The following is a 144,179-nucleotide window of genomic DNA, read 5'->3' on the forward strand; positions in this document are numbered from 1 at the left end:
TTCGTTGTTTGCCCTGTAACAGCTTTAATGTAGACCCCCAAGCTTTCCAAGAATTAAATCTATGGCATCAGTGCCATATGTGACATGTAGCACAGATTTCATCATTTTGGTGTCTTGGTTTAAAACATATAACCTCTCACTTCTATACACAAAGCCAAATTCTGATTTCTCTAGTCTTTCCAAATTCTGGATGCAACTTTTCTCATCCCTTCCTGACTGAGCCTTTCCCTAAAACCACACCTTTCTATTGTCATCCCAGTGTATAATTTCTCATATACATACATTTGATAATATGATTTCTAATCTAAAATGGTTCTTCTTTGTGTTTTCTAGCCTGCCCATCCTTAGGTTCCTAATTTGAATACATCCATCAGTTAAGTTTTCATGCTTTGAATCTAGCTCTCAACAGTCTAAAGTGTATTGCAATTATGTACTCATGTATCTGCCTCTCATGAAAGGCCTGAAATAATAGCTCACAGTACATACTGGAAAAAGGTTTTCAGAATTAGTCTCAAATAAAAGCCATTTGTATCTGATCTGGGAAATTATATATAGATTTCAGCACTTAGCCAAAAGAACAGGCTAAGATGCAACTAGAATGTCTTGAAAACTGAAAAGAATGTGAAAACATTTTAATGTAATCTTTTATATGACATGGATTAAAATTTCAAAAAAAAAATGAGTTTCACTGGAAAATAAGACTTAATTTGTATTTTTTAAAAAATGAAATTATGGTTACATCATTTCTCCACTCTCCTTCCTCCAACCCCTTGCCCTGCCATGTGTTTCCTCTCTTCCCCCCAAATTCACAGCCTCATCCTCTCCAATTGTTCTTGTCATTCCTGCGTGTGTGCGTATGCACATATAAACAGACAAATGTATAAATATAACAATGTAGTGTTGCTTGTATGTATATAATTTCAGTGCTGACCATTTGGTATTGGATAGCCAATGAGGGGCTCATCCTCATGAATGACAATTTCTCCCTCTCTTAGCAGTTATTAGTTACCTGAAAGGTATTATGGAAGGAGATACACTTTGGGGTTCCCAGCTCCTCTGTGTTCTTTTCCATGCCCTTTGGAATCTATGAACCAGGGAGGGAGGTTTGTGCAGGCTACAGGTCTGTGTTTTCTTCATTCTTCCTTCTTCATTCCCTGGAACTCTCTCCCCCAATGGTTTGTGTATTCTAAGTGAAGCCAAAAGAACCTCAATGCTTAAGATGAAATAATGTTGCTGTAGGGCGGAAAGCATTCTATTCCCCCCTTTAGAAAGGTTTTGTTTTCTTCCAGGACCTCTAGGGAACATGAGCTGTTTTTAAACTCACAGTCCCTTCTCCCTTTGCTGTGTATTCTCTTTTCTTAGAAAGGGGGAATTGGAGGAGAGGAAGCAGGCTGTTCTGCAGTGCACCTCAGCCTCCCCTACGTCCAACTCTGTGTTGCAATGATCCATCCCATTTATAATGTGCCCACCGGACAGGCAGCATGGTGAGAACATGCTACATCTGAATTTTAATTATATTGGTAGAAAATACTCCTTGTTAGCCCAGGGGAAGCCACTCTTCAGGTTTGCTTTCTTTTTGTAAAGAAGCACTTGACACAATTAGAGAGAAATTATCAAAGGGCAGAGCTGAGACCAAGTTCCTATCTCAATCTTGATGTACACTTACCTATAAGAAAGTAGTAATTATATTTACTAAGCAATGGTATTAGGCTATGCTCCAGCAGAGGGATGTTCTTTCCTTTAACTCTTGCTGTGGTTGGTGGTGACTGGGTCTCACTATGGGGCTCTGACCGGTCTTGTACTTGAAGTGATCATCCTGCCCCTAACTCCCAGATGCTATGATTACACTCATAAGTCACCATGCTTGGACCTCCTCTAACTCTTTAACTTTAAATCTTTACTTCTTATTTTATATGTATGCGAGTTAAAAAGACTCCATATGTAACTTCATCCAGTTCCAAAAAATTCTAATTTTATGGCCAATCTTATTTTTCTAAACTTTATTCATATACTCCCAAATTATTTTAAAGCAAACCATATATTTCATTAATAAGTATTTATAAAGATATACACAGGAATTTTAGTAGCACTATTGTAATAAAAGAGAAAAAAACCAAGAGTTTGCTTTAATTAATGAAGTTCATCTTCTACCTGGGATACATATTTTGTTACTGTAAAAGTTAAAGAGATGTGGGGTTTCCATAGCATATTGAATTTGCAAAGTTTACATGGATGTGTGATTATGTGAGCTAACTCTGTCCTGGTGATTAATCTCCTCCATACACAATAGCACTAGGGTTCAGGAACACCCTCCTTCTGGTCACCTAGTAACTTTTCACTGGTCAACAACAAGCCGAATAAACTCTTAGGTTGCAGAAGAATGTTTCGCTGACTTGGATCATCTATGAGATTTTAGAAGAAATAACCATCGCTAAGTTTGAACGTGCTAAACCTTTATCAGAAGATACATATATTATTTTTGGAACTTAAAAATGGATACAGAAGACAAGGGCTTAGGTAAATTAGGACAAATACTGAAGCAGATTTGGAGACAAAACCAAATGTTAAAGCAGGCTCTCCTGGGTGATAGTCTCTGTGAGGTGGCTAGGGGAGCCACTTGGCTAGTTACAGTGATCTTTTTGGGTCAAGGGCTCAGTGAAGCCCTTCATCAACTGTTGGAACACACTGTAGGGACTCTTCAGTCCACCTGCCAGCAGCTGCATATACTACTTGACAAGGATAATCAATGTGTCTGGAGACAAGGCAAGTAATCTGTTTTGTTTGCTTGGGTTTATACTTTCTTTTGAAATACTCATCTGGTCAATATTTAAGAGGAGCTATGTATAGAAACACAAGGAAGGTAGAATCTGTTTACAAAAAACTGATGTTATTATAGAGAAAGTAGAGGAAGACAGTATCTCACAAGATTTAAATGTTCCTCCTGTTGGAGAACAGTTGAAGTGTTTTCAGGCTTCTCCGGTGGCCAGGATCATATTTTAAGGAAGGGAATTTACAGCTCTGTTAGGAAATATGTGGTATTTAAACTGACGCCTAAACAACTAATTGGAGCCATGCAACTGGAAATTCAGGTGCTTGGTCTGTTATTTGCAAGACCAAAGCCTTAGAGGAAGGAAAGTTCAGGACTAATTAAAGCAGAACAGGCAGTTTTTCTATATTGGAAGAGCATGTTCTAACTCCAGAGTCATTTGAGCCTAGTCCTATTAATTACAAAAACACTGGAAAGACTGGATGAGCTAGAAGAAACTGGATCCCTACACACTGAAAGCAGGATGTAAATTCTTGGGAATATGATGAGATGTGTGCACTAAAAAGTACGGTAAGCATGGGGAATGTAGTATCTAAGGACTGCGGTCTTAATATCAATGCTTTCAGAATCTAGGTGGCATTATGAAATCCAGCTCTCAGACATATAGTGCAATGTCAAGGTGAGCAGATGGACCTCAGTCAGGAATCCAGAGTAGACAGCACTAAGGAGTTCAGTCTAGAGGCCAAATAGTGAATATCAGAGAATCTCTCCCAGAGCATGTGACCCCAGGACCATCAACAGGAGCTCACCACCAGTCAGTCTCTGCAAGGATTGAACACAGTCTTAGACAACAAGCTAAGGCAATTAGTAAGCTACCAAAGAGGATGAGTTCAAAATAAACATGGGATCTCAAGCATCAGACAAAGACCAAGTTGTCAGAACTGCAGTGCAAAGGCAAGTCCAGACTAGTGAAAGGATGATTTGGTGACAGTGAGATGTGTGATCTTTGGATACAGGCTCCTGGCTCAGAGCTGAGAGTCTAGAAAGGTTCAGCCTGAGAGAAGCTTGAGAAGTGAGATGCACAGATAGGAGCTTAGGATGGAGTGAGAAATGGATTGACTTGCGTTTGATGATGCTTAGCCTTAGAGTAAAGCAATTTGTCTTAGTTTGGTTGTCATTGATCAACCACTGCAGGGTCCAGTCAGAGAATGATACGATAATGTTATTCTTTGAAAGAACAATTTGACATATTTTAATGATCACATGCTCAGTAGGGGAAGGATTGAATTTCTGACCAAAATACAGGATCTGTGTCATCATAAATAACATACCTGTTGCCTTTCTGCTATTGACCTGTCCTGGGTGTTCAGATGAATATATGTCTGATATTTGAAATGGACAATTGATATAGTACAGTATCTCCCAAGGCAAAGGAACAACTGTCAAATATTCCAAATGATTGAGGAGTTCTTGCCTCCATCCTTATTAAGGAGAAGGAGCCTCATATTTTTCTATAAGGTTTAAAGCATACTTATGGGGAAAAAGGGCAAGTTTCACTAGTTGGCTACTATGTTAAAAGTAGAGTTTCTTTCCTTGTAGTTATATAAGTGTTAAAAGCTGGCAAATTGTGCAGATACTTCCTTCATCGGTGCAGAAGCATAATTTGACTTAGTTTTTACTTCTTCTTTGTGTGTCTACATGTGCAGAAATTATTGCTTTCATAGACTGCCTCATGAAAATGAATGAATATTTGGGGAACACTGCTATGCTTCTAAGGAAAGAAGAAAAGGAGATGTGTAATTTATGCAGCATGCATGAGGACCGTACTCCACAGCAGACAATATCGGCCATTCAAGATACCAAAGCAACAGACATTGCTCCAAGAAGGGAACTAAATGTCATGGAAACAGCTACTGTTTCTCCTACAAATGCAGAGGAACGTCATTACATAAACCAGGTCCCGTTAAAAGAAAATCAAACCCAGATAAATTCTGAATTAGGGGGGAAAGAAAACAATGCATCATTGAGTGGAAATGTAATAGGGCAAGAAGAGTCACAGAGCGCAGTGTTCCCAGATAATGCAGAAAATGAAGATGAAAAACAAATAGAACACATGACTGCTGAGAACATAAATGGCAACAAGGAAGACATTCATGATGCAATCCAGACAACAAGGGAAACTCGAGAGACCTCAGAAAACCGAGGAGAAGAGATTATCACATCCCCAACAGCATGGGATGTCTCCAGTAAGGATGTGAATAGTCTTCATAATGACTCAGAGAGTCCCAAACAAAAGAATAACATAATGGAAAAGGAGTAAGTAAAGACACCGTGAGAAATGTTTATATACGCCTACTTCTACATTCATTTCTGTAGTTCTTAAATGCCTTAATCCTGCTGCTATGACAAACCACCACAAACTGGTTTGTTTTGAGAGAAGGAAATTAATGTCTTGGAGTTCTAGAGTTGGAGAGACAATGAGGGCACAGGAGATTCGGTGTCTACTGAAAGCTTACTGATTCACAGATGGTACTTTCTTGTTGCATTCTAAAATGGTGTATGGGGCAAACCAGTTTCAAGGTCCTTTATTAATGATGTTAATCCTATCCGTGAGGACTGTGCTATGACCTAATTAGGTCCTACAAAGGCCCTGTTTCCTAACAGTCCTCTATGGGATAAAAATCCCAACATATGATATGAAGTTTTAAATTTTTGTGTCATGTCTCCAAAATTTACTGTAAACAAGTGATTCAAGTTAAAAATTAACCTACAGAAATTTATGTGGCTGCTATTGCTAATATCATTGTGTTCTTCATTGTTTTAGAAAATACTAACATTAAGTAGTGCTTTAAAGGAAAAATAATTAGTTATGAAAGTAATTCAGAGCAATTGTTCAGATCATGAGCACTTTGTTAAATAACAAAATTTAGTTTCTAATAAGAAAAAAAGAAATGTCAGAATGTTAAAAAATTAAAAGACAATTTGCTAATATGATTATGATTATCTCTAAGATAATTGTCATCAGTCTTTAAATCTTGCCTTCAGAGCTCCGGGGGAATTGTAGATAAGCTTTTCAGGGTTCTTAAAGGTAAATATGATGGTCACACCTGTTCAACTCAGAAAATTGTCAGAAGATTTTTGTTTGTTTGCTTTTTTTTTTTTATCAGATTCTCTAAAAGCCCCTGGAATAAAGAAAGGGAGAAAGATTAATGTATTTTATGAGCTATCTCCCCACCACTGCAAGGAAGCATTGATTCTTGATTTGTCTAAATTGATAGTTTCTAGCTATATTTTCCCAGATAAATACAACATCTTCCTTAGCAATGTGATATAGTGGGGAAAAATATTTGGGGAGCAGGACAAAATTAATTTTTATTTGCTGTCTTATTATTAGCAAGTTATTTTGAAACGGGGCAACTTGCTTCGTGTTTTCTTTTTCCTTTTTTTTATTTGTGTGTTCCTTTTTTGTCTCAGTTCCTCAGTGTCTTCTTCCTTGGTGCCTGTGATTAGCAAATGAGGCAATCACAGAGGGGCCTTAGTGTTGGGTTCCTCTGTCAGTGTTCACTCTCAGCTAGGTGTTCGTATGTTATTTGATGTCATGCCCTGTAAGATGAATCATTAAACAGTCTTATTAATAAAAAACCAGGATCCAAAAGTTGGGGTGAAAAGCAGAGATCAGAGGAATAGGACAAGCCACAGCCAACCTCACCTTACTAACTCCTCAGCCTCCAGAGAGAGCTACTTCCTGTATACTTATGCGTATACACCTTTCTGTGCCCTGCCATCTTACTTCCTGTTTGTCTGTACAGACCTCCAACCTCCATGGTTAGTGCTGGGATTAAAGGCATGTGCCACCATGCCTGGCTCTGTTCCCAGTGTGGCCTTGAACTCACAGAGATCTGGATGAGTCTCTGCCTCCCAAACGCTAGGATTAAAGGCATGTGCTACCACTGCCTGACCTCTATGTTTAATATAGTGGCTGGCTTTTTCCTCTGATCCCCAGATAAGCTTTATTGGGGTGCACAAATAAAATATCACCACACAGCCCAGCTACTTTCACTATCCTACCGCTCCTCACTGCTGTTGTACACCTGTGTCCTTCTCGACATAACATGCTGATGGTCTACTGTGTAAGCACACAACACTGTTCCCAGGAAAACATCACCGAGTCTATGTTCTTCAGCAAGTACTTTGCTTGCCTTGATCATAGGACTCTATAAGAAAAATGAAAAAAGAAAGTAGTGTATCCCCAGCAAAGAGAATTTAGTGAATTCTGTCGATGAATTTTTCACTGCATGAAGACCTCCATGGTTTGCAAGAATTACTGTCCCTGACAAACAACCTCTAAAGTTGTCAATATGTGGTTTCCCATTTCATTTGAGAAAAACATTGAAACTTCACATCCTCCCATTCAGAAATGACTCAAAACACCAGCTCGTGAGTCATTGCCGGCACCACTCCCTCTGACACCTACTTTAGGTGTTCCCTGGTTAGCGACTGACTGCTTCTGTGGCGTTGAACCAATTGTGCTTGGCTTGCATATTTACCAAGATGACTCTTCATTGCAGTCCCCCAGGCTAGGAAGCCATCATACATCATACCACATAAAAGTATATGCAATAAACAAAACCTTGCTTGGGATCTTTTGTGGTTCCTCAACCTTCAGTTTCCCAAAAGCCCCATCTTTTGGAGGTAGCTATACTAAGGTGTACACAAAGAGGAAAAAAAAAAAACACTAAACTAATGTAATCTATTTAATAACAAGACTAGTCATAATTGATTAAGACTGTAGAGGATGGATCTATTTACAAATCTCCTGTACACTTTATTTGTCATTTGGGAACCACACCTTGTAGAGGTGGAGTGCATTGAGATGGTTTCCAGGATACAGAAGAGGGCATTCCTGGACTTATATGAAGCCAGTTCACTGAATCTTCTGCTGAATAATGTTTGTTTTTTTTAATTATCATTATCTCTATGAACAAAAAAGTTAAGCAGATCAGCGTGCTGGAGATATTTTTTTTTAAGTTCAGAACTGTATACATAAATAAATGACCTCTATGAGTTAAAAGTTTAATTATATTTCTTTATGAAATTATAAGTTATATTTAGCAGTGAGCTTCAAACTGTATTAACAGTAAAAGAAATACAGCTAAAACTTTATTAATATATAACTGAGAAAATGATGCTGTGTTATGTGTAGATCCTGTCATATACCTTCAACATTGCCTTTGTTTCCATTATTTCTCTGTTGTGAAATAAATATTAGGAAGAGAACCCCAAGTGGATGGTGTTAACATAGAGATCAAACCATTAGTGATCATGCAGTTTATTCAGATCCATTACTATTTAATAGGTTTAAATATTATATCTCATTCAAACTTCGCAATATCATAGATTAGATATTAGTTTCAAACTGTAATGGATGGAGCAATCATTACTTAGGGAAGATATGAGAAAGGCATGACAATATTTGAGAGCTTTTACTTTACTTCCACATTAAGAAGCAGAGAGTCAACTTTTACTTCTAAAACTGAACATCTATGAGATTTATAGCAAGTTGAATATCTCAGCTTCAGTTTCCCTGTCTGCAAAATAGAAGAGATAATAATACTTGAAACAGAAGCTATAAAAATTAAGTAAGGGGGCTGGAGAGATGGCTCAGAGGTTAAGAGCTCTGACTGCTCTTCCAGAGGTCCTGAGTTCAATTCCCAGCAACCACATGGTGGCTCACAACTGTCTGTAATGAGATCTGGTGCCCTCTTCTGGCCAGCAGTCACATATGCTGTATATATAATAAATAAATAAATCTTTGAAAAAAAAAATTAAGTAAAACTATATGGCTAAAACCTGACTAACAGGAAGCATTAAACTATTGACTATTCTGAGAGGTTGTGATATTTATGGGCAAACAAATAGGAAATGCCTGGTCTCAAATTTGAATTCAAATTTATAAGACTCTGAAAATTTTTGCAAAGATGGTGTTGAAGAGAAATAACACAGTTAAACTTTTCAAATGATAATCTCAGGGTTAGAAATAATCTATTCCTGCTTAATAGGATTAGTGTACAAAAACTTAAATATCACTATTTGATTTAGTGTACTTCGACAATTTCTGTGCTTCATATTCATCACTTCTTGAGGCAATAGACATCATACAGATCCCTTGTCGGCAGGTAGGCAGGCAAATAAATAAGAGGTTTTAGATAGATTACTGCACTTTATACTCAAGCATTTCAGATGGGCAACTTCCTTATTCTTCTTCCTCTCCATGTCAAGGACTTGGTGGCCTTTTCCCCTCCAGATGGAACAGCTTAGAAATTTCAAGTCTCCCAGAACAGGTGGTGAGTCAGGAGTGAGGGCTATGGAAGGGAGCAATTAGCTTTTCTTCTTTGTCTGGATTATTCAGTGTCCTGCAATTGCCCAAACTAGCTACTTTAGAGGAAGAAAAGGAATCGACTCTACCCAATCATATATAGAGTCTGAATACCTCTGCACTGTTTTTATCTTATCTCTCTGTCTCTCTGTTTCTCTCTACTGTCTGTCTTTATCTCTGTCTGTCTCTCTTTCTGCGTATGAGTGTGTGTGTGTATGTGTGTGTGTGTGTGTGTGTGTGTGTGTGTGTGTGTGTGTTTGTGTATGCATACACATGATGTGTACTTTTGCTTTCAATAAGATTGGATGAATGCTGAGACTTTCCTTTTTCTGGCTTTTTACTTTTAAATCAGAAAAAAAAAATTCATTCTTGCAATCTTAGAGGATCTCACCATAAAGGCATCTCTCTCCTCACAGTGAAGTAAACTGTTAATTTATTTAAAAACATGATTAATTTTTGAATTTTATTATAGGATGAACAATAGTGAGGAATAAATCAATCACTTTGATAATAAAATTAGTCAAAAATAGTTATAGCTTATGTGAAGTAGACATTGTTTCACCCCATATTACTGGAAATTGTGGTATACAGAGGTTTAGCATCTTTTTTATTACAGGGTTAGTAACTGGGAACATTAAAGTCCACATCAAAGCAATGTGCTTTACACTTTGTGTCCTTCTGCATTTGTCTGTAAAGTACATGGATAGAATGCCTGTAAAATGAAGCTTGCTTGTTTTTCTTTTTTTCTTTTTTTCTTTTTTTTGCAGGTATCTTGATGTGCAGAGTGCTGGGACTGATCCTCAAGTGTCTTGTTACATCACAGCACCATCGCATGTCCTGCAACAGTTGGATTGCCAGATAATTAACAGCATGAGCTCCTTTATAGTGAGTGCTAATGAAGAGTTGGTCAGCAACATCATTGCTGTTGAATGCTCAGATAAGGAAAAGAAAATCCCATTCCCAGTATGCATTGCAATTCCTTTCAAGGCAAGCTACAAGGGCAATTACAGAGACATCGCTGTGAAAATGACTGACACAAACTTTCAATCCAGTTACCTAACTCCAAATTCATTGGAAGGAATGAGGGGAACTTATAAGGTCAGTAAGGCCTGAGCTACAACTGTATTTGTTGTTTTTCTTCCCTTCTTGTAACTCAGAATTTTACGTAGTAATATAGTAATAATTGTTCCATTATATAAGTGTGGACACATTTGTGTTAGAATACTCATCCTTTTTTTTTTTTTTCTAAATACCGTCTATGAAGTTCAAACAGCAGAAATTATTTGCCGAAGTTAGTAATAGAGAACGGGTCTAGGACTCACCAAATGTTCCTTTTTTTCTCCTAGAAAACAACCAGCATCATAGCTTCATTCACTTCACAGTTCATGCTAACTTCCTAATTACGTATCTACTGTGTTGGACTGCTGCCCACACAGAAAGAAGCATTAGAATCTTCAGATGCTATAGTTTTAGTTTTGATTATTCATAGGTTGGGAGAATATATATAAAATGGAAACAGTGTGTATGTGCCTGCTCTGATGAACTGATTAAATTTATAAGTGGAATTTAGTCTAAACATTGAGGATTGTTGTTAGTCGTTGGGATGAGGGCAGTAAAGGAAGAAATGTGGTTCGCACATTTGGCTGCAGTGTGAATTCGGATGGCTCAAGACACCTCTCTGTGACTCAGATCTTATATTTCAAAAGTAATATAATAATGTCTGCCTGATAAGATGGCAAAAACTAAATGAACAAGCCACTTAAGAAGATGGGGAAAATCTTAATACAAGCAAGTTGTTAAAAAACTTTTCACCATGTGAAACAAACTTTATTGTAATAGTATTAAGGCTCTCTATGTAACAAATTCAAATATTGCTGAGACCGAGTCCAGAATTACTGAATTTAGAATTAGAGAATTAATGAGGATTCATGTTAAGAGTTCTCTGTGGGCTACTGAATTTATTTGTAAACAATTAAGGTGTTTATGTTTTTATATGCAAACGTTTCAGAAAAGAATACATGTTAAAATCTTCAAAATACATTCTGTCCTTTTGGTTTGTTTACAAATCAAATCAAGGCTACATAGTTGAATAATAAAGCTAAGTCTGTTCTCATTACTCCTCTTCATGCCACTAATACCTGTTAGATTTAGACTAGCTGCCTGTGAATATGGGAGTCTGATTAGCATTGCTCTGGAGTAGGCCTCTCAATCTTGGCGAGTCTGTGTGTCCTTTATAACAAGTACTTTAGAAACTGCTCACAGTACAAGTGCCTTTCCCAGATGGGCTCAAAAGATGTTTTGTAAATGAATAATCAAGACACAAGAAAAATTAAGAGGATCATTGTTTACCAGAAAACTGTACTTTCCTTTACATAGTAGGCTAGTGAGAGCTTTCTCTAATTTTAGCTCAGGAACGTTTGAGTTCTGGAACCCTTCCAAAGTTTTATGTGGGTCCTATGACATTTAAATGCTCTAATTCTCAAAAGCCTTTTTAGTTTCCCTGGTATCTGCCAAATGTGGTCTCAGTGCTCAGCAACCACCACTTGTTCCCAGGAGACCTTTTCTTCTCACTCCTTTCCCTCTGGCCGCTGAAGCAGGATCATTGTGCTCCGAATTTCCCCAACTGTGATATTGTGAAATGTTTCCCTTAGTCAGCTTTCAAATGGTCGATTATTTTCCAGGGTGAATAACCCTGAAATGTTTGTGTGTGTGCATGCGCTATTATCCACTCATGCTGGGTGGAGTCTAGCTGGTATTGGGGAATGCATGAACAGAGCAAATTATTTCTTGGTCTGCCTCCTTGTTTAAAGCATTGGTGATTATACACATAGATCATTTTCCTTCCATTTATGGACTCAGTTCCATTTTACATGATAAAACCGTTGAGTATGTGCTTGGATACATGGTTATTTATTTGAATATAAATACAGAAGAAAGACACAGTGTATTACTCTGTAGTTATGTGTTTCCACTGCAGAAAGAAATAGAGACAATGACTTTTTATGGCATCTGAAGATGCTGTGATGTATCAGAAGAAAGAATTTTTCTGACAGTACACTTGCTGCAATGTTAAAGTAAAATGCCCAGGAAGTAAAATTCTATTCCTTGGAATTCTGTAAAATAGCATAGAAATTTCTAGACAAGTTCTATATATAAAATTCATTCTATCCAAAAAAAAAATCATTCTAGCCAAAATTGGCTAGGATTTCAGAGTAACTAAAACTTGTGAAGATATTATGACTACCTATTATACATGTGTGAAGATTTAATTTAAGTTACAAAATAAATTCATTTCTCATTTCTCTATTGGGAAGTCCAAACTTAAGGAACTCTTAACATCTCCTTATCCTTTCCCAAAAAAGATCACATCTCAGTGAATGTGATCTCTCCACACCATGGGAGATTATGGGTAGCATATACACTTTTTGCTTGTTTCAACAGCTCACAGAATATGTGTTATATATGTATTTCTCCCAAATAATGCTAATTGCTTGTTTCAGTAAAGTGTCTTTTACTCTGTATAGGGGACTTGTGCTGCAGTGAATGTTTACAAGTTGGGTATGTTTTCAGTAGTGTCATGCTTAAAGAAACAGTCTTTCACAGTAACGAAAAAAGGACTCAATCTAAAATCAATCGTAGATGCCCGGATAGCCTTCAGTTATCCTGCAGGAGTTTTCAACTCACCAGTGCTTGTCCAGTTAAAGGTAAACATTAAAAAGGTAAATTAATTATATTCTATGTCTAGTGGGCCAAGCATGGTCCTACAGATGCAGAGATTGTAGATTTGTCATATAACCATGAAGCTTATCTTCTCTTGTATGTGGACTCATCTATAGTGAGTTGAGTGATACAGTAAATATTTTCAGCAATCTGAAACACACCTCTGCTTTTATTTACAAGGCTTTCCTAAATAGTCCTCTGTATTACTTGTTTATGCTTGTTAGCAAACATATGCTAAATGTGTAGAAAACAATTGCTGACAAATTTGGGGGTATTTATATAAATCCAGATTTCCAAATAAATTGATGGAAAAAGATAAGGAGCTACTGATCCATTCAAATGGTTATTATCATGATTTTTGATTGTATTTACTAAAGAAAATTAGCTTTTTTGAACAATAATTTAATTACACAAACACTATTTTCATAATGTGTAATGCTATATGAATATACATCCCAGAAAATTTATGTTCTCCAATGGGATTCCTTATTGTTCCAGCCTTGTTCTTCCTATTATCTCTTTCCCATTTCTCTCAGTTCCTATCACAAATAGTAAGTCAAGGAGAAAGATTGGGAAGTAAGCCTAATTGTAATAATTTATTTGAAAATATTTTATATGAATTTTGAGTTGTGTTAGCTTTCTTCTCCATTTTGTGCTGATCACATGATCTAAGAATAGTGATAATTTAGAAATTACACAAAATGTCACTTCTGACATTATGTTGTTGTTTATAGTTGAGTGTTTCTAAAACGCATGCACAAATGTATACATATGTATATATATATATATGTATATATATATATATATATATAAAAACACGTGTGTTTTTCTGAGTGTGTATGCATGTGTGTGTTCATGTGTGCATGCATGTATGAATAGGAAACCACATTTTAAGAGATTTTACTCAATCGTGTGCTTTTATATACAGAGTTTTATTTCCAGGCAAGAATGTACAGAGAAACACATGAAAATACATTCCCTAAAGTTTTCAGAAAATTGTTTTAGGGCCATGCTAATACTTGCATCCTCTGAATGTATGTGTGCATATGTGTGTTTGAGTGTGTATACATGGACATCAACATATTTTTCCTTCCTTTTTGTTTAGATCCAGCCAGTCGACCCTTCTCTGGTGTCCTATTTAAAAGCACACCAAGATTCCTCCTATTCAGTGCAGTCAACAAGTCCTCTTGTGCACATCCAGCACCCATCGACTCATTCTTTTCAAAAGCCAGTCACGGTATTCCTTCCTTGTTCTCCTCTCCCCGAGAAAAAGAACCTCGAGCCTGAGAAAGATCACAGGAGACCAGAGAGTGCGGCAGTGCACAGGAGCCTGCCGACACCCTTGTGCTTCAACAGGTCAGTCAGAGACCGACTACTGCTAACTAATTTAATGGGGGACAAAGAACCTCCCACGATTACTTGTAATCAGTTGACTTGTATTTAAATATCTGAGTAAAGATAGCATGAAGTATGTTCTCATGGTTGACCCCCAATAGGAAAGAGTTTTAGTTCTAATGGACTCAAAGCTGTACCATGCGGAAAAAACAGTGCTTTTTAACAATATAGATTTGAGGTTAAGTCTTTCAAGAATTTATGATATGCTTAATTATGAGAATGCCACATAGTACTCATAATTTCTTCATTCAGTGGATGAATAAGATAAATGTGATCTTTTAAAATAGAATAAAATTTCCCAGATAGTGATGATGCTTATAATTATCTCAGCACTTGTGTATCAGAGGCAGGCAGATCTCTGTGAGTTTGAAGCCAGTCTGATCTACAGAGTGAGTTCCAGGACAGCCAATGTTACACAGAGAAACCTTGTCTCAAAATTGGTTAATTAATTAACTTAATTTGAATTTATATTTACCTACAAGTGTTTTTCTTCTCGCAAGTCATATAATCAAACAACATCTTCATGAATAAAGTCAAATATACATATTAACTCACCAGCCAAAAGAAACAAAAAAGTGGAAGGTTAGCAAATTGAACATATTGCAGGACATTAAACCTGATCTTAATTCCCAAATTTTAAGTTAAGATTAATTTTCTTTCCTAATAGAGGAGACAGACGAGGATATTCCCATTTACTAAACATGAAAGGACTGGTTTTGAAAAACAAGAATTGAGTAACAGCTACTATTACCCGAGAGGTCACTCTGTGGCAGATTTGTGTATTGTTTCCTGCATTATCATTTTATCAATGTGAAGCCTTAAGTGTAGTGACATTAAGAACCTCTGCAAGTCTGCTAACTAGTGAGTTATGCAGTCATGAACTGAACTCCCACATTTCCTCTCTATTGAGTCTCCACCATTTGTCTGAGTTAATGGCTGTATTCTTGTTCCTATTATGCTTGCAGCTTAAGAAGCTTGGGGCAGCACTCTGTTGATTTGTGGCTGGAGGAAAATTAAACATTCTTTACTGTAAGATAAATGATAGGGAACATAGAAATAGATGTGATTAGTTGTGTATAATTTCGCTGCTCGACTTCACCAGCGGAGCCATCTTCTAACACACTTTCACAGTTCTTTACTTCTGTTACATATTTCCATCATCATATGTCTATGGCAATGTGCCATATAATTTCTTCACATTCCAGTTCAAAACACCCCAATGCTAAAAAAAATTCTGACCTTTAAAATATACTTTTAAGGTGACATTTGAATTACTGTTTTTAATGTTTTCTTCTAAACTCTCTTATTTGTATTTGTCACCTATTAAAATTTCCCATGTTCTTGATAGTCTCTTGCTGCTTATAGCTTCATCTTGAGAATTCCCATCTGTGGCTGTTTCTTCTGCTAACTGTCACTCGTGGCTCTGTTTCTTCATTTGGGGACTTTAATGCCGGGGTGTGCCCTGTAGGACTCTGCTGGCATGAAATGGAGCCAGTTTCCTCAGATGGCATGTATTTATGTCTCTGTTGAGATCCAACTCCAACTTCAAAACTACTTTCAACAGTCTCAGTATGCTAAACGTTCATGCTCATCTTTCCAGTGTGCCTGTGATCCCGAAGATAAATAGCTCCATATTCTGCTCATTTGATTATTATTTACCACTGTTGGCTCCTGTTTCTTGGTTATTGGAAGAGCAATGTCCACATGGAAATCCCTCATTCCAGTCTGACTATTCCTCCTGCTGAAAGTTTGATCTTTCACATTTTTTTTTTTTTTGTCAAAAAGTTTGGGGAATTCTTTTCAGAGTCCCCTGCCTTATGTAAGTCAAAATATTACAGATAAAATTTATATTTATTATCACCTAACTATTTTTGCTTTATTGGGGAAAGATCCTCAGATGACCCATTCTAAACTTGTTACTTACCATTCTGTGTTATATGGATTAAGTATATAATCTTCTGAAGAACCAATTGGAGAAAGAAATGGTAATGTTGTAGATATATATCACACATGGTGTATGGTCCTTAGGTGCTAGTACTGTCTGGTCCATGCAGGAAGGCCCAACCTACCATAATAATGTCACAATTTCAGTGAGACATGGGTTCGGAGAGCTATGGAGCAAATAAAATGTTTCCCTTTTGTTAAACCTGAAGCCATTGTTTTGTAAAGTCTTCAAACATATCATGTACTATTTCATTCAAGACTATTAAGGTCCTGGAGGGTTGAAAAGCCTGCTTTGGAAAATCAAGAGGAAACCCCTCTTGTACACTCCCTAGTAGTATATCTTTCTACTCATGGAAACCAACTACTGAAGTGACCAGAAGCAGACCTTTTTATCATAGGATGCTCTTCTGAACATCTTTTATGTGGCATTGAAGGAATTAAGGAAAGGTGAGAAAGGTGTAGTAATAGGTGACTGCCAGGCCTGAGATAGTGGCTGTGTGTCTATCATCCTGTCTCCCTGGCAGATTGTCTGAGGGGAATTAACCTAGTTTCTAGAGCTCACCTTTTGTGTTCAAGCAGACTCAATAGGAGATTTCCATATTAGTCAGTGTCACTGCTATAAGGAAACTTTGAACCTTAAGTGGGCTGACCCTATCCTCCAAATGCATGGCCATTGACATGAGAAGAGCTTTGGACTCAAGAAGCAGCAACATCAATTTATAAAGTGAATTTTATGTTGCTTAGAAATGGATACTCAAAAAAAAAAAAAAGAAATGGATACTCACTGGTAATATAGAAAAAGAAAGTAAAGACGAAGAGAAAAATAGGTAAAGATGATATTTGTCTTCTCTATATAGTTTTTCTACCTTGCATATTTGCTCCATTAACAAACATGCATTATTATTAATTGCTTCATTTTATAGTTGGGTAAAGTAGATTTAGTTATCTTTTATTTTATCCAAAATAACAAATGTTATTTCATTTGTATACTCCTTGGTATATGAAGATAGTTGCCTTGAGGATGAATAGATAAGTAGTCAGGTTAGAAACAAGAGCCTCCTGAATGGAAATTGATTGGAGTCATCACCCTAATTTTTCCATGAAGTACAGCATTGTGGAAATATTTCTTCTTTGTTGAGTTAGATATTCTGAAGCCTGTTGGAAATAAAAAAAAAAAAATGAAGAAGAGAATTTGAATGGGTAGACCCTGCTGATCAGTGAGACAGGTTAACAATGTATATATTTTCACTTTTGAAGAAATAAATGTTTATGCTAGTGCTTACTGTACAGTGTCTTTGGTAGCACAATTTCAAGATATAGTAACTGACTTTCATATGAGCTCAACAAAGAAAAGTGTTCTTCTTTTCTTTAACAATAACTTTTTCGAATAGAGACATGTGCTAGTGGTTGTACTAATACTGACAGATCATGAGGAATCCCCAGCTGTCTTGACCAGATACATATCCACAACATATAGTAGATTAGAATATGGAGTCTGTGATATGTGTAACTGGGACTAAGGACATTGTCAATTAGGCAAGACACCAAAAGTTTATAACTTGATAATTAAACAGGGTAGTTGAATCAGAAAAATAAAAACAAAAACTTTTTTCTCAATATCAGTCATTTGAATTGAAATCCCAAAGTGATTATGTTGGTAACAAATATTAAACTCATAGTGTACAATTTGATCCAGAAAATGATCATCAATTTGCAAACTAAATACAAACCATGTAGAAAATAGACCACTGGAAATTCTTCAGTATGCCATACACCCTAGGCAATGTGACCATGCATACGTTCCTTGTCCATATACTGTCTTAGGGTTTCTATTGTGATAACATTGTGAGCAAAAGCAACTTGGGGAGAAAAGCGTTTATCTGGCTTACACTTCCATATCATAGTCCATCATCACTGAAGGAAGTCTGGGCAGAAACTGAAATGGAGACCATTGAGGAGTGCTGCCTACTGGCTTTCTCCCCATGGCTTGCTCAGCCCGCTCTTGTATACAACTCAGAACCACTTGCCCAAGGGTGGCACCACCCACAGTGGCCTGTCCCACATCAATCATGAATCAGGAAAATGCTCTACAGACTTGCTACAGACAATCTGATGGAATAATTTTTGCAATTGAGGTTTCTCTTCCTAGGTAACTTTAACTTGTGTCGAGTTGACAAAAAAAAAAAAAATTAGTCAGGAGACACTTCTATTTTAAAACAGCTCCGTCATCAACATGTATAATTTATAATGGGAGTTGTTTTAAATTTTTGAGTAAAGAAATTCTATGTAAAAATCAGTACTTTAATGACTAAATTAGTTTTCTGAGAAAAGTTAATCCTAAAGCGTTGACATTCACATTTAAAGGCCCATGCATTATGTATACCACAAAGGTATTGTTCTGAAAGTAAAATGTGATATGAGAATTTTGATAATGTGATTGCTTGCAGCACATGTTTTCTTAGAGATTAATAGCATATTTATTTTAGTCAGCATCTTCACAGAACCTGATTCTACTTTGGGAAGAGATGAACATTTTAAAATAATCCATTTTTTTTAGAAAGATGCACTATATCTTATTTATTTTAATTTTTCAGCATGCATATGTGAGAGTGTGTATGCACGTGGGCATGTGTGTGGAGATCCTAGGTTGATGTTGGGTGTCTTCCTCAATCGCTCTTCACTTTATCAACTGACAGTGTACCTCCCTGAATGTGGAACAGACTGGCTCAACTAGTCTGTCTAATCAGTTTGCTTCAAGGATTCCATATGTCCATCTCCTGACCAATGGGATTATAAAAGGGCAGGCACACCTACCCACCCATCATTTATATTAGTGGTAGGGGTCAGAATTACTGTGCTCATGCTCCATGTTGTGCTAGCCAAACTATCTCCCCAGTTCTGGTTTATATATTTTGGAGAATTGTCATAACATCAAAATGTCATTTTTCGATTTTGACCAAGTACTAGTCATTACTAGGCAACATGATTTATCAAGGTTTGCTAATAGTGCATAAGTAGGACATAGTTTGGTTAGAGAGCTGTTAATCCTAGGAGGTATGGATGTAACATGCCATTATATGACTTAAAGATACATTGCATCTATTACTGCACATTGTTTCTTTAAGTCAGGACTTCTTCTTTCTTGTGTTTTGAGACAGACTCTGTCTGGTTCTCTAGCTCTTCTGGTACCTCCTGTGTAGCCCAGCTGGCTGCACACTCTCTGTTCTCCTTCATCCTCGGCCTACTCAGTCCTAAGGTTACAGGCACATGCTATTAATCTTGGTTATTAAGGACACCTTTTAAGTCACAGAAAAGGAAACAAAAGTCTTCAGTCAAAAAGTGCTAAGCGGGGTGGTGGTGGCGCACGCCTTTAATCCCAGCACTCGGGAGGCAGAGCCAGGTGGATCTCTATGAGTTCAAGGCCAGCCTGGACTACCAAGTGAGTTCCAGGAAAGGCGCAAAGCTACACAGAGAAACCCTGTCTCAAAAAAACAAAAACAAACAAAAAAAAGTGCTATAACTTTTTATTTATTTATATTTTCCTGTACTGGGGATAAAACATAGTCTCTCATTTATGTTCTTTCCTGAACCAATTATATTCTCTGACGTGTTTGTACCTCATGCAGATGATACTCACTACATCTTCATAAATCCAAGTTAGAGAAAAACAGGAATATTTCCCTCATTTATATGCATAGAAGCCTAGAGCTGAACTCCCATTCCAAATTTATTAGAAACTCATAACTGGACCCAGAAGGAATACGGAATACAGATCAGCCTATGTTATGAAGTGATAACAAACTTCTCAACGGTCCTTGTATCTTATTATATGTATATAACAACAGTCTTTATATCTCAGTCCATGCTATGAAAGGCTGTTTCTTGCCTCTTGTGCCTGTAATTAGTCACAGAACAAACACTTTCTGGTTGCCTTCATGGCTGTAGAACAACTTTGGGTAGATCTACTAGCAATAAGCCTCATGTTCCCAAAGTGAGAAATCTCTCTTCAATTTCCAATTATTTACCTGGAACTAGTCACATGGTCTTACTCAGCTATAGTGATAGAGACATGCAACCCCATTGTACACTCAAAGCAAAGGATTAGCCAATATTTTAGTGGCCATTGTTCATGAATGCCAGATGCACTATTTGGGTGAATCAAGTAACTGTCTGTCCTGAGTCAGGGTGTATGGGCTTTCACTATGTGTTATGGCCTCACAGAAACTCAGAGCACTGGCAGAAAAAAAAAAGTGAATAGTTACTACCATAGGTAGGTTTAGGGAAGGATCAACACTGGATTTAGTGAAATTTATTTCTAGTGAATGATCAAGATTCTGATTCAGTGTGAGTATATTCTCCAGTGCAAATTAATTTTTAGCTTCAAGGATTAAAAAAATCTACCACATCTGTGATTATAATCTAACATCCCAAAGCCAATTTCCATAATTTTTGATTTTATTCTGTCAGAGTCCTTGAAAAACCAATAGAGGATTTTAAAAATGATGTAAGTTTAGACCAGTTCTTTGTTTCTGAGTCATGGGACATATTGGTCTGTGAAACTGAGGTAAATTTTATAATTCTACTTATTTACACACATCACATAAATGCATGGAGAGAGAGAGGAGACAGAGAGTGGGGGGAGATGAGAGAGATCGATCTTGATTTTGGTAGCTAGCTAAATTGTTTTTGTCCCCCAGCAAGTTGCAGGACATTTTTCTCCAAAGATGTCCAGTATCAACAATTTTTTGTTTTGGTTGTAAAGAATAGATACTGTTTAAATGAATGCAAGAACATTCATTGAAGGACCTCATATTACTCTCGGAAGACTCCATTGTTTCGTTCACATTAATTTTTTTCTTACCCCCTTAACATCTAAATTTTCTTCTTAATATGCACACTACCAATTGATTTTCTTAGTCCAGAGCTTTGCAACCAAAGGAAAATGATGAGCCATAGTCTCTGAACTCCGACATAGCCAAATTCCAAAGAAAGGTAATCGCGTTGGCTGGCTCTTAGAAACTGGTCTATGGAATGGACTCTAGTTGGCAAGCAGTAACATGTGGTACTTAAAGCTGTTAGGCTTTGGGTGGGACATGTTATATAAGCAGGAAAAGTACTTAAGAAAGCATATTGGCTATCTTCTGCTGTAGGATGTGGAATGGGAATATTAATACCACTTAACACTTTCAATGAATGCTTCATAAGTATCCACACTTGCATATATAATCCTATAATAAAGATAATATTGTTCTAATGTGATAGCCAGTGAAATTGAGATACATAAATACAAAATACCTTATGTATGGTCATTTGATTTAAAGAGACGGAACCCAGCCAGAGGAAATGGTGTTGGAGTCTATGATTTTACCCAGCATGCTATACAATCATTCTTGAGTACCCCTAAAGTGTCTGTACTTGTCCCTCTGAGTCCATTATGTTTTTAAGTGTTTCCTTAAACCTTCTTTTGCCAGTAGTAAAATGTATTTCATTTTTCAAATTCATTCTTTCACACCAGCATTTTTATTCTGCAAATATCTTAAATCCCCCATACTTTCTTCTTAGTACCACCCAGATCGCCCCATGCTATAAACAGGTATTATTATGATAGTATATGGATACTTCTAGAAGCAAGGGCTATAATTGTCCCATCTTTCTATTCTTGAAGTCAGAAATAATTAGGAATGCATAGTGTACACACGATGGATTGTTGCTGGATTAGTTACTTCATGAAAAGTAGATTTTTAATGTGATTTGTGCTATGTGGATTTTCACCCATTTCTGTTAACCATTTTATAGGACCAAGAGTGCTTCCATCAGAAAACCTGGTAACAACGCTTGTGAAACTTTGAAATTACTAGGATTCAGAAGCAGAGAGAGTGGTTGGTTTGGGATTGATGATGTCGTGGTGAGAACTGTCCAGAATGGCTTGGTATCTTTCGAATTGTGTGAACACTTAGAGAGGTAAGGCCATAGAAAATGATCAGAGGTGATGGCACTCTCCTATAGCCTGTAATTAATGTGTAGGAATGGGATCATAGAAACATACGCTGGCTTTTAGGGTGTACTTAAAATGCAAACCACAATGGACATGGATCCTCTCTTTGCAATTCTTCTCACGACAGTTTAAGTAGGGCTTTCAAAACTTACTTTCAGCATAGGTTTATTTTTATAGGTTTCTCTTACCACAAAAATAGTTTCAAAACAGCACCTTCATTTCTTAAATTCCACAGGAGAGTAATTAACTGTTCGTATTATGCTCATCTCACAACTATGTAGATATAAACTGAATTTGTTATTTCAGTTCCTTCATTTAGCTTTCTCATTTCCATGTATTCTAGACGGCCCATTAAAGGAGTGTTTTTAGACAGTTTTCAGGTACATGAGGAGTAGACACTCATGAAGAGAGGCAATCACATGTCTAAAGATAGGTTTCCTTTCGTAATGAAGACCCGACCTCTGTGATTATCCCCAGGCCAAATTCTGCAGAAACAGTGTGAGCTGAGAGGGCAAGTGCCTGACTGAGGGAGGCCTCTCAGGAAGATCCTGTGAGGAAAGGAAAGAAGTGGAGGAGTCCAGGGAACATGATGGCAAAGCTGGTTTTTGTTGTCTCTTCCCCAGCCTGGTGCCTCAGGGGAGCTCTGGAATACCACAGTGGTTGGCTTTGATGGTTACACCTGGCAGTCCTTGTCTGTGAGAGAAGTCTACTCTGGATGAGAGTTTCTGTTCTCTGGAGGCCAATCAAGGGTTAACTTGTCCTGTTCTGGGATCTAAGTCTGTATTAGTTTCCCAGGGGTGCTGTAATAAAATGTCACACATTTATTTATTATCCTACAGTTCTAGAGGCTCCGTGTCTCCAATCAGAGCATGTATAGGATTTGCTCCCCTTGAGAACTTCAAGGGACGAATCAGCTGGAAGCCTGTCCCTGACTTATAGATGACCATCGCTCTCCTCACACAGTGTTCTGTGTGTTCTTCTTTTTCTGCTGAAAACTCCTGCTTTGAAGTATACTAGTAATATTGAATTAGGGTCATCCCAGTGCCCTCACCTTGGTTTGTATACCCCTGTAGTGACATAAAGTGTTACATGAACATTAGCATTGAGGATATGATTTAGGGTGGTATAAAATTAAACCCCAAGCAAGATCCATCATAAAAATTCTCACATCACAGAAATGGAGATGAGTATTTCACCCCCACCTACATGTGTTACAGAAATGGATTATTTTCTACATCATTTGCTTCCGTGTTTTGAAGTATTACTTGAATACTTTTCTATATCCTTACTCTGTTGAATGATGGAATAATGAACATTTCAAACCTTGGCAATTGCACTACAATACAAAGAACACAGTGTACTCACACAAAGCTGGGTAGCATAGCCTGGAATAAATCTAAGAGTGTGTGGTTGCAGCTGATTTAAACATAAAATAGCTATATCAAAATGTATTTCAGTATACTAAAAATATTGGATACAAGATGTTTTTATAATGCTTTTACCATGGATGGAGCTTGCAGGGCAGGGCATAGTTCTGGGTGAGTCTGAACACTGAATCTGAAGACCCAAGATGTCACTCTGCACTGTGTAAGATTTATAAATACTGTGTCATTGGTGAGACTAAATTTACTGTGTTTTTCTTCAATCATAAACAGTATTACTTACTATTATTTCATTATTTCATATATTTAAAAATTTCACATTTTGGGTCATTTGTGTTATCAATTAACTTGAAACAGAAGCATATTGTTTAGCTATATAAAACTGTTTCCCTTACATTCTTTTCTCTCTTTATTTTTTTCTAAGAGTGCAGGTACCTATGATGTTCAAAAGACAGTGTAGGATTTCCTAGGGCTGAGGGCACTGTTGGTTTTGAGCAGCCCGCCACCAGTGCTAGGAACCTAACTTGGGTCCTACACTAGGAGAGAATGTGATCTTAACCACTGAGACATCTCTATTTGCCTTGTTTACATTTTATTTTCTGCAAATTTCTATTTTAAATTGTTATTCATTTATTTATTCCATATTGTTTGAGACAGGATCTTGCTAGCTAGTCCTGGATATGCTCAAACCTTTCTATTTAGACAAGACTGGCCTCATGTTCATGGCGATCCTCCTGCCTCTACCTCCTTACTGCTGGAATTACAGATGCAAACCAACTCATCTGGATTTATTTAATTTTGTTGTTGTTTTTAAAGTCAAAGATACAAATAAACATTATTCTAGGTCTACATAGCATCAGAATCACCCAAATACCGCCTTTTAACTCCTTACTTTGTCCTACTAGAAGCTCTTTAGGGGCAACAACATACCTGGAGCTGTCATCTTTTATGAGAGCAGTGTCTTCTTCTGTACCCCAAACATTATGTAGATTGGAATGCATTCTAAACTAATAATCAAAATACATTAAATACAAAAGGCAGTAATATAGTTGCTTATTGTTATCATCAAGTATCATGTACTATGCATAATTACATGTGCTGCAATTTCATACACTTGGCAGGGCAATAGGTTTTGCATACCAACATCACCACACACATGTGAGTAATGTCCTTGTACTATGGTACAAGACTGCAACATCAATAAGTGATAGAATTTTTCAGCTCAATGTTCCTATTCTCATAGGAACAACCAGGTATGTGCAGTCACTGATTTAAATGATATAGAATACGTGACTCTATAATGAAAACATAGGACCACTTTTAGAACTCAGCTGAGACAGAGTGATTACTTTAAGGCTATGTTTTAGAGGGGGATATGGTAGGGTTCACTTGTAATCTCATCACATGCAAGGCTGCGGAAGGACTGTTGTGAGTTCAAGACTAGCTGGGCTGCAGAGCAAGAACAAACTACCCAACAATATCCAAAGGCATCTTTTAGAATTTAGCTTGAGACCTAGGGAAAGGTCTTGGTCAGTAAAGTTCCTGCCATGCAAACAACAAGACCTCAGTTCAGTTCCCCAGCATTCAAACACCTTAGTATGACAGCTCACATCTGCAACTTGAGTATTGAAGAGAACAGAGACAGGCAGATCTCTGGTACCCATTGGCCAGCAAGTCTAGTGGAACTGATGAGCTCTCTTAGGTTTACCAAGACACTCTATGAGACAGTCTATCTCAAATAATAAGATGGAAAGGAATGGAGAGATACCTAACATCTAACATTGATCTCTGGCCTCCACATGCATGCATGTACATGTGCCCACACAGCCAAATGTACAGATGTATGCACCCATACAAACAACATGCATACAGAACACACAGCCAAAGACAACAAACAACTTAGTTGATCTGAATTAGTTTCTTGACTGCCTGGAATTTCACTAAAGTCCTTCATTAGCATAGGTAGTTGAGCATCAGAATGATTGCTCTAAGTGGAAGTTAAGAAAAGCAAATTTTTTCTTTGGGTTTGTGGTATTTCAATGCTTCCTATTCCCTTTGGGTCTCACCTCTTTCCTTTGACACAGGTTCATTGTGCTCCACCTGTCTTCCACAGTGGACAATAGCCACTTGGTTTCTTTTGTGAAGTCTTTAGAGGAAGCCTCACTCAGCACCACTGCCTGTATTGTGCTGTCACACCAGAAGGACAATCCGCACAGAGTGGTTATTTTAGTGGTACCTTCGAAGGAGTTAAACCTAGTACTGAAGGACTTGCGCTCAGAAGGCTTTAGAGGACTTCCAGAATCATCTAAACATTTCCAAGTAAGAGAAGGAGAACAACTTCTTTTAAGGTTTACTGGAAACATATTTGGCTCAAGTAAGTATGAGGAAATATTCTTATGTGTTTTACAGACTATAAACCACAAACCTTAGATGAAACACCCCAAACTTGTATTACTAAGGAAAACTTCCCTTTAGAGAATTTGGGGAAACATTTACTGACTAGTCTATCTAGGCACTAGTCTTTTTATGTACAGGGGCACATGTGTCTATTTGGACAGATTCTAAGTGACATTCTTTTAGAAACAGTCTTCTTCATGATTGCTCCTGAGTTCAAGTTAACATCACCTCTTCCTTGTGACAACTCCATAGCTTCTAAATGCTACCTGCTTCCACCTGGCAATGTGAATGTGTTCCCATAAGGAAATAACAATTTGTTGAGAAACATACCATGTGACAAATGGCCCCCACTTATGATGACTTGACTTAGGAAAGTTGACTTTATGATATACAATGGCAAAACACATTCAAGTAGAAATGGTACATTCTGAGTTTTGGTCTTTCTCCACCTTATCTGCTTCAGGACTGATACTGTCTGTGATGTCACAATTCCTAGTTGGCCACTCAAACTCAAGGGAAAAGAACTAATATTCTATGGTATGTTGGGTTGCTAAGCCATGGTGTTAAGTATTTGACATGTATTAAGTGTGTTTTTGACATGATGTTTTCTATTTGTTACATTTGTAAGAAAGTGGTAACATCACAAGTTCAGGAGCATCTGTCTGTCACTCTTCTAGCAGAAATGTATTAGCGTCCATTGCACCTAAAATTATCTACATACTCTTTAATGTGTCTGTTAAGGATCCGACATGGGTCAGTAGACTCCCATGAGATATATGATTAGATGTATGCCATGTAATTCCTTATTTTAAATTACATGTATTTTATTTTACATATTTTAAAATATATTCTCAGAAATATATTTTACATTTGGAAAGTGGTCTGAGCTACAAAAAAAGCTTAAGAATATTATATGTGGACAATACACACTGCAGATTTCTCATTCCCACATTTACCCAGTATTGCTCTTGTTCTCATTATAAATGACATTAAAATTAGAAATTAGTGGCTCCTAGGTTTGGGTTTTACTCATATTCTCAGGAGACATTCTTCACTGGAATGAAAGTCTATGGGACAGTGAGCATGTCTTCCTTGTCTGATGCCCTCTGAGCCTACCGGCACCTTCTTTCATTGACTGGAGAATGAATGAATGAAGATATGGCAGTGCTGAAGAAGATGAACTAGATGATGGCAGTGGGAGATGCTGGGGGGCAGGGAGAAGTGAGTGGTTGGGGAGGTGAAGAAGATGCAAGACAGTGAAAGGGGAAGTGAGAAGAAAAAAGAGAAGAGTAAAGGGATAGGTAAAAGAAGAGAGCAAAAGGTCTTGAGAGGAATTGCCATCTGGGTATTTCGTTTTCATCAACTACTTCCAATTTCCAATTCCTTCCTTGAGTAAAATAGAATATCAAAGGTATGGTGATAATGGTGGCATGTAAGAGAGAATTCAAGGGTGGATTTTGTGGGAGAGTTCTGAATCAGGAACCTTACTATGCACTTGACTTGATGTAATATTCTTTATATATTTATAAATTAATATGTATAATATTGAATCCATGATGCCTACTATCTCTCATTCAGAAAACGGCCCCAAGGCCTTATGTGGTATTTGTAGCTCACAAAGAAAATGAGGTTTGAAGTCAGTACAGTTTGAACCCTCACAGGGATAAGTGAGACCCATTATTACCCAATATCTCCCAATCTAAAGTGTCTCTTCTACTCTTACTCATCTGTCACTGGAGGAGAGGAGGAAAGAAGGATGAGAATGATGCCTTTCTACTTAAGTTCTGAAGCAGAAACCAAACTTGACACCCAAGGAAGAGAGATAGTCATAACTCAGAAGTACTCCACCCAAACTAATGATGCAAATGATGTTTTCTGCAATACCAAAGAGGCAGCTGTGTTTACCTACTGTCCTAAACAGAACTGAGCTGTTGTCTTTACAGGCAGGGAATCTGTTGTCTTGACTGAGTCCAGGGTCCCATGCTAAATTAAGACAGCCTAAAGATGGACAGCATGCTTGCCAGCCTGTCTAAGAGGGATGGAGATGACCTCATCTTCATTCCAAGAAACCAAGGCAGGCAAGATACCCATATTCTTTCTATTGTCTTTTTCCAGGAGATTCTTGTTCATATTAGGATCCTCACTGGAATTTTTTGCATTGAGGAGGAATATGACTCTCCACAAAGAGTTGATACCTATCTCTCCATGAGAATATGGGAAGCCGAAGGAGATAACCCCAGGTGTCCTCTGCCTGCTGGGCCCTCATCTCCACCCCTGCTTCTCTCCCACCCTAATGTCTCCTATTTCATCTTCTTAATGATCACGTTCGAGGATGTGTTCTTTATTCTTCCCCACCACATTTTTTTAGAGCCTTATTTTATTTTCATGGATGTTCGCCCTTTCTTTTGTGTCCCCTGCCACAGATGCCACTTTCTATTTACTTATTTAATGCCATTTTCCCTATAAAGACTCTCATTGGAAGGGGGCAGTCTTGATGCAGACACCACACAACCCCCATCCCCTAGTATAGTACAGGGCAGATAGAAGGAACTCTTTAATTAGAAATGAAAACAAAGGTCTTGGCATTGCACTAATGATTGTGGTGATGTGATAATGATTGTCATTAATACATTTGTAGCTAGAGTTTTCCTGCCTGGCCCAGGGTCAGGACAAATCTCTCTCACCCTCCAGTCCCACGGCCACTCAGACCCAACCAAGTAAACACACAAAGACTTATATTGCTTACAAACTGTATGGCCGTGGCAGGCTTCTTGCTATCTAATTGTTTTATCTTAAATTAACCCATGTCTATTAGTCTATAAGTTGCCACATGGCTTGTAACCTTCTGGTACCTTACATCTTGCTTGTCATGGCAGCGTCTGGCAGCGTCTCTTTGACTCAGCCTTCCACTTCCCAGAATTCTCATCTCTGCTTGTCCTGCCTATACTTCCTGCCTGGCTACTGGCCAATCAGTGTTTTATTTATTAACCAATCGGAGCAACACTTAACATTTAACATACAGAACACCCCACAGCTCTTGCGGGAGAAGGAGAGAAGAGAATTCTGGGAAGTGGAAGGCTGAGGCAGAGAGATGCTGCCAGCCACCACTATGACAAGTGAGATGTAAGGTACCGGTAAGCCACAAGCCATGTGGCAACTTACAGACTAATAGAAATGGGGTAATTTAAGATATAAGAACAGTTAGCAAGAAGTCTGCCATGGCCATATGGTTTGTAAGCAATATAAGTCCCTGTGTGTTAACTTGGTTGGGTCTGAGCGGCTGTGAGACTGGCGGGTGAGAGAGATTTGTCCTGACCGTGGGCCAGGCAAGACCAGGAAAACTCTAGCTACATACATTATTGGATTTAGACAACTGTCCAATAAAAACCCCAAAGTCCTCTGACCTACAAATATGCAACATGGATGACTCTTGAGTAAGTTTCATAAGGCATAAACACTGTTGCTATTTCTGAGATGAGATCAAAGGAATGTTTCTGCATCTTGACCTTTATCGTTTGCCTGTCATTCTTCAGGACAGAGCTAGAGCATGCTTTCATTCTCTGTCAGAGCTGTCAATACAGCACTTACACATCATTCTCTGTCAGAGCTGTCAATACAGCACTTACACATTTTGTTGCATGACCTTTAGGATTCCTTTCAGTGCAAACAAAATCCAGAAAATGCTAGCAATTTCTTAGGGGTTTTATATAGTGATACTGTAGTCTCACTCCTAATGTCTAGAAATACTCTGTGCAAGCCCGTGTACCTCAAAGATGTTGGCAGTGTCTTACGTCCTTTGGCTCTGGGAAGTGATTCTGCTATGTCCATGGGTAGCATATTCAACTAATTATCCTTTTATTCATTCTGTAAAACTTACCAACTATTATGAATATTGTCATCTATAGACAAAACAAAGTAAGATTAAAGTAAGTGAATACAATATACATTATAATGCTGGCTAAAAAGTATACCACAGAAAACCAAAACAGGAAAAAGATAAAGAAGAGGCAGAGTTATAATTTTAAACAATCATCATAGAAGAGTTATTAAGTAGGTGACATTTATATAATTCTCTAAGAGAATGAGCATTAATCCCATCTCAGGAAGTTTGTCTCAGGCATAGGCATTAAAAGTGCGTATAAATTGTGTGCTTGAGGACGAGCAAAGGCTAAAAAAGCAGGATCAGAAGGCATGAGGAGAGGTCGTAGGAGATGCAGATTGATCACTTTTAGGGCCATTTCAAAGACTGTGCCTTAGACACCATTTGAGATGAGTGGTCCACAGAGAAGTAACATAAGAAGCTAGACCACAACTCTGTTGAGAATAAGCTGTAAGGTGAGAGTTGAAATGAAGAGGCCATATAATGAGCTATTTCTGTAATTGAGCCATTTCTGTAAGGCCATGGTAGACTGTAAAGTAGAAGCTGTGGAGAGTTGGTAAGAATCATAAGAACACACAAAGACACTGTTTCTCTTGAGGTATTTTGGTTCCTCCTATAACTAGCACTTTTGCTTCCTCATCTGACTTTTCTAGGGAAAGCACTTCTTCTTGTATGTGAATGCCTATGACATCAATAAAAGACATTTAACTCTCATTTCCAAGAAGAACATGTGTTGCTGGAAGAAACCTCCAGTTACTCACAAAATATAAATAATTTTTTAACATGGCAAGCATTTGTGCAATAGTGGTTGTCTCAATTCTCTACTAAGGGTTATGTGTCTTATATGGTCAGAAGGGGGAAACACTCTCCAAAGGTCAGCCAGCCAAAGCTTTCCTTCTCTGAGTTCGAAATGTCACTTTCATTTTTACTTCTTTGTATATGTCAGAGGAAGAGGAAAAATACTGTCATTTATTTTATGTTTTTCAGCCCTTTGTTCTTTTTTATTAGAGATTAATGGCCCTCAAAATATCATGTTCTCTCTTAACAACAATACAAGTCCAAATTTTTAAAAAAATTATGTAACAAATTCTTTATAAGATCACTCATCTGTTACTGATAAATTCTCAATAATTGCATCCTTATTTAATTTATAAGTCACAGATGTGACTTTTAGAGTTCCATTACACATACTACTAATTTTTAAAAGGTGTTTACACATTCTAAATCTGAATTTAACCAATGTAGGCTTACTTCCAAATCCTTGTATCCTGCATATTAATCATCACTTGCAAGTAATTGTAACTCTCACAGGGAAAAAAGATATTAAAAAAAAAAAGAAATTTTCTAAGTCACAGTTGACTAGGATCAACGTAGTGCTGTTTCTTCTGATAATTCTTGGGGTGGGAAGCAGAGACCTAAAAAGACATTATTCAAGGGATCTGAAAACTTCAATTTCCAATATAGATCACATTTTAATCACCCCAAATAGTTTATCACTAAAAAAATGCTAACCTGAAACCTTCTTAAGTAACACACTCCTTCCCCCATAAGTAATTATCTTCAATGATCTGCTTCACTCCAGGAACCAGATTGCCACGACACAGTCATATGCAAAGGAGACCACTCCTTTTCACAATGGAGAACCTGTCTATTTCTGCTTTTAAGTAAAATTTAGAAATTTGCCAAAATGCCTTTTAGCGGCCACAGCAGGGAAACAGCAGTATCTTATAAAATCTTTTACTGAATTTTTCCCCCCAGGCAAAACAGAAGGCATTCATTCTGTGAGAGATATAGCCAAGCACCACCAGCTTTGTGGCTTCCTAGAGAGTAGAACCTCAGTTTGGCGTTTCATTAAAAGTTTAACTATTTTGTTTAGCATACCGATGCAGTACAACAACAGAATCTTGCTTCTTTCTCTTCATTTACTATCATGCTGTCATTTCTTCAGCATTTAATATGTACCAGGAGTTGGGGCAATTATATTATTCATATTACATCAGGTCACTTTTAAAGGTAATCTTAGATGGCAAATGCTGTTTTTCCTGTTTTAAAGATGAGGAAGTTAAGGACCTCAAAGTTCCCCAAGCGAGGGAGCACTGGACAGATATTACCATGAGGACAAGTGGCAGAGGCTGGACTTGACTCTAGACCTTTACATCCCAAACATGCCACCTCAGCTGCTCTCTCAGAGCTTCCTAAAGATGTTGCAATGATGATGCGGGCAGGCACTGTCTGAGGAAGCATAGACATCTCTTCTGTTGTTGCAATATGAGGCCCTAAAACCTGCAGAGGTGCAAACTCATGTTCACAAAAGCTTCATTAGTTTCAAAGAGAAGACTTATCTATGTCTTTGTTTTCAGAGCATTCACCACATTTTATTAACAATTCCAATAAATCCAGTAACTATTCCATTTGGAAGTTCCACAATAGCACTGTCTTTTTTCCATAATTGTGGCAACATTTTATTTCTGTTCTCTGTACTAAAGAAGCCATTAACTGGGCCATCATGTCACACACTTTTAATTTCAACACTTGGGAGGCAGAGGCCGAGGCAGGTGGATCTCTGAGTTCAAGGCCAGTCTGGTGTATAGAGTGATTTCCAGGATAGCCAGAGCCACACAGAGAGACTTTTTCTTGAAAACCCAAAATGAATCAACCAAACAAATGAAACTAAGGAAGCAATGTGATTAATGTGGTAGTCACTGAGCATAGTAAACATGGGTAGAGTGACTGAGAAGTTGAATTTTTAAACACATTTTAAACATTTATTCTCTCTTTCTCTCTCTCTCTCTCTCTCTCTCTCTCTCTCTCTCTCTGTGTGTGTGTGTGTGTGTGTGTGTGTGTGTGTGTGTGTGTGTGTGTGTAGATGAGAGGACAACTTGCAGGGGTCTGTGCTCTCCTATCATGTGGGATATGGGGATTGAAGTCAGGTATTAAGGCTTTGTGGCAAGCACCTTTACCTCTTGAGCCATCTAGGAGGTCAAATATTTGAATTTTTTTTTTTTTTTTTTTTTTTTTTTGGTTTTTCAAGACAGGGTTTCTCTGTGTAGTTTTGCGCCTTTCCTGGGACTCACTTGGTAGTCCAGGCTGGCCTCGAACTCACAGAGATCCGCCTGACTCTGCCTCCAGAGTGCTGGGATTAAAGGCGTGCACCACCACCGCCCGGCAATATTTGAACTTTTAATAGTCTTTAATTTAACTGTAATTTACACTTAAGCATCCACATGTCCCAGGAGAATACAGAACTAAAATATCCAATGTGTGCTCATGGCAGTGTGTGGTGTAATAGGAACAGCACAGAGGAAGGAGAAAGATAATTCTTGGAGAGTGAAGATGACTTTCTAAATACTGGAAAACATGAATATTTCCAGATGTTTCTTGGTAGAAAATATGGAGAGGAAAAAGCAAAGTAAAAATTATTCATGTAGGAACTTCCAGAGAATATATGGTCCAATTACAGATGAGAAATCTTCCTAACAATCTACTATAACCTGTCATTGCTGTTAGGATTTATGCTTACAAGGCGTGACAGTAGGCAAGACACTTTAACTAGATTTGATAAATGAAAGGTCATTGGGATTTTCCAAATTAAAGCAAACCGATTATCTTTTTGGTGACAAATGCATCTCCTCTTCAGGCAATGGGAAGGATTATGGGAAAGACTACAAACTCATCTTTCACCTGCAAAGAAAACCCAGGCTAGAACTCCACATCAAAGAGGTGGATGAATTTGGGAACTATAGCTGCCCTCATTATAAAGGCACCATTGTGGTCTATAAAGTACCCAGAGAGAAGATTGTCCCCAACTTGGATCAATCCCTTCATGAAAATCTTTACCAGGTGCCAGTTTGCAAATTACCGTTGAAATTGCCAAAGGTAAGTCCCGCCCCTTCCTGTGTAACAACTTCTGTCGCGTCTTTGTAATTCCCTATGACAATCGGTTCTGCAAGCAAATGGATATAGAAGGCTAAAATAAACATAATCCCAAATTTGATAAAGAAGGGTTAGGTAGGGCCAACTCTAGAGTAACAGAATGTGCATTGGGTGTCTGCTGTTGCTGATGTTAGTTTTTTCTAACTCGAGAAATGGAAGTAGATTGGTTTCTCACAGCATGTTCTTAATGACCATGGCAACAGTGCATTCATCTTCTATAACTACATCTGAGGAACTGCGACACCATTTGTGAAAACACTGAGTGCATTGCAGAGTGTATTTGAAGGACAGATCAATCTGAACATGGGACTAACATCAAAAAAACTTTACTAAGCATTAACTATCCCAGCATATTTACTTTACAAGTTATTTGTATCTAATAGCCTGCCACAAACCAGAAAGTCAGATTAAATTATTTCCCAAAAGGTCAAACACACTAAAGCATATAAATATTTTATTATTGTATAAGTAATTACTTTTCTATGAATGAGTATAACTACCTTGTATTTTTAATGGAAAATAATGCTAGAAAATCATGTTATCACTGTCTTGCAAAAAGATATTTCTTACTTTTAAAGAAAGCCTTTTTCTGTTTTTACCTTTTGTGTTTTGAATCTCAGAACATGTTTTCCATATACAGGTTTTGGACATTTTTTTAGGTGTCATGTAGCTCAGACCACACATAAACTCACTATGCAGCTGAGGATGACCTTGAACTCCAAATCTCCTTGCTTAAATTCTGAGTGCTAGGATTACAGGTGTGAACCATCACAGCCAGTCTTTGTACAGCCCTCAATTAACAAATATTAACTGTACCTCTGAAAGAGATTGCTCTCCTACGTGTTCTCATAAATACAGAGTTATAGAAATAAAATGCAGTCAGAATTTGTGTTGTCAATAATGGTAGCTACTGTCCACCATGGCTATCCTCAAACATGTGACACATGGCTAATCTCAAAGGAGACATCCTGTGCCAGATAGATCCAGTAAGGAAATATAAATGAATCATAATTTGTTTATGATGATGAAATGGCACTTTTGTAATATTTTGGTTTGATTGGGTTGAATAACATGTTCCATAAGTCATTTTTGTTTTTCCTTAAGTAACTGCTGCATTGAAATACACATCTCAAATTCTATTTCTGTGGAATAGTACTTTTGTAAATAAATGAAACCTAAGAGAGTATGTAAAACATGTATATAAAACTTCATTGTAAGGTTATAACTGATTAGATAATGGTATAAATAATGCATTAATAGTTGTTCAGAAGTTGAAAATAGCATCTCTGGAAGCTGAAAACAGTAGACCTTTTGTGGTGATTACATCATTTTTTTTTTCTAAACTGTTTTTGTTCTTGGGAATTTAACCACTAGACACGAAGGGAAAACTGGCTTACAGCAAGAAAATGGAATGCATTTGATTGGGATGATAGAAATATCTTAGCAGAAATTCACATTTCAATTAAAGCCATTACCCTAATTTCTAAAATACAAAAATCCCTTTAAGTGCTTTTGCATGCACCATGTCATTAAATCCTCACAGAATCTTTGGGTGCAATGCCATTGTTCTTGCGTTACCAGAAGTGGAGACGGAGCAGGTCCAGTCATGTTGTCTGGGATCCTAGAGTTAAGAGCAGAGGAAGAATTCCAACTCAGGAAATCTGTTCCCCAGGTGTTCAGCAACCTCTGTGTTGTTGCCTCTTAGCAGAAAAAACTTCTATTCTTATCTCAGAAAGCAGGATAGAGTTGCAGGTTTCCAGATTCTCCCTAAAAGTTGTGGAACAAGTCGAAAACAGAAAGAGTGTAGACAATCTATTAGAAAAAGTTAGCAAATAGCATGTCATGGACTTCAGCCAAACCAAAGCAGCCGTAGTGCAGAGAAGCCTCATTACAAAGAGTAAGCACTGAGCCATATGAACCTTTTCCTTGGCGGTTTGAAGGAGGTACTGGGGTGCTGAGCAGGGAGGCACATGCTGTTAAATCACCGATGGCAGAAACTGCAGTATGTTCAGAACAGTATAGCCATCTAAATAAACACTCACTTCCATTTGTGCATCTTCAGCAATGTTGATGTTTCCATGTTTATTTAGAATTTCCTTCCAATAAAGAGTCTACATATTTTAAATTTTATTTCACTTTTTAAATACTTAAAATTATATATAGTATTTAAATTTATATATTTTATATTTGAATTATATAGATTAACACTTAAATTTATATATTTAATATTTAAATTATATAGATTAATACTTAAATTTATATATTTAATATTTAAATTATATAGATTAATACTTAAATTTATACATTTAATATTTAAATTATATAGATAATACTTAAATTTATGTGTTTGATATTTAAATTATATAAATTAACATTTAAATTTATGTATTTGATATTTGAATTATATAATATTAATATTTAAATTTATGTGTTTGATATTTGAATTATATAGATTGTATTTAAATTTATATATTTAATATTTAAATTATATATGAATTAATATTTAAATTATATATATACACTGTGTGTGTGTATGTGTGTATGTGTGTGTGTGTGTGTGTGTGTGTGTGTGTGTGTGGTATATGTCCATGTGTCTGTGAACATATATATGCCACGGTAGAGGTCTGGGAACAATTTGCAGAAATTGGTTCTTTCCTTTGCCCACTGAACAGTCTCTCCAGCTCCTACTGTGAGTCTAATAGACAGAGTAATTTCACATATTGTCTGGGATATAAGGGAGTAAAGAGCATGTGCTTAGCACATGTGAGGGTCTGGGTTCAGTCACCATCAGCAATAACCAAGGAATTTATTATGTAGAGCTTTTCAATATATACATACCATATAATGATCAAGTTGTCATCATTAGCATAGCCATCACCTCAGACTTTATTTTGGAGTGCCCAGAAAGGACGAATTTGAGTGTTCTCCTGCACTCGACTCTTTAACATCCAAGTCCCTGCCCACATGCTATTTACTGTCCTAATCCCCCATCCCCCATCTCCTAGTCATCTTTTAACCTATACCCTCTTTAGGTTTATTTAGACCTAGTCTGTCCTGGCCGGGTCCTGTCCTGAATGGTGAGAACACAGCGTGACTCAGACCAGGTACTAAATGTGTGTGACTACGCGTCAGAGCTTCCCATACAGCCCTCATTAACTTCCCTGAGGATCACAACTCCGGCCTGGATGGGACACTCAGACTTTCTCAGATTGGTATTTTAGAGCTTCATTGTACGAGCCCTTGCCTGTCAGACTGAGGAGCTGTTCTGCATGAACACATAAAGATTTGGAGTGCAGAATACCCATGAGGGCTGCTCTCCGGGCTGCTTAATTGAGCGTGTTTCTTCCGAAGAGCTGTGTTGTATTCTGCAGCTGTGGCCTGATCAGAGAGAGACAAAGCCAAGCTCCATAGGACTTTCTAGTAGAAAGAGTCAGGAAGAGAGAGCTTATGTACAGAAAAGGGAGCTTCAATTCAAACATGTGGCATCAATTGAACTTTCAGTTATCTGTATTTCCTCTGTATGATTCTTGAAATAATTAGCCAAGGTAGCTAATTTAGGAGTGTACATAGATTTTCCCTGTGAAAGTTTGTAAGTGATCACCATAAATGTGTCACGAGCTCTTTTCCTGCTCTGGTTCTGACACACACTTCTCACCCAGTTGCCTGCTCCTGTTGGCCACCTCTTAACCTCTGCCTCAGTGTGACCTCTCCCAGGAAGCTGTGGGTGTTCCTGATATGTGGAGCTACAAGATTCTGTACTTCATCGGTTGTTGTAGTTGCCACATTTCATTATAATGCCCTGCTTATTGTTTCTCTACATACAAACACTTTTCACCCTTACTGTCTTTATTGCCTTCATGGGGATCTTTTAGACATTTTATTAAGTCACTACCAAGCCCTCAGAGATTCCAATACAGATACATTGTATATCTATCTGCTTATGTATGTTATATGTGCAAATATATGTCTGTTTTAAATAGAAGTGTAAATTCTTTTTTAATTCTGTTTTATATATATAAACCACTTATTTTTATTTTCATACTCCCCATTATTCCATGCTACCCCCTTCCTTTTCCTCCAATTGCTGTCTTCTTTTTTCCACTTAGTCCCCTAGTGGCTATACCATTAGAGAAAATGATACATGCTCCTCTAGCAGCTGTTAACAGTCATTAGCTCTTCAGGAAGGGACTAGGCCTCATGAGCATCTCCTGTATCCCTGGCGGGAATCTGGAGAGCCCAATCTCGTGAAGGTTTCCATAGCTACTGCTTATGCTTGCAAGAGCAATGTCAGATCTGGGTGGCAGCAATACATGATACTCTTCCCCATCCTCTGTCTCTTAAATTCTTTTTGACCTTTCTTCTGCAATATGCTCTAGGCCTTCAGGTTTCTGTGTGTGTGTGTGTGTGTGTGTGTGTGTGTGTGTGTGTGTGTGCGCAAGCGTGCAAGTGTGCAAATGTCTTGTTTAAGACTGAGCATTGTCACTTATTCTCAGCATTTTGAACAAATATGAGTCTCTGCATTAATTGCCAACCTCTTCAAAAATCCATATATGTGCTCCATGCTGAATGTAGAACTGGTTGTGAGTATAAATATAATTATTTACTAGGAGACAAGAAAGAACCACTGGGAGGGAAGCACTAAGGCAGGGGAATAATAAATATAAAATAAATAATAAGTAGCAAAGTATGTGCTGCTCCAGCATGAAAAACTTAAATATGATTGGGGAAATGGTGGGGTTTGGAGGGCTACCAAAAGGTAAAAACACATGTCAATGTGTGTAAAGCCCTGTGACTTTGCTTTATATAATTGAAAAATAAGTTTAAAAAAAAGTTTGGAATGGAGATACCTTTTCCTTTATGGATGGCTAATTCTGTTCTAGGAAGCCACAGGCTTTTAAGCAAATTCCGAATCAGATGTGGAATTTCTCCCTATGAGTTGTTGGCCAGGAAGGACTCAGAGGCTCCAAAACAATACAGCCTGTGGTCATTGCTCTTGGTTTCCCACCAGGACATTGTGATAAAACCTTATCCTGAAGATACTACATACTTTGGTTATAGGACACAGAAATCAAGATGGAACTGAGCTGGGGTCTCTCTCTCTCTCTCTCTCTCTCTCTCTCTCTCTCTCTCTCTCTCTCTCTCTCTCTCTCTTAGCATTCATAGTACTGGAAGATGCTCTTCAAGTTGCTAGAAAAGTAAACTCATCAATGGCTTCACTCAGCTATAGACTATGTTTGCTATAATACTGACCTGCCAGGCAAGATGCCTACTGGTTCAATAGTGCCACTGCCCCTACTATTTTGGAGAAAATCAACCAGCTGCTCTGTAATTGGATGTGAAGCCCACTCTACAGGAAGGAACACAGACCTGGTACTATAAAGCTGATCAAAAGCACAGGGCTAGAACAGACACCATCCAACTGTACTAATGTTTCCCAAAATAAGCATGTTGTGAAACTGCCTTCTGAATATTTCTGAATTTCCCTCCCACCCTTCCTCCCTCCCTCCCTCCCTCCTTTCCTCCTTCCCTCTTATCCCCTCATCTTTCCTTCTCTCTTTCTTGCCTCCCTCTCTTCTTTTGGTCACATTCAGGAGAAGAGATCTCTCTTTGAGGGATTTGTTTCTCTAGCTGGTCAGGCATGATTGACAGTACAGACTTACAGGTTTTTCTGCTAACTCTGCCATGCATCTGATAGATCACACAAGTTCAGAGAATGTTTATGAATGACTAGATCAATGAGGTCATTTCTACTAGTCTTAAAATTGTCCAACCTTGAAAGTTATCATCTTGAAACTACATCATCGCTTTAAATATAAAATGTCTTAAATATCTGCTGCTTTTCGTAGGCTAATTGACTATCAATATGCCATCTGTACTTTCCTTTCCTCCCAGATGGGTTTGTACAGGGCTTTCCAGATTCACACTCTTGGCCATAACTTTTATACAAAGCCTCTACAAATAAGTTCCCCGGGGCTGAGAAAATATCTGTGGCTGAGGAAGCTTTTCTCCTCTTTTATAACTAATGTAAACCTAAACAGGAATTGAAACCATGACCTTTGTTTTGTGAGAACAGACTACTTCCTCAAAATTTGGAATAAAAAAAAAAAACTCCAACTCAGCCAAGCAGCATTAACATGCGTTACTTTTCAGTAAATAGAAGTACCCACAGAAGGCAAACAGAAAATACTTTTAACAGAATAAATGCTGTGGCTTAATTTCCTCAAATAGCAGAAGCTATAATGTTAAACACCACTTAGAACAAGCAGGTTGAATACCTTTTCCCCTTTTAAAAGATACTAACATTTAACAGCCACCACAAACAGCTCCACCCTAGTACCTTGGAAAGGTCTAAAGAGCTAAGTGATTGCTACAGAGTAAATACAATTTGAAGGTATTTTATACCTGTAAGTTCAAGACTTCAAGAATATTTGAAAAACAAGCATCTCAAAGACCTGGTGTATCAACAGATGGTCATGATGTGTTGTGTGTGTATATAGTCACACATATTTGCACACAAGTAATCACAAGGTATAATGTTAATGTCCTGTGAGGCTCCTCGGAAAGTGAAGATCCTTTGTAAATTCTGTTTACTTCCTGCTTTTAAGAGTACCTTACATCCTTCAACTTCCACATTTTGCTCATTCATATATTAATTCATTCAAAAACCATGTTTTGTACGCCAAGGACCTAACATACAATAGTGCTCCTGTATAGATAGTATAATATTCACTTTTCTTGTCACTGTGACCACATACATGATGGGAAGCAAGTCAAGAAGATTTGTTCTGGTTCCCAGTTGGAGGGGAGGGTCCCCTGTGACAGGAAGACATGGTGACAGGAGTGCCTCACAGGTGCAGCACTGGGGGTGGGGGTTGTCTCACATTGACGTGCTTCGGGAGTCATAGAGAAACAAATGCTGGGGTTCGACTTCCTTTCTCCTTTTTACCTTTTCATTCGGTCTGCTCCCCCTATCGCAGGGGATTTTGCAGCCCACATTCAGAGTGAGTCTCCCCTTCTGGGTCTACCTTCAATGTACACACTCTCCCAGACACCAGAGGCATGTCTCCCAGGCAATCCCAGATTCCCCTAAGATGGCAATGAAAGCACAACGACCACATTCTAAACCTTCCCTAGCCTCTCTGTGGTCCACTTTTGTTTTGAGGACAGAGGTATCTTTAAAAACATCATTCAGATCACATGTCTGCTTCAAACCCTGCGATGACTCTGGTTTCCCTCCGAGCAAGGGCTCCACTCATGTGCACGAAATATATACAAAATATATACAAAGATTCCAGTGGATGCTGAAAATTATTGAAACCTAAAAGAATATATATATGTATATATATATGACAAAGTTTAGTTATAAATTACACAGAGTAAGATATTAATAAGCACAACTAATAATAAAATGGAACAATTGATAATTTACTATAACATAAATTCCTTAAGATTTATGGATTTTTTTCTGGAAATTCCTGTTTAATACTTTCAACCATAATTGACCACGTTATCCTGGAGGCTGAAGGATACTGAGTTCAGAAAATACAAACCACTCATAAGGGACGGCTACTGCACAAGTCTCTGTGTGACCTACAGGCCCACTGGGTCCAGATCCTTGTATCCCGTCCTCTTCACTTGTTCAGCTCCAACCCCACAGCTATCCTGTCCCTGCTTCCGGAGCACACCACATAGTCTTCTGATGGAAATCTCTGTGTTAGTGATTGCTCTGACCTGAATGGTCCTCCGAATGACGACCTATATGCCAATACCTCAAACTTCATTGTTCGGTCAAATTTCACATTCTCTCTAAAGCCTCATCTGAATCTATTTAATAAGTGATGTACTTCTATTCTCTTAATCCAACACTCTAGTGTATCTGTAAACCTGCCTTAACTTTGTTTCCCTCTAAAGCACTGAAGCCTCGTGCGTTAGGTATGTTGGTGCGTTAGGTATGTTGCAGGCACAAGGACCTACACACAGCAAAAATGTAGGTAAGCTCCATGACTGCAGAAAGCTTTGTTCTGTTCCTTCATTATCTACTGGTGCAGATGTAGAGCAATGTTTGGTATAGACCACATGTTAAACAAATTCTGGTTGCATGAATGCATTAATCAATACAGCTATAGTATAGATAATAAAACATGAGAGGAGAAAATGAGAAACATCAAGGAAGGAGACAAATTAGCATCAGAGGATAAACAAAATTGGTGGCATGCGTGTTAAAGTAGGACAACAGTGAGTTAACTTCTGGGCTGAGGAAGAACACACGACAAGAAGCCTCTCTACCTACATTTCTAGGAGAACATCAGGTAGGGTAAGGAAAACAGAAGATGACTAGACTCTGTGATGCCTTGAAGGAGTAACATCAGGGGTGGTGTGTAATGGTGGCTACGAAGTGGGAAAAGGTCTGCAAAAAGGATCAGAGTTTCTTTGTGGTACTCGGTTATCAGATGCACTTCTGAAACCGGCCATGTCAGGAATATGTGTGAAAATATGTGGCCACAAAAAAAAAAAAAATAGTTTGCCTATAAATCATTTCTCAGTTGTGCCCTAAACAGTTCTTTTTCAGAGATGCTCAAGAACATTCTGTTGATATTACATTCATTTGTATGCTGGCAGAAAGAAAGCACCTTTGGAAAAAAAAAATAAATGAAGAGATTTGGGGTGGAAGGAAGTGGTTAGAATGTTTGGTGCCAGAACATGTGCTTCTGAAATCCCCCAGATGGCTGGCTCTATGACATTTGGTGACTTTGTTCGTCAGCTTGGGCTGTGACTGCCTTGTACTTCTCCCACCTGTTGGGTGGTTTTGCTTGAATGCGGGAGGGGCTTTAATCCCTTGGCTGAAGTCTCTGGGAGGCTGGAGTTCCCAGCAATACCTCAATGACGTGCTTACATAAGCAACACTGACCCAAGTCCTACTGAGATAGAACTTCCTTCACAACAAAAAACAAACAGTAACAACAACAAACAAAAAAAATAAAATAAAAACAAAAAACTCTGAGAGATAAAGTGTCAGCATTTCCTCTCCCACCACCGTGTTAAAGGAAGTGTGTAGGTCCTACTGCATGAGTTAGTTCGTCAGTAGTGTCACTTTCTCTTGATTTTGGACTTTCATTGCATTCTCCCAACCCTGCCAAGGATGATTCTAACACTGCATTTTTTTTTCCCCTAAGAACATGAACCGCTAAAGTAATCTTAACTAAATCAATTAGTGGATTCTGGAGTTGGAGAAATGTTTATGGTCACAGGTACCTTAGTTTTGCTTACAATTTTCAGATGTAGTTATTTTATAAAATTGTATTAGGGTTAATAAGTAACGTATGAACAGCATATATGGGTAGCACTAACAGCACTCAGTGAGCTATAAATAAAAATAGTTGGGAGTCACATGTGCTAGGAGACCAGGGAAAAGTTATAGGAGTAAGGTATGGGGATATAGATATGATTAAGAAACACTGTATATATGTGCAAGTTTTTCAGGATAAATAAAAATACTGTTTTAAAAAGTGGAATTTATCAGTCTGTTTCTAGCTCAAAAGAAAATACGTTAGGAAAACATGTATATATATACTTTAAACACTATCAGAAAAACCAGAGTAAATTGGTTTTGGTAGAAACATTGAACTTAAGGGAGTTTTAGAATTTCCTATAACTTAATTCCATATTTCCTATAGTAGAGGCAATTTCAGCAACATGTCTATTGCTTTATGCTCCACCCTTTATCAGTCAGAGAATAAATTCACTAAGATCTTGATAAATTGAAACATTATGCTAAATTATTCAGAGAATGAGATATCTTGGAACACTCAGTCCTAAATTGGATGTCTCCATCAACCCCCCCCCCAAAGCCCGGGGAGCCCTGCAGAAGAGGAGACAGAAAGATTGTGATAGCCAGAGGGGATGGAGGACACCAAGAAAACAAGGCCCTCTAAATCAGCATGAGCAAAGCTCATATGAACTGACAGAGACTGAAGAGGCATGCATTGGGCCTGCATGGGCCAGCACCAGGTCCTTGGTGCATATGTTATGCCTTCCAGTTTAATATTTTTATGGAATTCCTGATGATTGAGTGAACCAGTGGGTCTCTGATTCTTGTGTCTCCTCTTGGAGTCTTTCCTCTCTACTGCTTTGTCTTGTCCAACATCAATATGATAGTTTTTGTTTTATCTTATTGTATTTTATTTTGTCATTTTAAAAAATGAATAAATGAAAACCTAACCACTAGGGAAAAAGTTAAAAACTGAACTTTCAGTTATATCTTCTGTGAAAATCAGCTTTCGGGGGTTGGAGAGGTGGCTCAGAGGTTAAGAGCACCGACTGTTCTTCCAGAGGTCCTGAGTTCAATTCCCAGCACCCACATTGTGGCTCACAACCATCTGTAATGAGATCTGGCTCCCTCTTCTGTGTACATAATAAATAAATAAATCTTAAAAAAAAAGAAAAGAAAATCAGCTTTCTTCAATAGAATGCCACTGGGTATATCAACCACTCTAGGACAGACTTCATGTTCAGGAGTGGTTCACTAACATATAATGGATGCCACAGTTGATGTGTGTGCACGCGCTTTTATATGGTTATAGTTTGTGGACTTTTTTGTTTGCTTTTGTTTTCTCTTTTTGAGTATGGTTTTATTTTGCTTTCTTGGTTTTGGGGATTTTGTTTTGTTGCATTGAGTTTTTGTTTCTTTTTTGAGAAAGAACTTAATGTTGGGTAGGTAAGGATTTGGTGGGACTCAGGGGTGGGTAAGAATAAGATCAATTATTTTAAATAATGGAAAATATAATAACAAAGTAAATAAATAAAAAGAAAAATGTGTTGTTGTTTTAGCTGTAAACTAAACTTGACCTCTTGATCTTAGTTCTAACTGCCCTTGACAGCTCCCTGTGGTCCTGCTTGCCTGGCACCCACCAGTGTGATCCTCAGAGACAGACACAGTTGTGCATTGGCCACTAGGGAGAGAGATGAGCAATGCTTTGCCCACCTATGTCATCAGGAGAGATTTCCCTCCCTTCTTCCCACACCCTGCTCTCGATCTTTTCCCTTTTTCTTTTCCTTCTTTTTTCCCTTCTACCTTTCATTCTCCTCTCTCCTATCACACAAATTTCTCTGATCAGAAGCCTGAATAACAAGTCAGGAATTGGGCACTGCATTTTCCTGGATCTTAAATGACTGTGTTTAATGAGTAAAAATGGTGTTTATCAATTTAGCCAGTTGTCTGTCTTCCTTTTGATTCTCACCTAGCTTTGTTTCTTTTCTTTAGACATGCCAGACAAAAAAACAGCAAATCATAACATCTTAGTACAAACAAGATATATTATAGCACTAAAATATTCTGATAATGAAGATCAGCGACCTGGATTAAGAAAATTTCAAGTTTAGTTTATGAAATAAAGCATCAAACTTTTTTTAAATTTAAAAAAAAATATGTATTTTTCATGCAATGTATTATGATTATGGTTCACTTCTCTCAGCTGCTACCAGGTCCTCCCCACCTCTCCATTCACCTAAATCCACTCTCTTTCTGGTTTTCTCTGATTAGAAAACAAAGAGACATCTTGAAAAATAAAATAAGATAAAACAAAAAACAGACAAACCAGGATAGGACAAAACAAACAGAGAAAACAAAAACCAAAGGAAAAGCCACAAAGTTTCATGCACAGAAATCTCATAACAGCAAAACTAGAAACCATAATATATAAGCAAAAGACATGGAGGGGGGGAACCAGACACAGCATTATGAGATTAAAATCAAAACAAAACCTCCATAAATACCATGGAGCTCAGCCGTGTTGGCCTTCTCCTGCTGGATATTGGGCCTGCCCTTCAATGAGGCTTATATATCTATTGGAGAAAATTGATTTCTCCTTCACAATCAGTAAGCAACTGGTGATAGCTTCTGGGGTTAGGGATCGAGGTCATGTCCACTTCCCCTCTCAGCACTGGGGTCCCATCTGCCTTATACTTGACCAGGCCCTGTGTGTGCTACCACAGTCTCTTGTGAGTTCGTGTGTGCACCAGCCCTGTTGTATCCAGCAACAGTCTGGTCCTTCTTTCCTTGATGTCAATCCATCCCTACTGACCCCTACCTGGTTTTGGCCTCCCCTTTCACAGGGTTCTCTGAGCCCTGAGGGGAGGGATTTGATGAAGACATCCCATTTAGAACTGAGTATTCCAAGGCTTCCTACTCTTTGCACATTGTCCCATTGTGGGTCTCTGTATTTGTTCCCATCTACTGCAGGAGGAGGCTTCTCTGGTGATAGCTAAGTTAGACATTGATCTGTGAATATAGCAGAATGCGCTTATGAGTCATTATATTGTTACATTCCTTCATCAGAACAGTATTATTTGGTTTCCCCTTAGGTCCCTGGCCTATCTAGTCTCAGGTTCTTGGCCACCCAAGCAGTGTCCAGTGTGAGTTCTATCTCATGGAATGGGCTTTAAATTCGATTAGATAGTGGCTGGATACTCCCCCAGCTTCTGAGCCACTATTACACCAGTCTATCTTCCAGGTAGGTTGCCATTGTAGATTACAGGTTTATTGTTGGGTTTGTGTTTATCTTTCTCCTGTGGTCTCATGCAGAGTACCCTCCAGTACCAAGAGCACTGGTCAGCAGAGCTGAAGGCTCTAGATAGGCAGTGGGTCAACTTCTCTGTGTTCAATGAAATGTGTAGGCGCCATCACTTCCTGGGATTAAAGGCTCTTGTTACCACGCCTGGCTGTTGCAAGTGTGGCTTTGAACTCACAGAGCTCCAGACAGATCTCTGACTCTGGAATGCTAGGATTAAAGGTGTGTGTGCCACCATTTTGTGGCCTCTATATCTAGTGGCTATTCTGTTCTCTGACCCCAGATAAGTTTATTAGGGTACACAATATTTTGGGGAACACAATATCACCACAAGGTTCCTTTCATATATGTATATATTTTAAGAAGCTGTAGTAGCTTTCTATACAACTCCTCCAAGGACCCTAGTCTTAGCTATACCTCCCCATATATGAGATAAATAGCAACCAAGTACAACAATACAACAAAATCCAAGGATAAGAATTTATGATAAACTGCCCTCTATGGCTGAGATAGAGTGTTTCAGAGAGGTGCTAATTCTTATGTGTTATTATGTAACAGTTTCTTTGGAGACTGAAACATTTCACCCTGCAGGGAAGCTCTTTAAGCAGGAAAGTAAACAACTTGTAATGTCTTCAAGAAGTCCCTAAAACTGACAAGATTCACTAGGCCCCTCCCTGCCAGAATAACCAATAAAAGCTGAGAGTCCCCGTCAGAGGAGGAAGCTGGGCTGCAAAGAAGACTCTCAGATGAGCAAACCTGCAAGCAGCCTCTAATACCAGACCAGATTCCTGGAAGAAGCCGAAACCAGCCGAGCTGCCTAGAAGTTTGGACCAAGTGAGGCTCTTGGAAAAGACACTCCAACCTGTTTAGCTGTCTGCAGGCTGTGCAGTGTTCTCCAGGTTCTCAGCTTTGTGAGTTGTCACCCACTCTGTTGAGTGGCTTTGTTGATGCAGTAAACTGTAGTTGGAAGTTGAGTGACATCCCATAGCAGTGAACAGAAACTTTAGAGTCTGAACAGAAACTTCAAAATGGGAAAGAACAGGTGTATTTCAAGAACGTATAATCAGTCCTTCTTTGAGGCTTGAGTGGGAGATGTGGAAACTTCATATTGAAATCAACTGAGGAACGATGATGGAGGGATTTGGATTCCTTGTTTGGGTGACATGAATATCTAATTTATCAGGAGGATGTGATGGACTTTATGACATAGAGAACATGTGCAGTTAAAGATCTACTCAGACAGACAGTATGTAATACATAGTAAACAAATCCCAGGTTTCTGGTTCATAACTAAATTTAATTTTATAGGAATTTAATTGTAGAGGAATTAATAGCAAGCCACTGAAAAAGTTTAACCAGGAGAGTAAAATGATTAAAATTTGTTTGTAGTGTCATTATAATAGATGGAAATATATTCAGGAGATGAGTTACTATCAGTAAATCAAAGAGACAGTTAAGTAATTCATGATGAGATGGTGATGTTGATAAGAGAAGAAAGACACCAAGGTTTAGGGATGGAGTCAACTGGGCTTGTGGATATGGGTGGAGCTAGGAAACAGAAGTGCAGTGGTGAAGAGAGGAAGCTGTGGGAAGAGGCTTTTGGCAACTGGTGTGACCTGTTGTCTTATGATCATTGCAGTGTATTAGTGACTTACTTTGGAAGTGTTAATCAGATTTGCAGTTATTTCTATTCTTCTTAGTACAGACCCATTAGAACTGTTTTTCCTTTGAGGGCCTGTGATCCGTGCCTTTTTTTACTCAAGGCCAGCTTTCATATAACTGAAAAGCATGGGCTTTCTAAAAAACCATTGACTTTTATTATTACTAAGACTCTTCAATAGGCAGTGGGTATCCATGGGTCATCTTGGCATAGAATACCCTTCACAACTCCCATCCTTTTACCCCCACAGCCTTTTCATGATAGCGTGCCCTGAGTAGCATCTTTTGTTCCATTTCTTTGACTCATAATCATGACCACTTCGGTGTCTCTTAACATAAGTTCTTATATCAGTAATGACCCTTGCACTTGGCTCTGTTGTCACCTCCTTAGAGAAACCTTTACATTTACTAAACAACAATAAGGAAATTTGGTTATAGGTGCTGAACAGTCACTGTAACCAATGTATTTGCACATTTACTAATGTATGGTCCACTACAGTTTTTATTTATATAGAATAATTAGTGCTATTAATTTCTGTACTCTAATAGAAATTTGATAAAAAATATACTCATGTTACATGATTTTCTGAAAAAGTACATTGTTGAAGACATAGAATGACAGAGAAATTTTCCCCTCAGGAGAAGTAGTACATCAAGTTTAGTAGAACAATAGACCAAATTGGTCTGACTCCACCATCAGCCAACCTGATCATGACACCCTATTTCACCTTGCATGACTAAGTTTATTGGAGCTAGAGGACCTCATTCAATTTAATATTCTCTCCTCAGATGCTTTCAATAACATTTTGCTGAATTCACTGATTAACAAATGAATGCATACTAATAGCAATCATGAACAACTGAAGTGTGTCTTAATAACTGACAAAACTTCAACCTGTTTTCTACTCAGCTAACAATTAGCAAAAGCCTCTCAAGCCTTGGTTATTGCTGGGATTTCTTAGGCTGTATAAGACCTAGGACTATGTTTGTGAATGTCCAGACCTTTCTGGTAACTTTTATGTCACTGGTGTTGTTAGAAAGTCTATTCCTAGCTGTAAGCCCACCAAAGACAAAACAAACAGGAACTCAAAGATCATTTAGAATAACCTAGAAATAATTATTCTCAGAATTTAGTCACCTTGGTGGATCTTATGACAAAACCTATCAGGAGTATAATCTTGAAGTGGAGCCTTCAGAAAAAGTTGTTGAGAGTAATGGCTTCTCTCTTTGTTTTCTTGAGCAGCTTTATAAAAAATAAATACCACCTTCCATGTAGTTGCATTTGTGGGTCAAAGGGATTTGCTTTTTGCAGGAGCAACTTGGAATTCTGGGTAGTTTTAAAAACTCATATTAACAAGCATGAATATTTATGTAGTTCTGGTGTGTGTGAAGTGTTTCATTAACTCATATAGCATATCTTTTGCTTTTCTCATTTGTTCAATAATAACAAATGAGAAACCCTGAAGCCAGGGTTATCAATATAAGACTCATATTGTTCTATTTCAGACTAACTAATGATGTTTTTTTTTTGGTTTTTTTATTATTATTATTATTATTATTTTACAACACCATTCAGTTCAACATAATAGCCACAGAATCCCCTGTTCTCCCCCTCTCGCCCACCCCTCCCCCCAGCCCACCCCCCATTCCCACCTCCTCCAGATCAAGGTCTCCCCCGAGGACCGGGGTTGACCTGGTAGACTCAGTCCAGGCAGGTCCATTCCCCCCTCCCAGACCGAGCCAAGTGTCCCTGCATAAGTCCCAGGATTCAAACAGCCAACTCATGCAACGAGCCCAGGACCTGGCACCAATGCACAGCTGCCTCCCAAACAGATCAAGCCAACTGACTGTCTCACCCGTTCAGGTGGCCTGATCCAGTTGGGGGCCCCTCAGCCTTTGGTTCATAGATCCTGTGCTTCCATTCATTTGGTTATTTGTCCCGGTGCTTTATCCAACCTTGGCTTCAACAATTCTCGCTCATATAAATCCTCTTCTTACTCACTAATTAGACTCCCAGTGCTCCACCAGGGGCCCAGCCGTGGATGTCTGCCTTCAGATTCCTCAGTCCTTGGATGGGGTTTATGGCACCACTATTTGGGTGTCTGGCCATCCCATCACCAGAGTAGGTCAGTTCCTGCCGTCTCGCGACCATTGCCAGCAGTCTTTTGAGGGGGTATCTTTGTGGATCTCCGTGGGCCTCCCTAGCTCTCTGCTTCCTCCCCTTCTCACCTTCTCATGTGGTCTTCATTTACCATGGTCTCCTATTCCTTGTTCTCCCTCTCTTTTCTTGATCCAGCTAGGATCTCCCACTCTTTCCCTCGACTGTCGCCCTTCATTGTTCCCACTCATGACCAGGCTATTCATGTAGATCTTGTCCATTTCTCCGTGTCTTTTTTTGGGGTCCCGTTTTCCAGGTAGCCTCACTGGTGATGTGAGTAGCAGTCTAGTCATCCTTGTTCCACATCTAGCATCTTCCTATGAGTGAGTACATACCATATTTGTCTTTCTGAGTCTGGGTTACCTCACTCAGGATGATTTTTTCTAGATCCATCCATTTGCCTGCAAACCGTGTGATGTCGTTGTTTTTCTCTGCTGAGTAGTATTCCATTGTGTATATGTGCCACAATTTATTTATCCATTCTTCAGTTGAAGGGCATCTAGGTTGTTTCCAGGTTTTGGCTATTACAAACAATGCTGATATGAACATAGCTGAGCAAGTGCTCTTGTGGTATGATTGAGCATTTCTTGGGTATATGCCCAGGAGTGGTATAGCTGGATCTTGGGGGAGATTGATTCCCAATTTTCTAAGAAAGCGCCATATTGATTTCCAAAGTGGTTGTACAAGCTTGCATTCCCACCAGCAGTGGAGGAGAGTTCCCCTAGTTCCACATCCTCTCCAGCATAAAGTGTCTTCAGTGTTTTTGATCTTAGCCACTCTGACAGGCGTAAGGTGGTATCTCAGAGTTGTCTTGATTTGCATTTCCCTGATGATTAGGGAAGTTGAGCAATTCCTTAAATGTCTTTCAGCCATTTGGGATTCCTCTGTTGAGAATTCTCTGTTTAGTTCTAAAGCCCATTTCTCATTTGGACTGTTGGTCCTTTTGATGTCTAATTTCTTGAGTTCCTTATATATTCTGGATATCAGTCCTCTGTCAGATGTGGGGTTGGTGAAGATCTTTTCCCATTCTGTAGGCTGTCGCTTTGCCTTGTTGACCGTATCCTTTGCTCTACAAAAGCTTCTCAGTTTCAAGAGGTCCCATTGATTGATTGTTTGTCTCAGTGTCTGCGCTACTGGTGTTATATTTAGGAAGTGATCTCCTATGCCAAGGCGTTCAAGACTATTTCCTACTTTTTCTTCTAGCAGGTTCAGAGTAGCTGGATTTATGTTGAGGTCTTTGATCCACTTGGACTTAAGTTTTGTGCACAGTGACAGATATGGATCTATTTGCAGCCTTCTACACGCTGATATCCAGTTATGCCAGCACCATTTGTTGAAGATGCTTTCTTTTTTCCATTGTACACTTTTGGCTTCTTTGTCAAAAATTATATGTCCATAGGTGTGTGGGTTAATGTCAGGGTCTTCAATTCGATTCCATTGGTCCACATGTCGGTTTTTATGCCAATACCAGGCTGTTTTTATTACTGTAGCTCTATAGTAGAGCTTGAAGTCGGGGATTGTGATGCCTCCAGAAGTTGTTTTATTGTACAGGTTTCTTTTAGCTATCCTGGGTTTTTTGTTTTTCCATATGAAGTTGAGTATTGTTCTTTCCAGATCTGTGAAGAATTGTGTTGGTATTTTGATGGGGATTGCATTGAATCTGTAAATTGCTTTTGGTAAGATTGCCATTTTTACTATGTTAACCCTGCCTATCCATGAGCATGGAAGATCTTTCCATTTTCTGAGATCTTCTTCAATTTCTTTTTTCAGGGACTTAAAGTTCTTGTCATATAGGTCCTTCACTTGCTTGGTTAGTGTTACCCCAAGGTATTTTATGTCATTTTTGGCTATTGTAAAGGGTGATGTATCTCTAATTGCCTTCTCAGCTTCTTTGTCCATTGTATATAGGAGGGCTACTGATTTTTTTGAGTTGATTTTGTATCCTGCTATGTTGCTGAAGGTGTTTATAAGCTTTATCAATTCCTGGGTGGAATCTTTGGGGTCACTCAAGTATACTATCATGTCGTCTGCAAATAGGGAAAGCTTGACTTCTTCCTTTCCAATTTGAATCCCCTTAATCTCCTTATGTTGTCTTATTGCTCTGGCTAGAACTTCAAGTACTATATTGAATAAGTATGGGGAGAGTGGACAGCCTTGTCTTGTTCCTGATTTTAGTGGAATTGCTTTGAGTTTCTCTCCATTTAATTTGATGTTGGCTGTTGGTTTGCTATATATTGCCTTTATTATGTTTAGGTATGTTCCCTGTATTCCTGATCGCTCCAAGACTTTTATCATGAAGGGGTGTTGGATTTTGTCAAATGCCTTTTCTGCATCTAGTGAGATGATCATGTGGTTTTTTTCTTTGAGTTTGTTTATATGGTGTATTACATTAATGGACTTTCGTATGTTGAACCACCCTTGCATCCCTGGGATGAAGCCTACTTGATCATGGTGGATAATTGTTCTGATGTGTTCTTGGAGTCTGTTTGCCAGTATTTTATTGAGTATTTTTGCATCAATGTTCATGAGGGAGATCGGTCTGTAGTTCTCTTTCTTTGTTGCATCCTTGTTTGGTTTAGGAATCAGGGTAATTGTAGCCTCGTAGAAGGAGTTTGGTAATGTTCCTTCTGTTTCTATTATGTGGAACAATTTAGAGAGTATTGGTATTAACTCTTCTTTGAAGATCTGGTAGAATTCTGTGCTGAAACCATCTGGTCCTGGGCTTTTTTTGGTTGGGAGACCTTTAATGACTGTTTCTATTTCCTTAGGGGTTATTGGACTATTTAAATAGTTTATCTGGTCTTGATTAAACTTAGGTATGTGGTATCTATCCAGAAAAATGTCCATTTCTTTTAGGTTTTCCAGTTTTGTGGAGTAGAGGTTTTTGAAATATGACCTTATAATTCTCTGGATTTCCTCAATGTCTGTTGTTATGTCCCCCTTTTCATTTCTGATTTTGTTGATTTGGATTCTCTCTCTCTGTCTTTTGGTTAGTTTGGATAAGGGCTTGTCTATCTTGTTGATTTTCTCAAAGAACCAACTCTTTGTTTCATTAATTTTTTGTATTATTCTCTTAGTTTCTAATTTATTAATTTCACCTCTCACTTTGATAATTTCCTGGCGTCTATTCTTCCTGGGAGACTTTGCTTCTTCTTGTTCTAGAGCTTTCAGATGTGCTGTTAATTCACTAGTGTGCGATTTCTCCAACTTCTTTATGTGGGCATTTAGTGCTATGAATTTCCCTCTTAGCACTGCTTTCATAGTGTCCCATAAGTTTGGGTATGTGGTGTCTTCATTTTCATTGATCTCTAGGAAGTCTTTAATTTCTTTCTTTATTTCTTCCTTAACCCATTGGTGATTCAGTTGAGCATTATTCAGTTTCCATGAGGTTGTAGGTTTTCTGTAGTTTTTGTTGTTGTTGAAATCTAGCTTTAAACCATGGTGATCTGATAGAACACAGGAGGTTATTCTGATTGTTTTGTATCTGTTGAGATTTGCTTTGTGGCCAAGTATGTGGTCGATTTTAGAGAAAGTTCCATGGGGTGCTGAGAAGAAAGTATATTCTTTCTTGTTAGGATGGAATGTTCTGTAGATATCTATTAGGTCCAATTGGGTCATGACATCGGTTAAGTCCTTTATTTCTCTGTTAAGTTTCGATTTGGGAGATCTGTCCAGTGGTGAAAGTGGGGTGTTGAGATCTCCCACTATTAATGTGTGGGGTTTTATATGTGGTTTAAGCTTTAGTAATGTTTCTTTTACATATGTGGGTGCCCTTATGTTTGGGGCATATATGTTCAGAATTGAAACTTCATCTTGGTCGATCTTTCCTGTGACGAGGATGTAATGTCCTTCTTGATCTCTTTTGATTGATTTTAGTTTGAAGTCTATTTTGTTGGATATCAGGATGGCTACCCCTGCTTGTTTCTTAAGACCATTTGATTGAAAAGTCTTTTCCCAGCCTTTTATTCTTAGGTAGTGTCTATCTTTGAATTTGAGATGTGTTTCTTGTATGCAGCAGAAGGATGGGTCCTGCTTTCGTATCCATTCTGTAAGTCTATGTCTTTTTATAGGTGAATTAAGTCCGTTGATATTAAGGGATATTAATGACCAGTGATTCTTCATCTCTGTTATTTTTGGTGGTAGTGTGTGTGTACTTCTCTTCTTTGGGGTTTACTGTTGTGGCTTTATCTATTGCCTGTGTTTTCAAGTGTGTATCTGACTTCCCTCGGTTGGAATTTTCCTTCTAGTGCTTTCTGTAGGGCTGGGTTTGTGGATAGGTATTGTTTAAATCTGGCTTTGTCTTCGAATGTCTTGTTCCTTCCGTCTATGATGATTGAAAGTTTTGCTGGGTATATTAGTCTGGGCTGACATCCATGGTCTCTTAGTGTCTGCATTACATCTGTCCAGGTCCTTCTGGCTTTCAAAGTCTCCATTGAGAAATCGGGTGTTATTCTGATGGGTTTACCTTTATAGCTCACTTGGCCTTTTTCCTTGGCTGCTCTTAATATTCTTTCTTTATTCTGTACATTTAGTTGTTTAATTATTATGTGTCGAGGGGACTTTTTTTGGGGGTCTAGTCTGTTTGGTGTTCTATAGGCTTCTTGTATCTTCATAGGCATTTCCTTCTTTAAGTTGGGAAAGTTTTCTTCTATAATTTTGTTGAATATATTTTCTGTGCCTTTGAGTTGGTATTCTTCACCTTCTTCTATCCCTATAATTCGTAAGTTTGGTCTTTTTATGGTGTCCCAGATTTCTTGGACATTTTGGTTCATGACTTTGTTGGCTTTAGTGTTTCCTTCGACTGATGGAACTATTTCTTCTACTGTATCTTCAATGCCAGAAATCCTCTCTTCCATCTCTTGCATTCTGTTGGTTATACTTGCATCCGAAGTTCCTGATCTTTTACTCAGGTTTTCTATTTCCAGCATTCCCTCTGTTTGTGTCTTTTTCATTTTTTCAATTTCCCTTTTCAGATCTTGGACTGTTTCCTTTGTTTGTTTCATTGCTTTTTCATGATTTTCTTTCAGTGCTTTATTGTTTTCTTCCAGGATTTTAATGTTTTCTTCCAGGACTTTATTGTTTTCTTGGAGGGCTTTATTGTTTTCTTCTAATTTGTTTGCCCTTTCCTCTAGTTGTTTACATCGTTCTTCCAATTTTCTTGTCTTTTCCTCTACACAAGCCTCTACCTTCTTCATGAAGTTACTCATAAGGCTACTTTCTTCTGCTTCTTCCATTTTTTGGTGTTCAGGTCTAGATGTTGGAGGCGAGCTAGGTTCTGGTGATGCTGTATTGCTCTTCATTTTGCTGTATGTACTTCTGCTTTGACGTCTGCTCATCTCCTTGTGATTCCTTCTTGGTCTTATCAGTGGACTTGTTTCACAAAGATCTGACAGACTCAGGAAGACTCTCTCTCTTGTCCAAAAGGGAGTTCTCTTGTCCAACTCTTTGGTCCAGAAGGGAAGTCAGGGGCAAGCTCTGGTCCAGAATGGCAGTCGGGGACAGGCTGGGAGCTGGGGGCCGGTCTCTAAGTCTCAGGAAGTGGGTGGGGTCTTGGGCAGATGGGCGTGGGGGCAGGGCGCGGAGACTGCAGGGGCTGCCGGGGGCTTGGAAATGGGGATCCCTCCCGGTGGGGCTAGAAGGGGAGCTGCCCGGTGGCCAGAACCTGGTGCCAAGTTGGGCAGGCCTCTCAGGAGTGGCTGGTGGCCAGGGATGGGGTCCTGGCTGGACCCAGGCACTCACCTCTGGTCCAGAAGGGAAGTCGTCAGGGGCAGGCTGGGAGCTGGGGGCCGGTCTCTAAGTCTCAGGAAGTGGGTGGGGTCTTGGGCAGATGGGCGTGGGGGCAGGGCGCGGAGACTGCAGGGGCTGCCGGGGGCTTGCAAATGGGGATCCCTCCCGGTGGGGCTAGAAGGGGAGCTGCCCGGTGGCCAGAACCCGGCGCCAAGCTGGGCAGGTCCTCCCGGGGTGGCTGGTGCCCAGGGATGGGGTCCGGGTTGGACCCGGGTACTCACCTCTGGTCCAGAAGGGAAGTCTTCGGGGGCAGGCTAATGATGTTTTTTTTTTTTTTTTTTTTTTTTTTTTTTTTTTTTTGATTGTCTTTAAATACTCCATGTGTTTTCTGAACTATTCAGATTTCTCCTCACTTTATAAACACAGCTATTGGTAGAGGCATCTCTTCCTCTCTGCCAACTTCCTTAAATTCCTTGATTTTTTCCTGAATTGATCCATCCTCATACTAGGGCTTGAAAGCTGTTTCCTTTTGTGACTAGATTTATCAAGGCAAAAGGGGACAAAATGATTTTTTTCCTTAATGACGAAAGCATAATCAGATTAATGCCTTGAAAAGAATGAAATTATTTTTCAATTTCAAACAATGGTAAAAGCAATGGAGAAGCAATTGTAAAGCCTGCTGCATAGAAATAAGCATAGGCTTAAAGCAAAGAAGAAGCTGGGCAAGCGAAGATGCCTGGTTCTTCCTCACCGGCAGCACCTGTTTTCATTTCCAAACTTAAGTGTTTGATTTGTTTCCTTGTGAGATCTGTCTAGATTAAAAGGAAAAGATTGCTCTGAACTCTCGATATTTTGTTCCTTAATGATCATACTTCTCCTTAGGTTCACACTGCCCTGAAGCCCCTCCATAGGATGGCACTCCCTTTCATTGTGAGTGCAGAACATTTCTTTCTAGGCCATCAGGGAAGTTCTATGCTGATTACAGAGTTTGCAGAATGTCTATATGACAACAACCACAGGATATCAGCCCACCCATGCTGGTGTCTTTTAATTTCTTTATTTAAAAATCTTCGTGTGTGCTGGTGTGTAAACACATAAATGTGCACCAAAATAGAGAAAATACAGAAGGAACTTTAATGAACATTTTTTCCATCATTTTTATGCCCAGATTTGAATGTATTACTTCTTCTTATAGGAAAATTTTAAAGCAAATAAATATGACATACCATTTCATCTACAAATAATTACTTGCAAATATATTTCTAAAGGGTGAAGACAAAACAATTGATCACAATACAATCACTGCCTCCACAATGAGCTCCAGCAAGCTTATGTTTTGTATTCAATGACTAACTCAATTTTTTCCTTTTCTTTTCATTTGTAAAAGACAGGGTCCTAATAGGATCCAACCACAGAGTTTGGCTTCTGCTATCCTCTTTTGAAGTCTTTTCCTTCCCCCTGAGAAGAGAATGAGCAATTTTATTTATTTACCTATGTATTGAAAATAGATTCTGCTCCCATACAATACATCCTGGCCATAGTTTCCCCCACCTCTTGTTCTCCCAGCTCTTCTCCATCTCCCCAGTACCCCAGAAGCACTCCCCTTCCATTTCACTTCAAAAAAGAGCAGGCCTCGGAGACACAACAACCAAACCCTTTTGCTGAAACTCAGCTTTGGAGCAGAGTCTTGGATGGTGGTTAATCTGTTCACCTGGACATTCTCAGCTCCTATAACAGAAGCAGCTTTCCATAATCACATTGGTTTTAAAGGCTTAGTCACTTATGAATATGCTGGTAAGACTTTCCCGTTCTATTCTAATAGTGATACAGCTCTTAATCTGCAAAGCAGACACTGCAGCCATCCCTCCACCCACCTGGATCAGGCTTTCTCTGATTTAGAAGAGTCTAGTTCCCATGATGACTCATCACCCCCATACCATTAAAATGTTTTCTCTAGAGCTTGGGAAGATACAAACACTGTCCAAACATATTTGCCCTGAGTGATGTAATTCTCAGAAAATAAAAAAGGATGCTTTTTTTTTTACACAATGTCCTCAATTTTTGGAGTTGCTGGCAGTGTTTCCATTTATTTCTTAAATTAATACATAAATTACCTTTATATAAAAAAATAGATTCACATGGTGAGGCAGTTGTTCTCTTTTTAGTCCCTTTCTCTGATCTTGTGAATAGAACTCAGGCTGGTGTTAATGTTTCTACCACTTGCAAAACTCCCATATTAGCCGAGAATTGCTCTCAGGTTCAGAAATCTTGGCTAGCAACAGAATTTAGCAATGCTGTTTTGCTTTAATTGCACTTATTTTTAGAGTTTCTCTTTGTTTATATAAGTGAACTTCCTTTTAAGTAGGCAACAAGTAGTAATCTTTTAAAAATAAATAAGTAATTACTGGTAATATTTTGAGCACTTTGCTGAACATTATGCCATGATTTAAAGGAACATGATATAATTCAGTGCCTCCTTTCAATGTCACTGAGGAATAGGTGCTATTATTCTTGCTTGTTAAGTGAGGAAAGAGGAAAAGGGGAATATTTTGCTCACAACTAAATGAATACTAGGGCCAGGTGCTGTGGATATATAAATATATCTATATCTATCTATCTATCTATATATATATATATATATATATATATATATATATGCTCTATATAAATAAAACACTGACTGGCCAGTGACCAGGCAGGAAGTATAGGCAGGACAAGGAGAGAGGAGAATTGGGGTACTGGAAGAAGGAGGGGGAGACACTGCCAGCCACTACCAGGACAAGCAGCATGTAAAGATGCAGGTAAGCCATGAGCCACGTGGCAAGGTATAGATTTATAAAAATGGGTTAATTTAAGATATAAGAACAGTTAGTAAGAAGCCTGCCACGGCCATACAGTTTATAATTAATATAAGCATCTGTGTGATTATTTTATACATGGGTTGTGGGACTGCGGGGCTTGATGGAACCTGGAGAGAAGCCTTCCAGCAACAGCCAGGAGTCGGGCTCTTTACCATCTCATACTACCTCAAAGACCAGAGAAGCAAAGTTGGCATATATGAATGGAGCATTCGGTGTAGGAAGTACTAGAGTAACAAAATACAAAGTTATATGCTATATTCATTTTATATGCAAGTTTTAGCTTACAGTTATAAATATGGGCTATGATTTTCTTATAGATATTAGATTGAATGCTATGTCTGTCATTTTGAATGTATATTTTTGGCCAAATTGTTTTCTTTCTTTAAATCTGTCCTATTCATTTGTAAAATATACATAATAATGACTTCATGGGATACACACGAAACTGCATTTTGCTGCAAAGATTACAGGATATACCCTTTTAGAGTAATTGCTAGTACATGGATACTAATCAAAATCATTGGCTAATGTTGCTATCAGAGAACATCATTATCCCCTAAATTAGAGTTTTAAGGAGACCTAGGTTTTAAATCTAATTTTGCAATATACTAGCCATGTTACCTTGGTGAATTTACATTTGTGAAATAGGCATGATAATTAGTCAAACTATTGTTTTATCTTTGGAATGAAATAATGTTGTAGAGCATAGAATAAGACAATGCAGAGATAAGCTCTTACTTGATTGACAGTTATGATGAACCTATATAGTAGAATTTATGCTAGTATTAATTTTATAACAGATTACTTATTTGATTAATAGTCTGTCTAGCTTGCCTATACTAAGAAATCAATGTGAACCATGTGTTATAAAACTAAGAAAATAGGGGGCTGGAGAGATGGCTCAAAGGTTAAGAGCACCGACTGCTCTTCCAGAGGTTCTGAGTTCAATTCCCAGCATCCACATGGTGGCTCACAACCATCTGTAATGACATCTGACACCCTCTTCTGTATACATAATAAAAAAAAATCTTAAAAAAAAAAGCTAAGAAAATAGTTAACAACTATGTTGCTGTAAATGCACTCAAATGTAAGTGATAACTATTATTGAAGAATTTTCCACACAAAATATATAGATTATAGTAAGCAGTTGTGTTATTTACTTTTCCATTGCTGTGATAAAACACTATGAGCAATGCAACTTATAAAATAAAATGTCTAACTGGGCTTACAATTTCAAAGGGTTAAAGTTAATGATAGAAGAGCAAAGACATGAAGGCATGCAGCTAGGGTGGCAGCAGAGAGCTCACATCTCACTCCACAGCAGAAGGTAGAGAGAGCATGCTGGGAATGGTGGAAAGCTTTACAACTGTCTTGTGCTCAGTGACACCTCCTCCAAAAGACCACACTTCCTAATCCTTGCCAAACAGCCACCTAGTGGGAAACAAGTGTTCAAATATACAAGCCTATGGAGGTCATTCTCATTCAAATTACCACAACAATGAATGCTAGAACTTGTTTATGGTGTTTTACATACTTTTTGTGAAAACCCTTGCTAGCCAGGCAATGGTGGCACATGCCTTTAATCCCAGCACACTCGAGAGGGAGGCAAAGACAGGCAGATCTCTGTGAGTTGGAGGCCAGCCTGGGCTACAGAGTGAGTTCCAGGAAAGGTGCAAAGTGACACAGAGAAACCCTGTCTCGAAAAAAACTACGCTAGAGATATGCAGGCAAATACTAATTAGATACATTTTGGTCCATTACTAAAATAAACTTGTGTGAATTTTAATAACAAAACAGATAACCTGGTCACCAGAAAAATCTGTGGCAAGATGGTTGAAGTGTGAAGAGTGTGGGGTAGAACAAGATGAAGGAGTTGTTACCACAAGATATTATAATAAGTACCTGCAAAATGATCTTCAGGATTAAGTGCCCCAAGATACATGTTAAAAACATTATGACCTTTCTTGTTTTTTGGTAGTGTGAATGTACTATTTAGTCATTCTACTATATGGCATCAATGCATAAGGATACTCAAAAGAGCAGGGAATCTCCATCATGATTATCTAATAAAAACTGATTCTTCTCTGGAGACTCCCATAATGGAATGCAGTCGAAACTAAATAAGACAATGTTATCATTTATTACTTGTACATCTACCAAATTGTAACAGTATTATCATAGATGCCTTTGAAGTTAATTTACTACTTAAACTATAATTTAAAACACACTATTGCTCTATATCTCAAAGATATATTTTTATTTCATTTATACTTAACCACTTAAGATGTGTGCAAAATAGTCCAAATGATATAGCTTCCCGGAGTTTTTCTCTTTTAAAGCATCCTTTTCAGTTTTTACCAGTTATAGTGGTAGACCCTGGGCTTGGGTCGCCCCATCATCTTTGCCATGTTCTCAACTGTGACCTACCTTCAATCTTTTAGGCTGGGAGGGTGCAATGACTACATGATGTCACCCAGTGAATCACCCTAAAGCCAGCCCACAATGGCTCTTTCTTCCCCTGCACTGTTTTGCCCTTTATTCTCACCCATGTGTTTCTATAGTGACGTTGGCTTGGCTGGTGAATGCACCATCATAAGCACCCTGAGAGCACATTACAATGGGTTTGAGTCCTAGCTGATACTGAAATGCTGAGTTTTTTCCAGACCATATAGTACTGTCAGAGATCAGATGTTCCACAACAGTTTAGCACAGGGATGCTGTGAGACACAGCATAGAGCACTATTTCTGAGGCTACTCTGCAATGGTGACATTGACTGAGATGGGGCGTCTCTCTAACCAAGCCTCTATTTGCATCCTAATTACAAATGGAACTTTGGACACTCATCCATTAGAATGTTAGTGCTCTAGAAACCCTTCACACATGCAAAAATGACACCCAGTTCTTCCCAAACTTGTGTGATAAAAGCAGGTGACTTCTACTGAGCATACATTGTGTGTCAAGAACTAACCTGAGCCATGGCATTTAAAATGCTTTACAGTCTCTCTGTCTTAATCTCCATTGCTATAAAGAGTACCAGTGAACAATTCTAGGGTCTATAAAACAGTATGATAACTGTTATCTGTCTGTCTGCCTGCCTATCTATCTATCTATCCATACATACATACATACATACATACATACATATATACATATATTACACTAAGTAGAACAGTTTGTGATTGCCAACATACAGACATAATTAGTATAACTAGGAAAGTCAAGACTGATCAAGGCTGGATCTTGAAGAGTAAAAAGACCTACAAGGGGAACACGGGAAGTGCTGGGGGACATACTACTAGAGCACTTAATAGATACCTTTATGTCAGTTTGATGAAAATCACACAGAAATGCATCTGAACTCACAGATATGATCTCAGTTAAATTATTTAGTAACTTTAATCATTCAGGAAGAGGATTATACTTAGACAGGACAGAAAGAATGGTCAGCAATGTTTGGAATCCTGACAATAGAAGCTGTAAAAGTGAATATTCATATCCACGGGGCTTAGTCCAGTCCCATGGGCACTCCATAGCCACTAGTCTACAGTTCATGGGCTTCCACTAGTGTGGCCGGTCATCTCTGAACATCTTCCCATTAGGATCTCGACGTCCCCTACCTGCAGAATCCCTCCTCTCTCTCATCAATTGGATTCCCGGAGTTCAGCCCGCCCGGTGCCTGGCCGTGGATCTCTGTATCTGCCTCCATCAGTCACTGGACAAAGACTCTATGATGACTAGGCCCCCTGGATACGGAAGATAGTTGTTTGGCTCGAATTGTTTGGGGGGGTACCCAGGCAGGAGTATCGGGATCTGTCCCTGGTACATGGGCAGGCTTTTGGGAATCCAGTGCCTGTGGTGTGATACCTTGCTCAGCCTTGGTGCAGTGGGAAGGGGCTTGGACCTGCCTAGGCTCAGTGTGCCAGGCTCTGCTGACTCCCCATGGGAGACCTTGATTTGGGGGATGTGGGGATGTGGGGTGGCTTAGGAGAGAGGGCTGGGGGTGGGAGGAGGGAGGAGGTGGTATGTAGAGTGAGTAGAAAATTTCTTCATAAAGAAAAATGAAAAAAATATTAAAAACTGTAACTTTTTATTCATGGATATTAATGGGAAGATTCAAAGATTTTTTAATAATATATTTAATATGTATATAATATATATGGTGTGTGTGTGTGCATGAGAGAGAGAGAGACAGAGATACAGAGAGAGAAAAAATATTCATATTGCTTCAAGCCTAAGTGGTGCTTTGGGTTTCAGTTCTTTTTAGTGACATTTTATGAGAAGGAGTTCATAAATAGCAGTGTAAATATGTAACACCTGTACCTACCCAAGTTATTTATAGCTCATGTTGATATCCTTAAGAGGGTTACAGTGAGAAAAAAAATCTGCCATATAAGTCTTGCTGGTCTCTTTTGAAAGAGGGTAATGTATTGAGGGAAAAGTTTTAAAAGCTTAGAACCATGTTTTGATTTATTCAATAGGCTTCATGTACCATGAAAGTTGAAATTGATGAAGAAATTGTATTCAACATGCCACAATATACTAGTTACCATACAAAAAGACTACTAATAAAAATAACAAACCTTCCTTTAGCAGATGGCTGGGTAACAGAATGGCACCATCTGAGTAGAAAAAAAAAAAGAGAAAAGAGAAAGGAGAGAAGTAGAGCTGTTTCTAGCCAGGACGGCACAGGGAGCCTTCTGGGGACAGAGACCATTAGAAAGAAAGATCGCATGAGGGTTTGCAGTCTATTTTGTCTTGGGGGCAGTTCTGGACACAGACAGCTTCAAAGGCAAAGTTCCAGGCAAAATAGCATACAGACAAGAATTGTGCCCCAGTAAAAACCATGCAGAAAATGGATGGGGTAGTAAGCACAGGCCAGGGAGAACCAGGCAAGGGAAGATGGCATTAAAAATCCCTTATGATTTCAGGACTGACCACTTGCTATACATATAAGTAATATTATACATATGGAGAAGGTTAAGAAGGTTGTATTTAGGAATTTATATTTATATAAACATATAAATGCAATAACTATTAATGAAAGAAGAGGTCATGAATTTGAAGGAGGGTGGGAAGGCATAATATATACGAGGGTTAGGATAGAAGAAATGGAAGAGAGAAATGTTATCATTATAATCTCAAAAATTAACACACAATCCTTTATGAGGACACATATGTGTGAAAAACCCTCTGTATTTAAACATCAGAAACATTGTCATGCATCAAGATGCTTTGAGATATCTATGAGCAAAGAACAATTTCCTGGAAGCAGGAAAAAAATTACTGATACACAAAGAAAGCAATTTGATACCTACGTCTGGCCATAGGCTCAGTCCATGTAATGCCCATTGATGGGGAGGCAGATTCTGTTGAACTATTTATGGAGATGACAAGATGGCTCAGTGTTTAACAATATTTGCTGATTAATAAAAAAGACCAGAGCTAAAAGAACCCAGCGCCCACATATGCTGGTTCACGGACACCTACACCTCTAACTCAAGCCTCATAGCATTTGACACAAAAGCCTTGATAGGTTCCTACACACAGAGATGCTTACACACACATAAATATTAAAATTATAAATAAATTGACATATTTCACATAGTTGATACATCAAAATTAATTTAAATTGAAGTGCTACAGTATAATACACCTGAACATATACTCATTTATTTCTTTCCTCCTAGCAAAACTTCTTAATGTAAATTTTATATTCTTCCATAGAACTGTGAAAAGCATTCCTGCAAGTGCTCATATTCAGTGAACTTGCTGTTTTAAGTACATAGGATGTGCCACATTTTAACACACAGTGCTTTTATCATTTTTACATCATTGCTCTGATGCAGTTTTTTTAATTAAGGTGCTGGCAGTGTACCTCAATCTTGGTATTAGAACATTTGTTACTACGCATATGGCCACTGGTTCAACCCCAGTACACACACAAACACACACACACACACACACACACACACAAAGAAAAATGAAAAGGTAGATTTTCAGGAAGTTGGAAAGGTAGTAGAGAATTATACCTTCTTTAGCCAATGTTCTTTAGTAATCACATCCCACATGACTGCAATGTACTGTCAAAATCCAGAAGGTGACATCAATACATGTTTGTGTATAGCGGTGTACTATCTTATAACTCAAAGAATTGCGTACCCATTGTACCATCAAAGTGCAGGACTGGTTCATTATCACAAAAACCTCTTTATCCTCCTTTATAGCCATGTCTCCTTGATCCCTACCTATCAGTAATTACCAGTAATCTTTCTCATATTGAAAAAAAATGTCATTTTATGAATGTGATCTCAGAGAAACTAGAATATGTAACTTTTTAAAACAAACATTTTGCAGTTAGCATAACACCTATGGCACTTCTATTTAGAAACTGTTGGATGTTTCAACTTTTTTTAATCCCTTTTTGTCCTTCAATTATTTGTCTTTTATATTTTAGTAAGTACTGTTCCATAATTTGGATGTAGTGTTCACTTACTTAAGACCATCTTGATCATTTATGATTTTGTGTAGTTATAGATGAAACTGCAGTGAACTGTATTCAAGATTTGTGGTACAGTTTTAATAAATATATTTCACAGAGATTGAGGTAACAAATGCTCCAAAGAAACTTTGCTTCTCAGCCTCTAATTACGTGTTTAAAACCAGACGTTTTTGCTTCATGTCCTGTGCTATTTTTCACTTTTCCACATTAACTGTGTATAAACTGTTACTCAGGTAGTTTCAAAAGGAATGATTAACTATGTGATTAGTTCTGGAAAAATAAGTTTTAAAGATATATGCATAACCACTTAACTTTTTTTTTTTGTATCCTATATACATATCATTCACACAAACCATTGTTTGACTCTCTGTTGGGTACCAAGTCCTGAGTTAAGTGTTAATCCCAATTCTGGCCCACGTGGATTTTATGAAATATTATGGCATGGTGATATTTTATTTGTACTGAAATGTGATTTTATTTGTATGTTAATAAATAAAGTTGCCTGAGGGTAAGAGCTATTAGCAAGCCAGAGCGAAAGCTGGGCATTGGTGGTGCACACCTTGAATCCCAGCACTTGGTAGGCAGAGCTAGGTAGACCTCTGTGTATTCAAGGATACAGCCAGCATGAAGACACACGCCTTTAATCTCAATACCAACCATAGAACACTTGGAGGTCTGTACAGACAAGGAGTGACAAGGCAGTCATGTGGTTGGGTTTACAACCAATGAGAAGGCAGAACAGAAACTCTATAAAAAAAAAAGACAGACACAGGAAGTAGGTCTGTTTCGGAGAGGTAGGACCACCTCAAGAGGAAGGGTAAGGTTTTTAGCTCTTAGCTCTGACCTCTTGCCTTTCTTCTTTGCATTGGTTCTGTGTTTCTTATTGAATAAGATGGTTACTTCTACATTATGGTTTGGGTATAGAGTTTGTGTGGTACTTTATGCTAGTTGCTTTTTAAATCATCTTCAATTTTAATTTTGTTTGGAGTTCATGCAGTTTCTATGGTGATACTTACATGTGTATTACTAAGTGTAAATTTCCTGAAACATTTGGGGTGTAATTTGCTCTAACACAGGAAAACCACTGTTAAACATCCACACATACACACACAATCTAAGTTTGCAAGGTATGTAGTTTGAGTCTTGCAAATAAGGGTGAGGTTTGGGTGGAGACTGCGGCTTGGTCATTAACTAGTAATTTCCTCCATTTACTCTGCTTCCCTTTCTCTGAGCAGCATGAAAAAGTAATCAGCCGTCCACAGAGTACCAAAAGAGTGTCTACAGACCCTGTAGGTAAGGACCCTTGGCTTTGTCCTGGTCATACTACTTTTTATTTTTATATAGTTTACATATATCTGTGTTCTTTTATACAAAAGACGTGAGAGAGTGACACTTAATCATTGCTTGCATGCCCATCAGTGGACTTCTTTGGGAATTCAATTTGTATAACCTAAAATAACATTGGCAAATGTGTATGTAATTAAAATTGCATTGTAATTCACAGAAATATGAGCTTGAGAAAGCATCTGGCTCAGATTGTAAGAAATTTCTCAGTTTGATAAATACACGATAGTTCTGCATTATTGAAAAACTGCTCAACTTCAACTCTAACTTTCTTTTGTCAATGTCTAAATATTGTCAATTTAGGCCAGCCTTAGATGTTAGTAGAAGTGTAATTGAGGTGTGTATTTCATTGAAACAGGAGAGAGTAGGTTCCTTAGTGTAATACTAAGCACTTTGAACTCTGAAACCAGAGGGAAAAATATTTGATTGTGGTTATGCATAATTAGTTAGGTTTCATATTAATAAGTATGTAGCTACCTAACAAAGATGCAAATTTCCAGACAGGATTTGACACTTTTATTCTATTTGAGCTTTTAAATGTATTATTTAATAATGTTAAAACTATGAATTCTATCATTGGTGCTCTTCAAAGGCATCATATTATTCACCATACTTTATCAGGTCTACCAGGAATGGCACAGAATCCTGATTAGCAGTCCTTATGGGTTAGTGCAGAAAATGCAGGCACCCCTGAACTGCGTTGTATAGAGAATAGGAATAAACTTCATTAGTATATACTTTACCAGAGAAATACTTTTTAAAAAAGAGCAGGTGAAGTTCACACAGCTGAAGTGGGTGAAATCCCAGAAAGTTTAACAATGTTAATTTTTAAAGAATTTTATGTTCAAATAAAAACACAATAGTTATTGTTGTCAATGACCATGAGATTGTACATGAGCCTAACGCTCCTCCTTATGTGTACAAAGAAGTTCTAGGCATCACCAAAGCTTCAGATGGAAGAATGACCATAGATAGAATTAAGCTTGGGTTGTTGATCTGTCCCATGACCAGCAAGACTAAGTCTGAAAGACTGAAGGATAGATGTAGATGAATTTCTAAACAGTCTCATTAAATAAGAAACACAGAAGCAAATGTAGGAGTGAAAGCTATAGAGATCAGAGAAATAAGTCATCAGCTAACCTTAGCTCACCATGCCTCCACAGTAGCTTCCCAAGCAAGAGCTACCTCTTGTCTAACCTGCGCCTTTATTGCCTTGCTGTTCTATCCTCTCATTGGCTCTTAGCCTAGCCACCTCACTTACTCATCACTGCCTGTCTGTACAGCCCTCCAGGTCTCTATGGTTGGTCCTGGGATTAAAGGCGTGTGTCATCATGCTTGGCTGTGTCCTGGAACACACAGAGACTCTGCCTGCCATGTGATCGGATTAAGGGTGTGTGCTATCACCACCTGACTTTTATTTATGGCTGGCTATGTCCTCTGATCTCCAGGCAAACTTTACTTATTAACATACAAATAAAATATTACCTCATTTCAGCACAAATAAACACATAGATAAATTCCAAAGATCTAAATGGAGACAAACTAGGGTACTCCAAACTTCTGAGCTCTACAAGAGTAGTATAAGCAAAACACTTCTCATTTTTATTAAGGCAAGCAAGAGGTAGGGTGATGTTTACAGGTAGATTAAGCAAATATAAGTGCACCAAGGGCACTGGAGCCGTGTTCATCTCATTCCATCAGGAAGAAAAAATGGAGAGAAACAGGAAGACCTCAGAAGCATAGTGCTCCCCCAACAAGAAAGGCCCAAAGACTGTTAGGCCCAAGCTCTACCTCCTAAGGGTTCTTCCATCTCCAAATAGCACCACAGGCTTAGAAACACCGGTCTTTTAAGGACAATATTCAAGATCCCAACTACCGCAAGAATGATCAATAGTGTGTCAACAAGGCTGAAAAACAGAAGAAATACTCGAGATCTGTAAAGTTGAGATAGTATTTAGACACAAGTTTGTGAAATGAGCTTTGAGAAATCTGAATAATATCTAGTATTTTAGCTTACTTGCCCAAACTATCACATTAAAAATCAAAGAAGCAAGCAAATGGAATGAAGGTCAAGGGGCTAGAAAGAAGAAAAGGCCAAAGATGATAGTTTTAATTTTATAAATGTGATATCTCAGTTATCTGTTCTTTAGCCATATTGATGAATTCTTCTCTCACAAAGAGGTGAATACTTCAGTACTATAATACGTCCAAGAAAAACAAACCTAAAGATGAAGCTGTAGTAGATTGGGGTATGTTATATATAGGAGAGAGGTAAGTCAGCAAGAGTATATGAATTCATTGAGGGGAGACATAAGAAATGAAATAATTGGGGTTGGCAAGATGGCTTAGCAGGTAAAAGTGCTCTCCATATAGGCCTAAAGACCTGAGTTCAATCTCTAAATTCTATAGTGGGAGAGGATTGACCCCAAATCTCAAACATTATCTTCTAACCTGCATATAAACACGATGGATAGCATATGCACACCCACATTCTCATATGTACACCATATATATATATATATATATATATATATATATATAATTTATAAAACAATAGTTCCTTTAAAAAATTCAAGCAAACTGACACAAGAAGGATCCACTGAGTCTCACACTAGGGAGATGAGTTAACTAAGGGAAGAGAGAAAAGAAGGAAATCATGAACTACTACTACTACAAATCATAAAAAAAAAAAAAAACAAAGACATAGTCCGTGGTTGTCATAGAAGATGCAGACTAAGAGCCAGTTGCTGTAATTAGCAACCAAATGTCTCTAGGACAGTTTGAATAGGCTTAACGGCAGAAGAAAGGATTCATTGTCATTGGTATAGAAAAATTTAAATTGAATTTAGGACATTGACAGATTTCCAAGTTGGTCAATATCTCAAATAGTATGCTTGATAGAAAGTTGTCTAGCTGATTGCATTCAACACATTTCTCATAACTCTGGGAAGTCCAAGTACTTTGGAAAGTGTTAAGAATGCAGGATTAAGGTTAGAAACTGGGGAACAATGAAGGTAAAGAGGAAACACATTTTAAGTTGGTTCGAAGACCATCATGGATAGAGAGTTGAGCCTTTAGAGCAGCAATGGTTCAGAGGCAGGTGGGACTCTGCATAGATGACTGAGTGAATGGGAGGCACCTATTAGTGATGAAGGGAAGTGCTCCTCCTTGCAGGAGCAGAGGAATGGGAGCCATGGAAGTCTAGGATGTTGAGGAAAGTAATAATGATGAAAAATTTAGGCCACATAGGAGGAATCAGTCTCATTGACTATGAAGCACAAGATTTTTCAGACTGTGAATGCATGTAGCTCAGTAGTAGAGTTAACATTCTACAGTGTTGTAGAGTGAGTACTAACCATGGGTGGGGCCTTGGTCTTGATCTTCAGCAATGCAAAAGTAGAAAAGAAAACAAAAGGAAAGGAGAAGAGGGGAGGAGAGGGGAGGGGGAGGGGAGGGGAGAGGAGAGAGGGGAGGGGAGGGGAGAGGAGAGAGGAAAGTAAAGTAAAGTAAAGTAAGGGAAGGGAAGGGAAGGGAAGGGAAGGGAAGGGAAGGGAAAGGGAAAGGGAAAGGGAAAGGGAAAGGGAAAGGGAAAGGGAAAGGGAAAAAGGGAAAGGGAAAAAGGGAAAGGGAAAAAGGGAAAGGGAAAAAGGGAAAGGGAAAAAGGGAAAGGGAAAAAGGGAAAGGGAAAAAGGGAAAGGGAAAAAGGGAAAGGGAAAAAGGGAAAGGGAAAAAGGGAAAGGGAAAAAGGGAAAGGGAAAAAAGGGAAAGGGAAAAAGGGAAAGGGAAAAAGGGAAAGGGAAAAAGGGAAAGGGAAAAAGGGAAAGGGAAAAAGGGAAAGGGAAAAAGGGAAAGGGAAAAAGGGAAAGGGAAAAAGGGAAAGGGAAAAAGGGAAAGGGAAAAAGGGAAAGGGAAAGGAAAGGAAAGGAAAGGAAAGGAAAGGAAAGGAAAGGAAAGGAAAGGAAAGGAAAGGAAAGGAAAGGAAAGGAAAGGAAAGGAAAGGAAAAAGGAAAGGAAAGGAAAGGAGGAAAGGAAAGGGAGAGGAGAGGAGAGGAGAGGAGAGGAGAGGAGAGGAGAGGAGAGGAGAGGAGAGGAGAGGAGAGGAGAGGAGAGGGAGGGGAGGGGAGGGGAGGGGAGGAAAGGAATGTGAGGATTGGCTCCTATTTGTTTTGGAAACACAAGACAGGACAATGAGGATTGTGGTTAGAAAAGTGAATAGGTACCAGCAAGGCTGGTGATGAAGCTGCCTGCTAATTTCAGAGGAAAGATGAAGGACATGAGGAGAGGAAGATCTATGAAGTGCAGTGGACAAAATGAGTGTATTGCCTGATGCTAGGAGAACACTGTTTGGAAAACCAGGAAGGTTGTACCTGCCCCGTCTCCTCAGTAATCTTCACAGGAAAGTGGATTCAGAGTGTAATTCATGCAGGTAGTAGAAGGTGGGAGTGATGGCAAAACCAGAGAAAAGTGGCTATCATGGAAGGGAGTAGGGCAGAGGGACCTATCACAGAATGATGGTCTAAATCACACACCACAGTCACTACTAGTGACTGCAAAATGGAATCAGAAATATAAGAGATGAACAGGTAGTTTCCAAGCTTGGTGAGGGCTATGTAAAGCATACTGCACAAGCTCAAGAAACTTGCAAATCTAAGTGGTGCAGAGATCAATGGAAATTTTAGTGTAAAGGACCTTCTATAGAAATGTCTCCTGGGTACCCTGGCTTTTGTTGCTTTTCCTATGAAAATTGACTAACTGATGTATTTATCCATCGTATTAGTATGAATAAAGATAAATATCTGTTTATACCTATAAAACATCCTCTAACAAAGTGCTTTTCAAAGAGTGGTCTGGACTTCAATATCAGCATCTACCAAGAGCTCATTAAAACACCAAATGCCCTCCTTACGCTAATACTGCTCAATGATAATGAGAATGGTGCATAAAAATCATTTTAACAAGTCCTTCTGGTTCCTAGGGACATTAGCATCTCTAAGGCTCTGCAGTAGCTGGTATCCTTAGATGACCATGGCATTGGCAGATATTTGGCTGCCTACCTGGGTTGTCTCATAGCTTTCTGTTTCTCAGAGGCTAAATCTGAAAGCAGGTAGATTTCACATAAGCTGGTGAGGAGAGTTAGATCATCATGTGCCTAAGCAAGAGTCCTAACCTTACTATCCTCACCTAACCTTACATGTGCCCTGACAGAGGCTCTTTGGGATAATTTACTTCATTGGCTGGCTGAGGAGCTCTCTGAAGAAGGTGTTGAGGTCCTCACTGCATCCCTCCCTCTGCGCCGCAGCACAGTTCAGCTCATCAAACTCAAGCACCCTGATGATCTAACAGAGCAGATCCATGAACTACTTTGCTTCTGGAAACGATCACTACCTACTTCCATGGACAAAATTCGCCTCCTGGCTCGCCATCTCCGCAAGCTGGGCCGTTGTGATCTTGCAGAAGAGCTCAAGTTCAAGTGGGAACACAAGGTGTTCACAGAATCTCAGCCCTGGTTTGATGTGACTGCGGAATAAAGGTATGCTCACTCTTCCTTTACCCTAGAAAAGGGCTCATGGATTTTAAAGATTGGGTGTCAACTTTTTCCAGCTACTGAGTAAGACTGTTTAAGTGAGTCTGTTTGAAAGACCCACTATTGAGAAATCAACGGGAACAGAAGGGAATCCTCAGGCAACTGAAGGCTTCTCTTGGGTGTCATCATCTTCAATGATAACTGACATGTTTTCTGCAATCAACAGCACCGTGGGTTCAGCTAAGCTTAAACGCATTTGCCATAGAGTTTGCCCCCATCTTAGTTAGGGTTTTTATTGCTGTGGTGAGACACCATGACCACAGCAACTCTTATAAAGGAAAAACATTTAATTGGGATGGCTAACATTTTCAGAGGTTTAATCCATTATCATCATGGTGTGACATGGTGGCATGCAGGCAGGCATGATGCTGGAGAAATAGCTGAGAGCCCTACATATTGACTTAGAGGCAACAGGAAGTGGTCTGAGACACTAGGCATGCCTTATGTGTGTATAAGATCTCAGAGCCCTCCTCCATAGTGGCACACTCCTTCCAACAAAACCACACCTACTACAACAAGGCCACACTTCCTAATGGTACCACTCCCTTTGGGGGCCATTTTTCTTGCAAACCACCACACCCAGTTTACATTTCAATAGCTAAGGTTGTTTTCTAAGTGTGAAGTAAATATATGTCATAGCAAACAACTTTTAAATAATTTTTATATAAAATGAAACTAGTACTTCATGACTCCAAGCAATCAATTCCAGTTAGATGTCAGAGGCCCAGATGTGACAATGTGTAATAAAGGGTGCCAATGATAGGCAGTAACAAGTAGATTATAGGAAATTGAAAATCTTAAAATAAATTAATAGTATAAAAGCACTTCAGGCAGTTACTGGCAAAAGCTATTTTATAGCAAGGTTGCTGAGAATTGGTGACATTTCATACTCATTATTAAGGAAATGAAGCAATACAGAAAAAAAAAATGAAGTTCTGTAAAGTAACCCAAGATCTCTTTCAATTACTTAAAGAGGGTGTTTATTACACAGTTAAGAGAAATCTTATTGCATAAATATTGGGGTTGGAGGCAGGGAAAGAGGCATAATACTACAGCCTGAGATGCTCCCTTTATTAGGGACCTGGTCTCAGGTCAAACTGGAGTTAGTGGTTTCAACACAGAAAAGAAGTTCATGACTAGCCCGCATGAAGCAGAGGTGGCATTTACTAGAGATATTTCAAAATAGTAATTAGCATGCAGATTATGAGAGAAGAGAAACACCCAGAAGGAAGCAGAGTGAGGACTTCTCTAAGATCATCACAATTGATTGTCTTATAGTTTATTAGTCAAGAAATATTTTTACACAACACCCAAAAGGTGCAACTTGTATTTTCTTGTGTTCTTGAAGTGAAGAGAACAAAGTAAAATATTTAGTGCTTTTCTAACTGCAAAAAATATTTCATGTTCCTTTTATTCTGCCACTAGACATTACTATTACAGATATTGTTTCTTTCAGGTGTCCATCTCTCTTTCAAGAAAAATATTTTATTTTTATTCATATGGATTTATGTTTTCACACTCATATATATGATTTTGCCAACACCCCCCACACACATAAGCCTCCTAATATAGATGGCCTCATCCACTCAACTCCTTAACCTCTTATTCATCTCCCCAGTGTCTGCACACACACACACACACACACACACACACACACACACACACACACACACATACACACACACACACATACACACACACACACACACAAGCATATTCATAAGCACACATCATTTTACACCTCTCACAATCTCACTGTCTAACATACCATTTACTTCACAGTCTTACACCTACCTGTGTACCTCATGTACATCTGAATGCTGTAAGCAACACACCACTTTCACCTATTCAAACACTTTTCTCATTTACATAATCACTTATACACACATAGGTATATTATCAAATCAGCTTGGATACTTTCACATAGACTCACAGGCATATCCTGTCACATGTAATCTACCTCCACATCTCATACACATATTCAACATGTATTGTAGAAGAACTTCTAAACAGTCTTATTAAATAAGAAACACAGAGCCAAATACAGGGGTAATAGCCAAAGAGATCAGTGAAATATCGAATAGCCACTGACTAACCTTAGCTTACCACCTTGCTTCCCAAGGGAGCCTTTTCCTGTCTAACCTGCGCCTTTATTGCCTTCTTGTTCTGCCTTCTCATTGGCTCTAAGCCCAGCCACATCACTTCCTCGTCACTGCCAGTCTATACAGACCTCCAGGTCTCTATGGTTGTTGGTACTGGGATTAAAGGCGTGTGTTACCACGCTTGGCTATGTCCTTGAACACACAGAGACTCTGCCTGCCATGTGATTGGATTAAGGGTGTGTGCCACCACTGCCTGACTTCTGTTTATGGCTATGATTTCTGATCTCCAGGCAAACTTTATTTATTAACATACAAATAAAATATCACATTTCAGCACAAATAAAATATCATCACAATGTATACCCTCAAACACACTCACACAAACACACACACACACACACACACAATCTTTACCTGCACACTTACATTTTCACACATTCTCTCTTCTCTTACACAGTCTACTCATGCTCTACCATTTTTTCTCTCACACGCATTTAAATATGTATTTGAAAGGGAAATTCATACATGCATCCCTTCGTACACGCTGACACAGTTTTCCCAGTGTTAAAACATTTCTCATATTATTGCAACATTAAAACCATAAAAAGCCACATAAAAATGCCCCAGAATTCCCTACAGCCACACCCCAGCCTGATGTACCTGCTTTCTGTCTGGAGTGCTGACCTACATGGATCACATTAGTAGAAGCACTGGCTTCCAGTTGGGTTTGCTCACTGGTGAGACTGAGTAAGGGACTAGAGGGAGGAAGGAGAGAGGGTTGAGCTATGTTCCTCTTTTCCTTCCTGTAGTCGCGGTTGTAAAACTATGTCTCTCATCTAAGCTCCTCTCCAGGAAACCACACTCCCCTGAATTTTGGTCGCTGCTTTGCTCCTTTCTTTAGGTCTGGAGATGGCACCCCCTTCCTTCTTGTGAGAAACAGCTGCACTATTCCATCTGCTTCCCATGCAGTCCCTTCTCTTTTAAGACATGGCTCTTTTATTCCTACTCAATTACCCCATCTGTGTCTTATTGAAATCCCGACCCATGTATCTCTACAACCTTGCCTCACACTCCAGAAACCTGTCTGTGCATATTTTACCACAAGAGGAATCAAGTATTTTGTATACAGTTCATAGTATCAAAAATTAATGTCTTATTTAATTATGTGCATTTTCAATGCTTTTAAGTGTTTTCTATAAAAGATCATATAACATATCACAGTTAATTTTAGAAAATGTTTGAATTGAGAAATGTAACATGGATTCTCTGATGTTCGAGTTTTTAATTCAACTTTATGTTGGTGGAATGCACTCATTTTGCCATGCATGGCCATAGTTTGTTCATTTGCATTATTGCCCAATGTTTCATTATGTAAAAAATAAAATTATGCATGTATTATTTTGTTAATTTTTATTTTTTGTCTTCTCAATACAGGGTTTCTTTGTGTAGCCCTGGCTGTCTTGGGACTTGCTCTGTTGACCAGGCTGGCCTCAAAATCACAAACATCCATCTGCCTCTGCCTCTCAAACATTGGGATTAAAAACATTCACCACCACTATCTGGCAAATTATTCATATATTCTATTGTAGATTGGCATTGAAATAAATTCTATTTTCCGATTGTCATATACAGTGCTATTATGAAAATTCTTTGCACACATTTTAGCACATATAGGCATATAATTTTATTTTAGCATACTTTTAAATATATATATATATACTAATTAATATATATATATATATATTAATCATTCGTTCCTCTGCCTAAGAATGAAGTGGTAGGCTGGCAAAATTAATTTAGCCTTGCTGCTTGCTTTGTACCAGACAGGGTTAAGGATGATCTACCATTTACGTTAATCACCAACTTCACCAGTGAAAAACCTACTATCAGTGTCATTCTGCTAATTATTAAGCATTTTGTTTTACAAATTAAACAAAATTAACATTTATTACTCAAACTAACAAAACCTGTGGTGCTTAATCATAGTCATCTTAAATGGTTGTGTCTGAAGTATGAAATTCTGAAGTATTTCAGAGAAAAATAGCAACGTCTTCGTAAGCAATGAGTGCTTTGAGAATGTCATAATCCAGTTTTCAGAAGAGTTAACTTCTGTGGGCAAGGGTCTATTTTTCCAAACTAGCACATCTCAGAAAGATGCTATGATATTTTCAATGGAATATTACATAAAGAAAAAACTAACCTGGTGGCACAGAAACTGTGGTAGTGCCCAACCAATGACTGGTCCAGCTTGAGACCTGTGCCACAAGAGGGAGCCTGCCCCTGATGTGGCCTGGAGGATCAGAAGCCAGAGGCCAGAAAAACAAACAAACAAACAAACAAACAAACAGATCCCTAATGAATGATACTCTGCTAGACTCAAAAAACAAGAGCCTGGCATAATCATCACCGGAGAGACTTCATCCAGAAACTGATGGGAGCAGATGCAGAGCCCAAGAGCCAAGCCTTAGGCTGAGCTCAGTGAATTTTATGGAAGAGGGGAAGGAAGAGAGAGGAAGGATTGTAGGAGCCAGAAGGGTCAAGGGTATCCCAAGAAAACACATGAAATCAACAAACCTGGACTCATAGCAGCCCACTGGCACTGAACCAACAATCAGGGAGACTGCATGGTTCTAACCTAGGCCTTGTGCATATATATATGCTATGGTTGTGTAGCTTGGTCTTTTTGTGGGGCTTCTAACAGTGGGAGCATGAGCTGTCTCTGACTCTGTTGCCGCTTTGAGGAGCCTTTTCCTCCTGCTGGGTTGCCTAGTCTTATTACAACTTGATATGCCACAATTGATTGATATTCCTGGGAGTCCTGCCTTTCTCTGAAGGGAAATGGGGCAGGGGGGGGCGGGGCGGGCACGGGTGGATGAGAGTGGGACTAGAAGGAAAGGAGGGAGGGGAACCTGCAACCAAGATGTAATACATGAGAGAATAAATTAATAATAAAAAAAGAAGACAGAAAACTAACCCGAACTGGCTCATGAACTTCAGGCCATTAAACATCTCTCCCTCTCCACCCCAAGTGATTAAAACACCCCTAGAACCCCTGACTAGTAAAATGGTTTCCACAAGGTTCTGCCCACAAGGGCAGTGGTGGGTGGGTGAGAGGTGAATGTGGTAGGAAGTAGGTACTTGATTCAACCTTTGGTTTGATGTGGCGTGTGGACAGGGACAGGGAAATCTAAAATATTTAAGCTCTGAAGGCCCCACATTAAACTCCCCAGCTGCTACCAGTGTCTTCAAGAAACTTTTTTTGTTCAGTGAGACTGTTTCTCAGTGAGGAGGAGTCCAGAACTGTCATGGAGTGAGAGGTTTATCGAAGATAAAAAGTCATGCTCCCTCAAATTAAAGAGGCGACTGTATGGGGGATGAAAGAAACAGTGAGTGAGGTCAATGCCAGGGCGGATGTAGGCTGGGGGATTCCCAGCAGCTTAGCCAAGCATTGCTTCTGTAATCTAAGCTCTCACTAAGTCACAGCATGGTCTGCACATTTTCAGAGATGGCACATCAGTCATTGATCCTTGAATCGTTACCTCTTCCAATTGTCTCCAATTTACTATAGTTTGCTTACTTGTTACCGTTGTTTACATTGTGTGAGTGAGTCAGCACCCTCTTCTCTGTACATACACAAAGGCCAGGTGCTTGTCTCCTGCTCACTGATATATTCCTATTACACAGAATTCTGCCACCAGGATTCAGCTGACCATGGCGGCAAATGTGTTCAGTGCTAGTAATCTGGAGGCTGAGACAGCAGGTCGTCAAGTTCAAGGCCAGCCTGAGCAATCCCCAAACAAACAGAAACAATAGACAAAACCCTAAAAGATTCTGTTTCAAAGTTCCTTTTCTTCTACTATGGGCTACTCTTCTAGCTACTTATCAGTCTCCTAGAGCTTATGAATTTGACAATGTTTTTGAGGTTCCCAAATTCCCAGGATAAGATTAACGTCCATTGAACCCCACCTGCAAGTACAGCCACAGCTTGTCTGTATCCAATTATAATCGCCTATCAATGCATATTTTCTCCCAATCACCTTTTAGCTTTCTTGAGCACAATTCCTTGGTTTTTGTCTATCAGTGGGGTCCCAGAGTTTTGCAAAGGACATGGCATATAGTAGGTACTCAAAAGTTCTTCATCAAATTAATGAATGAACAAGTACCCATGAACATATTGATAGGCCATCTGGACTCTAACTGTTCTATCTTTCTCCCCAAGACAACCTTGTGAGGCAAATATCATGTTTGACAGGAGAAATATGTGCAAGGATTTTAACAGTCCCCCTACCATTCACAAGGCATAGGTAAAGCTAGACACAGATTTAATAGGAATCAATACTGCTCCACACATCATAGCGCTGAAGCATCTCCTTCAAGTGATTTCTGATTCCTTACACACTGAGAAACTTTGTTCTCCACATCATCCAATATGAGAAAAAATTGCCACTTGAAATTGTATCAGTTAGGATGGAATCCCTTACTTGCCTGGAGGATTGAAGCCACGTGGACACAGAAAGGAATTCTTGATTTACAAGCTGATGTGCCAGGCTGTGTCCAGATAAAAGGCCTCTAGCTATAGTATTGAACATCCATCTCAGATTTAATGCTACCAGGGAGGGACATTTTGCACAGCAGATCTGATGCTCATATCTGCACTTGCAGCTCTGTTTTGATTTGTGCCTGCTGAAACAATAAACTGACTCCCTTGTACTAAAATAACTCTTTGATTTTGTGTAACGAGACACTGGTCATCCCTTTGATATACAGCCTGCTTTGTGGAAATGAATCAGTAATCACAATTTTGTTGTGTTCCAGATGTGTCCCTGGTGGTCCTTCCCTATCTGTGTTACCTGTATGATTCTCCTGTATTCAACTTTTGAGTTTTCAAACTAGCTGCATATTATGTCAGCTTAAATCTTGGGCTGATTCTGAGAGATCTTGCTTAATTTAGCCTCAAGTAGGCCCTAGGAAGTAAAATGCAAAAGTTCCTCACTGTAGCCAGGTTAAGAATGATTTCTTTTCTATTCAAATAGACTCTGACCTATGTGGAATGGGTGTTAAAATCAGTTTCATAAGATGAAAACTCAGCCCTCTAAATCATTTTTGGATTATGGATAGTCATCAAGTCCCTCAGGTCATGTTTATGCTCATAATGTTGAAGGGCATTGTCCACTGTGTTCTACTTCCTGCCCAGAGCACTCACGCAATTTTTAACTTTTGTGCTTAGCCCTGGGTCAAGAGTAATAGGAGGGAAGAAGGAGAACAGAGAAAACTCTGTCTATGCTGACTACAAAGACTTTTCCTTTGGAGAGGTCATTTGAGAAGATGTATCTGTTCACAAGACCGAGCAGAGTGGAGCCCAGAGCCAAGATAAGGGGGTGGAAGAGGGGAAGAAATCTTCACCCAGTCGGTCCCTCCAGTAAGAGAGAATTGTAGATCTGCAATATTAAAATGAGAAAAGCTGACTGTGGCCTTGCTGAGTGGGAAATGTCTCAGGAAGCTGCTTATTGTATAGCTAATGTAAATTAACATTTTTGATAGTTTCATTTTTCAATGACAGAATTGTAGTCCAGTGTTGTTGTGCACACTAAAAGATGTAAAGTACAACACACCACCTTTATACTTCTATTTAGATTCATTTGGGGTCATTTGCACAGATGCTGAGGGTCTCCACAATGAAGTGAGCCCAGCCTTGCTTCTCTGTCTACACCACATCTGGAAACTTTCCTTTATAAACAGTCAATGCAAATGTGTCCATATAGCCACAAGGGGGAACCCATGTTTCACACAAAATCAAGGATAAGAGTAAGACCTTACAAAGAAATTTCTTTACATATTGAAAAAATATTTTTGCATGATACTTAAATAATAACATTTTGGAATAAAGGAAAGAATATGACATATAGTCAATGTACTATATATGTAATATTCTTTTTTTTTTTTTGCTAAATTCAGCTCTAATAGTAGTAATAGTCTCAAAAGTCTAACACCCATTTGGTATGACAAAACAAAGTATGTAGAAATTGCTTCACATGGTTTATATGTTAGAATGTATTTTGTTTTTCTTTAACAAAAGCAATCTAATTGATACTGCAATGTAGGATTGGTTACTTGAACAATGTGTAACTTTTTGAAATTTTCTGAGAGGAGCAAATGTAACTATAATTGATGACACTAAGAAATAAATACACTCTGAGCTCCATTCAGTTTCCAATAAATGTTTACTAATTTGATTAATAAGCTGATTTGATTCTTAGGAATCAAGAATTAATTTCTAATTTTTTAAAATATTCTGAGCCATATTCTGTTATTATGATTTGGCAATAAATGAAACTGGCTAACATCTATACACTAAAATATATTTCTTACTATAAAGTCATTTTTAATAGACTGTGACTTTTAGCATATTATTTTTAGTTAGTGTCCCTTTTACAGTGCATCTCACAACTGTAAACCAGTGCTGTCATGGCAGATATGCCTGAGAAGAAGGTAAAACAGAATAACACAAGTACAACATCTGGATGTCTAAAGACTACTACAACACCATGGTTGTGTCAGAGTGTTTGCTGTTCCTGACTGTGGAATGGTACATTCCTGTTGACTGATGTTTCAGAGTGCATAAGGACATGCACAATCATATTTGAGTGAGAATTTTAAGACCACTAAGTGGTTCTTTGCTCTCCCTTTTCTTCCTGCTCTGATAACAGCATCATGTCTGGAAAGGATGTTTCACTGACCTGGGTACTGAGAGTGAAAGAAACCCACTACCCATGTACAATCCATAGGAAATATGTCAGAAAAATGTGTGAAAACACCTTTGCTGTTGTAGCCTGTCATTATCCCTATGGATTCAGTTGGATTCATTTATCAAGCACAGGGAAGAAAATCGTATTAGCTGTTAAGACTATCAGATTTTAAGAACCGTTGAACAAGGGAGAAAACACATGGGCTTTAGAGGTAAGACAACTAGAAGGAACATGTATAGAGTCAAATCTTTTGCAGGACTGGAAATAGATTGCTACTGGAATTTTATACCCATATATCCCCACTATAAAAGATTAATAATAGGTAGCAATTAATTGAGTGCCAGTTACATGCCATAGGCTTTTAATGTATGATCTCATTTCATTCTCTTAGGTAACCTTCCATTTGGTGTTATTATTTATCTTTTTTACATGATGAAATAGGTTTTCAAATGCTCAGGTTTTTTATTCACATGTTCCCTTTCTTATTTGTCCACTTAATCACTCATTCATAGTTAAATAAATAATATTTAATAGCTATTTTAAGTCAAATTATGAGATTATATTTCTAAACTTTTTTTTTGTCTCTGATTCCAAAGCTTATTTTCTCTCTAGTCCATAAAATTCTGTGGTAGGCAGATTTCTAAAATTGTCCCCAAGATTTCTCAGTCTCTTTTTATAAATGATGTATAATTTCTACTCTGTGAATGTAATGGGCTTCACTCATGGTCATTGTATATAGCAGGGTTGACTCTAAAGTAAGACTGTACTACTGGTCATGACATTACCTTTATTTGGTTTCTCTGAGCAGGAGAAGTGAGAGAAATTTGGAACACAGAGATTCCAGAGGAGGAACTGTCTTCATTACTGAGACAGAAGAAGCTGTGTTGCACAAGTCTAAGTGTAGTTCCCAGGAGACGACAACTAACAAATCAACGGGACACCAGCCATACAGTCACTAAGACACAGGCTTTGGAGACAGCCTTCTGCTCTTGCCACTGTGCTCTTGCTCTGCTGTCATGGACTAGAACCCTCTGGAACCATACACCCAAATAAACTCTTCCTTCTAGAAGTCGCCTTGGTCATGGGGTTTGATCAAAACAGGCCCACTCTAGAGGCAGGGAAAAAAGCCCCGTTCTGGAACTAGCCAGCTTCCCAGGGCTAGTGAGTTAATGGGCCCTAGGAAAAAATCCACTGCTATCAGTTTGCATATACATATATATGTAATAATAGTAATAGAAGAAAGAGGCTATCAACTTGAGAGTTGTATGAACATGTATGGGTTACAGTACAGTCAGGGTAGCTTGGAGGGGACAGAGGGAAGGTGGAGAGTGATATACTTCTATTTCAGGTAAAACATATTTAGAACAGGACAATCAATTAATACAGACTGAAACAATTCCCTGTGAAATGAAAATTCGACTTCCTATTAAAAACTTGGGGATTCTATGGGTGTTATTTAGAAGGCTTGTGCTTTTTAATCTGTGTCATCTCAGTTTGCAGCTGATTCTACACTGTGCTAAGAGCCTTGGTAAGTTGTTGAGTGAATGGACTACTCTTCATTCACTGAAGCTCAGGCAGTTCTCAGGGCTTCCACCACCACTTCCTAAGTCAGAGCATCTGTGTAATTGATCAAGTCCCAGTGTGCTGCCAGAAAAATCTGTAGCTCTGGGTTTTAATTTCAACCCTCCATTACATAAAATGGAGACATACAGTTAAAAGCCTGTGAAAATATATGCTTTGCTAACATAATAATAAACTATTACTGAAGAAAATGATGGAGCATTTTGGGAAAATAAGGGGGTAGAATACCTTCCTTTTGTAGATAAGAAAGTTCATAGCATTGGAGTAACATTCCACGTTCTCAACTAATAGGGGTGCAATCCAGGTTTCTTGAAATCTAGTTCACTTTTTCCACAGTAAGTACAGAATTTAGAATGCTCATAATAAACTCAGAGAGTCTAAGTGAAAAAGAATGATCTTTAAATCCTTATTGTGTATCTGTGTAAACATTAACTGGAATTTTTGGCTTCTGCTTAGGGATAAAAAGTGGGAAAAGGCATTGCTTATACTCAAAGTGCCAAAAGAAAATTACAAATTTTCTTGAATGTAATATAGATTGTAGATTGTAAATTGATCTGAACTTGAAGAAAGGACAGTTATTTATAAAGAAAACGATACAAGCCATGCCCAATGCTACACACAAAACGGCACAGATTGGATATAGGGCTATGCAGCAAGTTTGTTAAGGAAGGGTTAAAATAGAAATTTTAAAGAAAATAGCTAAAAGTGGAATGGGTGAAAGTGTGTGAATACAAAACTTGCTATACCTGGAAGCTAAAGGGAAATTTGTACCACCCTGATAGATCTTCTCTGTGACTCTCCTCTGGGAGCTCACAAGAAAGGCTAGCGGCTGGTGGAACAAGACAGAATAAGTTCCTCACTAGCAACGCCCAGAAAAAGGAAGAAATCACAGTTGAAGGAATGTCAAGAAGTGCGGCTGATGCCTCTCTCTTGGAAAACAGCTTTTAAGTCACTTGCAGGAAACCTCACAATAGACTGACCAGAGGCCAAGGCCTACTGAGCCCGAGGAAAGGCAAATGCAACGTGCACTGTGGAAGGAGTGGGAAACCTGAATCAGATCCCAGGAGATCTGCAACCAGTAAGGCAGAGATCACTTAGAAAGTCCCGTGACTCAGTGATGTTAGGTCACTTCAGAAACCTCACTATGTCTATCATCATCAGCTAGTAAGCATATCATAGCAAGAGCCAAGGGATTTGTCTGGGGAGAAGAATCTTGCAGACCAAGGAAATAATCCACAAAGCTATGTTCAGTTATGATCAAGACACTGGAAACACCAGAGAACATTTGTTTGGTGATGTTGTGAGACTCACTAGGAAAAGTTGGGCAATATGGGTGGAAAGATGGAGGATTTCAGCAGAGATGGAAGCTATAGAAAGAAGTCAAACAGAGGCCCAGAAACAGTAATGCAGAAGAAGAAGAATATTCATTGACTTCTCAGTGGACTTGACATGACTGAGGAAAGAAACATACAGTTGAGGCTTGGTCAGCATGTCCTCTCCACACTGAAATCCAAAGGGAAGGAGAGTGACCAACAGTCCTCAAAATGGTCATGCAGAGGAGAAAAATAAAATCAATTACAAGAGAGATAAGTAGTCTTGATCAGGTGTGCAATGAAATGACATTATGAGGGGATTATTTACTTGGGGTTTTCCTTGCAAAACCCAGAACCCAATCTAGATATGTGAAAACATTAATTAAATCCCAATTAAGAGACATTGTAGGAAATACATTAAGAAAACTCTTCAACACTGAGAAGTCATTTTAGAAAAAAAAAAGTCTAGTGTTACATGATGACTAAATGCAATATATGGAATGTGGGTATGATCCTACATAATTATAGGTTGATACCACATCAGTCTTGGTTCACTGATAATAATAAATGCCTCACATCAATTACAGAGGTTGATAACAGGGAAAATCAAGGGTTGAAGATGTGGGGGAAAGGTGATGTTTTCTTTCAGTCACTCTAACATTCTCAATATTGATAAAAATTGTCATAGAGACATTTTTGTGATCATAGACATTGTATTATACTGAGATAAATGAGAGTCAATCCCTTGATCTCTATCAGCTCTGAGAAAATCTGTATAAAGGTGGGAAAGAAACTGAGGATCATTTTATAGGCCAATTCAAATCTCTTACTGATTACTACCTAGAAATCTATCCTATGATTCTGAGGTCCAAATGATGTGTGTTTCCTAGTGAAAGTAGAGGAATGGCAGCATTAGAAAGCCCCATGTTGTGGTCTGAATAAATAATGCCCTCCATGTGCTCATGACCAGAAATTTAGTACCCAAACAGAAGCACTGTTTTGTGAGGTTCTAAAATTGAGGTGGGACAGTACTAGAGGAACTAGGTCATGGTAAAAGTTCCTTAGGATTTTGTCCTTGGCTGCTTCCTATCTTGCTCTTTCTACTTCCTGTTTGAGCCGAAAGTAAACAGGTGTTCAAAATAAAATGTCCTGTCGGAATCCTGCTTAAGTTAGAGGCACCATTGCGCCCGGCTTCTTTGTCCTTGCTTATGTTTTTCTTATAAAACCATTTTTATGGAGCAGAATATGTTCCTAACATGAGTTATTATTTCCCCTGCATCTAAAGTCCCTTTTCTGTTATATTTTAGAGCACTTTTACTTATTAAAAATTGATAGTGTACCCACTAGAAAATTCCAATTACAGCACATAGGAAATTGGCTAGGACAGAGTAGAAACAACAGAAGCACAGCAGATCGATTGCATCTGTCTTTGAAGTTTCAGAAAGCCTATGATCCTGCTGATACACTTTATAATAATCATTGTGAACATAAATCACATTTGCCTTGGAGAAAAATATGAGCTTTGAGCTTGCTAAATATTTGATCACTATTTGTATGGGGATTTACTACTTAGCTTCCTTGTATAAACGAACATTTGTTCTTTTAACATCAAACATAAAAATGTTTAAAAAGATAATGAGCATGGAAACTGTAGTTAGCATCTATTGATGTTTTACATTTATAATTACATGTATTATCTCTATCAATTCTCACTTTAAAAAAATCCATGTTTGGATGTCCAAAACTTGTACCTGTATTACTTTATCTGGCATAAGGGACTTTGAAGATATGTTGAAAGGAGCTGGGTAAAGTGTCCTGGCTTAGGCAGGCCAACTCATTCTAATCAACAAGCCCTTAGTGGTGAAGACCTTTTCTAACCTATCAGCAGAGAAAGTAATCTGAAAATAGAAAAAGGCTCAGAGATGCAGTCTAAGAAAGATGTGTTACACTAAGAGCATTCTTGCAGTGAGTGAGTGTAGTGGTAGAATGTATACCACAAAATCAGCAAGGGTCATAAATGAGGAATTTTTTTCCCATTGGAGACAGTTTAGTATATTCCAGCATGTACTTGTAATCATTACATTATGTATTTTCTAATAAGAGCCATGAGGAAATAGAAATATGGAGAAGTTAAATAACATCAAAAAGACAGAATCAAACAAAATTCAGTTGTTTCATAAAAATATTTGTGATAACTAATACATAAGCATGTTTTTAATCTTTTCATTTAACTAAGAAATTTAACTGTTTTTTATTGCTGTGCTTGTTAGTTTTTTGTCAACTTAAAACAAGCTAGGGTCATCTGGGAAGAGGGAACTTCAATGAAGAAAATGATTCCATCAGGTTGACGTGAACACGAGTCTATAGGGTGTTTACTGTTTGGTGACTGAACTGAGAGTATCCTGTCCACTGTAGATAATGCTACCCCTAGGCAATTGGCCTTGGGAGATATAAGAAAGGTAACTGGATGTAAGCCCCAGAGCAAGCCAGTAAGCAGCTTTTCTCCATGGCTTCAGTTTCTCTCTCCAGGATCCTGCCTTGAATTCCTGCCCTAACTTCCCTTCATGATGGATTATAAACCATAAGAAGAAATAAACCTGTTCCTTCCCACGTTGCTTTGGTCGTGGTGTACATTGTGAAATAGAAATCTAATTTGGACAGTTTCTAAGCAGCAGAATATTTGGTAGAAGCTTTCTCAATTACAGCATATCTCTTGCCCTAATCTTTACTGAGTTTCTCTTAGTATGTTACCATGTTTCTGAAAAAAGTAATCAAAACCAGGTTTAATGATACAAAGTTGAATTAAATAAAATAGTTAATGACTATTCATTCATCCATCTATGATTCCATAAATTGATAAACCATTGACCCAACCATCTATTAATTTGTACCTTCAAATAAATATTCTGACATCTCTTCAGCTTGAAAATATATTTATTAAGTAGTAATTATATTCTAAGTTCTAGATATTTGGATATTGATGGACTAAAGAGGCAAACATTCTAAAACAATAGCAATCTTCATACTTTAGGAAGCCTAATTTTACAGCAACAACACCCAACATCCCCTACAGTCACAAATAATATTATTTTTCAGGTTAGGGTCTTCCTGAACATAAATGTGTTACTTTGAAGAAGTCCTTATTTATTTAAAACACATGGCATCCAGCCTGGTAGTTCTCTGGTCATTTACTGCTCTTCCTTTTTATGCTACAGTTTTTTTTTCCTCTTATGTAAACAATATCATCTCTAGAAAGATATTCTCAAAAGTCTCATCAAGCACACAGAAGGTTTAAATGAGGATCAGTTTTTGAAGCCATTCTTCAAGAGACATAGGACAAACTTTACCTCAAATGAAGGGATGCAGAAGTATTGGAAACTAACAACAAATTCCTCAACAGAGAAGAAAGTTCTAGACCTAGACAGAGGAAGTTTAAGAACAGAAGAAAGTTCTAGACCTAGACAGAGGAAATTCCAGAGCAGAAAAAAAAGTGCTAGATGTAGAGCCTAGATAGGAACCTCAATCATGAAGACACCTGGCTCCTTTGAGAGATATAGCATTGAGCAGGATAGACATGAACAAGACCAACACCGTCAATCTTCCAACCACCTACTTCCTACATTGCCTCACAGTGGCCATTCAAATCTAAAACCATTCCATAAGAGAACCTGGGTGATCCAGATTGACATTGGAGCCAGTAAAGCAGGGGACAGCTCTGGACTGAATGTATTTAGAAAGTTTTCAAATTGAAACATATTCAAATGATGCTTCTGACAGAAACATTTCAATATTTCAATATTCAATGTTAGGGAGCTATCTAAATTAAGACATTGTCTTCTAACATGAATTTTAAGATGTTAAAATACATTTTTGGCTGATGATGTTTTCCTCTACGTTGACTATAGATCTTTTACAAGCTGTTAACCCTAGCATAGACTTTCCATGTTATTAAAATATGCTATTGCTTTACATCAATCAAAATCTTCCAAGCCATTCCCTTTTCATGCTGCACTTACTTAAAGTGGTTCAGATGCACACTCCAGATCTCCACAACTAATCAGATATGGGACAGGGAAAAGTTCAAATAGCTCAAGTGGATTGCCTTTCACTCTAGAATTTGTTAGTGCTTTCTTATGCAAAATGAAATCTTATTTAAAGAAGGAAGCTTTTGAGGAATTGTCCTCACACAAATGGACTTGAGGAAGCCATATGTTTATGTATTTGAAGAGAAGATAAGCAAGCTTTTATTCAGTTCACATGCTTAACCACCAGATGTCATAAGAAGTCCAACACATGTGTTTTTTCTCTGCTTATTGTTGTCAGTGGAACAGAGTATGAAATTCCAGGGGAAGTTCTCACAGGATCTTTCCACCAAAAACTAGCTTTGTCATTGTGAATAAATCACAAGCGTAATAAAAGATCATTTGTATTTTAAAACAGGGACCAACTAAGTAGACATGGCCAGCTTTGTATCTTCTTCTTAAATATAATATTCTCTGATTTTTTCCAATGAGTTCTAGCACCTCATTGGTTTAGCAAATCATTGTTTAGTGGTTGTGCTGTCCCTAGATGCAGAGGGCAGAGTAGGTTGAGAGGCTCTTTCACTGACTCTGCCTTTGTCCCTTTGATAAATTGTTTACAGTATTTTTTAAGCAAATCATAAAGATTCATGGTTCAATGCCTCCAACTGAAAATCATTATTTACCACTAAATCTGCTTATTAATTACAAGTAATTGCTTCCTCAATTGCATAGGGAATCTCAATCTGGTCTGGTTCTGCTCATATCTTACTGGATAACTTACATGCATTTTATGCTGTATTGAGATGGGGGTTTTCTATATTGAGACCCACTTTGTTCACCTTATATGATCAATACACTATCTTTAACTTTTCTGAAAGCTCTATCACTCCCATTCTTTATGTCACCCATATATTGCATCAATACTGTCATATTCCTTTGCAGGTCTCAAACATCACCAGACTCAATGCTGGGTTTTGTGATGCCCAGTTAGCCACCCAGTGTGTCTGGACAAAGCACAGAGCATCATTTTCATGTAACACTTGTGAATGATTTTTCATTAAATCTATTGCAAAACACACAGTTTGTAACTGGTTTTCGTCACCCAGATGGTGAATAAACACTTATGTAAGAACAAATGGGCCTTGCTAGGCATACAGGGGTTGGACTGTCAAATGTTTAAGATGTTAAGTATTACTTTGTTTTCTGGTATTTATTGAGAACTTCAGAGTTAGAGAGCATCAGTGATCATACTACTTTACAAAACAAGGGTGCTGTGGAACAATCTTTGTACCCTGAATATGTATTGCTCTCATTGTTAATAAAATACAAGTTGGCCAATAGCTAGGCAGGATTTTAGGAGCAGAAAGAATGCAGTGCAGTAAAGACGAAGGATGGGGTCTCAGGAGTTGAGAACAGATGCAGAGAGAAGCAAGATGAATGCGACTTGTTGAAAGAAGGTACCTCCATATGGTAGATAAGAAATACAGGTTAATATAAAATGTAAGAGCTGGCTAGAGACAAGCCTAAGCTATTGGCTGAGCATTTATAATTAATATTAAATCTCTTGTAGTTATTTGGGAGTAACTGCTGGGACACAAAAAAACTCTGCCTACAAATGGTACCCAAACATCTGTCACCTACATTCACCTAAGACCTAGAAAAACTTTAAAAAGTTCTAAAAACACAAAAATAGAGTGAAATGAAGCTTTCTAGTCTCGTGTCTCTTATGCCAGTCATAGTACAGAGATGCATCTCCTGGCAGCCGGCAGCATGCCATGAGCTAAACCTCATGGTGGTTTCCTACAGTCTCTCACATGGGCTGTAGTACAGAGAGACTTCTCTCAGCTGCTCCCTGACAGCATGATAAATGGTAGGTTTAGGGTTTTGCTCATACAGACAAAAAAGATTACAGATACACAGTAAAGACAGATCGAGATGGGAAAAATCCTTTAAAAGGGTTACAGTGTGTTTTAAAAAGTACATAGGCTTGGAAGAGAAAATAGAAATGATATAGACAGTTATAAAAAGTTATAAATACAGTTTAAAATAATAAGTAAAGTCCTCAAAAAGGAGTAATATAAAATAAAAAAAAGCTATGTAAAGATAGGAAATATACAGTAGATATTCTGTATGTTAATGTGTTGTTTTTAGATGTTCTGATTGTTAATAAAGGAATGACAGCTGCTAAGACACATTGGATTATAACCTGTATATTTTAAAAATATTTTGACTTCAAAATGGAAGCCAAAAGATGTGTTTGGGAGAGGGGTTATGCTTTTATTTCCATAAGAAATGAGAGACTGTGGATTCATTCCAGGTTAAAGATGATCAGTTTTGATCGAGGAAGACCCCATGAAAATCCTGGCTACAAACATAAAGAAATAAACCTAAAAACAAAAACAAACAAACAAACAAACAAAAAGACAAACAACAACAATAACAAAAACCCATATAATGTATATTTTACCTGCTCAAACATAAAATGAAAAGTCATTTTTGGCAAACTTGTCTATTCTTGTACTAATACAGATATGTATGTTACCTTTAAAAGTTTATGTATTTTCAGAGAAAGGGGACCAGACACAAATGGAAACAAATGGCCCACTGATCCAGCATCTCAAAATGCCATTGTTGCAGTTTTCTCAGAGTTCTGTATCCAGAACAGTTTTAAGGCTGCTGGCTGAGATGGTCCAGCCTCACAAACTATTTCAGCCAAGACAGAACAATTACTCTGATTTTTCTCAAGGTTTCCCCAAAGATAAACCCATAGACAACAGAAAGTAGTTTAGAAAACAATGCCCACATTCCCAAGAGATGTGGTATGGGCAGGTTTTGGTTATTCAATGGATTGTGAATGTTTGTCATTGTTTAAGAGGGTTGGTTATAAGTTGTTAATAAACATAGTCAGAAAAAAAAAGCTAAACAAAAAAGTTAAATTCAAAGATATCTTTCTAAAGGAAAAAAGGAAGATATAACATAGAAATAATAGGAAAAAAGGGTAGATTACTGAATCTACTTTAATACAAAAAACAGCTATTAATCTCAAGACATTTTACATTGGTATGGATTTTGGTTTATTGATACAAATTTAAAGTTAATTTTATTATATTGTATGTATGTTTCTACTCTTGTTTAGGGTATTGTTTTATGCAGCTCATTTAAAAATATAATGCATAATTAAGAAATACAAATTAATAGTCATCAATAATAGTAAAACTTACAGTCATGTTAGATACATTTTTAAGCAGATATATTTAGATAGATAGATGGTCTTCAAATACTTCAAAGACCTACAGAATATGATATTTAAAATGTCTTAATAACATAAGACTTTTCTTGACAGAATGACATATCTGCCTCTGGTAGCACCAATTCACTTCAGAGAAGATAATGGACATCAAAGAAACTATGTATGAAATTTGCTTTCTTTATGGCAAAAGCTAGCCATTTGAGCAAAGAAACTGCCCTTGCCTCAATTGCTGACAATATACTGTCCAAACTGGACCAACAGGATGGAAGAAAGAAAGTGATCGCCAAACTTTACAAGATAAAGTAGGACAGTCCTTCAAAATTCCCTGCTTAGAAAAGTCTGTCAGATATACTAGGCCTATAGTCCTAAGATGGATGCCCTGACATTACAGAAGAATTTTGTGTGACTTATCCAGGCAGGCAGATGAATTTGTCATTAGGTAACATTTTATCCCTCTGGGGTCTTTGATGTAGTTGAAGACTAAATAATTAGGCTTAAAGTTTTTTCTTAGCTATGATAAAAGGTAAATTAGACATAAAACTTTAGACTCACAACGATAAGATAAATAATAGAGTATTTGCTTTAATTTTGCCAAATACAAATGGACTAGATATTGTAACTGTAATTCTTATTTGATAACAGTTTTTATTATATATAATTTTACTATATTAAAGTTAAAGCTTACCTATTTAATTAAACAAAATGGGGAAATACTGTGGAACAATCTTTGTACACTGTAAATATGTATTTCTATCATTGTTAATTAAAAGCTGATTAGGTGAGGGCTCCATAGCTCAGGGGTTAGAGCACTGGTCTTGTAATTAAAAGCTGATTGACCGATGGCTAGGCAGATTTTCAGGGCAGAGAGAATGCTGGGAAGAAGGAAGGCAGAATCAGAGGAGTAGCCAACAAGATGTGGAGAGGAAACAGGACCTGCAAAATGAAAGAGAGGAAATGCTATATGGAATAATGTAGATTAGTAGAAATGGGTTAATTTAATTTGTAGGAACTAGTTAGTAGCAAGCCTAAACTACCTGCCAAGCATTTATATTAATATTAAGTCTCTGTGCATTTATTTTGGATCCAGCAGTCAAACAAATCTCTGCCTACTCAGGGCTTTGTTTTACGTGAGAGGTTTCTCACCAAATGATCTCCAGAATCAACTGAACACCCATGCCTGGTACTCCCCTGAGACTCCTAGACTCATTTTCTTTCAAGGAGCCCAGGAAACTTGTGGTTCCGATGAAGTATTTTTTTCTGTTTATTACTGGGATTTTGTGTTAATATTTTTCATTGTCCCCTGGTTTGTTTAACTGCACCCAGTATAATTCACCAGACAGAGACTAAAAGCTGATGGAGTAAAGAAGGCCCTTTCTCCTGTCTGCTCTTTGTTTCAGTTGGCATCACTCTGGAGATGGCCATTCCACTCTACAAGGGATGACATTAGCTTTTAGCTTTCGTTGGCACTTTTGAAGTAATGGAATTCTACCTCTAAGTTTTACACCTTCTTCTCCAAACTCCTCATTTGATTTCCTGAGGCACTGACTCTGATGAATGATGATCTTATTAAATAGCTCTGGCTGTCCTAATAGAACACAACAGGGTAGATGACTATCACAATAAAGATTTGATTACTATAATTCTGGAGTTTAGAAGTTCAAATCCAATGAATCTTTGAAGGACTGCCTTTGTGGCAGCTTGCAACAGCTATCATCTTAGCATTGCTACCTTGGAGCTGTTGCTCTGTGTGCTTACATCCTGCTGCCTATCAGTCATATTGCATCGGGGCTCCACTCTCATGCTTTATTTAGTTTATTCTCTGTTGCCTTTTCTAGTATCCTGTGTTGATATACAGTCACATTAGGGGCTTTGATATGTGAATTTTGAAAGACACTTTATTTGTTTCGTAACATAGACTTCTGGGCATGACAACAAATCCTGTAGGGCTTTTCCTTCAGGTTCCCCAAGTTCTACCACCAGGTGGGCACTGCCCAGACTTAGACGTCTGAGGGACAGTTTTCCGAGTTGTAATCTTCTAACAGCCCCACACCCTTCCTAAAATGTCTCCTGTTTGTAAAGGTGGTAGTTGTTTTCTGTGTTTACTATTTCATGTTCATGTTTGTGCTCCCTAAGACTGTTACCATCCATCAACACTTCCTGTCAACACCCTTCAACAGCCAATTCCACAATGAATCTTCTTCTGTGAAATGCCTAATGTGGTTTCTATTTGCAGGCTGATGACAACCCATTGAAAATCTGTGAACTAGCGTTATGAGTCTAGATGAAGAATCCTCCAGGCAACAGGAGGATAAAATGTTAGAACGATGTGTACACCATGAGCGGTGCAAAATTAAGTAAGAAACTAGTACTAGGAGATGACATCAAATGATGTAAGGGCCAGGAACTATAGAAAAAGCACCTTTGTCTGTATTTCAACTTCAAAGGAAAGTTACTGAGAAGTTGGAGATGTATGTCACGATGATTTTCTATTTGTTTGATGGTTTGTGATCACCATGGACTTAGGAGAATTCAAAACTAAAGGGGAGAAAGCAATTAGGAGCAATGATGGTATTTTTAGGGGGGGTAGTTGCAGTGAAGGCAATAAATAGTTCATCTATGAATATAGTTTTAAAGTGTAGTATGTTAGGCTTGTCCACAAATTTGATATGGGATGACACGAAGAATTGCTAAGTGACTGAAGCAATAAAGTTGCTATTTACAGAAATAGAGCTCTCTTTTATTAAGGTAGAGAACAGGCAGTAGCAACTATGGCTTTTGCGTGTTAGTTTCAAAACATAAGATGGCATTAGACAGTTGTATTCTCTGAAATTCAGAGTGGAAGTCTTAGATGGGAGTCATAGACTTGAGACATGTCATAATGTAGAATAAGTTTAAATCCATGAAACTGGATAAAAAAATATCTGGGATGGAAAAAAAATGTGTTGAATGTTTAAATTGAAAGAAGGAGGAGCTAGGGAAGAATGGTCAAGAGATGAAAGAACATCCAAGAAAAGAGGAGGAACACTAGCAGAAGGGAGTATGTGGAAAGCCAACAGTGAAGGAATTTTCCAGATGAGATTGTGACGAGCACTGATAAAAGTTCTGATAGATCAACTGAAAAAGGTGAACGTAGCAACTCAGGGTTCACTGATGGTCTTTATAAAAAAAAGTCTTTTGTGTAGTAGTAGGTCTGAAGTACATTTAGGGGCTGAATTAAAGGAAATGGGAGATTAATTGCAGCCAGAGGATGTGGAAAACTTAGAAAAATCTCCCAATGGCAGTGGTGGCACACGCCTTTAGTCCCAGCACTCGGAGGCAGAGGCAGACTGATTTCTGTGTTTGAGGCCATCCTGGTCTACAGAGCAAGTTCCTGAGCAGCCTTCTTTTCAGTTTTGATTCTTGAGACAAGATCTCACTAAGTTCCCCAGATAGTTATGGAACTTGGGGGTCCTTGATCAAAACCCACAGAGCAGCTGGGATGACAGGACTACACCATTAGGCCCAGCTATGAATAATTCTTTATTGAATGAAAATGAAAGCCCAGTACTCTGAAGTTTTTCTCTAGATCTTGCTTATTGCTTTTGAACACAAGAGCAACCATAATCTGAGATCCAAAAGCAAATAACTGCAGGAACTCGATTTAGTTCCTTCTCCCAAGAATTTCTAACTCTTATCCTTACATATTATAGAAATCTGTCTTGTTTGGCTTGGCACTTTTTAATCCCACAAAGTTACCTCTGGGTGTCAAATGACTACTGTCAGTCCATAGCATACTTTATCCCGAAGTGAATCAGAAGAAATAGCTTATGTCAGGTTCTATGTTTGCAGTTGGTTTCAATAACAATCATCTGTTCTGTGGTGGTTTAGATGTAAATTTCCCCACATTCCCCATATTCCTGGGAATTTGAATGCTTGGCCCTCAGTTGCTGGCTCAGTTTGAATAGGTTTAGGAGGTATGGCCTTGTGAAGGAAGTTGTCACTGGGAGTGGGCTTTGAGAGTTTCAAGACTCGCACCACCCCTTTTGTTCTTTGTACCTGCTGTTTAAGATGTGAGGCCTCGGGTTCTGGTTTCTGCTGCCAGGATTCTCTCTGCCATCATGGATTCTAACCTTCTAGAACTTTAAGCACAAATATACTTTCTTTTATAAGTTGCCTTGATCATGGTCTTTCATCACAGCAACAGAAAATCAACTAATACAAGGTAAATGCAGGAACATGATTTCTAACAGTGTGTGCTTAATTACCCTATGATTGCTTTGATAGGTGAATGATTATCCACATTTTACAGATGTGTCTGTAAAGAGATAAAAAGTGAAATAAATCTCCCAATGATATGTAACTAATAGATAATTATACAGGATTTAAATCCTAAACATTGGTTCTAGTAGCTATCTTCTGAAAGAGAGGGAATTATAATGCAGAAAAAGGGAAAGCTGAAAGTGGCTGATAATTTTCTCTCTCTCTCTCTCTCATATGCTGGATATACTCATTAATTTGAGTTCTCTGAATAGAGGACATATCTTTTATGGCTTCTGGCCTTTTATCTTACTTTAGGTGTTTGACTCTCTATATTTTATGCAAATTCCTTTTTTTATATTTGCCCTCATCACCTGCTCTCAGCTACAGAAATCAATATATTTAACCACACAACCTCTGCAAAGACAAACTCAATTCAAACACTCAATAGAACCTCTTATGTGATTAAATAATAAAATCAAATTCTCAACAGCTTCGTCTGAGGCCTGTATATTTTCATTTGTTTAATTTATTATGCCTATATGGCAAACAGGGTCACCACAAATGCCCCTAGGGAAACAAGGAAAGGGTGTTGACATTCACCCTAGAATTTAGTAGTGACTTAGCCTTTAAAAGGACACATTTCACACCCCCATTTTATATACAAGATACTGCAAAGGTTACATGAAACAACAGTGGCATTTGCTACTTCTAGAAGCTAAGAAGAAAAAAAAAACTAGGATGTAACATGACATATGACTTTTAGTGTTACAAAGTAATTCTGAAAAATTATAGCATTTTGCTCTGCAAAGATATGGTACAGTGCCCAAGGCCAGAAATAAAAATCAAAAGAGATCACTAAAACGTTTAAAAGGACCTTCATGTGAGGAACTTTGCGGGCAAAAAGTGGTGTTGAGAAAAGAGTATCTTAGAGAAGACTAATTCCCAAGACTACACTCAAGGTGTTGAGAGTTCTGGAGTATTGAAAAGTGAACACAAAATCTACCTTCCTAAAAAATTTTGAGGGTAGGATATTTGTGGGTAATTCATGAGACCAACAAATCAACTGAATGTCATAATATCTGTTATGAATACCATACAGGGCACAGATTTATCCATAGGTGTGTGTGTGTGTGTGTGTGTGTGTGTGTGTGTGTGTGTGTGTGTAGTATAATAACAGTAATGCAATTACCTGCCAGTAATTAATAATTTAATTTGTCAAAAAGCAATCAAGGTCAGAAGCTGAGTCTCTAAAAATAACAAAGATTTTTTTTTTAATCTCTGGAAATAATGTTTATGGGGTTGTTGTTGTGCCATGGACAGTAGTGTTCAATTTCATAGCTGTGTATTTTATTATTCTTATATTAATATTCAATTTTTAATTTAATTAATTAACATAATTACTATTAATAATAATATTTCTCAGAGTTTGAAATGATTTCTCTATTGTAAAATAGCTTGAAATTATAGGATGAGATGAGTGAGACTTAGATTGAATCCCTGATTCAGGGCTTCAGTGTTTGAATACTGTTCTGTGCTCCAGGTTTCAAGACCTTTGACTCAGAGGTCTTGCAGTCTGATGCTTGTTGTGAGAGGTGTTTCTGCGGTCTCTTGCTATGCCCTTTCATGTGCTATGAATCTCTTGGTCCCATGTCATCAACCCCAGGCCACCATCTTGGTTTTGTCACCTCTGCTTTCTCCTGAGGTATTTCTACCCCATAGCAAATCTAGCCTCCAGATATGATATATATATCCTGTTAATCAACCCAAACAGACACGCTTATAACACATCATTAATACTATCTTATTTTTCATATTTCTTATAAAGGTACATTTTTTTTAAAAAAATTATTTATTATGTATACAAAGTTCTGCCTGCATGTATGTCTGCAGGCCAGAAGAGAGCAGCAGATTTCATTATAGATGGTTGTGAGCCACCATGTGGTTGCTGGGAATTGAACTCAGGACCTCCAGAAGAGTTGCCAGTGCTCTTGACCTCTGAGGCATCACTCCAGGCCCCGTAAAGGGACATCTTAATCAGCATCATTGGGAAGCTCCAATTTGTAAGAACTTTTCTAAAACATGATCGTCATTTGTCTAATAAAATGTCTCCTCTATTACTCAGATGATTACAGAGTCCTATACCGATGAAGATGACGATGTCAGGTACAAGGACACCGTAGAGCTCCCTGGGCATATACACAGCAGTTACTGTGGTTAAGCGGATTCTGCCTGAGAGATGCCTTTCGCTGTATTCTTCAAAATTAGTGCTGACTAGAAGTATTCATGTGACTTCAGAAGACAGAAATTTGAGAGTGCCCATTGTTCTCTGAAACCTAGTCTACCAACTTACATGAGAGGGAGATGGTCACAGATGTCTCACTTTGTGTTCATTTATTTCTCTAACTTTTGGAACTGCTCACCACAATTCCCTGGAGACGGTGGCCTGTCATTGGGAGTTCACTATCTGAAGCTGGCAGGAAGGACATGCCTTGAAACTCCAGCTCTGATGCAGTTTATTTCTGGCCCCATAATCCCTGCTATTATGCAAGACCTGTCTCCTGTACTAATTTCTTCTCTAACTTTCAGACTGATTCCTCTTTAATGATTGGACCTTCGTTGACGAATCAGCAAAACAAGAATGTTAATAGTTAGTGAAAATGGAATGCAATGTGTTAATTATTCCCAGCAGAAAGTGTGGCCCAGATTAGAGGTGAGTTTTTCCAGCTCAACGATCTGGATTTAAAGTGTTTTCCCAGCTCAAAAGATCTGGATTAAAGGTGTGTCTTCCTACCTCAAAGATTCAGATTAGAAGTGGATCTTCCTATTTCAAATTAAGCAAAACTTACTCACAGATGTGCCCTCCGTTTTTGAGTTTTAGTTAATTACAGATGTAGCTGACAGCCAGGAACAGCAATCTGTACTGGCTGGTTTTGTGTGTTCACAAACCAGAGTCATCAGAGAGGAAGGAGCCTCAGTTGAGGAAATGACTCCATGAGATTCAGCTGTAAGGCATTTTCTCATTTAATGATCAATGGGGGAGCACCCAGCCCATGGTGGGTGGTTCCTGGGTTCTATAAGAACGTGGGCTGGGCAAGCCATGGGAAGCAAGCCAGTAAGCATCACCTCCCTATGGCCTCTGCATCAACTCCTGCCTCCAGGATCCTGCCCTGTTTGAGTTCCTGTCCTGACTTCCTTCAATGATAAACAGCATTGTGTAAACCAAATAAACCGTGCCCTCCCCAACTTACTTTTCGGTCACGGCACACCATCACACCTACTGACAGAGGATATATGCCAGACACAAACTGGAATAGCAAATCCTCAAATGTCTACCACAAGTGGTCTATCTTGGCTTCAGTGCATTTAAGAGGTGATAGTCTGACATGTCCAAGGGGAGGTATGACAGGGCAATTCAGTGTCAGACCCTCAAGCAATTTTGATTTTGCATGTAATACAAAAGATAAAACCTACTGATGAAAATTTGATACTTTTAAGTTTTCAGTTATTACTGTAGAACATAAAATATTGCTCAGCTGAAATTAATGAAGCCTGAGTTGTTTACTTAGTTGTCTAAGAATAATATGTCAAAGATTATATATCTCAAAAATTTATTCGTTGTGGTTTCAAAAGATAAAAATATACATTCTGCTTCACCAAACACCATGATTTGAGTGAGTTATTATGATCACATTTTTTTATTAAATGTACACATTAACTTTTATGAGCATGTTGGGATTTTTGTAAACTGTATTTCATATAAAATGTACTTAAATTTGAAATAGTCTGCCTTATGTATTTTAAATAAATTATTTATGTGCAGCTCACACATTTTAAAATATATCTTAAAGTAAATTTATCATTATGAAATAGATTTAGATTTACATAAAATTTGAAAAGACAAAACAATGAATTTCTATGATGACTGTTAGGGTATTCACCGATCTGATTACTGGGGTAAGCCAATTCAGGCACTACTCACCCTCTGCATTATTGCCAGTAGTCTAAGGTGGGGTCATCCTTGTGGATTCCTAGGAACTTCCTAGCACCCTGTTTCTCCCTCTCCCCATGATGTCTCCCTCTATCATGGTATCTCTTTCATTGCTCTCCCACTCCATCCCTGTTCCAGCTCGGCCATCCTATTCCTTTATGTAGATGTAACCAACCATCTTATTAAATAAGAAACACAGAACCAATGCAAAGAAGAAAGCCAAGAGAACAGAGCTAAGAGCTAAAAACCTTACCCTTCCTCTCGCGGTGGTCCTACCTCTTCGAAAGAGACCTACTTCCTGTGTCTGTCTTTTTTTAAATAGAGTTTCTGTTCTGCCTTCTCATTGGTTGTAAACCCAACCACATGACCTCCTAGTCACTGCCTGTCTGTACAGACCTCCAGGTCTTCTATGCTTGGTATTGAGATTAAAGGCATGTGTCTCCAATGCTGGCTGTATCCTTGAACACACAGAGATCTACCTAGCTCTGCTTACCAAGTGCTGGAATTAAAGGCCTGCACCACCGCCACCACCCAGCTTTCCTCTGGCTTGCTAATAGCTCTGACCCTTGGGCAACTTTATTTATTAACATACAAATAACATTTTAGTACAAATAAAATATCACCATACCCTTATGTTCCCATCCCCCATCCCCTACCCTCCATTGCATTTTATCTGCTCCCAGTCCCACCAAGCTGAAGACAAATATTAATTCCAGGAGCCTTTGGAAAATCATGCAGATGTACACGGGCTTAAAGGCCAAGACCAAAGTGTCAATGGTATTGATGACTCAGAGACTGGTGAAAGAGAATCTATTCTAGAAATTTCATCTGGCTTCTGGCAATTTGCTGCCAATTTTAGGATTTTTTTTTTTTGTTTGTAGATGAATTATTTCTGTTTCTACTTTCAGGATTACATGGCAATCTTATTTGTATATGTGTCTATATTTTGTAGGTATCAGTCAGATTGTATTAGAGATTCAGTTTTCTATGACCTCACCCTAATTAATTATTCCTGCAAAGACGATGTTTTCAAGTAAATTCATATTTTGAGGTATTGACAGCCAAATCTGCAGTGAATAAACACTGGGAAGATTCAGTGTAACTCCTAACATTTACAAAACACTTCCCATACTTACCATTGGGGAGTCATGATCAAATACCTGAAGGTAAAATAGCAATGTAGGTTACTTTGAATTCTACTATATGAAAAAAATTGTGACTGTTATGTGTCATTCATGTATGTCAGAAGGGATATTTTGGATTTTAATGAAATCTTATTAACATTGTATTGTAGCTCAAACTATTTCACCTTTGTCTGTTTGCAGTGTTATCAGTTGGCTTCTGTGTTTTTCCAGCATACCCAGCAATAGAATTTGTTTCCTTTGGCATTCCTTCCATAGAAGTCTCTTACTGTCAGGTACTAAGATGCTCTGGGCACATCTTACATGCTTTCTGGTACTATAGTCAACCACTTCTTCAGTATCATTGTATCTGAGCATTATGCTCATAGCCTCTGGCTTGTATGCCACTTTTAGGCCCTTCCAGCAGACAAAGCAAGTAGCTATATTCATATATGCTCCTTGTGTGTGTGTATACATATCTGCGCATATTTTTTAATGTATGCCTGGTTGAAGCTATAGTAATTTAGCATGCATTGTCGTGGATGTCAGTAACTCTATGCATCCCCAGGCACGTTATTTTAGTCCCCACTTACTTACCTATAATTCCCCACTAAAGCAACAAGAAACCTGGTTCCTACTACCCACCACCCACTATTTAATTGTTCATATCCGACTCACATTTACAGAAGTTTTCATTTGCTTTTAATCTACAGAACTATTAAATTGTGAGTATTTATTAACCAATTATAAATACATAAATACATAAATTCCACACAATAATGTCTCACATTTCCCAGTAATAGCTTCAAACTAAATTCATGAAGTATTATTTCTTCTCTGGATCATTGTTAATGAGGCCAGTGCCATTAGTGAAGTGCCAGTGACTTTCTGTTCATTGCAAGTTGTTAAGACGTGCATTAGCCCAATTAGAACAAATAACACAAACATCAGAATCATACACTCTTTACAGTGGAAATTATAAAATTCGTTATATTTCTCACCATACACAAATATATATATATATATATATACACACACACATGCATACACATATGCACCTACACACACACACACACACACACACACACATACATACCTATACCTAGACACATACAATTTACATATATTGACACAATTTTAACAACATTTTGTTATAGACATTGTAGATACAGTAAGTTTATTGAGTAAAGATTATGTATGCAGCATACAAGGCTAAAATATAAAATATTTTCCATGAATTATCTGGTTTTTAATTGTGAGACAAAAAGTCCTCATGATGCCACAAAGTTTATGTGGTATAATTTGTTTTTTGTTTTTTGTTTTTTGTTTTTTTTCAAGACAAGGTTTCTCTGTGTACTTTTGGTGCCTGTCCTGGATCTCACTTTGTAGCCCAGGATGGCCTTGAACTCACAGAGATCTGCCTGGCTCTGCCTCCCAAGTGCTGGGATTAAAGCAGTGTACCACCACCGCCCGGCTGTTGGTGTAATCTTAATGATCTCAAATATAGTGAAATATAACATTTTTATTATTATGTATAATAACAGATTTTTATATTCTCCTTTATAAAATACATTATAAATGTATCAGTAGCATTTTTCTATTTATTTGTTGTATTTATACATAAATTGTGTTAAGTTTCCAGAGTTCCATATGTTTAAGGCAAAAAAAAATAAATAAAAAAAAATAAAACCATGGAATAAGTTTGGGAAAGTCAAAAAAAAAAAAGTAAGGGAAAATGAAAAGGAGTTAGCATGAAGTACAAATTTACCTGTTGTCTACAAATTAGGATCGAAGTCTACAGGAGGTTATCTACACATTTGGATCTAAGTCTGCCTTCCTCCTCCACTCCTCCTTTTTCTCTCTTCCTCTCTTCTCTTCTTCTTCAATGCATCCCCCGCCTTTTCTCACTCAAATTGAGCCCAGGTCCTTGTGCATGGCAAACAAAGCCCTGCAACTATACTTCCTGGTAGGAATTTTCTTTGGGCTACTAACCAGCTCCCAAATAAAGACATGGAAACTAACTATTAATTATGAATGCTTGGCCTTAGCTTCAGGCTTGTCCCACTGGCTCTTTTAACTTAATTTAACCCGTTTCTATTCATCTACATTCTGCCTCGGTGGTTTTTTCCCCCTTTCTTTCATTCTGTATGTCCTACTTTCCTGCTTCCTCCTTGTCTGACTGGCTGACCACTGCATCTCTCTCTATCTTCTCCAGGCTTAGAATTCCTCCTCCTATTTATTCTCCCTGCCCAGAAGAGTCATGCCTATACCTCCTCCCTTGCTATTGACTGTTCAGCTTTTTATTAGACCAATCTGTTGTCTTAGGCAGGCAAGGTAAAACAGCAACACATCTTTACATAATTAAACAAATACAACACATCTTTATATAGTTAAACAAATATTCTACAACATAAACAAATGCACCACACCTTTGCATAGTTAAACAAATATTCCACAATACTTCCTACTGGTTCATGCTTATCCAACACCTATACCCTACTGTAAGCCTTCTCTGCCTCCTCTGTTTCTTATTATGTCATTGTGAGAACTATTAAGGTGGGCTTAGTCTGATGTTTTACTGGTGCAATAGGACAGTCCTAAGCTTTTGGCTGGAGCCATCTCCAGTCTCTCCCAATTCTGTAACATCTATTGACGTTGCTGTGGGTCCTGAATTCTACCTTATTATTTTTAAAGGAACATGATTATTCGCACTTAATTATTTCTATCCTAATGTTAGCTTTATTTTTACTGTTATTTCATGTATCACCTTCTTGCATTTTCTTTATTTAAGCACTGAATAGAAAAATGGTAGTTTATCATTTGTAAACTTCTGGGTCTACCAGGGGAGGAAAACAAGAATTTTTTTTTACCGGACAAATCAAGTTGGTAATACTCTTTAAAATCATTTTACTCCTGTCTTAATCTGTTTGGACCACTATTTAATAGAGAATATCTTAGACTGTATACTAGAAATTTTTTTTATTATAAACTGAAGTCTGGGCTGTCTGAGACCAAGGCATTTGGATTAATATTTGAAGACTTGTTATGGTTTAAATCCATATTGTACCCTAGAAGCTGGTGTGCTGAATGCTTGGTACCCATGGCAGCAGTAGCATCCAGAGGTAAGGACCATTGAGAGGACATCGGAATATAAAATTTATCAATTTTACAATGTATGATCCACTGAAGAGTTCCTAGTTTGTTGAGCTGCCAGAGGTGGGGTCTTGTTGGAGAAAGGTCGTGCCAAGAGCATGGCTTTGAAGAGTGTATTTTGGCTGTGGCCAATTTCTTTCTCTCTTAGCTTCCTGTCATCTGTGAGGTACTTGCGTAGCTTTGCTACATTGCCCTTGCTGCCATGATACTCTATCTTTCATTAGCTTCAACACAAGAGCCCCCCCCCCGACTACAAATTGAGACATTTGACATCATGAGTCAAAACAAAAATTTCTACCTCTAAGTTATTATACGTCACATGCTTTGTCACAACAGCTGTCCAATGTGGAGGGTCCTTATCGTGGTTAGTTTTATCAACTTGACACATGTTGGAGTCACCAGGAAAGAGAAACTTCAGTTGAGAAAATGCTTCAATCAGATAGCCCATAGACAAGTCAGTGGGACATTTCCTCCATTGATGATTTATGTTGGAGGGTCAAACCCACTGTGAGTGGTGCCACCCTAGGCAGTGGTTCTTGGATATGATAAGAAACCAGGGTGGCCCCTTCTTCCCTTCTGGTCCAGAGGTGAGTATCTGGGTCCAACCCGGACCCCATCCCTGGGCACCAGCCACTCCGGGAAGACCTGCCCAACTTGGCACCAGGTTCTGGCCACCGGGCAGCTCCCCTTCTAGCCTCACTGGGAGGGATCCCCTTTTCCAAGCCCCCCGGCAGCCCCTGCAATCTCCGCGCCCTGCCCCCACGCCCATCTGCCTGAGACCACAGCTACTTCCTGAGACTTAGAAACCGGCCCCCAGCTCCCAGCCTGCCCCCGACTTCCCTTCTGGACCAGAGGTGAGTACCCCGGTCCAACCCGGACCCCATCCCTGGGCACCAGCCACTCCGTGTAGACCTGCCCAACTTGGCACCAGGTTCTGGCCACTGGGCAGCTCCCCTTCTAGCCCCACCGGGAGGGATCCCCTTTTCCAAGCTCCCCGGCAGCCCCTGCAATCTCCGCGCCCTGCCCCCACGCCCATCTGCCTGAGACCACAGCCACTTCCTGAGTCTTAGAGACCGGCCCCCTGCTCCCAGCCTGTCCCCGACTGCCATTCTGGACCAGAGCCTGCCCCGGACTTCCCTTCTGGACCAGAGAGTTGGACAAGAGAACTCCCTTTTGGACAAGAGAGAGAGTCTTCCTGAATCTGTCAGCTCTTTGTGAAACAAGTACACTGATAAGACCAAGAAGGAACCATAAGGAGATGGGCAGACGTCAAGACAGAAGTACATACAACAAAATGAAGAGCAATACAGCATCACCAGAACCTAGCCCGCCTCCAACATCTAGACCTGAACACCAAAAATTGGAAGAAGCAGAAGAAAGTAGCCTTATGAGTAACTTCATGAAGAAGGTAGAGGCTTGTGTAGAGGAAAAGACAAGAAAATTGGAAGAACGCTGTAAACAACTAGAGGAAAGGGCAAACAAATTAGAAGAAAACAATAAAGCCCTCCAAGAAAACAATAAAGCTCTCCAAGACAACAATAAAGCCCTCTAAGAAAACAATAAATTCCTGGAAGAAAACAATAAAGTCCTGCAAGAAAACAATAAAGCACTGAAAGAAAATCATGAAAAACTAATGAAACAAACAAAGGAAACAGTCCAAGAACTGAAAAGGGAAATTGAAAAAATAAAGAAGACACAAACAGAGGGAATGCTGGAAATAGAAAACCTGAGTAAAAGATCAGGAACTTCAGATGCAAGTATAACCAACAGAATGCAAGAGATGGAAGAGAGGATTTCTGGCATTGAAGACACAGTAGAAGAAATAGTTTCATCAGTCGAAGGAAACACTAAAGCCAACAAAGTCATGAACCAAAATGTCCAAGAAATTTGGGACACCATGAAAAGACCAAACCTACGAATTATAGGGATGGAAGAAGGTGAAGAATACCAACTCAAAGGCACAGAAAATATATTCAACAAAATTATAGAAGAAAACTTTCCCAACTTAAAGAAGGAAATGCCTATGAAGATACAAGAAGCCTATAGGACACCAAACAGACTAGACCCCCAAAAAAAGTCCCCTCGACACATAATAATTAAACAACTAAATGTACAGAATAAAGAAAGAATATTAAGAGCAGCCAAGGAAAAAGGCCAAGTGACCTATAAAGATAAACCCATCAGAATAACACCCGACTTCTCAATGGAGACTTTGAAAGCCAGAAGGACCTGGACAGATGTAATGCAGACACTAAGAGACCATGGATGTCAGCCCAGACTAATATACCCAGCAAAACTTTCAATCATCATAGACGGAAGGAACAAGACATTCGAAGACAAAGCCAAATTTAAACAATACCTATCCACAAACCCAGCCCTACAGAAAGCACTAGAAGGAAAATTCCAACCAAGGGAAGTCAGATACACACTTGAAAACACAGGAAATAGATAAAGCCACAACAGTAAACCCCAAAGAAGAGAAGTACACACACACTACCACCAAAAATAACAGGGATGAAGAATCACTGGTCATTAATATCCGTTAATATCAACGGACTTAATTCACCTATAAAAAGACATAGACTTACAGAATGGATACGAAAGCAGGACCCATCTTTCTGCTGCACACAAGAAACACATCTCAAATTCAAAGACAGACACTACCTAAGAATAAAAGGCTGGGAAAAGACTTTTCAATCAAATGGTCTTAAGAAACAAGCAGGGGTAGCCATCCTGATATCCAACAAAATAGACTTCAAAATCAATCAAAAGAGATCAAGAAGGACATTACATCCTCGTCACAGGAAAGATCGACCAAGATGAAGTTTCAATTCTGAACATATATGCCCCAAACACAAGGGCACCCACATATGTAAAAGAAACATTACTAAAGCTTAAACCACATATAAAACCCCACACATTAATAGTGGGAGATCTCAACGCCCCACTTTCACCACTGGACAGATCTCCCAAATCGAAACTTAACAGAGAAATAAAGGACTTAACTGATGTCATGACCCAATTGGACCTAATAGATATCTACAGAACATTCCATCCTAACAAGAAAGAATATACTTTCTTCTCAGCACCCCATGGAACTTTCTCTAAAATCGACCACATACTTGGCCACAAAGCAAATCTCAACAGATACAAAACAATCAGAATAACCTCCTGTGTTCTATCAGACCACCATGGTTTAAAGCTAGATTTCAACAACAACAAAAACTTCAGAAAACCTACAATCTCATGGAAACTGAATAATACTCAACTGAATCACCAATGGGTTAAGGAAGAAATAAAGAAAGAAATTAAAGACTTCCTAGAGATCAATGAAAATGAAGACACCACATACCCAAACTTGTGGGACACTATGAAAGCAGTGTTAAGAGGGAAATTCATAGCACTAAATGCCCACATAAAGAAGTTGGAGAAATCCCACACTAGTGAATTAACAGCACATCTGAAAGCTCTAGAACAAGAAGAAGCAAAGTCTCCCAGGAAGAATAGACGCTAGGAAATTATCAAAGTGAGAGGTGAAATTAATAAATTAGAAACTAAGAGAATAATACAAAAAATTAATGAAACAAAGAGTTGGTTCTTTGAGAAAATCAACAAGATAGACAAGCCCTTATCCAAACTAACCAAAAGACAGAGAGAGAGAATCCAAATCAACAAAATCAGAAATGAAAAGGGGGACATAACAACAGACATTGAGGAAATCCAGAGAATTATAAGGTCATATTTCAAAAACCTCTACTCCACAAAACTGGAAAACCTAAAAGAAATGGACATTTTTCTGGATAGATACCACATTCCTAAGTTAAATCAAGACCAGATAAACTATTTAAATAGTCCAATAACCCCTAAGGAAATAGAAACAGTCATTAAAGGTCTCCCAACCAAAAAGAGCCCAGGACCAGATGGTTTCAGCGCAGAATTCTACCAGATCTTCAAAGAAGAGTTAATACCAATACTCTCTAAATTGTTCCACATAATAGAAACAGAAGGAACATTACCAAACTCCTTCTATGAGGCTACAATTACCCTGATTCCTAAACCAAACAAGGATGCAACAAAGAAAGAGAACTACAGACCGATCTCCCTCATGAACATTGATGCAAAAATACTCAATAAAATACTGGCAAACAGACTCCAAGAACACATCAGAACAATTATCCACCATGATCAAGTAGGCTTCATCCCAGGGATGCAAGGGTGGTTCAACATACGAAAGTCCATCAATGTAATACACCATATAAACAAACTCAAAGAAAAAAACCACATGATCATCTCACTAGATGCAGAAAAGGCATTTGACAAAATCCAACACCCCTTCATGATAAAAGTCTTGGAGCGATCAGGAATACAGGGAACATACCTAAACATAATAAAGGCAATATATAGCAAACCAACAGCCAACATCAAATTAAATGGAGAGAAACTCAAAGCAATTCCACTAAAATCAGGAACGAGGCAAGGCTGTCCACTCTCCCCATACTTATTCAATATAGTACTTGAAGTTCTAGCCAGAGCAATAAGACAACATAAGGAGATTAAGGGGATTCAAATTGGAAAGGAAGAAGTCAAGCTTTCCCTATTTGCAGACGACATGATAGTATACTTGAGTGACCCCAAAGATTCCACCCAGGAATTGATAAAGCTTATAAACACCTTCAGCAACATAGCAGGATACAAGATCAACTCAAAAAAATATCAGTAGCCCTCCTATATACAATGGACAAAGAAGCTGAGAAGGCAATTAGAGATACATCACCCTTTACAATAGCCAAAAATGACATAAAATACCTTGGGGTAACACTAACCAAGCAAGTGAAGGACCTATATGACAAAAACTTTAAGTCCCTGAAAAAAGAAATTGAAGAAGATATCAGAAAATGGAAAGATCTCCCATGCTCATGGATAGGCAGGGTTAACATAGTAAAAATGGCAATCTTACCAAAAGCAATTTACAGATTCAATGCAATCCCCATCAAAATACCAACACAATTCTTCACAGACCTGGAAAGAACAATACTCAACTTCATATGGAAAAACAAAAAACCCAGGATAGCTAAAAGAAACCTGTACAATAAAACAACTTCTGGAGGCATCACAATCCCCGACTTCAAGCTCTACTATAGAGCTACAGTAATAAAAACAGCCTGGTATTGGCATAAAAACTGACATGTGGACCAATGGAATCGAATTGAAGACCCTGACATTAACCCACACACCTATGGACATATAATTTTTGACAAAGAAGCCAAAAGTGTACAATGGAAAAAAGAAAGCATCTTCAACAAATGGTGCTGGCATAACTGGATATCAACGTGTAGAAGGCTGCAAATAGATCCATATCTGTCACCGTGCACAAAACTTAAGTCCAAGTGGATCAAAGACCTCAACATAAATCCAGCTACTCTGAACCTGCTAGAAGAGAAAGTAGGAAATAGTCTTGAACGCCTTGGCATAGGAGATCACTTCCTAAATATAACACCAGTAGCGCAGACACTGAGACAAACAATCAATCAATGGGACCTCTTGAAACTGAGAAGCTTTTGTAGAGCAAAGGATACGGTCAACAAGGCAAAGCGACAGCCTACAGAATGGGAAAAGATCTTCACCAACCCCACATCTGACAGAGGACTGATATCCAGAATATATAAGGAACTCAAGAAATTAGACATCAAAAGGACCAACAGTCCAATTGAGAAATGGGCTTTAGAACTAAACAGAGAATTCTCAACAGAGGAATCCCAAATGGCTGAAAGACATTTAAGGAATTGCTCAACTTCCCTAATCATCAGGGAAATGCAAATCAAGACAACTCTGAGATACCACCTTACGCCTGTCAGAGTAGCTAAGATCAAAAACACTGAAGACACTTTATGCTGGAGAGGATGTGGAACTAGGGGAACTCTCCTCCACTGCTGGTGGGAATGCAAGCTTGTACAACCACTTTGGAAATCAATATGGCGCTTTCTTAGAAAATTGGGAATCAATCTCCCCCAAGATCCAGCTATACCACTCCTGGGCATATACCCAAGAAATGCTCAATCATACCACAAGAGCACTTGCTCAGCTATGTTCATATCAGCATTGTTTGTAATAGCCAAAACCTGGAAACAACCTAGATGCCCTTCAACTGAAGAATGGATAAAGAAATTGTGGCACATATACACAATGGAATACTACTCAGCAGAGAAAAAACAATGACATCACACGGTTTGCAGGCAAATGGATGGATCTAGAAAAAATCATCCTGAGTGAGGTAACCCAGACTCAGAAAGACAAATATGGTATGTACTCACTCATAGGAAAATGCTAGATGTGAAACAAGGATGACTGGACTGCTACTCACATCACCAGTGAGGCTACCTGGAAAACGGGACCCCAAAAAAAGACACAGAGAAATGGACGAGATCTACATGAACAGCCTGGTCATGAGTGGGAACAATGAAGGGCGACAGTCGAGGGAAAGAGAGTGGGAGATCCTAACTGGATCAAGAAAAGAGAGGGAGAACAAGGAATAGGAGACCATGGTAAATGAAGACCACATGAGAAGGTGAGAAGGGGAGGAAGCAGAGAGCTAGGGAGGCCCACGGAGATCCACAAAGATACTCCCGCAAAAGACTGCTGGCAATGGTCGCGAGACGGCAGGAACTGACCTACTCTGGTGATGGGATGGCCAGACACCCAGATAGTGGTGCCATAAACCCCATCCAAGGACTGAGGAATCTGAATGCAGACATCCACGGCTGGGCCCCTGGTGGAGCACTGGGAGTCTAATTAGTGAGAAAGAAGAGGGTTTATATGAGCGAGAATTGTTGAAGCCAAGGTTGGATAAAGCACCGGGACAAATAACCAAATGAATGGAAGCACAGGATCTATGAACCAAAGGCTGATGGGCCCCCAACTGGATCAGGCCCCCTGAACGGGTGAGACAGTCATTTGGCTTGATCTGTTTGGGAGGCAGCTGTGCATTGGTGCCATGTCCTGGGCTCGTTGCATGAGTTGGCTGTTTGAATCCTGGGACTTATGCAGGGACACTTGGCTCGGTCTGGGAGGGGGGAATGGACCTGCCTGGACTGAGTCTACCAGGTCGACCCCGGTCCTCGGGGGAGACCTTGATCTGGAGGAGGTGGGAATGGGGGGTGGGTGAGAGGGGGAGAACAGGGGAATCTGTGGCTATTATGTTCAACTGAATGGTGTTGTAAAATAATAATAATAATAAAAAATGAAAAAAAAAATTAGACTTTCAAGACAATGAGACATGTCTGCTCCTGGCAGCACTGATTTGCTTCAGAAAGGAGGATAGGCATCTAAGACACTCTATATGGAGTTTATCTTCTTCTTGGCAAAAATAGCCATTTGGGCAACAAACTGTTCTTGACTGGACTGCTTGAAAATAATGTATCAACTGGACATGCAGGACCCATAGGAAGGTGACCATTGAACTTTGCTAGGCAAAATGGTCCTTCAGGTTCCTGCTTCACAGGGGAAACTGCCAGACATTTAACAGGACACAGAGAAAAGTGACTGAGAGACTCTAGGCCTGTGGGCTGAAGACAGATGCCCCAACTTTACAGAAAAATTTTGGATCACTGTCCAGGCTACCAGCTGTCTCTGTCTACTTTTGCAAGACTGCCGAAAGTTGCTTGTGTCTTTGCCCATTTCTCAGGTAATATTATATCCTTCTGATGTCTTTGATGTAGCTGAAGACTAGCTAGTTATAATTTCCTTAGTTATGATGAAAGATAAGTTAGATATGAAGTCTTAGACTCACAAATGTAAGATAGATAGGATATCTTCTTTAATTTTGCCAAATACAAATAGACTAGATATTATAAATAGACTAAATATTCTAACTGTAATTCTTGCTTGATACTTGTTTTGTTACATATGATTTTACTATGTTAAAGTTAAAACCTTACTTTTTGAAAAAAAAGAAAAAGGGGAAGTGCTGTGGGATGTTCCCTATACTGTGAATTTATTGCTATGATTGATTGATAAATAAAACACTGATTGGCCAGTAGCCAGGCAGGAAGTATAGGTGGGACTAGCAGCAAGGAGAACTGGGGGGACAGAAAGGTGGAGTGGAGGAGATGCTGCCAGCTGCCACAATGACAAACAGGATGTAAAGTATAGGTAAGCCATGAGACACAGGGCAAAGTATAGATTAATAGAAATGGGTTAATTTAAGATAGAAGAATTAGATAACAAGAAGCCTGCCATGGCCATACAGTGGGTAAGCAAAAACAAAACAAAACAAAACAAAAAAAAAAACAAAAAAAAAAAAAAAGAAACCAGGGTGAGCAAGCTGTGGGGAGCAAGACAATAAACAGCATTCCTCCATAGCTTCTGCTTCAGTTCCAGCCTTAACTTCCTGTCCTGGCTTCCCTTACACTCCCCTGAAATGTAAGATGAAATGATCCTTTTTCTCCCCCAATTGCTTTTGGTTATGGTGACTATTACCACAATAGAAGGCAAATTAGAATAATCCCTTTTCTGGTTCATAGATAGTTATCTTCTCTATGTGAGCTCACATGTTGTAAGTGGCAAAGAATATCTTTCACTTTTTTTCAGAGCACTAATTCTATTTATGATTTTTCCCCCTCAGGATTTAATCTCCCCAGAGCCTATCTCCTCTTATTATCAAAAGAGATTTTAAATAACCTTGTCTTAAGAGTGGAATACAAAGCTGTAATGAGTAACACACGTATCAGGAGTAAAATCTGGTGTGTAGAAGGATTCTTACAAGTTCTTATTAATAAAATCAAACCCGAGGCCAGTTATTGGGGTGAATACTGAAGGTCAGAGAGACAGAACAAGCCACAGCTATCTCACCTCGCCGAATCCTCAGCTGGTCTTGTCTCCTCAGACTGGAGGCCTCTGAGTCCTCATCCGGAATGGGTCTCAGCTGAATTACTGCTCAAAAGCCTGAATGTTTAACCAGCCAAAATCTTCTAGTTTCTGGTCCTCACGTCTTATATATCTTTCTGCTCTCTACCACCACTCCCTGGGATTAAAGGCTGGCTTTCTGGGATTAAAGGCGTGTGTCACCATGCTTGGCTATTTCCAATGTGGCCTTGAACTCACAGAGATCCAGAGGGATTTCTATCTCTGGAATGCTAGGATTAAAGGTGTGAGTGCCACCATTTTTTAGCCTTTGTATCTAGTGGCTGTCTGTTCTCTGACCCCAGATAAATTTATTAGAGTACACAATATTTTGGGGAACACAATACCACCACACTGGTGGCTCCTGGTTTACGGGAGAACATGGGATTTGAAGATTAGTCCATGCTTACAGACATCTCTTCACTTTGCATGCTATGTTTAAATGCAAGCCACACTAGTGTGGTCAGGGTAGGCTGACCTGGAGAACAATACCGTCATCATGACATTGATTTCTGATTCATCCCCACACAAGTGACAGGTGCCTTTTCACTTGGCCTCATGTATAGTTGTTTCTTAGTGTAAGCACTAAGTCCTTCTCGTCTATTTGACAATGACTTGACACAACAGAGAAGAGTATGAGAGCAAACTACAGAGGATAATTTTTAAAAAATTAAAAAGTAAAGAGGAAAACATTAAAGATTTCCTCCCTAGTCATTCAAAATAAAATTTAGGCTGTGAAATATCACAAGAAATTCAATTAACCATGCATTTCTCCCATTTCCTAAGATGTTCTATTTGTATCTTAACTTACTGCTGTGCTCAGGATATTAAAGTCAAATACTAAAAATGAACATGTCGTCACCAGCAGCCTCATGCTAAGGACAAGACATTCTTTAACTAGTTTATCTTGTCATTGGCTAAGGTCCTCTTAAAACCGAGTGTATAGTGTCCTAAATGTTGCTAGGTGAGTTTTATAAAGAGCTTTAAATGTGACTCTTTCTTGCTACTTACTCACTATCCTACTTCATTTTCCTGTGTTTTTGTCTATTTGCCAGACCCATGACCTCAGATTCTGACACAAGACTTTGTGATATTTGCATATTCATGCAAGCCCAGAAGTCTGTTCCATGAGCTTGCTGCAATTTTTTTTACATTTATGACCTATCCAGCATTGCTTAATGAACACAGTGAAAATCCATTATTTGTTGGCCTTAAATTAAAAAATTATGACTTACTCTCTGATTTTGAGATTCAAAATCAAGATCTTTAAAATGCATATACCAGCAATTCATTGTAGTACAATGGTACTACACAACAGTAAGAATTAGTTTTATCCACATGGAGGGACAAGACCTCACACTACTTCCTTATCAATTGTGGGCAACTACTGATATCAGGCATAATGAGTCCTTGCCACTCTATCAGATTCTGTCTCTTTCATTTTGTCTGGTCCACACAAAAGGCTTTATAAATGAGTATCAGGAGTCATGAATTCATGATTTCAATTCAGTATTGTCAGCAGAAATGAGTACTTTGGCTTTTCTAAATAGAAAGAAATGTCCACAAAAAAGGTGAGTTATTTGGCTCATAGAGGAACATCACTGGGCTTAGCTTGGTGACAAAATTCTACATTGCCATGTCCAGATGCTCTGGCTACAAGAACATCCTCATGATCCCAGGAACCATACATAGTCTGACATGTTTTCACAAGAGAACACAGTAACAACTAGAGAAAAAAAATAATGGGGGTTACCCTATTCTACCTACTTTTCTTTGCTTCAGTCTTTACTTAAATTCAATTTCCCTGGTTATAGAAATCACCACACTGCCTCATTAGTTTCAAATATACTGCCCCATTGAAACCATAACATACTTATGACACAGCACAGATAATATTACTTTAAAAACTGTTTTCATCATTTAATTTTTAGGTTCTAGTCCAGTATTGACTTAGTGGCTTGGTATGAATGGTAATTATTTTAATTAATTAGATATATTACTATTCCATTATTCTGTTGCTACTTTTATGCTACTTTACTGTTTTCTCCAGCTGTTTTTAGTCATGTTTCTTGTATTTTCATTAGTTTTCAAATTATCTTTTTAGAAAGACAAATAAGAAAAAGTATGCTGCCGGGCAGTGGTGGCACACAATTTTAATCCCAGCACTTGGGAGGCAGAGGCAGGCAGATCTCTGTGAGTTCGAAGCCTGCCTGGGCTACACAGTGAGTTCCAGGAAAGGCACAAAGCTAAACAGAGAAACCCAGTCTTGAAAACAAAAACAAAAACAAAAAAAGAATAAGTATGCTGTCTTAAAAGAACATTATATTTAAGACAGAGACCTAGCATGGATATGGGTAGAAATCTCAGGTCTATTTTTTTTTATGTAAAACTATCACACACACACACACACACACACACACACACACACACACACACACACACACACAATTAATTTACAGTTCCAAAGGGTTAGTCTATGATGGAGGAGCAAAGGTAGCTAGCAGCCAGCTGAAAACCAGCAGCAGAGAACTTATGTCTCAATTATCAAACAGGAAGCAGAGAGCACATTGGGAAGTCTTTTGAAACCTCAAAGCCCATCCCCTAATGACATTCCTCCTCTTACCAAACAGGTCCATGGATTGGAGATTATGTAAACTCATCAGTGTATGAAGATCATTCTTATTCAAACCACTACAAGGTCACAAGTATGTCTTGACATGATTAAACTCAATAAATATTATCATGTTTTTGTTGTGACTCTAAAGGTCATGTTCCAAATCAATATGACTCTAGATTGGTGTTGAGGTTGCCATAAGGCTGGGATTACATTGGATTAGGTGCCCAATTAGCAGGTATATCTCAGAAGACTGCAAATGATTAGCACATATTCCCACACAGCAACTCTTTTGGACTAAACTCTATGTCTAAACACTCCTTCCCTTATTATGTTATCTATCACATTGTACTTCATGGGGCTTGTTTTACTGTCTTCCATTTGGGCTGTTTTCTTAGAAATCTTTTACCAAAATATATTTACTTACTTTTGATTGGCTGTGGTGTTGTTACGATTATGTTGGCACCTCAGGGTAGCTATTCCTAAACTCTAAAATCCAATTAGCTCATACTTTTGTGCACTGTGACTTCTCTGTGTAATTTAGTTAATCATAATTGGTTACAAATGGATATCTAAAAGTATGTGTGTCTATTTTCCCCCATGCTGTGTATTGCATGAAAGACAAACCCAATATGATGCATAGTAGGATTTGATGAACACCTTTTGGCTGAGTGGCTAGAGGAGACCAGAATGCAACTTGTTTCCCTGGTAATGACCCAGACAAATTAGACACTAAAAGCCTAACTAGATTTGATTATTTCAAATAATAAGCTTGGAGTGAAATCCTAGAAATTCAATGGGGGAGACCTTATTTGTCTTACCCATATACATCTCCCAGTTTCTAGATGATTGTATATATGTATGTATATGCATAGTACATATTTTTAAATTTTCATTGAGTTTGTTTCTTGGCAATTTGATCAATTTTTGTGTACTCTGATTATTAAAACCCCTATCTCCTTCTCACTCCATTATCTCCCTACAAATCCCCTTCCCACACTCATGACTTTTTTTAAACAAGTTTTTAAAGTTTCACACATAGTTACATTGTATTTGCAACATTTCCAACATTTCCAACTTCTCCAGTGTCTCTACCAACCACACCCTTTTGAATTCATGACCTCTTTTTTCTATATTTGATTTTCTTACACACAGACACACACAGATAGATACACACACACCCTACTGACTCTGGTTAGTATTGCTCTTCTTGACCAAATCTTTCTCTGTCTCTCTCTTTCTCTCTTTCCTTTTCCCTTTATTTTTAGATTCACTGGGTTCAACCAGGATCATCTGTACTACTTCTGGGGGAAATGACAATCATTGTTTTCAGTTATGATTTAGAAGTCAAGGAGCTTCAGGTGACGTCACTAGAAAACCAACTTCTGGGTAGGTGGTGCCCTCTGGTGACCCAAAGTCACCATTGTGAACTTTGAATGCCTGAGAGATAACCACGAACCACTCCTAACAGAGAAGGAATTTGCAATTGATACCTGCTGGGAAAGAGAAAATTCTCCACTGGAGTGTCACTGGGTTTATCAACCACACCCCAGGGCAGGGCCCATGACCAGAGTGGTTGGCCAACAAACAAAACAGACTCCCTGTGGTTGCTTGTCTTATTAGAAGTTTGTTTGTTTTGATACTTTATTAATTCATTCATTTATTTGTTTGTTTATTTTGATACACTGAACAGGAAATTGTGTAACTAGAGAGGTGAAAATAATCTGAATGGAGTTGGGGGATGAGAAAGAATATGACAAATTATATGAAAAAATAGATAAAAATAAACAATGTGTTTACCTTCATATAATTTACCTCCATATAGCATTAGGGTAATCCGTATACCTTTACTCCTAAAAGATAAATGAAATATGGATAAACATGGTAATAAAGACATCTGCAAGATACAATGGAAATAATAGCAGAATGCACTTCTCCATGGTTAGTGAGCTGGGAAGTAAGACCAGGACAGAGTTCATTGAGGAAATAACACAGTACATCTGTGGGTTTTAGCATTGGAAAGAAACTCTTGGTAGAGGCCAGAGAGTGAGAAAGAATGGCTAACCTCATCCACTGATAGTTTCAGGTAACACCCATGCACTCCATGAGAGTAAGCTACTTTTTAATACCCATGTACTCAGAATTGTTCCTTCTCATCTGATGTCATTTTTGTCACTTATTTTATTTATATGTAAATTAGGATCAACCATCAACTACACTTTTCTTATTTGGTGACCTATAAGCTGTTAGACTCCTGAGAGAATAATAAAAATAAAAAATTTTGTTTTACTTTTCCTTATTCCTTTTTTTTTCAAACATCTATTTGTTTTTATTTTCTGAGTCTGAGTGTTTTTTGCTGTATGTATGTACGTGCATGGCATGCCTGCCTGAAGCCCTAGAAGACCAGACAAGAGCATGGACGCTGCCCAGAGTGTGGTTGGATCCCCGGGAACAGGCAGTCCAGGCAGTTGTGAGCTGCCACGTAGGCTGCTTACAGGAACTGAGCCTGCTGCAAGAGCAGTAACTGTTCTTAGCTAATGTGCCATCTCTCCAGATTCCTCTTTCCTTTTTTATTCCTTTTTAAATCTAAATCTTAGTTTCTGATGTGTATAACTCTCCTCTTTCCTAAAGATCTTTGTGTGTTCCTTTTAAGGTAATTCTACTGACAATAAATCTCTCCTATTTTTTTTTTATCTGAAAAAAAATCGTTATTTCTTCTTCACATTCTCACTGGACACTATAGCTTTGCTAGGTTGGTGTTTTGTTTTTCTGTCTGTGTTTTAAATCTTATTCCACACTCTTCCTGTCGCCCGGTTCCTGGGCAGACATGAGCACAGCTCTTAGCTTTTTTCTCCCTTATGTATATTTTTATCAACTTTTTTCAAGATTTATGCCTTTGTCTCTGGTTTACTATGATTTGAATATCATGTGTAGATGAAAGATTTTATATTATTATCATTAATAGTAGAATTATTAGAATTTATTCCGCTTCATGTTTTCTGAGCTTTCTGAATCTATAGTTTGGGATTTGACAGTGTTCTGGGTAAATTTTCAGTCATTATTTCTTCACATATTTACTTCCTTCCCTTTCTTCCTTCTTCTCTTCTTTGTTTCTTTCCTCCTGTTCTTATCCCTATACTGTCCTCACTGCATAGGCGTTATTTCTTTGGGATGGCATCCTGAGTCTTGGATATAATGCTCCATATTTTGCTTTCTTCCTATTCCTTTTACTGTTAGATGCCTTAAGAACTACTCCCAAGCTCAGATTCCTTACTCGTTGATGCACAGTCTACTAAAGAACCATCACTGACAGTCTTCATTTCTTCTGTGGTATTTTTGTTGTTGTTCTTTAGCGTTTCATTCTGATTTTACATCTTTCTTCTATTACGTTTCCTTACACACCTCTGCTCTTCACATTATTAGGTTGTTAGAGTCTTTGGGGTATTGTTCTAAACTTCCTGTGATAAATCCATAATCAGGACTGTAAGATACATATGGTTTAATGGCTATAGAACTACTGTGAATATCAGAAGACTGATATCTAGTCTTAATTCTTCCATTATTTAATTCTTCATATTAATATGCTAGCTTATTTTCTGCATATGTATTTGTCTAAAAAATGAATTTTCTTCAGACCTCTAAAAATACATGGAACATGCAAATTCTTTTTTTTATTTAAATTATTTGGAGAATTTTTGGTTCTTTCTCAGAACTTACATCACTTCTTACATTACCTATTGTTGCTAGAGTTTTTCTGCCTTGCCCACAGTCAGGACAAATCTTTGTCACCCGCCAGTACCACAGCCGCTCAGACCCAACCAAGTAAACACAGAGACTTATATTGCTTACAAACTGTATGGCAGTGGCAGGCTTCTTGCTAACTGTTCTTATATCTTAAATTAATCCATTTCCATAAATCTATACCTTGCCACGTGGCTGGTGGCTTACCGGTGTCTTCACATGCTGCTGGTCATGGTGGCAGCTGGCAGTGTCTCCCTGCCTCAGCCTTCCACTTCCCAGAATTCTCCTCTCTCCTTGTCCTACCTACTTCCTGCCTGGCCACTGGCCAATCACGTTTTATTTATTGACCAATCAGAGCAATTTGACATACAGACCATCCCACAGCAACCTATGTTTCCTTAAAATGATGTTTCATTCATGAGTACTGTATTTGCGTCATTTCTCTCTACCCTTTTCTTCCCCTCCAACTCCTCCCATGCCATGTTCTCCCCATTCCCTCTCAAATTAATGAGTTCTTCTTTAATTATTAATGTTGTTTACATATGTGCATATGTTTATATATATACATATATGTATATATATTTATATATACTGATGAGTGCCTTTACTGTTGCTCATATCTTAACTGTATGGCTGTGTAACCATGACCTGAACAGCAACAACAATAGTTGATATGCTAACATTGATGGAAGAGATTGCCCAGGGCCACACTCCCAAATAAAGAAGTATAGGCAATTAGTGACTGCTGAAATGGAGAATCATTCTTATTTAGGGTTGAGTGTTCTGATAGATTATCCAACCCCAAGTCATCTGCCTCAAACATGTTAATTATTATATCTCTGGAATGAAGCATCATTTTATATATATATACATATATATATATACATATATGTGTGTGTACGTATATGTATATATAATTTGAGACACAAATTCATTCATATAAAGAGGCAGAAATGTAGCTAAGTACTTTAGGACATTGAATTCAATTCAAAATTTTCAACCACTATAAAATCATGAGCAGTAGTATGAAAATCATGCTTAAACATTTAAATACTGCAATAAAACAAGGAAAAGATTTGTAGACTGTAAGGAATTGTAGAGACCTCTTGGTGAACCTCACCCATCCTAGGAATCCTCAGTTTAGAGACAAAGACAAATCTAGTGCCCTCTTACAGACTCTGGCTAGCATCTCATCAGTCTCTTTCAGAGACAGGAAACTCCACCCAGTGCTTTCAAACACAGAAGACAAACAATCCACTTGAAAGCACACAGTTTCCTCCCACAAGTACTTTGAGGTCAAGTATAGAATGGACATTTGAACCAGTGATTGGTTCTTAGGAACCAATTTTACACAGCGAAGATTTTGCATTTAATTTTTGACAATGACAATAAAGAAAAAATACAGGAATAGCCAACAATGTTGGGAGTAGGAGGAAAATGTTTCCTGTTTAATAATTACTGGATAAAAATAAGCATGTCCTCTATCTTATTTGCTGTGCAGGATCTTCCCCCAATTTTAAATTACTTATTCATTTAAATATGGCTTGTTTCTATTGTATTTTTTGACAGGTTTCTATATAGTATGATTAAAGTAGGAGACTGGCATTTTTTTCTTTTTAAAAAATAATTTAGATAAATTTGTTTTCAGAGCACATGTGGCTTTCCTTGGTTCTTTATTGAAAAGAAGTCACTCCAGTTTGTTTCCAAGGACACTGAAAATTGCTGGTTGAATAGCTGGTAATTTCTTTTATAATGAAAAGAGACAGACAAGACATTTCCTGGAAAAATGAATCACTGTGAATGGGGAAAGTGGTTTAAAAATCTTTCTGTTGAAGTATTTGGAACATGACAGAGACCAAACAAGATTATAGAGTAAAATGAATTGATATAAAATATGTTAAAGGGACTTCACATTTTTGCCTTTAACACAATTCAATTTGCTGTGGAAATAGTCCCTTCCAATAAAAAAGACTGTTGTAGTATCATCCTGTGTAGAAGTTGAATATCCCTGTACTATTTCAGGCAAGAAGGTAGAGAGCATCCCTTTAATTGAAAAAAAAATTGTCTTTATATTATTGATCATTCATGGTACACTTTTTATTCACCCAATCTTAGGATTCAGGCTAATTAATGTATAAAAGATGATAGAGCTCTTTGGACTTAAAAGGAAGTATTCTGAAAGTGCAATCTATCATTTTAGGGAAAGACTATTATCTTTTGAAACTGTATCAGTTAGAACTTCTCCCCAAGAACTGCAATGTATACTGCACACCAGTCTTTGATCATTCAAACATGTAGAGACGACCAAATGTGAACAAAGGCCACCAGGGAAGGCAAATAGATGAGATTACATTCTAAACAAATGTATTGCAGTATTGCATACTGTATCTGCTGTGTTTATTTCAATGATAACCATGGTATCTGCTCAATCTTTTAAGCCCGATGTATCTATTATTATCACTAGTGTCTATTGATATCTCAGCTTGACTGGGCAACAAATTTAAATGTAAATGCTGCCTTAAGGACATTTTCTAGATGTTATTGCTGTCACAATTAGCTGAATTCAAGTAATAGAGATATTTGAGATGATGAGAGTGGGCCCAATTCAAGCTGCTGACAGGCCTTAGACAACCTCTCATAAAGAAGATACACCACTGGACAGAAACTTTGGCATGACCTGAAGCGGTCCAGCCTGTCCTTTCTGATAATCTGGCCAAAAAATGTTGGTCTTTCCCATTTGATCCTGCTATGACATAAACCAGTTCCTTGAAATATATCTCACCCAGTGTCTGTTGCTTCTACTTCTGAGAGTAATAGAATCTTGCATAGTTCACAAGGACCCAAAGATGCCAGATACTTACAGTCATCAAAGATTAACTTGACATTGGATCATTGTTCCAAGTGGTTCCAAGTTCATTGTCTTGTGCAAATAAAAATTAACGTGAGGACTCTATTGGAAATATACAAAGTAAAAAAGGACTTAGTGAACATCATTACAGAGGAAGATGGACTTAGGGGTTATGGTATCTGTGTCCCTCTTCCCAATGTGGTTATATTGAGTAAATATGTCCTTTCTGCTTTTCAATATTGAATTTGTTGTTTTAATTGTCTTATAGATGATGCATGCCTGAACCTGACTTTTAGGGATACAGGCTGTGATCCTAGTCCAGAAACAATCATGATGAACATAAGGGGACTGAAAAGTACACTTCTGGTATCAGCCACCTGCAGGAAGGTGACCCCAGAGAGGGAAGAAAGATTAGAAGGTCTCAGATGCCGCGGGAAAATTTCATCCCATGTACATTGTCCTATCTTCCCACTTCACCTGGCATCAATTGCCTGTTTTCTCTATTTATTAGAAAAATGAACATTTAGACTTTGTTTTGATTCTTGAAAAAGTCTGACCCTTGTCATCTGTTAACTATATCATCAGTCACCAGAAGTTCAGAAGCAGGAGGATGCTGAGGTTGAATGCACATTTCTTGACTCTTAAAATCATGAAGTGGATAGATATGGATGACAATTTACAAAATAATTTCTGTGCCTTTTATAATATTTGTCAGTAACCTGGTGAAGATGTAAGGGAGTCTGCATTAATAAATAGCTGCACCCATCTTGTGACATTTTAAACTTGAGTAAGAATATTTTTTTCCTTTTAATAATATTTTATAGTTAAATGACAAGATTTCATGTTTTGTTATGAGAAAATGTTTGGGTTTTTTGCTGTTTATGTTCAGATTTTGAACTACTGAAAAAATTACCTTAACAAAGTCAAGGTTTATTTATGTATCTGTTTGTGTTAATATCTTTCAAATAACTGTCTTTTAAGAAACTACTTAAAGTCATATTATACATATATATATATGTATACATATATATATATATATCCATGACACATATCTTAGTATCTAAACTTTATGTATCATTAAAAAAAGATCACAAATGAAGATGAATATGAGGTTGATACATGTGAAGTAACTGGTACATGTTGTTGTTTACCACAAGTCCTTCTAAACAGCCAGGTATGACAAAGGAAGAGGCAATAACGGTGGCTACAGCTAGTGTCAGCCTGATCAGGGGGCCCAGCAGGCCAGAATATAACCCTGCTTCCCCTTGGACCTGGGCCAGAATGAATGTCTTGAACTAACCCTACTAAGAATGGAGAAGTGCAAGGCAGCGGGATGGTAGCATCCTTGATGAGAGGAGGGACAACTTCTGGAAAGGGATAAAGGACTAACAGGGGACACTTTTCACTCACAGGGTTTTACCCTTTGCTTTTTGAAAGGAACAATTGCAATGAGTGATGGGATCTTTCTGTGTTGTATTAGACCTTGCAAACATTCTTCTTTAGTTCCCTTAGCTATTGACTCCTGAACCCAGCAGGTATCTACTGATTAGATAATGATGGGACTTCAGAGATGCAGCCAACCCTCTGTGGGGAGGCTTCACTACATGCGTGACACGATGCTAATGTCTTAGTATCTTCCAGACCGAAAGTGCCCAAGTAAAGAATCTGGCATTTAGACAACTTAGATTTCTAAAATTTTGGTATGTATCGGCTTGCTCTAATAAAATAAATAAATATCGTGTTATTATTTGTATGTGCCAGACTTGTAAATAACTTATTTGTATAGCTAATAATATTCCATCAATTAGTAGGAGATACTAAAATCTTTTGAGTTTTGCGAATGCTGTAGTCCTATTAGATATTCTGTTAAGAGAGGGAGAATCAGCCCGCTCCAGGGATAGGCTCTCTAACTAGTTGTTCAATACCAAGCAGTCAGCACTAAAAGCATTAACATGCAAGCAACACAAAATGCACTCAGTAGGTCATATTTATTTTTATATATATGCACAATATTATTTATATAATATATATTTATATGTAATAATACAAGAAAAAGGGACCACAAGTTTGACATGGGTGTGGCTGGAGACAAGGGAGTTGGAGGAAAGAGGGAAGAGAAAAATGACATAAATGTAGTAATTATATGTGAAGTCCCCCAAAACACTTTTTAAAAGTTTGAAATATTTTTAAATCTTAAAAATGATTCTGAATTATACTTCAATTATTGAACTTTATTAAACATATGCAAATTTGTGTAATTCTTCTACTTAGTGAGGTTAATTGATGCTGGCTCTTTTGTAATATGCATTATATAATCCTTATACAAAGCAGAAGAAAAACTACAGAGATCGCATCTTTTAAATTAGAATTATTAACATTGCTAACCTTCTTCAAGTTTTATGTTTATGTATTCCTAGTTGAATTATGACTATTCTCATCAGCAAAGACAAATAGACAGTCCCTAACACCAGGAACCCCAAGCAGCGCCTCCTGATAATTCCATGGTATTGAACTTTGCTAACTCTCTAAAGCAATACTTTTAAATTAGTTTTAAGCGATAACATGTCTTCTAGCTGAAAGCAGCACCGTCCCATATTCTTAATACCACAAGTCTACTAGACTTTCACAGAAGATATGCAACTAATACTTCTTAAATTATTTGAAAAAAAAAACAGAAAGAGAAAGATTACTTCCAAAATCCTTAGTTTTTCTTATTGTCTTTCTTTTTGCAACGTGTCTGTTAATATTCTGCAGAAACACAGCCTCTGACATAGGAACCTGAACAACAGTTTTGAAATAATACTCATAGGACCAATGAAATGGACTCCAGGTATGACTTGCCTAAGAGTCATTCTTTCTGTACTTCTTAGTTGCCTAAAATTGACTACAAAGTGTTTATTGCACTGATTCCTTGATACTTGTCTCTCTCCACCCATGTGTTTTAAAATTAGAACCACAGGACAAAGTTTATCCTTTTATGGAGAGACACAATAAACAAAAAAGTGCCAAATGGGTAATCAGCGATGTCTTTGGAGAATATTGTTCAGAAACAAGATGGGAAGTTGTTGGCATTGTGATGGAGTCATGCTGAGTCATACTTGTCTAGAATCCCAGAATTTACCTGGGATGTTGAAGCAGGAGGATCATATAGTTGATACTATCTTAGGCTTTGTGAGGAGACCTTGTCTCCAACCAACATTGAATTGTTTGTGCCAGCCCTTCCAAAAGTAATTAAATCCAAGTGGTTATAGAAAATAGTTCTATAGTATTGGTGTTTTACTGGATGTGTTCTAACTTTGGTTTCTACTTGTATTCTATTTCAATATTTCTTTTAGACATAGACATTTTCCAACTCAAGACTGAGGAACTGAAACAAAGTGGGGAAACGTAACTTTTCTAGAAGGATAAGAATATTTTGAAGAGACTTGTGTCTTTCACTTTGGCTACCAAACTATTGAAACAATGAACCTTGAGAAAACATAATTCTCTTAGGAATCTCACGCTGGGAGAAGAGAAAGCTCAAAGCCTGAACTAGCCAGAGGAGGATCTTCTCAACTAAGAGATTTGCAACTTGTTAGACCACCTTGTAGGAGAGACAGTGATGAAATTCTGGCTGAGCAGGATAGCATCCTGACCAGGGCTGCTTGTATCTGCATAACATTAAGATATCAAAGATGGCCATCCCATCACCAGAGTAGGTCAGTTCCTGCCGTCTCGCGACCATTGCCAGCAGTCTTTTGAGGGGGTATCTTTGTGAATCTCCGTGGGCCTCCCTAGCTCTCTGCTTCCTCCCCTTCTCACCTTCTCATGTGGTCTTCATTTACCATGGTCTCCTATTCCTTGTTCTCCCTCTCTTTTCTTGATCCAGCTAGGATCTCCCACTCTTTCCCTCGACTGTCGCCCTTCATTGTTCCCACTCATGACCAGGCTATTCATGTAGATCTTGTCCATTTCTCCGTGTCTTTTTTTGGGGTCCCGTTTTCCAGGTAGCCTCACTGGTGATGTGAGTAGCAGTCTAGTCATCCTTGTTCCACATCTAGCATCTTCCTATGAGTGAGTACATACCATATTTGTCTTTCTGAGTCTGGGTTACCTCACTCAGGATGATTTTTTCTAGATCCATCCATTTGCCTGCAAACCGTGTGATGTCGTTGTTTTTCTCTGCTGAGTAGTATTCCATTGTGTATATGTGCCACAATTTATTTATCCATTCTTCAGTTGAAGGGCATCTAGGTTGTTTCCAGGTTTTGGCTATTACAAACAATGCTGATATGAACATAGCTGAGCAAGTGCTCTTGTGGTATGATTGAGCATTTCTTGGGTATATGCCCAGGAGTGGTATAGCTGGATCTTGGGGGAGATTGATTCCCAATTTTCTAAGAAAGCGCCATATTGATTTCCAAAGTGGTTGTACAAGCTTGCATTCCCACCCAAATAGTGGTGCCATAAACCCCATCCAAGGACTGAGGAATCTGAAGGCAGACATCCACGGCTGGGCCCCTGGTGGAGCACTGGGAGTCTAATTAGTGAGTAAGAAGAGGATTTATATGAGCGAGAATTGTTGAAGCCAAGGTTGGATAAAGCACCGGGACAAATAACCAAATGAATGGAAGCACAGGATCTATGAACCAAAGGCTGAGGGGCCCCCAACTGGATCAGGCCACCTGAACGGGTGAGACAGTCATTTGGCTTGATCTGTTTGGGAGGCAGCTGTGCATTGGTGCCAGGTCCTGGGCGCGTTGCATGAGTTGGCTGTTTGAATCCTGGGACTTATGCAGGGACACTTGGCTCGGTCTGGGAGGGGGGAATGGACCTGCCTGGACTGAGTCTACCAGGTCAACCCCGGTCCTCGGGGGAGACCTTGATCTGGAGGAGGTGGGAATGGGGGGTGGGCTGGGGGGAGGGGTGGGCGAGAGGGGGAGAACAGGGGATTCTGTGGCTATTATGTTGAACTGAATGGTGTTATAAAATAATAATAATAATAATAATAATAATAATAATAATAAAAAAAAACAAAACAAAAAAAAAAAAAAAAGATATCAAAGATGGACTTGATCTCTTTGTCCCTTTTCCCAGTGTGTCACTGGATCTCTTTGTCCTTCTTTCCAATGTGACCACATTGAATAGATCATCTTTTCTTTCTTTTCATTACCACCACCAACAACAACAAACATGTTATTATGGAAAGGTGAGAAGCTGGGGGAAGTGAGATATTAAGGAAAAACAAGAGAAACTTGAAATAGAAACTCCCAATAGCTACTCACAGGAGTCCCTGATTTTGTGCCATTCCTTGACCCTCAGAGGTGGTGCTCTTCCTACACTCATAATGTAAATTGTGTGACTATTGTCAGCTAGTTAAATACACAAACTGTTGTTTTGTATATATACATATAATCTAATGTTGTACCCAATATTGGTCTTCATGTGTGAGTGTAAGTAGGCCTATTTTCAGTCTGGAAAGAACATAATCACCAATCACGTACATGCAAGCTACTTATGCATAATTAATCTGGAAGGCTCATCTATTTTGGTTCATCAGATGGCTTTATAAAATGCCCATTTTTGGTAGACAAAGAGTTTCAAATTATCTTGCATTGAATAAAATCTGAAATGAAAATAACCATCTCTAATCCTCAAGTGAACTGATTTTATTACTATCCAAAGGCCTCCAGAGAAACACCAGTCACTGTTGACATTTAAAAGACAATATTGTAGTTTCATTTCAATGAAGCTAGGGCTAGAATTAGGAAGGCAATATCAAAAACACTTGGATTTATATTAATCAGCACCTCAATGAATTTGTATATACACTATTTAAAACAAATGTACAAAGTTAACATAACCCACATTAAAAATTCTAGATATTTTTGGAGTGGAGAATTCTTACTATTTTATTTAAAACAACCTAAAAGACGAGTAAAAATGAATGTAAGCAAAGTGTTAGCCCCTTGTGAAACAAATGTTTGTGTGAGTGAGGACAAAACATACTTTCATTTTCTGAATGAAATATGTAGTCAAACACTAGCCCTTTTTCTTATATGTATAAAACTAGCTATACAGTAATCACAATTTTCATTTTACTATATAATTCTCTTATAATTAAAACTTTTACTTTCTGATATGGTATAATATCATTGAAACATAAGCTGTAATGATATTGTGTAAAGTTTGATGATAACATCAAAGGATAAATTTTTAACTCTTGAGTACAACTTGTGTATATAAAATATACATATGTAAAAACTAATTTGTCACTTTAATTTAGCATTAGTTGACACAGCTGTATGCTTATACACAGAAAAATATTATATAAATGTATAATAATACATACAAGTATAGAGTTTTTTAAAGAAATGGTATTACAACACTATAATTATTCTTTGTGTCTTAGATGGAATTATTTCCAGGATAAGATTTTATAATAAATATTATTCACTAATAATTTTCATGTATTCAAAGTCAGTTGTGGTATGTAGGAATAAATTTGAATCACTGTTTCATTAAAAATGTCATTAATTTTTATTAAAATTTTTAATTAAAAGATGACATATATATGTTATTTGTTCTTTGAGTATTTTATAAAACATGTTTTAATCATATTCTCCCTCCCTCTCCCAACTTTTCACATATCCATTCTTCCTTTTTTTTTTTTTTTGGTTGTGAGCCTAGCCTTTAACGGCTGAGCCATCTCTCCAGCCCTCCATTCTTCCTTTTATACCCACTCAACTTTGCACCTGTTTTGTATTACCATCAAGACTAATTTGTGCAGCCACAAATATTCTTGAATGCGTGGTTAACTTATCAGGCATTACATTATTAGAGAAAGCGTGCCTTCTTTCTACCAGAAGCTAAATGATAATTGATAAAGCCCCTCATCTAGGGGTGGGGTTTGATGCCCAGTTCCCCTCTCCATGCTGAAATTTGGTCTGACTTAGGCTCGTACAACTGCTGTGAGCTTATATCTGCTCTGTCCAGAAGACACTGCTTCCTTGTCGTCATTCACCACCTCTGGCTCTATACTCTACCCCTACCTACCCTCTTATACAATTATATTTGGGCCACTGGAGAACAGAGTGTGGTATATGCATCCCAATTAGAGCTAAGCATTCTATAATCTCTTATTCTATGTACTCTGGCCAGTTGTGGGTCTCTGTGTTAATCATCATCTACTAAAAACAAAAGCTTCTCTAACGAAGGTTGAGAAATGCATTTATATATATATATATTATAACAATAAGTCATTAGAGTTGGTTTTAATACTGTGTCCATTTGGCAACTAATAATATTATGTCAATAACCTGTCTAGCCATAGATTCTTGGCCCAATAATGGTACAAGCATAGGTTTCATTTGTGGAGTAGAAGGTAAATCTAATCAGAAAGCAGTTAGTTACTTCCTGTGATGTTCATGACACTATTGAACCAGTAGATGTGTCTTGCAACACATGCCATTATTGTAGCTCAAAGTTTTCATGAGTGGGTAAGATTAATGATTACATTTCACCTACAATAAGGTGCATAACACCTTTCAGCACTATTGAAAGCTTGCCAGTTTGAATGAAGCATCCTGATCAGTAAAGGATTAGTTTCTCCATATTTTGTGACTCAATTGTATGGTGTCTTCATCAACAAGATTTTACCATCAAGTTCTGAAAGGTAGCCTTAAGCATCTCAATAGCTTCTAATGTTTGGGAGTCTTTGAGATTTCACTGGCCAATAACTCCAAAAGAAGTATCCCAAATTTTAATTCATAAAGTCCAATTTTTCAATTTTGAGATTTTTTTTCTTGAACTATTATTTTGTTCTTTAAAAATCCCTTGCTTGTTATTCTAATCCTACCCAACATAGTACCTAAAGTATTAGCTAGAACAATAAGGTAAGAGGAAGGTATAAAAAGAGATACAAATAGGAAGTGAGGGGTTAAATTATTCTTATTTATAGGACATGTTCATTTGCATAAAAGTACAAAAATCCATCAGAAAAGTCTTAGATCCAATAAACACTTTCATCATAGTAGCAGGATGCATAATAAACATTCAAAAATCAATAGCTATCTCATATAACAATACCAAATCTGTTAAGAATAAAACTCATTTAAAAAAATCATCCACAATAGCTACAAAATTAACAAAATACTTAGGAATAAACCTTACCAAGGAGATTAAAAGGCATGTACTATTAAAAATTTAAGATGATAAATAAAGATGACCCCGGAATAGGTGGAAAAATCTCCCATTTACGAATGAACCTAAATAATTTTGTAAAAATAGCTATACTTTGAAAATAATTTCCAGACTTGTAACAATTTCTACCAAAGTTTCAATTGCATTCATCACACAAGTAGAAAAAAATTGGATTCATCTGCATCTACAAATGACTACAAAAGAGCCACAGTAACCCAAGAAGCAGGAAAAACAATGTTGGAGCCATCATAATACCTCCTTGCAAATTATGCTACAGACCCATTATTACAACAACTGTTTGTTATTGGCACAAAACAATCATATAAACCAGTGGAACAAAACAGAGTGTCTAGAAATAAGTCCACATTATTTCAAACACCAAATTTTCAATGAAGAGGCAACAAAACATACATTGTGGGGGGGAAAACAGCATTTTTAACAAATGATGCTGAAAAACTGCATTTCTGCAGGTAGATGACTGAAACTAGGTCATATTTTCCTCACCTTGAATTAAAATAGATGCAAAATCAATAAGAGATCTTAATGTAAGAACTGAAACTTTGAAAAGGTTAGAGGAAAACATTGACAAAACACTTGAAAAGGTAAGCCTGGATATGGACAATATTTTAATCTCTGTAAACCAATTACCATACAAACTTCTCTAGAATTTCTAAAACTCTGAAGTCAACTTATTAATTTTCTCCTCCTTGACAACAGATTCACTTGACTGAGACTCTTCCAGAATTCACATATTCCAGGGATTGGTACGGCTGTAAAACAGAACCTTGTTTCTCTTTAAGCTCTGGAACTCCGTGGAGCAATAGACCTGTTTGAACTGAAATGGACCTTGTTAGAGCTGAAACTGTCTCCATCGGATCTCTGTGAATCTACATTTTCTTTACTGAAGGACAATGCGTGAGAGCTAGAAAGTGTTACTGTGTGAACACAATGAAAGTGGGAGAAAGAGGAAGTGAATATATGCAGACAAAAGAAGAAAGTAGCATTGCAAGTAAAACTGTGCGTTAATTTGGGCTGCTCGAGGCAATATCGCTATGGGGAGAACTTTCGTTGTAAAATCTTGCATCCATCTTTATCAAAGTCTATGAGCTGGTTTTTTTTTTTTTTGTTTGTTTGTTTGTTTGTTTTGGTTTGGTTTTTTTTTTTTTTTCCAACTTGACACACATTGGAGTCATCTAAGAGGAAACCTTAATCCAGGAATTGCCTCAATCAGATGGCCTGCAGGAGAGTCTGTAGGGGCCATTTTCTTTATTATTGATTGACATTGCAGAGTCCATACTCACTATAGGAAGCACCATTCCCTGGGCAGGTTGTCTTTGGTAGTATAAGAAAGCGAACTGAGTGAGCCAAGAACAAAACAGCAAGCAGCACTCTTTCATGCCACTTTGTCACTTCCTGCTTCCAAGTTCCTGCCCTGAATTCATTCCCTGCTTTCCCTCAGTGATAAACTGAGGCCTGGACATGTGAGATGAAATAAGCCTTTTCTCCACAAGTTACTTTTGACTACCGTCTTTATCACAGCAATAGAAGCAAAATGGAAGACTTGGAATTAGTTTCTATTTCTTCATTAGACATCAACATCTGAAAAACAAAGCATTTCAGAGCTAGGATTTGCAGGGTGAAGGAGTTTTGGGGGCGAGGGGAGGGGCACTCTGGTGTGAGACTCAACTCTTTGTTTTCCTGCACTCTCCAAGATTTTTCTCTGTAATTTGTCCTAGCCTTGGGAGATCTCTAATGTGTTAAAAATACTTTTAAAAATATCTTGTTTAGCTTTCTTAGTTGTTCTTGGTGGGAGTATTAGTCCTAATTATCCACTGTGGAATTAACTAAAACTAACCTCCCATTATACTTATGTGTAATTTGTGTTCTTGGGACAATCCTATAAAGCAATGATACAAAGTTCTTATTATAGTAAGTTTAATGAAAATGTGAGTCAATTTAAGCAAATGTATTATGAAAATATTATGTATGGAAGCTAGTCAAATGTAGTAAAGACACTAGAAAGTAGTAGGACTAAAGTATGGAAGGTGCATAAGGGAAATGATTTAAGTTGAAGAGCTATATGGAGCCTCGTGAGTTTCCAGGACTCAGTGTCCATCTTCCCTCACATTATTCTGTCCTTGTTGGTTCAATATCTGACCACAGACACCATTTCCACAAGAACTCAATCTAAATTCCTGCTTAGTTCCTGCAGGGAAACCCTTGTGGGATTCTTTGCTTAAAAGTTTTGCACTTTTTCTTTTTCATAAACATGTATTTAGAACCCTACATATCTTAGGATGTTTGCTAAATGTTGGTTGTGTTGTTCCTTATCTCTGTGGGTTCATAGTTGCCTTATAATGCAGACATACAAGCAAATGTATCAACCATGAGAACACTAATAAAACCCAATAAAACCATAGACAAGAACACTACTGACATGGTACTGTATAATGGGTTCTACCCCAAGTGGAAAGTTATACATGTCTCATGGGGAATCTATGTACCGATAAACTAATTTACAAGATATAGAAAAGGAAGGTAAAAGAGAGTGCAATGAGAATTAGAGAAAGGAGTTAGGTAGAGAAAGCAGCAAGAGCTACCGAGGCCTGTGGCCCCCTAACTGGAAAGAATCAGCCATCACTGGTGTAAGAGTTGTGAGGTAGGAGAAGGAGGATAGTCTCTCTAGAGAAAAGAGAAAACTGACTCTGACTATTCTCTAAGGTCAGTAGAACCTGGTGAGGTGAAGAAGGATGAGTGACCTCCTCATGTCTGTATTTATCTGATGATGTGGTCAAGTAAGGTGAAGACGTGGCCACCAGATTAAGGACCAGCACCTACATAAAGGGATTATGGACAATGAAGCATCTAAGGCTTGTTTTCACTGGAATCTTTGGTTGATGTTGAAACAACCAATAATTTTATGACTTCCACTCATGAACTTTTTGCTTAGATCTGCATTTTGACATACAAATGTTAGAACCAGACTTGGATTTCTATACTGGTAATGTAAACTAGTATTATATGGAGTGCATATTTAAATGTACATATATATTATTTCCTAAAAGTATCTTTAATTATTAACAGACTTTATTTTTCCTGAGAAAAGAAAAAAAATATAATTTACTAGATGATAAATTTTCCTATATTTGAAAAGCAGAGAGCACATTTGAAGTCAACTTGGTTTTATATTGCTGTAGAAAAGAAATACATATATAGAATATATGTAGAAAATACCACATCTAGTGGTATACTATGCATACCTAAAGTGCAGGGTTGACATATTAATAATGAGAATTCATAAAACTCATTTTTGTTAAATTTCTTGATAATATCATAGACTATGGCTCTAGTTTGCTGGATATAATTTTATTTCATTACTTGTATTATAATTATAAATTAACTAGGAAACGGAGAGAAGAACACAAAAAGTAAAAGAGTAAGAATTTGTATTTTATATTATTGTAATGGAAAACCATTTTCCTTATTACTCAATTCTTACTTTCTATCACATACACTTAAACTAAGTATTCATAATTTTGATTACAAAAGAAGTTTAAAACATACTTTCTCATGAGATGTGTACTTTGAATTTTCAATATTAAATAGCTTAGCTTCTTTCTTTTCTTCGTGAATAAGTTTAATGAATGTTGTGAAATTTGAGTAAAAATTCTCCTTGACTTACTTTATTTCAATGACAATAGACTCCTGAGAAGCAAGCAAAAGCTTTAGGTTGCTGGTCCTAAGTTTTGTTACTAGAAATAATTTTAGTTTTTACTGTTCTTAGTGACCTAAAATTATCAAAATACTTACATCATAAAAGTGTCAAAGTAATAGCTGATGAAAACATGAGCAAATGCCTTAGGATTAGCAAGTTTTAAAAACTGGTAGTAGAGACTGAGATTTCAGTTTGGTCCCATGCTATTGTTGGTTATTTCTACAAATCCATACCAGAATGGATACTTAAGCATGATAAATCATGGACAACCATAAAAAGCTATTTTAGCTCATTGCCATTCATTGAGTCTTAGCAGTCTTAAACACTTTATACAATTTTGGTTATTTGGGAAGGGGAGAAAAAGAGTACCAAACTTCCTATTCCACCAAACCAGAAATGTTATTCTCTATAGTCCTTCCTCTCTCTCTCTCTTTCTTCCAGCCTCTTGCTTTCTATTTCTTGAGGAAAAATCTTAGTTGGTTTTCTGCCATAGATAACTTCCGCTACCGATGAATGTATGTATGATCAGCATGACTAATCAGCATTGGTGGTATCATTTGCTGGTTTGGATTCTGAACTATATCAGTAAAGACAGGGAGTTGAGCAGCAAACATGAATTCAGCTTTTGTTTTTTTCTCTTTGCGTCTTTATTCTAAGTGCAGTGTGGCTAGTTTCTGATGCTGTGACTTCCCCCACAATAATGGACTGTAACCTAGTACTGTGAGCTTAAATAAATTGTCTTTTAATTTCTTTTTGTCAGAACACTTTATCACAGCAACTGAAAAGAAACTAAGATATCTGCCCTGTGCCAGAAATTATGATAGGCATTGGGATCCAATGTTGTACACAGTGATTATTCATTTTATTCATACTGTTGGTGTGCAACTATTAAAAGTTTAATCAAATAAAAAGGAAACCATGATAAACTGCTATTTTATTGTGATGACTTGGACAGTTTTCATTAATGGATCGTCTAACCCCATAGTTACACAGACAACTCTGGTTAATCACTGTAGGTAACAAAACCAAGAGGCATGAATATGAGAGAGGGACTTGTGGGAGGGATTCGAGAAGGTTGTGAGAAACGAGAGAGAGAGAGAGAGAGAGAGAGAGAGAGAGAGAGAGAGAGAGAGAGAGAGAGAGAGAGAGAGAGAGAGAGAGAGAGAACAATCAGAATGCACTGTACTTGTATGAAGTTAACAATGAACAAAATCAACAGAAATCATGCACAAAAGGAAATCTTAATCAGCCTCTAGATAGCCTGTGTGAGAGGCAGCAATTGGAGCCGTACTGTAAGAGAGTAGTGCTTGCTTACTTCCACATGGGGGCGCTCTAGAACTCAGAATTAGTTTCCTGTGCTTAACAAATTTATTTCAGTGTTACCTTGGAACAGAAAGAGTGGAAATCTGTGGTAGTTGTGGTGGTTTTAATTTTTTCTTTTTAAGACAGACACTTTATATTTATATTTATATTATTTATTTGCACGCAAATGATTAGCCACATATGGGGCTGGAGAGATGGCTCCGTGATGGAGTACACTTCTCAAATGTGAAGAAATGCTATCATTTAAAAACATGATGTATCTCCCTTGTCTTCTTTAAACTCAAGAATTTTTATACAAAGAAGAAATTTGGCTAGTGGTCAGTTTTTCTTCCTTTTGGCATTTGCTCTTCAATTACTTAGAAAACTTAGAAGGACAGCTAAAGATTTCTATTCATATAAAAGCTTGTATTTCCCCACAATATGCACTGTTTTCATTAGCCCAATGTTTTTGATGAAAAATGTGAAATTTGAGTGCTTTGTGTGGCAAATGAAAAGACCTGATTTGGGTTAAGCATAAAAGGTACACTATTCTTAGCCTAGCAAAACCGTGTGTCTTTTCTATAAAAAGAAACATGCTGCTAGATAGCTGCTTTCATTAAATGTGTTCATGTACCAAATTTTGCTATTATCTGGAGCAAACATATTATCGTGAATCTTCCTGATTCAAAATATCTTCATCAACATCTCATTCGTTATTGAAAGACACCTTACTGTTTTACATGATCTTTGATTAGAAAATATCAGTGTTATGAAATGTCATTTTAATGGATAATTGATACATAGTTAACACCTACTGTGATTTCCACCACGGGACAATTCGTTCTGCTTTGTAGTTCATCATTTCAAGAAGAATTTATTTTTTTAATTTTTATTTATGTGTGAGTGTGCACGCACGTTGTGTGACTATATACCAAAGGACTGCAGTTGCTTGTAGAAGGCATAAGAGGGCGTTGGATGCTCTGAGTTACAGGCAGTTGTGAACTACCTGACAGGAGATGAGAAAACTAAACTCGGTCCTCTGGAAGAGCAGGAAGTATTCCTAACCACTGCATCATCTCTCTAGCTCCAATGTAGCCAATCTCTCTCTCTCTTTTTTTTTAACTAAAAATGTTTGTTTTTATGTATGGATATGTGTATATGGCTGTTTGTATCACATGTGTGCAGTGCCTGTGGAGGCCTCATGAGGGCATAAGATCCGACAGAACTCGAGTCACAAGTGGTTCCGAGCTGCCTGATATGGGTGCCGGGAACCAAATATGTGTCTTCCATAAGACCAACAAGTGTACTCCATCACAGGACCATCTCTCCAGCTCCATATGTGTTGCTTGAGTGTTAACAAGTAATATAAGTCTATACATACATGTGTATTTCCTAGATTTATTTTAAGCCTCGATCCTCTTTTCCCTTGAATTTTAAGGAAAGAAAAATGAAAGAAATGAGATGACACATTGTCCTAACTAAGACTCTTACGTGAGTCTCCCTCAGTATTTGGAGTGAATTATAGAAGATGTGGATAATGGTTTTAATCATATCCATCTTCCACTAATGAGTAAATCGGGATACTAATTCTGGAATTTCATTATTTTGTGTATAATCTGTTAAGATAATGAGATCATTTCTTAAGGAAAGTTAATTATTCTAATCTATTCAGATTTGTTTCCCTTAATTGTTAGTCTTTCTTACGAGTATTCTAACCATTGATAAGACCAACTAAACCAAGCTAGACAGGATTGGACTTTCCTCAGATACAAAGTTCCTTTATCTGCTCTTGACAGAGATAATCCTTCAGAGTGGATTTAATTTTGAAATTGATCATATTCTTTCAGAATCAAATATGGTAAATGGGTTTTATGGATTGTTCCATTTCATGCTTTATATCATTTTTTTGCTATTCTCATGTCATTATTAGTTTACCATTTCTCTATTATTTCTTGTACCATGGTTTATATAAAATCATACAAAAAAGTAGCTCTAAGTTTTAATCTAAACTCTTTACTTCCAAACATTTTGATGTCAATGATCAGTATCCCAAAGCATATTTTTCCTATCGCTTACCAAAGTATATCAATATATCCATACGCATCAACTATTCTTTATATTTAGTAAAATCATCTATCATTTCTGAAGACTATGCATTCATCTGTGGTGGCAACATGGATTGTCATTGTTAACATGGGTGCTCCAATCCATCACCATCCTGAAAATTTCTTTTCCCTTTCTGTCTCTTCCCCACTTTTCAATATTTCCTCTTTTTCTCGGGGAGTTGGGAGGGGTTCTATTACTCTTCTTAAGAATGCTCAAATAGGAAGTCAGGTTTGAATGTGTGATGTGCCTGATAATGTCATTACAAAGCATTGAAGTCTCTGAGTAGGCTCTCTCCTCTCTCTCCTTCCCTCCCTCCTTCTTTCTCTTTGTTTCAGCTCATAAAACTTTCTCTTGAGAACTCTTTTCTTCCATTTTTATAGGTACTTTGGGTTAGGTCTGTTTTTCTTCCATTTTTATGAACATTTTATGGGCTCTGTGAAGCTAAAATTTCATATTCTCTGGTTCTTGGAAATAATCCTGAAATTCTTTTGATGACTTCGTGTTCTCTGCTTTTTTCCTCCCCTGTTCTTTATTTCTGGCAGCCCTGCAAAGGATTTTTCTGGATTTGTTCTCTTGTTCTCTTCCCTTTTTATCTCATCAGCCTGGGCTCTACTTTGTGACAAGTTTCTTCAACTTTATTTTTTATTTCTTTCCCCTCTCCATTCTATTTTATCTGTTTTCTCTTCGCCATCATTTTTATTTTATTCCCACCTCACATTTATTTTTTTTATTTTATTTCATTTTAGAAAAAATATGTAGCACTTTCCTTTATTTCTCTCAGGATACTAATAATAATTTCTTTTCAAAAATTAAAGAGGTCAGTGACCATGAATTTGAGAGAAGCAAGAGGTGGGGTCCATGGGACAAGTTAGAAGAGGAGAGGTGAGAAAGAAATAATTATAATTTGATTAAAATATTTTTTCAGATTAGTATATCCTTTCAATTGAATCTGTTATATTTTGTTCATATTTCATTAAATTATTTCTTATACATTAGACAGCAATGTAATTTTATGAGGATTTTATATTCAAATATTACTTCTCTCTGTGATAATTAAGGGCACTGTAGAATCTCATTGTGTGAAGCAGAAACACATGATTTTGTATGTGTACTGTGTACACAGGAAACTGTACCATCTTAACATATTTGTGAGTTCTCACATTTCTATCTAGAGTGACTGAAGCCTTGCACAGGCCTCTTTGTCTATTACCTCAGCAGCATCACAGGACCCATGTCACTTCTACCTAATGTACACCAGGTGCTCTCAGGCATCATCCCAGTTACCTGGATAAAGTATGGAAATGTCAAGGAAGAACACTTAGGATGGGTGGGCTAGAAGCTATTCATTTTGAAAAATAAATTTCACTTATTGGAAAATTTGATTGTAAGTAAGGTTTAGAAAAAAGAGAGAGTTGGTTAAAACTACTTAATCACCTATTGGCCACATGATATTGAGCAATATATTAACCTCTAAAACCCACCTCTTTCAATCATTAAGTAAATAATACCTAATCTATAAGGTTACTGTGAAAATTGATAATGAATTTAAATTGCTAACAATATTGTCCACACAAGTACTAACTTAATTAATGTTAACTTTATGATTAAAGAAAAAGGAAGTGGGCTGGAGAGATGGCTCAGAGGTTAAGAGCACCGACTGCTCTTCCAGAGGTCCTGAGTTCAATTCCCAGCACCCACATGGTGGCTCACAACCATCTGTAATGAGATCTGGTGCCCTCTTCTATATGCACAGTAAATAAATCTTTAAAAAAAGGAAGTGTATGCTTATTATATGAAACTGGATGGATACAAGAATACAAAGAGAAGCATTATACAGAGATACAGAGGTACTCTTTCTACAGTACACACATACACACACCTGACTATGCCCCTCTGATGGGTGGAGTTATCATTAGCAAAACTCCTAGCTGTTGGGGGAGATAGTCTGGCAGTCCTGGGAACCTGCATGGGCAACACAGTGAGACTTTCCCACACTCACTCTGTACTTGATTGCCTCTTCTTGTCTCCTTATGGTATCAGAGTCCAGTTCAAGTGTGACTGGCATCTTTCAGATCAGAGTATCATTGTTGGATAAAATTCCATTATTTTAAAAGTTCTTGGATAAAATCCCATTTCTTTTAGAAGTTATCAGAAGTAAGCCAGTGGCAGACAGCAGAGCATTTCTTACTGGAACACACCTGATTTTTACACAGATTTTTACACTTGAGTTCTGGGAAACATTAGAGAGATATACAGTACATTTCATCTCACCAGACTTCTGTCCCATTCACCCTGTCTTTATCTGTTCATCCTCACACTTTCACCAGTTTGTTGAAACACTCAGTTTTTCTATTATCAATATTTTCTCACCCTAAGTGACTACGGTGGAACTACTCATTATCTTAAAAACAAAATGAGGCAAAACAAATCAGCAAATGTTAATACCACCAACAAGAACCAAAGATGCAGAGATGGTTTCGTTTCCTTCCAGTGGTCAGTTTGCTGACTCCTTAGGAAATCAGCTGCTTCATCTCAACCAATACACTTGCTGTTGCTTAGATAGTTAGTGTTTCCATCACAAAGTGATTTAAGTATATGGTGTGAACCCTTTTGTGATATTTGTTAACAGAGACTCACAGAACCTGGAAATGATGAAGGAGAAGCCACAGGCTGTAGTTAAGTTGAAAGTAATCCAGTTACAGACAAGGAAGGGATCAGGCAGATGCAAGCAGTTTCAGAACAGCATGGGAAGCAAGACTAGTGAGTGTAGATGCTGGACCCTCACTTCATACAAGGGTGTGGATGGGGTGGGGAGAGGGAGTTACAGGTGGCCACTGGAGCAACATCAAATAAGGAGAAGTTGTCCTAGTAACCCAGGTGTTTTGCCCATTGTGGTGTCAAGGACTGGGACAGAGTGTCAGTGGATGTCAGCAATATCTAGAACATTGGCCACGTGTCAGCAGTTCTGTAAAGAGATAGAGAAGAGTGAGGACATAATGGTACCAGAAATGCATGAGAAGATAAATTGGCACATCTGAGACTCCAGGGTATCTCTAGAGCCTCTGTATCCCATAAGTGTAGCCCTTCCCTCTTGTGGACCAGAATCACCAGGAGACCGTACTATGATCACTGTTTCTTTTTTCTTTCAACATCTACTTCTTTATTTTGCTTGATGAAGGGTAACGTTTTTATAATTTCTTTTGCATCAGAATAATACATTTTCTAAAGCAGCTGGAAGAAATCAAGTTGCATGTCTAGCTACATAATGAATAACATACAGCAATAAGGAAGAATAATACATATTTATATGTAAAGGAAGTTATAGCTAACATTTTAATGAAGTGATAAAATAGAGTAATATACAGAAAACAATATATATTTCATATTCTGTACTTCAATGTGTGTATATTTGCAAGTACAATCACTATGATATTAATTAAATATAGGTTATTGGTACAATTTTAGAGAACTGTTTACGCTTTTCTACTCTTGGTTTACTTATTGTTTGTTAAATGCACCAAAGCAAGCCAGTTTGTTCTAGGCATAGAGTTAAATAAACAAACTTGAAGCTATCATAAATAAATACCAGGAGGTCAGTCCCATTTAGACCCACTTTTCTTTCTCATGGGTGTTATTCTTGCCTCAGTCCCAAATCTTTAGCTCTAGTGAGGAATACACATTTACATTGTCTATGCTTCTCAAATCAGTACAAATAGAAATTCTACACTATGAAACTAACACCAAATTTCTAGGGAGAATCTGAAGACAGGAAATCCGAAAAAGCCTGCCAATATGTGTTAATATGATGCTAGCAATCCTCCATCCTGAAGCACAATACAAGTCCTGGTGTAAAGGAAAACAGCATAATAATATTTAGAAGGAAAACATGTCACACTCTTGAGTTTATTGGCAGGACTGGGAATCCTGCACATGTTCTACTCAATGTGTTATGCTTTGGAGTCAGAAATCTCAGGCTCTTTATGTTCTTTATAACTGTAACTTAAAGGCTGAAAACAAAAAAATATATTATTTTCTGTTAGAGGAAACCCTTTTGTACAGATTTCTAAATATTTGCCAGGCCTGGAGCAGAAATTCAAATGGAGAGCCATATGCCATATGTCTGAATAATAAAAAGTTAATGGATCAATCTGGAAAACTGTTAAATAAATATGTTTTAGTACCTTTCCCAGATATATAAGGAAATTCTACCCTGTACTGAGAGGTTTTAGACTCCTTGGCTGGCCTCATGATTTTCCTATGTGAATGGCCTTGTATGTGACAACGTTGGACTGCACATGTGAATTCTATCCACAATTATGTGGTTCTGTGAGTTCAGTGGAAAGAGAACAGCACAGTAGGGAAGAACTTGCTAGAGAGTCATACTTATTTTATCAATAACTTGCTTTACGTGGAGCATTTTACAGACAAAAGAAATAACAAGAAGCCACAATGTACTAGCATGACCCAGAGACCGACATGAAGTGTGAGAAGAACAGATAAACAAGCACTTCCATGTGCAAGTGCATACAAAGAAAATACAGACCCACACTATATCCACTCATGGGTTTTACTCACTCCTTAGAAAGGAAGATTGCAAGTGGTTTCTCATTCAATTTCATAGACTGTAAAAAAAAGAAGAAGAAGAAGAAGAAGAAGAAGAAGAAGAAGAAGAAGAAGAAGAAGAAGAAGAAGAAGAAGAAGAAGAAGAAGAAGAATGTTCTCTAAACAAGAGAAACAGATAGAAAAGATGAAGGAATGGTCACAAATTAATGAGGATCCAAACTGAACTTTGTATGTTTCAATTCCTAAAGTAACAACAATACACAAAGTTTATCTCACCAATACAAACAATATTTAAAGAATCCAGAAATCAAAGGTAAAAAAAAAAATCCTGCAAAAAGTTCTATTTGACATAATTGACAGAGAATTGAAGGAAAAATTTCCATGTGTGAGGGTATTATGTACTTTAAGCAAAGGAAACTGTGTTCTAAATAAACAGAATGTTATGAAAAAATGCTTTACTTGGAGCATTTTACAGACAAAAGAAATAACAAGAAGCCACTATGTACTAGCATGGCACAGAGACCGACACGAAGTATGAAAGGAACAGATCAACAAGCATGGAAAAATGGAGGAGCAAATAATGAAGAAAATACAGACCCAGTCTATATCCACTCATGGGATTTACTCACTCCTTAGCAAAGATAGATTGCAAGTGGCTTCTCATTCAATTTTCATATGATTTCATAGACCATGTAAAATAGAATTATGTGTAAGTTAGCAGTCCTCAATTCAGAGTGGGTTGTTCTCTAGAAGGATTTTCACAATATTTAGTCAATCATCTTACTGTTAAAGATAGTGTCTAGATTGGGCTATCAGTTTGTTGGTGTCAGGAGAGGCCAAGGTGACAAATGGAATCATTTTCAGAATGAAAGTTTTGGGAAGGCTGCCACTGGTCTGGACAAGACACCAACTTTGAAGAAATGCAGCAAGAAAAGAGACAATAGTAACATAATTAAGCAGCATCAAGCTTAATATTGTTGCTATTTGTGCTTAAAATGCTCAGTAAAGAAAAAAGTTAGGACAGAAAACAGAAAAAAATAAAAACACTGGCTGCTTAATACTCAAGAAAAATAATTCATCACTAGTTTGTAACCAGTAGCGGTAGGACTAAGTCTCTATTCACATAAACATAATGATATATTGCATGTGTGCTCTGGTTATATTTGATGGCTAGATATGTTTTTATGATAGACATTTTTAGAATGTCAGAGAATTTAAATACAGTCTTATCACTTGTCCTTATCCCTAGAATTATGCAACGTCATTTTGAGGAGAACTTTGTGTTGTTATACTATCCTTTGCCTTTCCAATCCCTTCCCTAGGTATTATCTGCCAAGAAACACAGTAACCTGGGCATATTTTTTTAAAAAAAATATTCTTTATTATTACATTGGGCTATATAAATTTTATCTTCACATTGACATTGGAAGTTGCATATTGATCAAAAAGAAAATCAAAAGGATATCTGTGAGTAGAAGTTTCTGAGCACACTTTTCAGAATAAAGAGAGATGCAAGCATCATTTCATCTGATTAATTTCTCCAGGTCAGTTAAAAATATTCTTTTGAGGATGCTTTTTTTTTCCAAGATGTCTGAAATTTAAAATTGCAGTCCTTTGAGAAATTTACAATTTGTTTCCTAGGTGACAGTTATTCTTCAGCATTGAATTCTTGCTGAAACCTTATTATTGAAACCATGGTAGAGACACAGGTTTATAAGTATAGGAGAAAAAATATATTTGTTTCTCACATTCTGCTTTCTAATGGGATTTGGGGATGTATAGGACATTTAACATATTGTGTCAGTTGGAAAACCCACTCTGAAACATGGAGAGAAGTGACCTTGACTATTTTTAGAATTTTGAGATGTCTCTACATCCAAGGACATCTTGTCAAAAATATTTAAATTCTCTGTGCTAAGCACAGTATGAAATATTAGGGGTATGAATAGGATGGATAATCTCTTCCCCCAAAAAAGCCTACTCTTTAATAAAGGACATCTGCCTAGAATCACTTCACAATGCAGCATGATCTACATGCCTATGGTATTGTCAATGTGCATATTTAGTTGAATAAAGAGATAGCTGTGGAATTGCTAGCACCAAATGCTGTGGCAAGTTTGACATCATCTGTATTTTGATATGCAAGAGAAATTCATGAACAGTCACCAAGAATTCAAATCTCAAATGTGAAACCAACACTTGCAAGGTTGTTTTCATATGGCAGGCAGCACCTGTAGTGGGTAGCCATTCCAGCCTTGATCTGGAAGTTCCAACCCCCACTGAGGCTTTGGTAACTGTCACACCTACAAGGCAGGGCTGAGAGAGGACCCTGAAGACCCGAGTTCTGGATGCGCTGGCTCTCTTGGTTCCTGGACCCTTGAAGCTAGAGATAGACCAAGCAGAGTTCTCCAGAGAACACCGTCAGACTGCGCCACGCCTTTCCCAGATTCTGTAAACTATCCATTCACTTGTAAGTTACCCCACAAAATAAACATCCCTTTTAACTAC

General features: G+C 38.0%; 1 protein-coding gene and 1 long non-coding RNA gene across 3 annotated transcripts; one reads left to right on the top strand and one right to left on the bottom strand.

Annotated features, from left to right (window-relative positions):
- The first annotated feature begins 2,347 nt into the window (after window positions 1-2,347).
- Window positions 2,348-82,105, top strand: Dthd1 (death domain containing 1). Of its 2 annotated transcripts, XM_042286009.1 has the most exons (11): window positions 2,348-2,763; window positions 4,474-5,083; window positions 9,911-10,241; window positions 12,668-12,847; window positions 13,969-14,219; window positions 21,999-22,163; window positions 25,664-25,953; window positions 33,494-33,732; window positions 66,496-66,553; window positions 71,810-72,134; window positions 81,845-82,105. In XM_042286009.1, the coding sequence occupies exons 1-10, from the start codon at window positions 2,493-2,495 to the stop codon at window positions 72,130-72,132; spliced, it is 2,718 nt and encodes a 905-aa protein (XP_042141943.1). In that variant the 5' UTR covers window positions 2,348-2,492; the 3' UTR covers window positions 72,133-72,134; window positions 81,845-82,105. The 2 variants fall into 2 exon arrangements, with proteins under 2 accessions (XP_042141943.1, XP_076402437.1); XM_076546322.1 differs by lacking the exon at window positions 21,999-22,163.
- LOC143267609 (uncharacterized) lies at window positions 17,136-26,739 on the bottom strand. The gene is made up of 4 exons (XR_013042912.1): window positions 26,307-26,739; window positions 25,646-25,884; window positions 24,510-24,586; window positions 17,136-17,357 (listed from the first exon to the last, which is right to left on the bottom strand). It is a non-coding gene; the product is annotated as an uncharacterized LOC143267609 (long non-coding RNA).
- Window positions 82,106-144,179: the final 62,074 nt, after the last annotated feature.

The sequence above is a fragment of the Peromyscus maniculatus genome, chromosome 10 (genome assembly GCF_049852395.1).
Source record: "Peromyscus maniculatus bairdii isolate BWxNUB_F1_BW_parent chromosome 10, HU_Pman_BW_mat_3.1, whole genome shotgun sequence".
Taxonomy (NCBI): domain Eukaryota; kingdom Metazoa; phylum Chordata; class Mammalia; order Rodentia; family Cricetidae; genus Peromyscus; species Peromyscus maniculatus.

What these genes read in the sequence shown, in the direction of transcription:
- Dthd1 (XM_042286009.1), top strand. Translation starts at nt 2,493, where the DNA reads ATGGATACAGAAGACAAGGGCTTAGGTAAATTAGGACAAATACTGAAG. An exon ending in CAGTGCTTGTCCAGTTAAAG is followed by an intron (nt 12,848 to 13,968) that starts GTAAACATTAAA and finishes CTTTTTGTTTAG; the next exon opens with ATCCAGCCAGTCGACCCTTC. An exon ending in TACCGTTGAAATTGCCAAAG is followed by an intron (nt 33,733 to 66,495) that starts GTAAGTCCCGCC and finishes TTCTCTGAGCAG; the next exon opens with CATGAAAAAGTAATCAGCCG.